Genomic DNA, 143882 nt, shown 5'->3' on the forward strand with positions numbered 1-143882 from the left:
AACACAAAATCTACCAAAACTGAATCATGAAGAAATAAAATCTGGATAGATCTATAACTAGTAAGGAGATTGAATCTGTAATCAAGAATCCCCACAAAAATAAAAGCTTTGGACTTGCTGGCTTTACTTGGTGAATTCTACTAAACATTAAAAGAGAGGACTAGTACCAATCCTAAAATTTTCTGTAACATCAAAGAGGAAGGAATGCTTCCTAACTTAGGCTATGAGGCCTATATTACCCTGATGCCAAAGCTGCACATGAATATCCCTTATTAGCCTTGATGAAAAAATAGTCACTAAAACACTAGGAAACAGAATTCCTCAGCATATTGAAAGGTTTATACACCATGACCAAGTAGGATGGTTCAACATATGAAAATTGATCAATATAATGTACCACATCAAGAGACAAAGGAAAAACTACATGATCACTTCAATTGCTGCAGGTAATGCATTTGACAAAATTCAACAGCCATTCATGACAAAAACATTTAACAAGTGAGGAAAAGAAGGAAACTACCTCATCATCATAAAGTCTAGAAATGAAAAATTAACAGCAAAAATTATACTCGATAGTGTACTCGATTGTACCCAAAAGCTTTTCCTGTAAGGTCAGGTTCCTTGTCAGGAACAAGTCAGGGATGCCTACTTTCACCACTTCTATTCAACATTGTACTGGAATGTTGCAGACTATGAGTCTAGAATTCTCTCTTGTCCAACAAGAGAGCAGACGCAGCAATGAAAACCAGAGAGGCTAATGTCCAGGAGGAGACAAGAGCCCCGAACAGAGGTTTTGTCTCCGTATTTATTGAGCTCTCAAGATTTTACATATGTGGTGAATGTGCAGAAGGAAAAGATGAGAGTGACCATTAACTTGTGTGTGTAAGAAGCAAAGGGTTTGGGGGGCAAATGGCGTTTGAGGTTGAGATAAAGCACAATGATATACTGGCACCAGATGGAAAGTGTTTTTCTGTAGGTGATACAGCCAATTAGCTATTATCTCTAAGGTTTAAGATTGCTGGAGCATGTAACCTCAGGGTTAACAAGGCATTCTTCTCACTAGCTAACCTTGGACACTTTTGCCCTGCAGCGGCTTTCTACCTTTATGCTTTGTCTTACTTAATGACTGGCCTTGGGCACTTTTGCCTGTGGCAGCTTTCTGCCCTAAGCCTTGTTAACCTATTGGTGTAAGCTATAGAATTCTTAAACTTATTTCCCACACTGGAAGATCTAGCCAATGCATTTAGACAAGAAAAAGAAATAAAAGTTATCCAAACTGGAAAAGAAGAAGTAAAATTATGTCTGTTTTGGATGATATTATCTAATATGTAGACATTTAAAAAAAATTTTTTTAATCTTTATTTTTAAGAGACAGAAAGAGACAGAGCATGAGCAGGGAAGGGGCAGAGAGAGAGGGAGACACAGAACACAGAATCTGAAGCAGGTTCCAGGCTCTGAGCTGTCAGCACAGAGCCTGACATGGGGCTCAAACTCACGAAATGTGAGATCATGACTCAAGTTGAAGTTGGACGCTTAACTGACTGAGCCACCCAGGCACCCCTCTAATATGTAGACATTTTAAAATCCTATAGAAAATGGTTAGAACTAATACGTGAATTCAGGAAGGTAACACAGGACACAAAGCCAACAGACAAAAATCACTTGCATTTCTATGTACTAACAATGAACAATCTGAAAAGAATTACAAAAACAATTCAATTTCTAACAGCATTAAAAAGAATAAAATACTTAGAAATTAACCAAAGAGGTGAAAAACTTGCACAATGAAAAGTATAAAACCTTACTGAAATTAAAGAAGACATAAATAAATGGAAATTAAAGTGTCAATACTACCCAAAGTAATCTACAGATTCAATTCAGTCCCAAAAAATTCCAATGATTTCTTTTTCATACATAGCAAAGCTCATCAAAACAGTGTAGTACTGGCATAAAGACAGATATATTGACTAAACAGAATAAAATAGGGACTGCAGAAATAAACCCTCACATATATGTTCAAATAATTTTTGACAAGAATGCCAAGTCCATTCAATGGGGAAGGGACAGTCTGTTCAATAAAATGGTGCTAGGAAAACTGAATATCCACATTAATTCAAAAATGGGTCAAGGACCAAAATAAGACCTAAAACAATAAAATTTCTAGAAGAAAATAGGACAAAAGTTTCATGACATCAGATTTGGCAATGATTTTTGATATGATATCAAAGGCACAGTGACAAAAGGAAAATTGGAGAAATTGGACTTCATGAAAATTTAAAAATATTCTGTATCAAAAGACACTATCATCAGAGTAAGAAGGTAACTCATAGGGGGCACCTGGGTGGATTAGTTGGTTAAGCATCTGACTATGGCTCAGGTCATGATCTTGAGGTTCATGAGTTTGAGACCTGCTTTGGGCTCTGCTCTGGTGGTGTAGAGCCTGCTTGGGACTCTCTCCCCACCCCTCCACCCCCCTGCCCATCCCCCACTTTCACTCGCTTGTCTAAAAATAAATAAACTTAAAAAAAAAAACACCTCAATGACTTTCCATCTCTTAAAAAAAAAAAAAAAAGGAACTCACAGAATGGGAGAAAATATTTGCTAATCGTATATCTGATAAAGGATTAATATCTAGAACATATAGAGAACTCCTAAAACCAACAACAACAAAAAAACCTGATTCAAAATGACTTGAATAGGTATTTCTCCAAAGAAGAGATAAAATATGCTCACAAAAAGGGGTTCAACATCACCAGTTATTAGGGAAGTGCAAATCAAATCCACAGTGAGACACAACTTCATACCCATTAGGATGGTTACCATCAAGAAAACAGAAAAATGTGTGTTTGCAAGGATGTGGAGAAATTGGAACCCTTGTGCGTTATTGGTGGGAATGTAAAAATGTTTAGTCATTATGGAAACCGGTATGGTGGTTCCTCAAATAATTTAAAATAGGATTGCCATATGATCCAATAGCTCCACTTCTGGGTATGTACTTTATATAAAAGAACCGAAAGCAGGGTCTCAGGTATTTGTACACCACTTTTCATAGCAAGATTATTCACAACAACTAAACTGTGGAAGCAGCTCAAGTGTCCATCAATGGATGAACGGATAAGACTTAAATGTTTAGTGGTAAAAGGGGAAGACATTCTGCAATATGCTACAGTATGGATGAACTTTGAGGACATTATGCTAAATCAAATTAGCCAGTTACTGAAAGACATATACTGCACGATTCCACTTATTGGAGGAACATAAGAGTAGTCAAATAATAAAGACAAAAAGTATAATATACTTTTGTTCTTTTGGCAGGGGGTAAGGGAGAGTTACTGTTTAATGGGTATAGAGTTTGCGTTTCACAAGATCAACACAGGGGATGGATGGTGGTGATCATCGCACAATGTTACCGTACTTGACACCGCTTAACTGTGCACTTAAAATCATCAAGATGGTAATGGAAGAAACACCAAAAAAGAAAAGAAAAAAAAAGTTTTGCTGCCTCTTTGGTCTTGGCCCAAAAAGAACCGAGCAGCTTTCACGAGGTTGCGGTGCGGCCAAGGAGAGGGACAGAGCACTCGGTGAGGCCCCCACCCCTTTCCCCCTCAGGCCTCGCAGGTCCCGAGCACGGCCTTAGGTCATCTCCTCCTGTTCGCAAGCTCCCAATGGCCCCGCAGCGGAGCAAAGCAGAAGTCCGAGGGGCAGGCTAGAGGCAGCTCAGGTTCACAGCCAGCCCTGCGGCCCTCTAGCGGAGTGGAACGCTAGAGCCGGGCTCTCCCAGAAGCGGGCGGGAGACAGGGCCCCTCCCCTCCCAGCCCCATTTGCTCTCCCCCCACCCCCTCGCCCCCGCGCGCCCTCGCGTCCTCCGGCGCCGCGGCCAATCCGAGCCCGGCTCCCGCCTCCTACAGCAGCGCGGTCAGGTGGCAGCAAGGCGGCTGCGCGCAGAATCCGAGCTTTGTGCCCCGCGGCAGGTAAGGCTCCCGTCGCGGAGTGGGGGTCGCGGGCAGCTTTGATAATGCCTTCGGGTTAGGAGCTTGGAGAGCGCGGCCCCCGGAGGCCGGCGCCGGCCCTGCGGTCTCGGGCCCAAGCCCCAAACCGCAGGCGCAGCCTCAGCGCCTCCTAATCTTGCTCCGCTGGGCCCAGAGGGAAGCTAGCAGTCCGGAGGCTTGGTGATCGCGACGAGCTCCCTCGGGAAGGGGCTTCCTCCAAAATGCAAGAGTGTTTAAAAAATCTGTATTTTATCTAAGAAGAGTTTATGGTTTCGGTTTTTACGTAGACTGGTGCTGCGTACATGTACGGTGTAGCCTAGGGGACTGAGGCTGAGCCAGTGGTTCTGTCGAGGCAGCTCCAACGTGGGGGAGACAGCTCGGCCCACAGGAGATGTGCGGGGCCGGGTTCTGCTCCTCGGGTACGAATCCTGCGCAAGCCCCGTAGCTTCTCCTTGCCACACTTTCCTCTTGGGAAACTGGGAAGTATCAGGTATTTCACAGACCCCTGTGAGGGTTACGTGAATTAAGTGCGCTCTAAAAAACCAAGGCTGAGCTCTCAGCAGCAACAGGGTTAAATATATACACAGATATTTCGAAGTACTGATACCCTGAATTGTTTGACAAATAAATTAACGTAGTTTACGACATCACGTAGAATAGTAACACATAAATATAAAAAATAAATGACTAAGATACTGGGGACAGAGACGATGTAAGAACAAAATAAGTCTGGGTGAAAAAGAAAGTATGTCAGTGCTGTCCAATAGAACTTTCTGCGGTAATGGAAGTGGCCTATATTTATTTATTTATTTATTTTTTTTTTTTTGACTTTCTTTTTTTTTTTTTTTTTTTTTTTTTTTATTTATTTATTTTTTTTAATATATGAAATTTACTGTCAAATTGGTTTCCATACAACACCCAGTGCTCATCCCAAAAGGTGCCCTCCTCAATACCCATCACCCACCCTGCCCTCCCTCCCACCCCCCATCAACCCTCAGTTTGTTCTCAGTTTTTAACAGTCTCTTATGCTTTGGCTCTCTCCCACTCTAACCTCTTTTTTTTTTTTTTTTCCCTTCCCCTCCCCCATGGGTTTCTGTTACGTTTCTCAGGATCCACATAAGAGTGAAACCATATGGTATCTGTCTTTCTCTGTATGGCTTATTTCACTTAGCATCACACTCTCCAGTTCCATCCACGTTGCTACAAAAGGCCATATTTCATTTTTTCTCATTGGAAGTGGCCTATATTTAACATTTACATAGCTGTACGTGTCAAGTGGCTACCTTATAGCACAGGCAGGTCTATATTGTTTTGCGGGCTGAGTATCCTAGGACGGTTAACTTCAGTTACACAGTTCTAGTCATTTGGTAGTAAAGCATGCTAGAGACTTCTTCCCACCTTCCCTCTGGCAACCACCGCTTCGTTTTGTGTATGTAAGGACTTTTTTAAATGTTAAAAACAAAAAGTTACTCCTACACGTTTTGCCTGTGTGGAAGCTTTGTGTTCCTTTGCCCACCCCCACTCCTCAGTTGTGCTGTGGTCAGCTCTTCAGTAGTTCATGGTTTCCTCCTACAGAAAGAACTAGTCTTTCAGTAAGAGGGAGTCAAGGTTCAGATCTTTCTGGGGGATCAGTGCCTAACAACATGTATGGGCCCAGAATGTCCTGATCTCAACCCGATTTTGAAACTGAGTTGCACATTGCTTGCAATTTGAATTAATAAGTCACTTAAAAAAAAAAAAAACAAAACATGGATGTATCCTTACAAGTTTCAATACAGTAGACGTTTATTCCTTAAAAGTATTTTGACTTCTGCTATCTCCTTTCTCTCTTATTATATCAAGATCACTTTAAAGAAAAGGTAGAAAGTTTTGAAATGGTGATGAGGAATAGGAGGAACATTGAGCAGGAGGGGCAAGAAGGTGGGATGGGGAAGAGAGTGGCTTAGGTTTAGAGGGAGTGTTCAAGAAAGCTTCCCTGGTTCTGATAACCCAAGCCTTGTCCCAGTTTACTTGTGTACAGTTCTGCCCATGAGAGAACCAGGAGAGAAGCTAATAACCTCCAGTTAACCAAGACAAACACTGAGGAAGCTAAGGCCAGAGGAGAAGAAAAAATAGAAGTGAAGTGGGTTAGAATTATAGCATGTCAGCACTGAAAGAGAGCGTAGAGATCATCTAAGTTTGTGTAAAGTTCATCTGCCCCCTTTCCTTTCTTGTGGTGCAGAAACCAAGGCAGTAAGAGGCCATGTACGTTGGCCTTGGTCAGAGTGGTAGTGGGTGCCCATGCCAGGTGTAGAATTCTGGGCTCTTGAGTCACAGGCAGGCTCTTATCCCCCAGAGGGATAACTTGTCTGTGTGTACCTCAGTGCCTCATATTTTGGGGTCAAAGCTCAAACTCCACCTCTGTTAAGTTAGTAGACCTGCCACAGTAGGGGAAAGGAGAAACCTACTTTAAATTGGTTTAAGAAGGTCTTTTATGCAAAAGTGTTGCCTTTTTTCTTTATCTTTCTAGTGAACCACTGCAGCCTGAACTATCATTTGTTATTATGTGGTAATTCAGGAACTAACTCAAGATTCTTCTGTTTTGTAATTTTTCTTAAAGTGCCTACTCCTAGACAGGCATACCATATATTTCTCGATGAGAAAACCTATTAATTCACATTAATTTAATTTATACGTTTGATACAATTATAGGCACAATCCCAGTGAAATTGTTTTTTGTTTTTTTGTTTTTTTAACTTGACAAAGATATTCTAAAATTAATCTGGAAGTCCAAACAGGCAAGACTAGATAGGAATACTCTACAAGTTAATGAGAGAACTTAAACTGCCAGATAGCAAAACATTGTTAAGCCACAGTTATGTAAACAATATATTATAGGCATGGGAATAAAGGTCAGTGACACAGTAGAGGAAGTGAAAAAAAGAATAACTGTGTTTATAAAAAGTTATGTATGAGTCATTGGGGGAAAGGATGAAATATTCAATTAATGATTTGGGAACAACTCAACTATTTGGGGGAAAAGTATAGTTAGAGTCTTATGCCATCACCACAATACTATTTAGATTGATTAAAATATAAAAGTATAAAAGAATTAAAAATCAAGGAAATAAGAATGTGTCTATAAGTATTTCTAAACATAATACTAAAAGTCAAAAACTTAAGTTTTTTTGGCCCAACTTAAGTTGGACCATTTAAATATTAAACCCTTGAAATAAACTAGCAAACAAACCTAAATCTTCTTGTTATAGGATTAGGTCTTAGATATTTAAGAATATATTAAAATATAGAATAAAATTCTCCCTGGGTTCTTTTCAAACCTTAACTAGTCTTGGCAAGACAGTGGGGAGGAAGAGAGAGCTGTGTGATGAGCAGGGAAGATGTGGAAAGGCCGAGCCAGATCTCACCTGGCCAGGGTTCTGCCTCCTGATAGTGCCATCTTAAGGGGAGTTGAAAGCTGGATGGAAGAGCATGGGAAGGATCCCTCAGTTGAATGTGCTTTATACATGACAGTGCTATTCATCCTAGGTGGTAGATTGCTAATGCCTAATGCAGTAGATTTCTAAGTGGGATTGTTTCACACATGTGCATTTCTCCAAATCATTTTTGTTTGTTTGTTTGTTTTCTTTTGTTTTGCTTTCCCAGATTCTTTGGGGAAGCAGTCAAGTTTATTAACAATGTTTGGTAGACATTTTTTATAGGAAAACTTTCCTGGAAGTTCTCATGTGAGAAGCAAGTAGTAGCAATGTTTCTATGAAGACAAAGGACTTAGGGCAGTTTAATTTCTCTTGAATTTAATCTCAATATGATTTGGGGATTGGAGACAAATTGGAAGCAGTGGAATGGCTATGTCAGAGGTTGCCTGAATTTAGATTTGTAATAGACATTGCTAAGCTGCCCACTATAGAGATGATACCCATCTGTAGTCCCCCTGATATTGTCAGAGAGTCTATTCCCCACACTTTGACCACTGCACTGTGGCAAACATTTTGATCTCTGACAGTCTGATAGAGCATCAGAAATAATTGTGAAATAATAATTTGCATTCTGTGATCATGACTGACTGAGGTTGAGCATTGTTCCACCTATTTTAAGAGTTATCTGAATTTCCTTTTGTGGAAATCAGAACATTTTAGAGCTGGAACAGACCTGAGAGATGAAGTCCAGCCACACAGCCTATGATGAATCTGTTTGGACATGGCTGCTTGGCTAGCCCATGACTGAAGCAGGGCAAACACTCATTCTCCTGTTTGTCATAATAGCTGTCTGACAGGATCTGTAAAGTTCTCCGGAGCACTCTGGAATTTGGCTCTAGAACCAGAAAGTCTGAAAATTACAGTGCAGTGCTACACTGCCTTGACTGTGAAAGACCAAACGCTTTTACCCACCCTGCACTTCAGGTATCTCATCTGTAAAATGGAGTTAGTGTTGGCCTTTTTGTCAAGGGTTTTATGGGTTAGTGTTAATATAAAGTAGTTGACACAAGTAAGCTCACAACCGTTATAATCCTCATATTTTTGCATTTTGTTATCTGAGTTTTCCACTCACATGTAAGCTCTAAGCAGGCTTAGACTAAAGTTGTTTAGAACATAAGTAAAGCACAATAGAGTTTAGGATAGGGCATCTATGCAGGGGAGGGCAACCAAGTGTGTTCTCTGGGGAGTCCCTGTGGTCAAGACTGTTGCTTAACACACATCCTTGCCTTAGTTTTGGCTTTTTTCCCTGACTTTGCTATCAGTGTGTTAGTCATACCTCTGAGATATTTTATGCACAAGATATCACACCTATACTGACTCCCTGAGATCTGAGAAGAAAGCTTACCCACTTTGTCACTTCCTGCTTTTTAGGGTTTGTCTTCTAGCAGTTCCCTTTTTCATATTTTTTCAGGAAGCATGAAACCTCCAGATTATTAAAGGAAAGATTGCATGTGTGCTGGCTAGGTTGGGTCATGAGACCCAATCTCAAAACAGGAGGAATGAGAAGAGAGAAGGGAGGGGAATTACTGAAAATGGGTTATTTTCAACACACAGCCTAGGTGACCTCCCAGGTGTTCATAGGATTGTCAGGAGTCAAGTTTTTTTGTTTTTGTTTTTTTAAATTTTTTTAATGTTTATTTTTGAGAGAGAATGTGCACGAGCTAGTGGGGGGAGGGCAGAGAGAGAGGGAGACATAGAATTGAAGCAGGCTCCAGGCTCCAAGCTGTCAGCACAGAGCCCGATGCGGGGCTTGAACTCCAACCGAGAGATCATGACCTGAGCAGAAGTCAGACACTTAACCAACTGAGCCACCCAGGCACCCCTGTTTTTGTTTTTTCAAATAATTGATGTTATTATTTCATTGTTCTTATTCATGGTTATCATCACTGTGGCTCAACTCTTTCTATATTTTGAAAGAGGACAAGATCACATTCAGGGATGGGTCCAAGGATTGAGGCTACCATGGCCTTTTCTTCCCAGAGGACTTGGAGAGCCCTCCTTCTCCAGCTCTGAGCAGTCATCTTCATTGGCTTCCTGGACATCCCACGCAGGTAGAGGGGCTAGAGAGGCTTTAGCTCTTTGTCATTTCTGGTTACCCAGTTACCCTGCCATTGCCTGCCCAAGTCTTAGTTGAAATAAAGTGGCAATTCTAACAGCTCTGAAAAACAAATGAAAAAGTTAAGTTTTATAGGCCTCTCTGTTCTAGTGTTTCTCCAAGTGTGGCTGTCTGACCATGTGTGCATGATCTCTTGGATGACTATTGAAAATACCCGATTTTTAGCCTCCCTTCCCCTGTAGACTTCCTGAGTCAGACACTGGGGGTAGAACCCAGAAATATGCATTTTCAACAAGCAGTCCTTGGAGTACATTAAAGTTTGGAGCCACTATTATTCTGTACTAGTTTTTTATTACTTTTCTTTCTCTCTCCTGTTTCTCCTTCCCTTCCCTTCCCTTTTTCTTTCCCCATTTCTTCTGACTCCTGATGACTTGTTTGTTCCTTCCTTCCTCCTCCTTAATGCTGCAGGTTCAGATTAGCCTATCAAACTGTTCGTAATAAATTTAATCCTTTAGAAACTCAGCTGGGAGGAAAAAAAAAGAAGTGTGTATTTCCTGCTGCCCTGCTTGTCTCCATAGAAGAAAGGCAAACCCAAAGCTATCCTTTCCAAGCACTAGCTTTGGGACAAGCATTATTCTTTTAAGTACACATGGCATTGTGTTTACAGTCCCTCATCTAGTATAGGAGGTGTGCCTGGGGGTTGGAAATGTCCTTCTTCAGAGAAACATCACGGGCATGACATCCCAGGGGAGTCCACCACCAGCAGCCTCAGAATCAGACACTGGCCTGGGTCCCCTTACTGGAGGGCTCAAGGTGGTGGAGGCGTTTGGGGAAGATAGGGCCAGTGGACAGTAAGTAGTGTGGGAGAGAGTGGGGTGGCAGCGGGGAGTATCTGCCTGGAGTGTGGGGCAGGTGTCATGTAAGTCCTGACCTCTGCTTTTGTCTTCACAGCTACTGAAGGAAGGGACCAAGATGAATGCAGAGGTAAGTTCTTTAAAAGGACCAGTTTAAGGAATGCTTTTCTTGCAGTATTCCTCATTTCTCTTTCACAGAGTGTCTTGTCTCCCTAGAGAGCTTTCAGAAACATCTGCACAAACTTGAAAACATTTCCCCTCCAACCTGCCCACATGCACATGGCTGTGGGTGATATAGGAGGAATTAGGCTCCTCTGAGTTCTTATCTGTGTCTGTTCAGCCTCAGTTAGATGAGAATTTATCTATTACAGTTAATCCTGAAACAACAGTCAAGAGCTAGGCGTGGAGTGGACAGCGGGGCGGCATTGGGGTGTTGGGCCTAGAGCCCTGCTTTGTGTTATTCTGGGGACACTTACTCTCTGCATTGTCTCCTGGGGGTTCTTCATTCCACTGTCCCTGTTCTTTGATCTGGTGAGATGTCTAGTCACTTGGCTGTTTTGTTCTTTTTCCTGACTAACCAGTTTCTTCCTGTCTTTACTCCTTTCCAAGCCACTGAATTGTGGGGTCCATCTCTTCAACCACTCTTGGTCTGATGTCCCTAACTTTTCTTTTCCTCTTGTCCTGTTGATCCACCAATCCAAACCCAGGACAGTGGTCTGAGGTGAGTGGTATAGCTTCATGCTGTTTACAGCTTGCAGCTATCTCTAAACCCTCAAGTGGGTACTCAGCACTGCCAGCCTGGCCCCCATGTAGCTGCAGGAGGCCCCCTTTCCCATTGCCCTGGATGGCCAGGTCCAGTCTTCTCACCCCTCCCTGCTCTCTCCTTACTGTTAGCATCTGGACCACCTTTTACCTTACAGAGAAAAATTAGAACCATCAGACATCATCTCTCTCAATTCCTACCTTCCCATTTGTCTTACTGCTCTTCTCACAGTGGAAGGGATGTCTGTCAGTGAGAGAGCTCCAGGCTGTGAGCATAGGAAAACCCAACTTCACGTGTTTTTTTATCTTGGAAGTCCAAATGGAGGGCAGGCTTCAGGGCTGGTTGATCTGGTGACTCGGCAATCTTGAGGATCCAGGATCATTTCACCGCTCTGCTTTTTATCCAAGTGTTAGCTTTATCCTAGAGATGGTTCCCCTTGTGGTTATGGGATGGCTGCCAGTTACCCGTTGGGGCTACATGCTTCCTCATTCACTTTGAGCAGGAGAAAGAGATAACTTCCTGTGGCTCTCCCAGAAAAGTAGGAACTTCTTTTTTTTTTTTGAAGTCCTACCAAATGCCTCCTTAGGTTTTATTAAGAATTATGTCACATGTCCACTCCTGGAGTAATTATTGGGTTAGAGGAACCAAGATTTTGCCAGTTGGCTTAGACTAGTCAGGACTGCCCTCAAGCAGTTCCCCACCCCATGCTTTGGCTGGATATAGAAAGAAAAAAGGAAACCTATAGCATCCAGTCCGAGACATTTCTAGTGTCCCATGAGACTCCTGTCCATACTCTGAATTGCAAATTCTGCTGCCTCTTCAGACCTCTTATGGCTTCCCTAGTTATCTCCCTTACCACCTGCATTATTAATCTCATTTCTACTAATTCGTTCTCTTTAATATTTCAAAATGCCTTAGTTTTTACTTTCTTCAGAATAAAATAACACATGACATCTTGTCAAGCTACTGTAATCTTACTGTTCTCAATCTCTTTCAAAGGGAGGCTTGAAAGAGATGTCCATGGGTAATTTCTCCATTTTATTCCTCTCTCCCAAGTCATTCTCAACCTGCTGCAGTCGGGCTTCTTTCTTACCATTATACAGAAATTCATCGTAAATAATAATTTTTAAAAATTATTTTTGTAGTAACGTCAATACAAACACCTAGTACAAAACTCAAAAGCTACAAAATGATAAAAGTCAAAACTAAGTCTCCCTACTGCCTGATCCCCTGGCCTTCCTCACTTCAGGGCTGACTTCTTTTAACCACTTTCTGGTGCCTCTGACCCCTTATTGTGAAACCCCCTGTGACTCACTTAAATTCTTATGGTCTTAGGAGTCCTGAAGAAAAAATAGGAACTTTGCATTAATATTAAGCCTAAAATGCCTAGCCCAGCAACAGTGGCTTTTTCCTGTCAACCTTTGAAAACGTTCCTAGACCTTGGATTCCCTTTAACTATCTTCCCTTCTCTTCTGCCTTAAACACTCATGGTTCAGTATCTGTGACCACTTCCTCACTTTCCTTTTATGTCAGTCTCATTGCAGTCTGACATGGTTCTCACTGTCCCACCAGAACTTTACAGCTGAAAGTCACCAGTAGCTCATATTGCCAAATTTTGTGGAAACTTTCTTCTTGAGGCATTTGACACTATCGGCCATGTTCTTGCAATGTTCCCATGATATCTCAGGATTTCTTCCCATCTCTCTGCTAACTTCTCATACTTTTTCTTGGGCTTCTCTTCTGCCTGCTTCTTAAAACTTTGCATTTCCCAGGACACTTCTCACCCTACCATTGTCCTGGGCTGCTCATCCAGTTCCACAGATTTTATTGATCAGATTTAGGAATGCCCCAGATGGATCTGTTCAACCAGATCCTACTCCTCAACGTCAAATCCATCTATCTGGAAGCCTGGATTGCTCATCTTCATTGAGAGGTGCCACAGGCACTCCCAGCTCAGTATCACCCAAGCTGGACCTGCTGTTTTTCACCTGACCCACGTAAGCTTCTCTTAATGGGGCCCTGTACGGAAGGGCACTAGTGCTGTCCATTTCCACGGCCTAGAAGCCTGACATCCTCCTAACTCCTTTCCCACACTCCAACCCGTAAATCCTGCTCTTTTCTTTATTTTGATCTAAAATTTATGAAACAGTACATTGTACCAGACTCTACACTTGACTTTATGCCTATAATGGTAAAAAATACAGATGTGGTACTTGTACTCATGGAATTTGCTGAGAAGTGAGACCATAATATCTTTCACATCTGCCCTTTTCTTGCTTGACTTTCTGCCTCCTTATCGCTTCCTCACTTCTGTACTTATTCTCCTTTCCATTTTTTTAAATGTTTACTTATTTTTGAAAGAGAGTGAGCACATGCACACAGGTGGGGGAGGGTCAGAGAGAAGGGGACAGATGATCCGAAGTGGGCTCTATGTTAACAGCAGAGAGCTCAAGGCGGGGCTCAAACTCACGAACCCTGAGGTCATGACCTGAGCTGAGGTTGGACACTTGACTGACTGAGCCACCCAGGTGTCCCACTGTCCCCTCCTTTTCTTACCCTCTTCTAGGTCTTTTGAGGGGCAGAGGAGGAGACCTTAGGCATAGAACAGACTTCTCAGCCTCTGTTCGTGACATGTTGTCTTTATTGGTCTGTGCAAGGCTCCTCTCTTGTATGTATGTTCTCATTCCTTTTGGTCTTCATCCCCATTCTCACCCTCAAAGACAGCTATTCTAATGTATTAAATGATTGTCTTCTTGTTTCCATATTTAGGAAACTATATGTCACTGTCTTTGTATAAATACCCTTCACATTTACATTTGGTGAGATTAGCTTTTTAATTTTTTTTGGTGTACAGTTCTGTGAATTACCACAATCAAGATTTAGACCCTTACTCCAAAATATTCCTTTCTGTTGTTGCTCCTTTGTCACAGCCTTCCCACCCTTAACCCCTGGCAACCACTGTGTAATATACTTTTAATTTTAGTAATTGTATTATGTTACAGTTTATATCTAGTTCTCTTTCTTTTTTTCCTACTCAGCACTACATTTTCAAGATAAAACATATAGTTAATCTGTTGCACAGTATCCCATGATGTGCATCTGTTTAATCCTAACAAGACACCTAGGAGCAAGATGCTATTATTGTCTCAGTTTTGTAGATGAGGAAAATGAGGGTTAAGTAAATTGCTCAAGTCACAGGGTATTGGGGGCAGAATGGTGATGCAAGCCCTGATGTCTCTGACTCCATGAATGTCTTTCTTCTTGTGTATATTCAGCTAATCCTGTCCATCCAGTTCAAATGTTGTTACTGTTGCATGAAAAGTTTCTCAGGGATTTCTTTCTAGAAGTGGTATCTCCCATTCCTTGATTCTCATTGCTCTTTACTTTTTGGTTACTTTCCATTCTCTGACCTCAAATATGGCTGTCTGTGTATCTTGTTCATCTTAGTATACCCACAGCATCTGGCATGATGCCTCATACTTAGTTTGTCCTCACCAAGTGTCAGTCATCATTTAGTCAAATGATCAGATGGTTCAGAAACTGTTCAGTAATCCTGTAATGCAATCCAGAACTTGGGTGGGTTAGAGAAAATGTGGAGGAAGGAAATCATATGACAGAAAATTTCAAGGAAAATTTGCTGTGATTCAGAGTCTGGCTGGAGTAGAAGGGCGGAGAAAGATTGTCAGCCTCAGCGAGCCCTTGGATCTCAGAGGAACTTTGCTGAGTACAGGAATGACTCCCAGGATTTTGAGCATTTCAAGCTGGGTGCCTGATAGGATTTGTAGAGCCATTGGCATTTGCCCAGAATTTCAGAGCATAGCCAGTAAGGTAGAGTGGATGGCTGGCATCTAGCACAGAGCGGGATGATCCAGGTCAGAATGAGATGGCCAGGTGGAAATTGGAAATGCCCAATTGGCATTTCTTCTTATGATTGGAACTTGGAGGAAAGAATGGCTCACAGCTCAGGATGTTGGAGTCTTCAGCATAAAAGTGGTCATGGTGAAGGGACTCCCCCCTCCCCCAACCTCTGGGAATATGGGGAAGAGAGGAAAACAGAGGGACAAGGATTGAGTGCTGGGAATTATGCACTTCCAGGGGGCAGGGTGAAGAAGGAAAGTGAAGTATGAAAAGAAAACCTCAGTATGAGGTGAGAAAAACCAAGAAAGGAGGGAAGGTCCATTTGAATTTTAAATAGGTCTGAGGTCTAGGGGAATTCAGTAGAGAAAAAGCCCCTGAATTTAGCAACGAGAAGGTCTCAGATCTGTGATGAAGCAGAGAAGCATTGAAAACCAGATTACAACTGGGCCAGAAAGTATGGGTGGAAACAGCAGTTGTGAGGAGTCAGATGATTGGGGACATTGGACAGGACACCGTCAGGGGCAGAAAGTCCCCAACATGGGATAGCAGAAGATTCTGGGCCTTATAGAGGGAACTCCAGGAAGGGAGATGGGAGTAAGCCAAAGAGTCCATAAGCTGTCAAGTTCTTATCTACTTGGAGCATCCCTTAGATATTTGTATGTATTTTAAGTATTTTTATTTTAGGTAACTAATATATTCAGTTGATTCAAAATTTTAAAGGCTTTAGAAAAAAATTCTCTTCCCTCCCAGCTATTCTGTTTCTCATGCTCCCACGTAACTTTGTGTTCCTGGAATCTTTCTTTCAGAGAGATTCTAAACATTTACAACAAATATTTTTTTTCTCTCCATATGGCTCCTTCTTTTTTGTACAAACTATAGCACACAACTTAACACTGATCTGTTTTTTGCTATTCTCACCTAGCAATCTATCTTGGAGATCAGTCCCTTTAAATACAAAAAAGAACTTCCTTGTTCTTTTCTATAGCAGTGTAATATTTCATTAAGTTTTTTTTAATGTTTATTTATTTTTGAGAGCAAGAGAGACAGCATGAGTGGGAGAGGGGCAGAGAGACAAGAAGACACAGAATCCGAAGCAGGTTTCAGGCTCTGAGCTGTCAGCAAAGGCCCGATGCGGGGCTCGAACTCATGGACTGCGAAGTCATGACCTGAGCCAAAGTTGGCTGCTTAACCAACTGAGTCACCCAGATGCCCCTGTAATATTCCATTTTAAGAGCATACCAAATGTACATAACCAGCCTGCTATTATAATATATAATATAATATATAATACAGTACACATGTTATTTTCGATCTTTTGCTGTTACAAATAAGGCTGCAATAAACTTAAATCATCTCATTGTGTATCTCTATAGGATGCATTTTTAGAAATGGATTTATTTGAGCACAGAGAATTTGCATAAGTATTTCCAAGTTGCTCTCCACAAATTTGCCCATTTTTCTCTCCCACTTGCAGTGTATGACTATACCTCTTTTTCCACACCCACCAATGTGCTGTCAAACTTTTTGATCCTTGTGAACAGTGGATGAAAAACATTAGATTGTTGTCCCTGATTATTTGGAATCTCCTTCCCCCCTCCCAGAGTGGTAGTTCAGCACGTGTCCCCATGTCTCACCTCTCAAGGTTCCTCTAAAATTATTTTACATTTTCTCTTACCTTTTTCATCTCAAAACAAGTTTTTTCTAAGTTAGCAGAGCATGTTTTCTTAATCCTGACTTCCTTCAAATGCTGTGATCAGATCTGGAGCTCCAGACCCCAGCTTCTCTGACTCCAAAAGAGGGAGCAAGTTCATTCCATGACTGTGATTTGGCTCTGAATTTTTGAGTCACTTTGCTGTCCTGTATGTGTGTCCTTTTTCTGCTGTCTTGAATCTGCTCCTTTTCCTCTACTGTAGTGGCATTTACCCAAAGGTTCAAGATAAAGTAAAGCAAACAACCGAAAATGGAATTTTAGATATCCTGGTTGCTAGAAATCCATTGCCCACCCTTACTGGCTCCTTTCTGTTACCTTCAACCTCCTCAACCTGTGTGCATCTTCTCTTTCTGCTCCTTTCTATTGCCCTTTCCTCTGCCTTCTGCTAGTTCCCACCCTCTAATTTCTTATATTACAACTTTATGCTAAGAACACTTAGAATGATTTCTTTTTTTTAAGATCTGTTCCTAACTGATACCTTGTGGAGTTTAATCAAAAGTAGAAGTACATTGAGGCACTCACTCTGTGTCTCTTTCTCTCAAAAATAAATAAAAACATTAAGAAATAAGAAAAAATTAGAAGTACATTGTGTAAAAATGGTAGTATAAAGTTTGGGAGAGAGGAGATGGAAGTATAATATTGTAAGAGTCTTATATGTGAAATGGTATATTGTTTTCAGGTAGCTGTGGTAAGTAAAATATGTATAATATAAAAGCCTTTAAATAACCACTAAAGAGAAGTTGCAGCTATAGCCAATAAATGAGGTAAAATGGAATCATAAGAAATACTGTATTAATCTAAAAGAAGGCAGGGAAAGAGGGACAGAATAGATTGGACAAATAGAAGACAAACAATAAAGTGTTGGTTTAAACCTAACCATCTCAATGATTATAATGTAAATTGTCTAAACACTTCACTGAAAGGCAGAAACTGTTAGATTGAACAAGACCTGACTATATGTTGCTTAAAGAAACTCACTTTAGATATAAAAACACACAAAGGTTAAAGATAAAAGATTGGAGGAAAAAAGTACTATGCTAACACTAATCAGTGGAAACCAAAAGTGGATTGTTAGTATCAGACAAAATAAATTTAAGGGCAGAAGTATTAACTGGAAAAAAATGGTCACTTCAGAATGATGAAGGAGTCCATTAATCAAAAAGACATAACCAACCTAAACATTTATATATCTAATAACAGAAGGTATTATGGAAAGGTCCACCCAACAACTGTAGAATGTACATTCTTTTCAAATGTGCCTAAAACATTTACCAGGATAGGCCGTATTCTGGATCATAAAGTGTGTTTCAAAATTTTTTTGATGATTCAGATCATTTAAATAATTTTTTTCTTTTTTCTTTCTTTCTTTCTTTCTTTCTTTCTTTCTTTCTTTCTTTCTTTCTTTCTTTCTTTCTTTCTTTCTTTTTCACTTAAAGGATGTTTTGTGACTGCAATGCAACCAAATGAGAGATCAATAATAGAAAAATATCTGGAAAATCTGTAAACATTTGTAATCCAAATAACACATTTCCAAATAATCCATGGGCAAAGAATTAATCAAAAAGGAGATTAGACAATAAACTGAATAAAAATGAAAGTGTGGCGTTTTACAATTTGTGGGATGCAGCTAAAATATTGTCATCCCAGAGAAATTTATAGGACTAAATGCTTATTTTTGGGGGGGAAAAGAAAAGAAAAAAAGGGTTTCAAATCAGGGACCTAAATTCTTATCCTCAAACTAAAAAGAAGAAAGCATGTTAAATTCAAAATAAGCAGAAAATTTGAAGTAATAAAAATAACAACAGAAATCTATGTAATAGGAAACAAACAAACAAAAACAATTGGGAAAATCAGGGAAAGCAAAAACTTTTTGAGGTCATTAGAATTTATAAACCTTTAACTTGGCTTTGGAAAAAGAAAAGCCAGAAGTTAACAAATATCAGAAGTGAGATTCACCCTGTCTGTTTCCAAGCTGTCCACCTGCCAGGTGGTGCCTCCCTCCAGAGTTTTATCTCAGTTGCCACTGTGTTTCAAAAACCCCACACTGCGGAGACACCTGTGGCTCATGTCCACGTTGATCCTCTGGGGGAGGTTCTTGCCATGCTCTGGCCAACACTTGCTTGTTCCAGAAAATGTTAATGTGACCGTGCAGTGGCAACAGCTCAGAGTTTATGGTAAAATCACAACACACAGCCTGTACCAGGGTTTGCTGCCTTCAGCCTGTGTCTTTGTTCCTATACCAGTGAACAGGCAGTTCTATGACACCCACTGGGTCTTTTGCTCATGGAGAGGCTGTATCACCTCTACTGAATGCACTCCTAGCAGTGGAGCCACTTCTCCCTATGAAACCTAGGGGATCCTCAGACTGTGCTGCCTGCTCCCGAGGCTCTGCCCTGCTTCCTTATTGGAGCATGAGTTCCAAAATTTCAGCCTGAGCTCCACTGTTTGCAAATAATTCGCAGTATTGAAACCCTCTCTTTTTTCCCCATCAATGGTTTTGGGAAACAGTTTTCTTGTGTATCCCCTGCTCGTGTTTTCATTCTTTCTTTCTTTCTCTCTACCTACTTGCAGGGGGAGTACTTTTCTTGCATGATCCCAATGCAGTGCCTTATCTCCCCCTCTCTCTTTCTCTTCTCTGTGAAATAGCTCCATGAAAACAGCTCCTGCCCCTCCATGACAGCATGGCTCTTCTCTCCCCCAGTTCACCTCTCCACACCACATACCTGCCACATTCTTTCCCTCAAATTATGCAGAATGTTCTGTTAATCCTTAGATCCGTTTCCTAGGTGTTCCAGATGTTTCGATGTTGTTGTAGCTGTGTTTGAGGGACAAGACATGCCCAGTGTCTACTACTCCACTGTCTTCTGGAAAAAGTTTTTTTTTTTTTAAGTTCATTTTGAGAGAGAGCTGATAGGGAAGGGCAGTGAGAGAGGGGGAGAGAGAATCTCAAGCAGGCTCTGCACTGTTAGTACAGAGCCTGACATGGGGCTCGATCTCACAAACCATGAGATGATGACCTGAGCTGAGATCAAAAGTCAGATGCTTAACCAACTGAGCCACCCAGACACTCTTGGAAAAAGTCTTAATAATAATAATAACAATTAATAATTGAGCATGTTTTCCAAAATGAAGATTCATAATAAACTGAGTTTATCAAGTGTCTTAATCTAAAAGAAAAACAATGGGCAACTTTAATGTATGTATATTCCAACTATACCTATTAAATAAGTTGAATCGTTTTTAACTAAAAAATGTTTCTACTGAGAGAAATTCTGCTGGATTGAAGACACAGGTTGCTATGATGGGCACGCCTATGGAGAGGGACATTTGTCAGGGAACTGATGGTGGCTTCTAGGACTTAAGGGACTCTGTCCTACAACTGTAAGGAACTGAATTCTCTTGGCAATCATAGGAGCTTGGAAGAGAACCCTGAGCTGTTATGGATGAGAACATAACGTGGTCAACTCCTAACTGTAGCCTTGAGACTCTGAGCAGAGGACCTAACCCATGGTAATTGTGAGATAATAAATTTGACAAAGGGTCAGAGATCGGTGTGTTTGGGCAGACTCCTTTCTGGGCATTTGCAGCTGAAAGACATCTGAAAACAAAATGAGTGTCATATAGTTTATCATTTGTGTACTTAGTCAACTCCTGTCAGTTTCCAAAACACAGTACCAATAGAGAAAATCATGAAGTGTTGGTATCAGCAACAATTCCAGTTCAAACAACTCAAGATCAACCTCTCCATCATCCAGTTAGAAACCTATGTTTAGAGCTGCCTATTTTTTCTCAGATGGATTAAGACAGTGTAGGCAAGCTATGGTCAACCTGACCATGGTCGAACTTGCTTAGATGAGTTCAACTCTGTACCATTCCAAAAAGTAATTTTCAATTATTTCTTTATTCTAGAGTAAGTGACATATGTATTTATTTGAAACCACTTACCTAGGGTTGCCTAGGTGGCTCAGTTGAGCATCTTACTCTTTATTTCGGCTCAGGTCATGATTTCATGGTTTGTGAAATCTGTGCTGGCTTGCTTCAGATTCTCTCTCTCTTACTGTCTCTCTGCCCCTCCTCTGCTGGTGCTCTCTCTCTCTCTCCATCTCTCTCAAAATAAAAATAAAACCACCTACCTATAAAGCATCATAAAATTACAAATAGTTCATCACGAAAAGGCAAACTCAAGTAATCAGAATCATGTGTTGCATGTTCAATAAATACTCAAGAGACCATAGCAGACAGATGAGTCTATAGGCCTGGAAGATTTGTTCAGGGCCATTGCAATGCAGATTTTTCTCCACCTTTCTCAAAAGCCATGGGACTACATAATAAAACCTGAAGTTCGTAATTGTCCTAAGGCATTGTCTAATCCAGTGGAAAGTAAACCAAAAAAAACCCCAAAAACAAAAAAAAAACAAAACAAGGTTTTCTGGAATATCTAGAATATTCAGTTGTTCAGAAACAAAAATGCCCCCTTCCTGGATAAATGAAAAGTCTAATGTATTTTTTCCTTTCAAATTGATTAAATGACAAATATTTTGAATTCTTAAGTGTTACTTCCTTAAAAGAGGAAAGTGGTATCTAATACTGGCAAACGTTTTATTGCCCCAGTTTTGCAATAATTGTAAGTGAAAAAAAAGAGGAGTAAGAGAAGATAAACAGTACAGAAAAACAATAAAAGCATTCAGACTTTTCAGTTGTGCAAAAAATTTTGTATACTTCTGTTAGTTGTAAGCAATTGCCACAAAGAAAACAGAGTACATCTTCTTGTGGTATCTATGTAACCTGAAAATTTGTGGAGGGAAATGTTATAGAATTTAACTTGTAATTAATATTAAACATTATGTTTACACTAATGAAACACATAATTTATGGACTATGAAGTAACATGTATACAATATTTTTTAAAGTTTATTTATTTTGAGAGGGAGGACCAGAGGGAGAGGGGGAGAGAGAATTCCAAGCAGGCTCTGCATTGTCAGCTCAGAGCCTGATGCAGTGCTCGAACTCATGAACCATGAAAACATGACCTGAGCTAAAATCAAGAGTCAGATGCTTAACTGACTGAGCCCCAATATACATACAGATTTTTAAGATATAGCTTGAGACTTAAAGAAGCTTAGTTTTTGTGGCTGTGGGTTATATTCCCAGACCCCTAAGCTTTTATTCCTTTTATTGTATAGAATAAAACTTTGGTGGGAAACTTTGAGAAGCATGTCTTAAGATATTAGATAATCCTTTTAAAAACCACCTTTATTGAGGTATACTCGATATATAATACACTGCACATATTCACCGTGCAGTTTGATAAGTTTTGATGTATGTATACATCTGTGAATACATCCTAGCAATCTAGGTAATGAGGTTATGCATCACCTGCAGAAGCTTCTTCATTTTCCTTTGTAATTTCTCTCTTCATCCCTCCTCACCATCTGTCAACTAGGCAAGTGATCTCTAATCTGCCTTCTGTCAGTATAGATTACTTTGCACTGCCCAGACTTTTGTATAAATGGAATAATACACTATGTGTTTTTTGAGGGAGTGTGTTAAAAAAAAAAGGAAAGAAAGAAAGAAACCTTGTTTAGAGCTTCCAGTACTTCAGAAGGATTGAGACAGTGCACGCTTCTACAAGCACAAATGGACCCTATACAGAGTTACCAGTTCCCACATGTAATGTAAAGAAATGGAGATAGCTAGTTTCTCAGGCAAACTATTCCACCTAGATTCCCAGTGTATCCTGCTTTTAGCCACCCTGCAAGTGTTATGATGACAAATACGTATGCTCATTAGTATTATGTGCAATATCGGACAGTAGTTTCAGCTCAGGCCACATCAAATGCCAACCCAGCTCAGCCTACTGCTTCACAGCCTCTACATTTGGCACATGTTCCTGGGGAGTAATCTCACCAGCTCCAAATCTAGTGGTTAAAGAAAATGGATCCAAAGGAGGATGTTCAAATGAATGCACAGGGAGGGTCAGTGCTAAATGAAAATGTCAGTTGACACTGGCTAGATTGGAGGTACATGTTTTCATAAGCTGCAGTTCCCTTCAGCACAGTATATTTCTTTTCTTCCTTTTTCAGTTTATCATGGCAACGGAAGTCATGTTACTAGTTTATGTACAGCAAGTTGGATGATTTCCTGTTAGGCAAGAAAGAGGTCAGCAACAGGCTCCCTGTAACATTGTCACAGTTAACAGTGATGGGAAACAAACATGAAAAAGTAGATCATTGTATGGATGATGGGCTTAATGGTGAGGGTTGTGAAGGTGCAGATGAAGATGACCATCAATTTAAAGACCTCGAGGGCCGCCTGGGTGGCTCAGTTGGTCAACTGACCGACATGGGCTCAGGTCATGCTCTCGCAGTTTGTGAGTTTGAGCCCCACGTCAGGCTCTGTGCTGGCAGCTCAGAGCCTGGAGCCTACTTTGGATTCTGTGTCTCCCCCTCTCTTCCCCTCCCTTGCTCACGCTCTGTGTCTCTCTGTCTCTCAATAATAAATAAATGTTAAAAAAAAAAAAAAAAGACCTTGGTTAATGGCTTTTGCTTGGTCTTTTATCACTGCGTTCTGTACCTAATACCAGAGGGGCTTCCAGATGTCAGCAGTTAAGCATGAAAAGTTATTGCAGCTGAAGAGGAGGGTTTGACTTTAGGAAAGTGTTTTAAATAATAGTATAGTGTGTGTGTGTGTGTGTGTGTGTGTGTGTGTGTGTGTGTGTGTGTGTAAACACACACATGTTATATATAATTAAATATATAACCTTTTTATTACGTACAGAGGTTTTTTTTGTTAAATGTAAGCTTATATATATGAATACCATAAACACAAATGGATTGCTAATTGTGTGATTTTTAAAGATACTAACAGAACATAGTGTAACAACATTGATCTTCCAAACTTTATTCATCTCAATTATATATATTATACCAAGACAGACATATTTATGAATCTTATTTTTTGTTTTAAGTTTACTTATTTACTATTGAGAGAGACAGAGACAGCACGAGGAGGGGAGGGACAGAGAGAGAAAGAGAGTGAGAGAGAATCCCAAGCAGGCTCTGCAGTGTCAGTACAGAGCCCACTGGAGGCTTGAACTCCTGAAGCATGAGATCATGACATGAACCGAAACCAAGAGCTGGATGCTTAACCAACTGAACGACCCAGGTGCCCCTATGAGTCTTCTTTCTTTTTTTTTTTTTTTTAATTTTTTTTTTTTAACGTTTTTTATTTATTTTTGGGACAGAGAGAGACAGAGCATGAACGGGGGAGGGGCAGAGAGAGAGGGAGACACAGAATCGGAAACAGGCTCCAGGCTCCGAGCCATCAGCCCAGAGCCTGACGCGGGGCTCGAACTCACAGACCGCGAGATCGTGACCTGGCTGAAGTCGGACGCTTAACCGACTGCGCCACCCAGGCGCCCCTCTTTTTTTTTTTTTTTTTTTTTAACGTTTATTTATTTTTGAGAGAGAGAGACAGAGCATGAACGGGGGAGGGTCAGAGAGAGAGGGAGACACAGAATCTGAAACAGGCTCCAGGCTCTGAGCGGTCAGCACAGAGCCCTACACGGGGCTCGAACTCATGGACCGCGAGATCATGACCTGAGCCGAAGTTGGACGCTTAACTGACTGAGCCACCCAGGCTCCCCGAGTCTTATTTCTTAAAAGAGCTGCTTTGTGTATAAATATCTATGGTTAGTAGTTCAGCGTGTGTACCATTCAGTGTGTAATTTAATATACTTTCTATGAATTATTCTGAAAGTTTTAAGTGGATGATCTCACAGTTTTTAATGAAGAATGTTACTGAGTTTAAATGTGCTACTAGCTTCTTGTCTAGCCATAAACCAAGAAACTTAGCAGTGATCTTAATTTTATTAGGTAAGGGACACCTATTTTTTTTTTTTTAATTTTTTTTTTTCAACGTTTTTTATTTATTATTGGGACAGAGAGAGACAGAGCATGAACGGGGGAGGGGCAGAGAGAGAGGGAGACACAGAATTGGAAACAGGCTGCAGGCTCCGAGCTGTCAGCACAGAGCCCGACGCGGGGCTCGAACTCATGGACCGCGAGATCGTGACCTGGCTGAAGTCGGCCGCTCAACCGACTGCGCCACCCAGGCGCCCCGGGACACCTATTTTAAGAGCATGTATCATCTATTGGAGTTAGTACCTTAAAGAAAAGATAGCTCTTCAGTGGAATCAACAGTGGTATAAAATATTTTATAAAGGCAATATAAAAGAGAATACTTTTATAAAATCAATTATCCTAGAAATCATTTTACATTTTACATTACAAGAAAATTACGGACCAGTAACTCTCATGAGCATAAATGCAAACATTCTTAATAAGATTTTAGTGAATAGAATCATCAATAAATAAAAAGGATAATACGTGATGGCCAAGTGATGTTTATCCTAGGAATGAAAGGCATCATCAGATCCATAGACTTTAAGAAGAAAAAAAATTATATGATCATCTCAATAGATCAGAAAAGGAATTTGATTAAACTGTTTTTAGTTTTAAAAACCATAAAAACCATTTATAGTTTTAAAAAACAGCAAAAATATGAATAGAAGGAAATATTCACATCATGATAAAGGGTATCTACAAAAAAATCTACAGCTAACTTAAGTTTTCATGGTAAAAGACCCAAAGTTTTCCCCCTTAGATTAGAAAGTAGGCAAGAATGTCTACTGTCACTAATCCTAGTCAAAATCATAGTGGAAGACCCACCCAGTGCAATAAGGCAAGAAAAGTAAATAAAGCACTGCAGATTGGGAAGGAAAAAATGAAACCATCTCTATTTATGTCTGACTTTATGGTCTATCTAGAAAATCTGACAGAATCTACAAAAAAAGCTGCTAGAAGTAATGAGTTCAGCAGGATTACAAGATCCAAATTGGCATATAAAAATCAATTATATCTTTGCAATAAACAATGAGAAGTGGAAACTAAAAAAACATAGTATTTACTAGCACTAAAAATCATAAATACTTAGGTATAAATTTAACAAAACATGGCAAGATTCATACACTGAAAATGATAGAATGAACGAAGTCAAAGAAGACCTAAATAAATGGGGATATATACCATGTTCATGGATTTGAAGATTCATTATTCCAGGATATTTGTTTTTTCCCCCCCAAACTATATTCAATGTAATCCCATCCAAAATCCTGGCAGTTTTTTTCTTTTTGGTAGAAATTGACAAGCTCATCCTAAAATTTATATGTAAAGCCAGGAAAACTAGAATTTTTGAAAAGAAAAAAAAGTTGGAAGGTTGACAGTAACTGATAGTTAGGTTTATAGTAAGTTTATAGTTAACTTTGTAGTAAGGTTAAAACTTACTATAAAACTACAATAATTGAGACAATATCCACCCCCAAAATGCAAAGGCATTTAAATGGAAAAAGAATAGTTTTTCTCAATAAATTTTTGTTGGAACAATTGGGTATCATATGCAAAGAGGAAAAAAAAAAAAAAAGAACCTTGCTGGCCTCCAGAAGAGATGGCACATGAGCTGGGTGTGAAGTCTGGGTATATTCACATACAAGCCTGGCATACTTCTGCCTCATTGTAGACAGTTGGTATAGAGTCTGTGGAATACACATTCTAGAGGTTGCATCTCTACCTAATAAGAGCCCTTGTATCTACCTTAACACCATATATAAAAATTCAAATCAGAATATAAACTATAACATAACTAAAACTGTAAATCTTAACTATAAAACTGCTAAAAGAAAGCATAGGAGAAAACCTTTGTACCCTTGGGTTAGCCAGAAGAATGATATATTAAAATTTTTGTGATAAGTTGGACTTCATCAAAATTAAGAACTTTAACTTTAGCCTCTCAAGAGCCATTCTTAAGAAAATGAAAAGACAAGCTACAGACTGGAAGCTGTTTGCAAATTACAAATTTGATAAATGAACAAAATGAATATATTAAAAACATATAAAGAACTCTAAAAACTCAACAATAACAATCCCGCAGAAGGTGGCAAAAGATTTTAACAGATGCTTTAACAAAGAAGATACAGACATCTATAGGCAGATGGCAAATAAGCACACAAAACAATGCTCAACATCACTAGTCATTATGGAAATATATGTAGAAATCAGAGATACCACAACATACCAATTATACTGGCTAAAATGAAGAAGAGGAGAAAAACCTGATGGTACCAGGTGTTGGTAAGAATGTAGAACTCAGACATTGGTGGTGAGAATGCAGAACAGTACATATAGCTTTGCCAAGGTTCACTTCAGTAAATAGTTTCACAATTTCTCATAAAATTAAACCCATACTTAACATGTGACCCAGCAGACATAACATATGTATGACTTAACATAATTCACAAACATATGACTTAACATATGACCCAGCACTCTTATACCTAGGTATTTACCCATGTTAAATAAGAACTGTGTTTATACAAAAACTAGTCCATGATTGACTATAGTGGTTTTATTCATAAAAGAATGAATTATGAATTCATTCGAGCTTGGAGCATCAGAAATGTTCTTCCTTTGCTAAATGGATAAACAAACCAGGATATGTATACAATGGACTACTACTACTTAGTAATAAAAAGAAAGAAATTACTGCAACATGTAAAAACATAGATGAAAAATGCATTGTTCTAAGTTGAAGCCAAACTCAAAAGACTATATACTGTATGACTTCATTTATATGACTTTCTGGAAAAGGCAAAACTGTTGACACAGTAAGCCAATCAATGGTTGCCTGGAGTGGGAGTTGGATTTGACTTTTACAAAGGACATAGGTAATTATGGAGGAGGCTGATAGAATTATTCTATATCTTTACTTGTGGTAGTAATATGTATGTTGGTCAAAACTCATGGAAATGTACACTAAAATGGGTGAATTGTATTAGATACAAAAAAATCTAACTGATAGCATCAAAAAGGGCTTCGTAAGATCCTTGGGTCCTGAAAGTTTTGAAGGTGTCCTGGTGGGGAGTAGGGAGGAGCTCAAGGGACAAAGGATTTGCAAAGACTTAAAGGTAGCAAACAGTGGTGCCTGGGTGGCTCAGTTGGTTAAGCATCCAACTCTTGATTTTGGCTCTAGAGACTTGAGATTTGAGATTTTTGTGAGATTGAGCCCTGCATTAGGCTCCACACTGTCAGCATGGAAACTACCTGGGATTCTCTCTCCCTCTCTGTCTCTGCCCCTCCCTCGCTCATGCATTCTCTCTCTATTTCTGTCTCTCAAATAAGCATTAAAAAATTTTTTTTTAATGTTTATTTATGGGAGAGAAAGAGAGACAGAGCACAAGCAGGGAAGGGGCAGAGAGAGAGAGGGAGACACAGAATCTGAAGCAGGCTCAGGCTCTGAGCTGTCAGCACAGAGCCCGACAAGGGGCTTAAACTCATGGACTGCAAGATCATGACCTGAGCTGAAGTCAGACACTTAACCAATTGAGCCACCCAGGTACCCAGTAAATAAGCATTTTTTAAAAAGATACCAAACATACAAAGTTTTACATACTTTCACTTGTTTAGGAAGTCAGAAGTCTAAAAATACACAGTGGGAGAGGTGACCAGGAGAAGTAGACTGGATCCAGGTTTGGAACACCTCAATTGTTTGGTAAGGAAGTCTTTGTAAGACTTTCATATTTAATTACAAGACTTATATTGTTTCATGTTTTATGATTATATCCATTATTTCCAAGCCCTGCAGGCATCTGCCCCCCTTGAAGCCTTTGAAAGAATACCTTCCTCTGTCCCATATACCCCCAGATAACAGTGTGACTCACCTCAGTTCATTCAGGTCTTTGTTCAAAGCTGCCTCCTCAGAGAGGCCTTCCCTTACCACCCTATCAAAAATGAGACCCCCCCTCCCTGCATCCCCACCCCATCTTTTCCTTTCTATTCCTTTTACCCTACTTCATCTATCCTGGTAATGCTCACTATCTCTTGACATTTATTCATGTGTTGATTTATTTGCTCTCTTCCTTCTTTGAAATTTAAGAGCAGGGTTTGTCTAAGATATATCCCCAGAGCCTCACACTTTTTGGAGTAAACCATATATGCAAAGGCCCTGAGGTGCAGATGACCATGACATGTTAAAAGAGCAGGAAGAAAGCCAGTATGACCAGAGGGAGGGTGCTAGGTGATGAGCTGAGAGAGGCAGGGGACAGGTCATGAAGGCCTTTGTAGACCACAGCAAATGGTTTGGGTTTTATTCTGCGTATAATAGATAGCCTCTGGAGAATTGTAAGCTGGGGGACAAGGAGGGGATAACATCATCTGATTATATTTAGTCTAAAGATTCTTGCTGCTATATGAAGAATAGAACAGGGGCGCCTGGGTGGCTCAGTCGGTTAAGCGTCCGACTTCGGCTCAGGTCACGATCTCGCGGTCCATGAGTTTGAGCCCCGCGTCGGGCTCTGGGCTGATGGCTCAGAGCCTGGAGCCTGCTTCCGATTCTGTGTCTCTCTCTCTCTCTCTGACCCTCCCCCGTTCATGCTCTGTCTCTCTCTGTCTCAACAATAAATAAACGTTAAAAAAAAAAATAAAAAGAATAGAACAGGGCAAGAAGTAAAGCAGTTATAAAAGCTATGGGAACAGTCCAAAGGATGAGATGGTAGCTTGGATTAGGGGGTAGCAATGAAGATGGACAGAAGTAGATAGAAGGCTTATGGACGGATCTTGGCCACTTATGGGTGAATTGGGTATGGAATGTGGGGCAGAGAAAAAAGGCCAGGATAACTCCCAAGTTTAAGGACCTGAGCAACCTAGTAGATGGTGGTAGCATTACTGAGATGGAGAGTGAGGGAAATATACCTTGGGTGAGGGGTTGGAGTAGAGAATGAAAAACTTCCCATGTTTTTGTTCCATGAACACCAAGGGGCAGAGGGTTTTTTTTTTTATGTTAAAGTATTTTTTTGTTGAGATATAATTGACACATAATAATACATTAGTATCAGATGTACAGCATAATGATTGAGGATTCTTTTCTTTTTTAAAGAACTTGGGCTTTGGTATTTTTCTCTCTCTAGCTGGTGTCTCAGTTTAGGCTGCTATGATAAAGCAGAGAAAGTACCACAGACCAGATGGCTTATAAACAACAGAAGTCTATTTCTTACAGTTCGGGGGCTAGAAGTCCAAGATCAGGCTGTGTGGTGGGGTTCTGGTAAGGGTGCTCTTCTGGATTGCAGATTGCTGACACCTGGGCAGAGAGCAGGGCGAGGAAGCAAGGTCTTTTGTGACTCATAAGGGCACTAATCCCATTCATGAGGGCTCCTACCTTATGCACTCATCTAATCCTAATTACCTCCCAAAGTCCCTACTTCCTAATACCGTTATATTGGGGGTTAGGATTTCAACATATGAGTTTTAGGAGGACACAGTCAGTCAATAACAGGAAAATGGAGGCTTTAATCAGGGGAGGGACTTAGTTTTTATCTTAAGCAACTGCTCTGGCAGGCCTGTTGATGAGACATGGAAAGGGTGAGATTAGGAGTGAGAGCAGTTGGTGATTTAGTGTGGCATCAGGTGGAGACAAAGAAATCCTGGGTCAACACTAGAGCAGTTTACACAGGAAGGGGCAGAATTAGTGGGAAATGGTGATACCAGATATCTCAGGTGACAGGTGAGTCCTAGGTGATGTTCCCATTTCTATGCTGAGAGCCATCCAAGAAGAACTGGGTGTAAGGGATGTGTAGATAATTTTTTATCAGTTTGGATTATATTAAGTGGCTCTATACCTTTAAAGAACTGACTTGATTTTTTCATTCTGATACTATTTGCGTACAGCACCCAGCAGTATACCTGAGTAATAGGTAAGCTACCACAGTACCGTGGGAGTGAAGTTGGTTGGAATGCAGACAGCCAATGTGGAATCTGAACAAGGTGACTGCTCATGGTTTTCCCTGTGTTCTGTGTGCCAGCATCTCACTAAGTACTTGTGGCCTCGGAATGAGTCCCACCTGTATCAGATTTGTATGTCCACTGGAGGAAGGATTCAGGGAGTACAGAGGTACAGCTTAACGAGGAAAATCTCTTATCTTTGGAAGGGTGGCAAAGTGGAGAACCAGATGTGAGGAGCCTTCTCCATGGATGATACACTTGAGCTCCTGTAGAAATATATCTTTTTTTATTTTTTTTATTTTTTTTTTATTTTTGGGACAGAGAGAGACAGAGCATGAACGGGGGAGGGGCAGAGAGAGAGGGAGACACAGAATCGGAAACAGGCTCCAGGCTCCGAGCCGTCAGCCCAGAACCTGACGCGGGGCTCGAACTCACGGACCGCGAGATCGTGACCTGGCTGAAGTCGGACGCTTAACCGACTGCGCCACCCAGGCGCCCCTCCTGTAGAAATATATCTTGGGTGGAGCTGACTTCTCTCCGAGCTCTCATTTCAGGGAGTGTCCTATTTGCCCCTTGTATGCTGCAACTTTTGGTTCTGGGTTGGCTCCTTTCCTTCCTTGTCTGGACTCTGACTGGTCCTGGTCACACAGGTCTTTGTTTTGCTGTTCTCTGCTAGATGCATGGACTGTTTTTAAATCCTACCGTGGTCCCGTGTTTTTCAGCCTGAGAGAAAGTTTGGAGTGGTGGTGGTTGGCGTTGGCAGAGCTGGCTCAGTGCGGATCAGGGACTTGCGGAATCCACATGCTTCCTCGGCGTTCCTGAACCTGATTGGCTTCGTGTCCAGGTGGCTGGCATTTGTCTTGTGCCTTGTAATTCATGGGAAGACCAGTGAGAATGGATTAGGGCTTGGGACATAGAGACTCTCCAGACCCAGGAGAGAGAAAGCCAGCTCTGGGGTCATTCCAGAGAACTGTGCTCAGGGTCAGCCCCACAGGATCTCAAGTTTGGATGGCTTTGGGGTCTGGAGTGCTGGGCCTGCGGCTGGGGTGTAAGGCGAGTCAGCCTTGATGGGACTGTGAAGACAAAGGCAGAGAAGATGAGAGCAGTGCCTAATAGTTACAGAAGGGTCACAGTGAACACATGTGGATTGGCTAAAAGAAGGCATTAGGTGTGTACCAGTTAATCATTATGTCAGTTATGATGGCCATCTATGTAGTGGCCCTGGGTTTTATAAGCCTTTTCAGCTATTTGACATAAATACCATTATCAACCCTACTTTACAGATACAGAAACTGAGCCACAGAGGGGTTAAATAATTTGACTATGGACACACAGCTGGAAAGTCTAAGACCTGGATTTGCATGCATGTCTATTTGATTCCAAAGCCCTTCATCTAAGCAACATGTGTTAATTTCCTTTTGATAATTTTGAGCCTTACTTTTCTTTAAGGTTTCGTTTATCTCCTATAACTCAATCAAAACCAGACTTCCTACCATGTTTCTTCTTCCCTGACCCATAGGGAAGGTGCTCAGCACCTTCCTTCACCACTTACCACTTCGCATACACACCATTCACTGAACTAACACCATATAACATCATTTAGGAGTGTTAATTTATGAGTGAACAAGATGTAGGCACTTTCTTGGCTAAGGAGAGGGGGTGGCATGTAACTTAGACACGTCTCTGCTTTCTAGCGCTTTAGAGAAATCAAATAGTGGCACAAAGCATGTTTTAACTCCTGTGATGGTCCCTGCAGATGTTTTTTCCATATCTTAATTCATGGGACCTACTTTCCTCCAGTTGACCTGTCTCAAACCTGGCTTTTCCCTTAAGGATATAAAGTGGGTTTGGGGACAGTAGAGAGACCCAGAAGTGCTAGGAGTCTGCCCTTGGGCAGTCTTCTCCTCTCAGTAAGATTCTAAGGGAGTTGCACACAAATGGGAGATCAAAATTATTATTAGCACTGTAACTCCCATTGCACCCCTGCCTGAAGCTAGGTTGAACACAACACTTGGGCTCAAGGCTGAAGCAGGGCCTTTCTTTGTCCCATAAGCCCCAGTCCCCTGCTAGCTGGCTGCTGTGACTGATACAGTTGAAACTCCTAAGCTACCCAAGTCAGGAGGGAAGATGGCCTGCTTTACAGTCCTGCCATTCTCACACTGTTCTCCATTCTTCATGACCTACCCGCTGTGTTGTAGCATCTCCCCTGGAAGCCTACTCTGAAACCTTAAAGTGGATATTCCCTGCCTTCCTTGAATTACCCACCTATACCCCCAACACAACATTTCTCGTATTAATGTTGTGATGGTGCTACATTTATGCATGTGTGCCTTCCTTCCTCTTTTAGACTGTGAATGAAGTCTGGTATAGTCAGTGTTTGGCCAAATGCTTGGAGCTGGCTGTGATCATAGAGACCACTTCTCATGAGATAAAAGGAGATCAGTTGTTTTTATTTTAGAGATGGAATAATTCAAAGACCGCCATGTCATGTAGGCTGTTAGCAGTAGTGTTGGCACTCAGTGCCAGATCTCTTGACTTAAACCCTGAGGCTGTTTTTCTCACTCCATGTTGGAAACTGTCCTGGAAATGGGACAGAGGAAATTAATTTCTTTATATCCAAAAGCCCAAAAGCTAATTATCAGGACATTGTTGGGAGGAGAAGAGAAGGATAAATTCAAATAAATACAAATATAAATATAAATATAACATATATATATATATATATATATGTATATATGTGGTCATTTATTTATTTGATATTCTGTGTACTTTTGAGTTGCATTTCTGTTATTCTTAACTAGACGAGAGCTCGGGAACATTGATGAAGTCCAGCAGATTTCTTTGGAAAATGCTCTTTCCAGCCCAGAGGTAGAGGTTGCTTATATCTGCAGTGAGAGCTCCAGCCATGAGGACTATATCAGGTGGGTTTTCAATGTAGGTATTCCTTGCCTTGCACAGTAGTGCAGGAGTATAAAAATGACTGGGAAAGCTGAAATCTTGCAAAGAAGTTTTAATAATCAAAGGGAAAAGGGGCACCTGTGTGGCTCAGTTGGGTAAGCGTCCAACTTCAGCTCAGGTCATGATCTCGTGGTTGGTGGGCTCGAGCCCCGTGTCAGGCTCTGCGCTGACAGCTCAGAGCCTGGAGCCTGCTTCGGATTCTGTGTTTCCCTTTCTCTCTGCCCCTTCCCCACTCGCACTCTGTCTCTGTCTCTTGAAGATGAATAAATGTTAAAAAAAAAAAAAAATTTTTTTTTAAGAGGGAAAAATTACAGTGGGGCCATTACCTTTAAAAATTGTCAAAATCGGGGCGCCTGGGTGGCGCAGTCGGTTAAGCGGCCGACTTCAGCCAGGTCACGATCTCACGGTCCGTGAGTTCGAGCCCTGCGTCAGGCTCTGGGCTGATGGCTCAGAGCCTGGAGCCTGTTTCGGATTCTGTGTCTCCCTCTCTCTCTGCCCCTCCCCCGTTCATGCTCTGTCTCTCTCTGTCCCAAAAATAAATAAAAAACGTTGAAAAAAAAATTAAAAAAAAAAAAAAAAATTGTCAAAATCCTAAAAACTCTTACTATTGGTTATAAAAATATAAGAAAATGAAAATTATGTAAAACTAAAATTTATTTAGTACACTGTAATTTAAAACAATAGAAACAAAGAATTAAAGAGTTTTCTTTGTAAAAAACTGACAGTAGTTTGAATAGTGTTGGTTTCTTCTCATGGTAGGATGTGGAGCCAGCATCTATTCTGTGCCTTGGCAGATTGTTGTAATCCTTTCTTGTGCTTTTAATATTGTTAAGTATCTCCAGGAGTTCCTTTAATATGAAGTATTTTTGCCAAGAGGTGAGGAAAGAAGTAGTGGTGGCATCGATATCATAGAGCAAGGGAGGTGACATGTTCCTCTGCCCCAGCTTCAAATGCAAAGCTTAGAGCCCTTCAAGCATTGGGTGGTACTGACCCTGGAAGGAGGAGCCCCACACAGGATCTGGCGGCTAACAAGGCAGTACCAGTCACCTCCCTGAATCTCACTGCCCTCGTAGGTCCTTACATTAAATTGAAGCTGCCACCGTGCTATTCCCCAGGAGTAAGCTGCTCCCTCATTGTCACTCCAACTCTAGTGTGGAAAGAAACACCTTTCCTTGGTTCCCTTTAACCCACTTTGGCACCAGAATGTATTTCCTTAAAAAGGTAATTGTGTAATTTTCATCTTATAAATGTTTGTACCTTAAGAGTATCTAGAAAATAAAATCCAAACTTCTGAGTGTAGCATTCTGGGTTCTTCACAGTCAGACTCTCAGCTACTTTCATGATTTTGTTTCCCTCTCGTCCCTGAGTCCACTTCCCTGCCATGCCGAAATTCATACTATTATCCAGATGGACAAATTTCCCATAAATATCCACGCCTCTGCATATGCTGCCCAAAGTGAAATTCCCTCATCTTGCATGTTGCACCTGGAAAATGCCTCCTATTTCAAGACCCAATTCAGATGTAGTTACTGAAATCTTCTCAAACTGCCTCAGGCAGAGCTGCTGTCATGGGTTCATGGGTTTGGTAGTCTTTATTTATAGCTATCATGTGGTAATAGACAATTTTCATATTAATGTCTTTTATTTCTCCTCCAGAGTAGCTGATAAATAGTGCCTAGTTGAATACATGAGTAGTTGAATGGATGCATGTTCAAATTAACACATACCTGGAAAGTCATTCTCCTCTAGCGCATTAGAAAATAATAGGAAGTACAATTCGCCCTCCTTATCCTCTGGCCCCAGTTCTCACTGATTCTCATCCGTAGTCCTACATAACTTGGAGATTTATGTGTATTTATAACATTCCATTCTCTGTTATGCAGGGCATTTTAGTGAAGCTTAACTTGAATATATTTTTTCTCTCTTTTTTCCAAAGGCAGTTCCTTAATGCTGGTAAGCATGTCCTTGTGGAATATCCAATGACACTGTCTTGGGAAGCAGCTCAGGACCTGTGGAAGCTGGCTGAGCAGAAAGGTGATGTATGTTCTGTCTGGAGCACAGACCCTCTTTTAGAGTTTCTGCCTGTAAAATGTCTTTGGTACCATCTTTATGCCTTTAAAACTTAACCCTATGTCAGATATGTTACTGGTCCTGTGGGCTCCCAACCCCCTACTCATCCCCAAAATTGTAGGCATGCATAAGGAGCACGTGTGGAGGGCCAGCAGGGCGGAGGGATGCGTGGGAATTTGCCCATTTTTGTTAGAGACTTATCAGAGTCTTTTACTCTAATGAAAAGCATGAATTAGCTTTGCCCTGTGCCAGTGCCATGATATTATTTTGGTGTTATTCATATGAAACATTGCTAGTAGAAAAATGCCCAAGTCAGAGTAATGCATGCCCAAGTCTTATATGCATACTTTTTAAAATTTTTTATTCAAAAAAAATTTTTTTAATGCTTATTTATTTTTGAGAGAGAGAGAGAGAAAGAAACAGAGTGTGATTTTGGGAGAGGCAGAGAGAGAGGGGGACATAGAATTCGAAGAAGGCTCCAGGCTCCAAGCTGTCAGCACAGAGCCTAAGGTGGGGCTTGAACCCGTGAGCAGTGAGATCATGATCTGAGCCGAAGTCAGACGCTTAACTGACTGAGCTACCCAGGTGTCCCTATTTTTTTTATTTTTTAATTAATTAATTTATTGTTTAATTTACATCTAAGTTAGCATATAGTGCAACAATGATTTCAGGAGTAGACTCCTTAATGCCCCTTACCCATTTAGCCCATCCCCCCTCCCACAACCCCTCCAGCAACCCTCTGTTTATTCTCTGTATTTACGAGTCTCTTATGTTTTGTCCCCCTCCCTGTTTTTATATTCTTTTTGCTTCCCTTTCCTTATGTTCATCTGTTTTGTATCGTAAAGTCCTCATATGAGTGAAGTCATATGATATTTGTCTTTCTCTGACTAATTTCGTTTAGCATAATACCTTCCAGTTCCATCTGTGTACTTGCAAATGGCAAGATTTCATTCTTTTTGCTAGTGCTGCTATAAACATTGGGGTGCATGTGTCCCTTCGAAATAGTACACCTGTAACCCTGGGATAAATACCTAGTAGTGCAATTGCTGAGTGTAGGGTACTTCTATTTTTAGTTTTTTGAGGAACCTCCATACTGTTTTCCAGAGTGGCTGCACCAGTTTGCATTCCCACCAGCAGTACAAAAGAGATCCTCTTTTCTCTGTATCCTTGCCAACTCTGTCATTGCCTGAGTTGTTAATTTTAGCCATTCTGACAGGCGTGAGGTGGTATCTCATTGTGGTTTTGATTTGTATTTCCCTGATGGTGAGTGATGTTGAGCATCTTTTCATGTGTCTCTTAGCCATCTGGATGTCTTCTTTGGAGAAGTGTCTATTCATGTCTTTTGCCCATTTCTTCACTGGATTATTCACTTTTTGGGTGTTGAGTTTGATAAGTTCTTACAGATTTTGGATACTAACCCTTTATCTGATATGTCATTTGCAATTATGTGCATACTTTTCTAGTTTGTGTTGTTTCTCAAGAGGAGTATTTATCAAATATCTCCTACATGTTAGGAACTTGGGAACTCTACTATGTGTTTCTTTTTTTTTTTTTTTTTTTTTTTTTTTTTTTTTTTTAATTTATTTTTTATTTATTTATTTTTTAATATATGAAATTTACTGTCAAATTGGTTTCCATACAACACCCAGTGCTCATCCCAAAAGGTGCCCTCCTCAATACCCATCACCCACCCTGCCCTCCCTCCCACCCCCCATCAACCCTCAGTTTGTTCTCAGTTTTTAACAGTCTCTTATGCTTTGGCTCTCTCCCACTCTAACCTCTTTTTTTTTTTTTTTTTTCCCTTCCCCTCCCCCATGGGTTTCTGTTACGTTTCTCAGGATCCACATAAGAGTGAAACCATATGGTATCTGTCTTTCTCTGTATGGCTTATTTCACTTAGCATCACACTCTCCAGTTCCATCCACGTTGCTACAAAAGGCCATATTTCATTTTTTCTCATTGCCACGTAGTATTCCATTGTGTATATAAACCACAATTTCTTTATCCATTCATCAGTTGATGGACATTTAGGCTCTTTCCATAATTTGGCTATTGTTGAGAGTGCTGCTATAAACATTGGGGTACAAGTGCCCCTATGCATCAGTACTCCTGTATCCCTTGGATAAATTCCTAGCAGTGCTATTGCTGGGTCATAGGGTAGGTCTATTTTTAATTTTCTGAGGAACCTCCACACTGCTTTCCAGAGCGGCTGCACCAATTTGCATTCCCACCAACAGTGCAAGAGGGTTCCCGTCTCTCCACATCCTCTCCAGCATCTATAGTCTCCTGATTTCTTCATTTTGGCCACTCTGACTGGCGTGAGGTGGTATCTGAGTGTGGTTTTGATTTGTATTTCCCTGATGAGGAGCGACGTTGAACATCTTTTCATGTGCCTGTTGGCCATCCGGATGTCTTCTTTAGAGAAGTGTCTATTCATGTTTTCTGCCCATTTCTTCACTGGGTTATTTGTTTTTCGGGTGTGGAGTTTGATGAGCTCTTTATAGATTTTGGATACTAGCCCTTTGTCCGATGTGTCATTTGCAAATATCTTTTCCCATTCCGTTGGTTGCCTTTTAGTTTTGTTGGTTGTTTCCTTTGCTGTGCAGAAGCTTTTTATCTTCATAAGGTCCCAGTAATTCACTTTTGCTTTTAATTCCCTTGCCTTTGGGGATGTGCCGAGTAAGAGATTGCTACGGCTGAGGTCAGAGAGGTCTTTTCCTGCTTTCTCCTCTAAGGTTTTGATGGTTTCCTGTCTCACATTCAGGTCCTTTATCCATTTTGAGTTTATTTTTGTGAATGGTGTGAGAAAGTGGTCTAGTTTCAACCTTCTGCATGTTGCTGTCCAGTTCTCCCAGCACCATTTGTTAAAGAGACTGTCTTTTTTCCATTGGATGTTCTTTCCTGCTTTGTCAAAAATGAGTTGGCCATACGTTTGTGGGTCTAGTTCTGGGGTTTCTATTCGATTCCATTGGTCTATGTGTCTGTTTTTATGCCAATACCATGCTGTCTTGATGATGACAGCTTTGTAGTAGAGGCTAAAGTCTGGGATTGTGATGCCTCCTGCTTTGGTCTTCTTCTTCAAAATTACTTTGGCTATTCGGGGCCTTTTGTGGTTCCATATGAATTTTAGGATTGCTTGTTCTAGTTTCAAGAAGAATGCTGGTGCAATTTTGATTGGGATTGCATTGAATGTGTAGATAGCTTTGGGTAGTATTGACATTTTGACAATATTTATTCTTCCAATCCATGAGCAGGGAATGTCTTTCCATTTCTTTATATCTTCTTCAATTACCTGCATAAGCTTTCTATAGTTTTCAGCATACAGATCTTTTACATCTTTGGTTAGATTTATTCCTAGGTATTTTATGCTTCTTCGTGCAATTGTGAATGGGATCAGTTTCTTTATTTGTCTTTCTGTTGCTTCATTGTTAGTGTATAAGAATGCAACTGATTTCTGTACATTGATTTTGTATCCTGCAACTTTGCTGAATTCATGTATCAGTTCTAGCAGACTTTTGGTGGAGTCTATCGGATTTTCCATGTATAATATCATGTCATCTGCAAAAAGCGAAAGCTTGACTTCATCCTTGCCAATTTTGATGCCTTTGATTTCCTTTTGTTGTCTGATTGCTGATGCTAGAACTTCCAACACTGTGTTAAACAACAGCGGTGAGAGTGGGCATCCCTGTCGTGTTCCTGATCTCAGGGAAAAAGCTCTCAGTTTTTCCCCATTGAGGATGATGTTAGCTGTGGGCTTTTCATAAATGGCTTTTATGATCTTTAAGTATGTTCCTTCTATCCCGACTTTCTCAAGGGTTTTTATTAAGAAAGGGTGCTGGATTTTGTCAAAGGCCTTTTCTGCATCGATTGACAGGATCATATGGTTCTTCTCTTTTTTTTTGTTAATGTGATGTATCACGTTGATCGATTTGCGAATGTTGAACCAGCCCTGCATCCCAGGAATGAATCCCACTTGATCATGGTGAATAATTCTTTTTATATGCTGTTGAATTCGATTTGCTAGTATCTTATTGAGAATTTTTGCATCCATATTCATCAGGGATATTGGCCTGTAGTTCTCTTTTTTTACTGGGTCTCTGTCTGGTTTAGGAATCAAAGTAATACTGGCTTCATAGAATGAGTCTGGAAGTTTTCCTTCCCTTTCTATTTCTTGGAATAGCTTGAGAAGGATAGGTATTATCTCTGCTTTAAACGTCTGGTAGAACTCCCCTGGGAAGCCATCTGGTCCTGGACTCTTATTTGTTGGGAGATTTTTGATAACCGATTCAATTTCTTCACTGGTTATGGGTCTGTTCAAGCTTTCTATTTCCTCCTGATTGAGTTTTGGAAGAGTGTGGGTGTTTAGGAATTTGTCCATTTCTTCAAGGTTGTCCAATTTGTTGGCATATAATTTTTCATAGTATTCCCTGATAATTGTTTGTATCTCTGAGGGATTGGTTGTAATAATTCCATTTTCATTCATGATTTTATCTATTTGGGTCATCTCCCTTTTCTTTTTGAGAAGCCTGGCTAGAGGTTTGTCAATTTTGTTTATTTTTTCAAAAAACCAACTCTTGGTTTCGTTGATCTGCTCTACAGTTTTTTTAGATTCTATATTGTTTATTTCTGCTCTGATCTTTATGATTTCTCTTCTTCTGCTGGGTTTAGGCTGTCTTTGCTGTTCTGCTTCTATTTCCTTTAGGTGTGCTGTTAGATTTTGTATTTGGGATTTTTCTTGTTTCTTGAGATAGGCCTGGATTGCAATGTATTTTCCTCTCAGGACTGCCTTCGCTGCGTCCCAAAGAGTTTGGATTGTTGTATTTTCGTTTTCGTTTGTTTCCATATATTTTTTAATTTCTTCTCTAATTGCCTGGTTGACCCACTCATTCGTTAGTAGGGTGTTCTTTAACCTCCATGCTTTTGGAGGTTTTCCAGACTTTTTCCTGTGGTTGATTTCAAGCTTCATAGCATTGTGGTCTGAAAGTATGCATGGTATAATTTCAATTCTTGTAAACTTATGAAGGGCTGTTTTGTGACCCAGTATATGATCTATCTTGGAGAATGTTCCATGTGCACTCGAGAAGAAAGTATATTCTGTTGCTTTGGGATGCAGAGTTCTAAATATATCTGTCAAGTCCATCTGATCCAATGTATCATTCAGGGCCCTTGTTTCTTTATTGACTGTGTGTCTAGATGATCTATCCATTTCTGTAAGTGGGGTGTTAAAGTCCCCTGCAATGACCACATTCTTATCAATAAGGTTGCTTATGTTTATGAGTAACTGTTTTATATATCTGGGGGCTCCGGTATTTGGCGCATAGACATTTATAATTGTTAGCTCTTCCTGATGGATAGACCCTGTAATTATTATATAATGCCCTTCTTCATCTCTTGTTACAGCCTTTAATTTAAAGTCTAGTTTGTCTGATATAAGTATGGCTACTCCAGCTTTCTTTTGGCTTCCAGTAGCATGATAAATAGTTCTCCATCCCCTCACTCTCAATCTAAAGGTGTCCTCAGATCTCAAATGAGTCTCTTGTAGACAGCAAATAGATGGGTCTTGTTTTTTTATCCATTCTGATACCCTATGTCTTTTGGTTGGCGCATTTAATCCATTTACATTCAGTGTTATTATAGAAAGATACGGGTTTAGAGTCATTGTGATGTCTGTATGTTTTATGCTTGTAGTGATGTCTCTGGTACTTTGTCTCACAAGATCCCCCTTAGGATCTCTTGTAGGGCTGGTTTCGTGGTGACAAATTCCTTCAGTTTTTGTTTATTTGGGAAGACCTTTATCTCTCCTTCTATTCTAAATGACAGACTTGCTGGATAAAGGATTCTCGGCTGCATATTTTTTCTGTTTAGCACACTGAAGATATCGTGCCAAGCCTTTCTGGCCTGCCAAGTTTCAAAGGAGAGATCAGTCACGAGTCTTATAGGTCTCCCTTTATATGTGAGGGCACATTTATCCCTTGCTGCTTTCAGAATTTTCTCTTTATCCTTGTATTTTGCCAGTTTCACTATGATATGTCGTGCAGAAGATCGATTCAAGTTACGTCTGAAGGGAGTTCTCTGTGCCTCTTGGATTTCAATGCCTTTTTCCTTCCCCAGTTCAGGGAAGTTTTCAGCTATAATTTCTTCAAGTACCCCTTCAGCACCTTTCCCTCTCTCTTCCTCCTCTGGGATACCAATTATGCGTATATTATTTCTTTTTAGTGTATCACTTAGTTCTCTAATTTTCCCCTCATACTCCTGGATTTTTTTATCTCTCTTTCTTTCAGCTTCCTCTTTCTCCATAACTTTATCTTCTAGTTCACCTATTCTCTCCTCTGCCTCTTCAATCCGAGCCGTGGTGGTTTCCATTTTGTTTTGCATTTCGTTTAAAGCGTTTTTCAGCTCCTCGTGACTGTTCCTTAGTCCCTTGATCTCTGTAGCAAGAGATTCTCTGCTGTCCTGTATACTGTTTTCAAGCCCAGCGATTAATTTTATGACTATTATTCTAAATTCACTTTCTGTTATATTATTTAAATCCTTTTTGATCAGTTCATTAGCTGTTGTTATTTCCTGGAGATTCTTCTGAGGGGAATTCTTCCGTTTGGTCATTTTGGATAGTCCCTGGAGCGGTGAGGACCTGCAGGGCACTTCCCCCGTGCTGTGGTGTATAACTGGAGTTGGTGGGTGGGGCCGCAGTCAGACCTGATGTCTGCCCCCAGCCCACCGCTGGGGCCACAGTCAGACTGGTGAGTGCCTTCTCTTCCCCTCTCCTAGGGGCGGGATTCACTGTTGGGTGGCGTGGCCCGTCTGGGCTACTTGCACACTGCCAGGCTTGTGGTGCTGGGGATCTGGCGTATTAGCTGGGGTGGGTAGGCAAGGTGCACGGGGGCGGGAGGGGCAGGCTTAGCTCGCTTCTCCTTAGGTGATCCACTTCAGGAGGGGCCCTGTGGCAGCGGGAGGGAGTCAGATCCGCTGCCGGAGGTTTGGCTCCGCAGAAGCACAGAGTTGGGTGTTTGCGCGGAGCGAGCAAGTTCCCTGGCAGGAACTGGTTCTCTTTGGGATTTTGGCTGGGGGATGGGCGGGGGAGATGGCGCTGGCGAGCGCCTTTGTTCCCCGCCAAGCTGAGCTCTGCCGTCCGTCCGGGGGCTCAGCAGCTCTCCCTCCCTTTGTCCTCCAGCCTTCCCGCTTTCTGAGCAGAGCTGTTAACTTATGACCTCCCAGACGCTAAGTCGCGCTTGCTGTCAGAACACAGTCCGTCCGGCCCCTCCGCTTTTGCCAGCCCGACTCGGGGGCTCTGCTTGGCCGGCGAGCCGCCCCTCCGCCCCGGCTCCCTCCCGCCAGTCCGTGGAGCGCGCACCGCCTCGCCGCCCTTCCTACCCTCTTCCGTGGGCCTCTCGTCTGCGCTTGGCTCCGGAGACTCCGTTCTGCTAATCCTCTGGCGGTTTTCTGGGTTCTTTAGGCAGGTGTAGGTGGAATCTAAGTGATTAGCAGGACGCGCGGTGAGCCCAGCGTCCTCCTACGCCGCCATCTTCCGGAACTCCCTACTATGTGTTTCATATATTATTTTGTTTAATTCTAGAAACCCTTGGAGGTAGGTATTTTCTCTTATGTATAGGAGCTTATGTATAGGAATCCATGGCTCAGAGAAGTTAAGTAATTTGTGCCAGATCACAAAGCTAGTAACAGGACTACTAATTGGAAGATAGAGATTTGAATTTAGTCCTTTCCAGCTCTGAAGTCTACATTCATTCCTCTAAGCCATACTGCCTTCCAGAGATTTTTGTTTTTACATTACCTGCACAAGTCCCTCTATGGAGGCAACAAGAATTAACTATAATGTTTAATGATTAAGGGACCTAGTTACATGAAGTTTAAATTAAAAACTCTTTGTTTCAACATTTGCTATTGAAAAGCTTTAATATATGAGCAAAGTATCATGAACAGTTGCATGAAAATCACCAAAGAAAGCACCTTGTGCTTATCACCAGTGTAGACTGGTCAGACTTTATTGAAACTCTTGTAGCACTCTGTAGCACTGGGATGTGCTGCTGAAGGACAGAGCCCATCGCCACAGCAGCTAAGCAGTGCCTAGAACTGAGTAGACCTTCAGGAGGTGTTTGAATGAGGAGATAGAGAATTACTGCTGTGAGTAAGAGGAGCTTTGAGGCCATCACCTTTGTATATTATTTTCTTATAGCACAGATATCCATGGACAAAGAACAAGACACCAAAGCATACACCATAGATTTCTTGCTAACTGCAAAGGAAAGAAAAAAAAAATGTGCCTTTACAATGAAGAGCTCTGTTGTTTTCATCCTAACCGAATGATTGCTGATATGGGTCAGTCTGATGATACATACCATCTGATGTGATGTACACAGTGTCAATCATATAATTGAGACTTACAGGACATGCAAGGATAAAGGAGCAAATTAAATGGCACTGTAAAAAATCAAGCAAACTAGAATGTGGAACATGCTACAAAATAACAGGCTAAATTTTCTCAGAAAGGTAATATCCTGCACATAGTGACTTCCTTCCAAAGTGTAAATATAGAAAGGAGGGGAAAAGAGTACACTTTACACTGGAGAAACCAAACACTACCTTAGCTAGTTGATCAAAAGTAACATCAGCAGTGGTAAGTTATGATAACAGGATGTATTCTTGATATGATATGATGAGAATGGTTCATTACCTCTGTAGTTTTCCTCCCCTATCCATAACCCCAGTGTGATCATGAGAATAACATCAGAAAAATCCCAGTTGAGGGGCATTCTACAAAATTCCTGGCCAATACTCTTCAGAACTGTCAAAGTCATTAAAAAACAGAGGAAGTTTAAGAAACTTTCTAACCCAAGAGGGGCCTAAGGAGATATGATAACTAAATGTGATGTGGTATCTGGATACAGAAAAAGCACATTAGGTGTAAACTAAGGAAATCTGAACAAAATATGGACTTTAGTTAATTAAAAATAATAAGCTTAGTTTTTTAAAAACTAAGGATAAGTGTTATATTAGAGCCTTGGTATTATCTTCATTAGCAAGCACAATCTGGGTGGATATGTTTAGATCATTAATGGCTTTTAAAAAGAAAAAGGTTCTTAGCAATGAAACTGACATTTTTTTCTGTAGGCAAGTATTTATAACTCAGAGCGTTCATTAAGCAGTTTTTTTTTTTTTTTTTAATTTTTTTTTTTCAACGTTTTTTATTTATTTTTGGGACAGAGAGAGACAGAGCATGAACGGGGGAGGGGCAGAGAGAGAGGGAGACACAGAATCCGAAACAGGCTCCAGGCTCTGAGCCATCAGCCCAGAGCCTGACGCGGGGCTCGAACTCACGGACCGCGAGATCGTGACCTGGCTGAAGTCGGACGCTTAACCGACTGCGCCACCCAGGCGCCCCAGTTTTTACACAATAGTTATTATGTATGAGATACCGTACTTATTAACAATAGAGATAATAAAAAGATGACCTTTGCTTTTGAGGAGCCCACATTGCCATATGTTCACAACTAGGTAAGATTAATCTGCTGAAAATGAGTTGAAAATGTAACTATAACATTTACATTGTAGCCCAGGGAAGTAATAATTTTATTCAACTTGGAATACCTAAATGCAATATCAGTTTGTATGGCAAAAGTTAAGGATAATTTGGGAATAATGTCAGCAAGATGGTGGAATAGGAAGCACTAGGACCTCATTCTGCTGTGGAGACACTGACTTAAGAGCAATATATAGACCATATTGCCTTTGTGAGAATTCCAGAAACAATTTAAATGGTTGTAGTCACCCAGGCATACACAAAGCCAAGAAGAGCTGCATTGAAGCCGGTAACAAGGTTCATTGCATTTGCTCACCTTCACCCTGGCACAACAGGGTGTGATCAGGACAAAATTCCCAAGTCTTAGCTTCTCCCTTGGGGGAAAAAAAGATGAGTGGAACCTGCATCTAGTGTTCTGGTTTTGCAAGGGCTGCTTGAGAGACTGGTTTCTATCTCTCTTGACTTGGGGTGCTGAAGGAAGCAGTAGTGTACTTTAGATGCGAGATTAGAGGCTGCCAAGAACAAGGCAAAGTCTGTGATTTGTTATAGCAACAGAGAGACTGCAGTACTGCATAAAGAAACCAGGGTGAGCAAGATATTAGGTTTTTGAGAACAGGGGCAAACCTCTTTCACTTGGAAATTATACACATAATCCCAGAGAAGATACATCCCCAGGAAGGATTTGAGAGGCTCGTTGAATTGCTAGCCTGTCTGGAGAAGGTCTTTCCTTATAAAAAGTCAGTCTGTAAAGACTGGGAGAAGTGGCTGTTTTTCCAAATATTCAGATCTCAACAAGTGATCAAAAGGCATAAAAAGAAACAAGGAAAAATTGGCCTCTTAAAGGAACAAAATGAATCTCCAGAAACTAATCCTAAAGAAATAGAGAACTATGAATTATCTGATAAAGAATTCAAAGTAACTCTAAAAGATAGCTAAAAGAGGACACAGACAAGTGAATAAAATCAGGAAAACAGTGCATGAACAAAATGAATATATCAACAAAGAGCTGTAAACTATAAAAAACAAAAAAAATTCTAGAGATGAAGAATAAAATGACTGAATTGAAAAATGTGCAGGGGTTCAACAGCAAACTTGATCAAGTGAAAGAATTGGTACATTTGAAGATGGATCATTTGAAATTTGAGTCAAAGGGACAAAAAGAAAAAGAATGAAGAAAAGTGAAGAAAGCTTAAGGGATTTATGGTACACCATCAAACAGATCAATATATGTATTATACAAGTCCCAGAAGGGAGCAGTGAGCTTATTTGGAATAATCATGGCTGAACACTTCCCAAATTTGAGGAAGGAAATGGAATACAAATTGAAGACACTTAATGAACTCCAACTAGAGTAATTCCAGAGATCCACACCAAGACACATAATCACACTGTAAAGATAAAGGCAGAATAAAGGCAGAATCTTGAAAAAGGCAAGAGAAAAGTGACTTCTCAAGGAGCTCCTAATAAGCTTATCAGCAGAATTCTCACCAACCTTGTAGGCCAGAGGGAGTTGGATGATATATTCAATTTGTTGAAAGAAATACAACTGCCAACCAAGAATACTATATTCATCAAAACTGTTCTTCACAAATGAAGGTGAAATTAAGACTTTCCTAGAAAAACAACAACTGAGGGAATTAATCACTACTAGACTTATTCTACAAAAAATGCTAAAGGGAGTCATTTAAACTGAAGCAAAAGGATTTTAAACAGCAATTAATCATATGAAAATAAAAAGTACTCTGGTAAAGGGAAACATAAAAAGAAATACAGAATCCTGTAGTATTTTGTTGGTTCATAAATCATCAAACAATTTTTTTAATGTTTATTTTTGAGAGAGAGAGCAAGAGCATGAGCAGGGGAGGGGCAGAGAGAGAGGGAGACACAGAATCCGAAGCAGGTTCCAGACTGTGAGCAGTCAGCACAGAGCCTGTGTGTGGCTCAAACTCATGGACCATGAGATTATGACCTGGGCCGAAGTTGGACATTTAACTGACTCAGCTACCCAGGCACCCCAATCATTTTTAATTCTAGTATGAAATTGGAAAGACAGAGCATAAGAAATAACTATAAATCTATGTTAATGGATATACAATATAAATAGATATAATTTGTGATATGAGTAAAATAAAGTGGGAGGTTGGAAATGTAAAGGAATAAAGTTTTTGTATGCAGTTGAAGTTTTTATTAGTTTAAGTGAGATTACTATAATTAGAAGTTTTATTTAATCCCCACAGTAACCACATGAGATGTGCAAAAGGAAATGAGAAAGGAATCAAAACATGTCACCAAAAAAAAAAATCAACAAAACACAAAAGAAGGCAGTAAGAGAGGAAAAGAAGGACAAAATACTGCAAGAATTTATAGACAACAGTTAACAAAATGGCAGTAGAAGTTTTTTTTTCTGTCAGTGATTACTTCAAATGTAAATGGTTAAACTCCCTAATCAAAAGACTTAGATTGGCTCAGTGGATTAAAACAAAACAAAAACAAGGTCCAACTGTATACTGTCTACAAGAGACTTCAGATCTAAAGACACATATGCACTAAAAGGATGGAAAAAGATATTCCATGTAAATAGTAACCAAAAGTGCAAGAAGACATAAATTTATCAAACAAAATAGACTTTAAATCAAAAAGTGTCATAAGAGATGAAGAAGGACGTTATATAATGATAAAAGGGTCAGTTCACCTAACATTAGAGCTCCCAAATGTATGAAGCAAACATTGTTGAAGGGACACAATAATAGGAGACTTCAGTACTCCACTTTGAGTAATGGATAGGAAAACCAGCCAGAAGGTCAATATATGAAACAGAGGACTTGGACAACACCAATTGAACAGACATATAGAGAATACTTCATCCAATAATAGCAGAATACACATTCTTCTCAAGCACACATAGATCGTTCTCCAGGATAGACTGTATGTAGGCCACAATAAGTCTTAACAAATTTAAAAAGATTGAAATCATGCTAAGTGTCTTTTCAGAACACAGTGGAATGAAACTAGAAATCAACAGCAGAAGAAAAACTGGAAAATCCACAAATACATGAAAATTAAACAGTATACTGTTAGTTAGCCAATGGGTGAAGGGAAAAATCACAAGAGTGATTAGAAATACCTTGAGAAAATGAAGGTGAAAATGCAGCATACCAAAATATGTGGGATATAGTAAAAACAGTACAAAGAAGAACATTTATGGTGGTAAACACATTAAACAAGAAGGAAGATCGCAAGTCAACAACCTAACTTTACACCTCAAGGAACTAGAAGACTGAACTAAATCAAAAGTTAGCAGAAAAAAAGGAAAATAATAAAGATTAGAATAGCAATAAATAAATAAATAAATAAATAAATAAATAAATAAATAAATAGAAAAACAATAGAAAATTTCAAAGAAACTAAAGCAATTGATTTTTGAAAAGATTTAAAAAATTGACAAACTCTTAGCTAGATTAACTAGGAAAAAAAGATTCAAATAAACAAACTCAGAAGTGTAAAGGAGACATTATGACATGCCACAGAAATAAATGTATTACAGGAGACTACTATGAACAAGTATACTCCAACAACTGGATAACATAGAGTAAGTGGATAAGTTCCTAAAAACAGACAAAATACCAACTGAATCATAAATTCTGTACATACCTATAACTAGTAAGAAGACTGAAACAGTAACTTCCTAACTAGAAAAGCCCAGGATCAGATGGCTTCACTGGAAAATACTACCAAACATTTATAGAAGTAACAACAATTCTACTCAAAACTTTCCAGAAAATTAAAGAGGAAAGAACACTTTCAGACTTATGTGAGGCCAGCATTGCCTGATACCAAAGCCAGACAAAGTTAACTACAAGAAAAGTAAAGACCAGTATATCTGGTTTCTGCAGATGCAGAAATTCTCATCAGAATGTTAGCAGCCTAGATTCAGCAGGACCAAGTGGGATTTATTCCTGGGATGCAAGAATTGGGTCAACATATGAAAACAAAGAATGTGATATACCACATTAAAAGAATGAAGGACAAAACCCACATGATCACCTCAGTTGTTGCAGAAAAATGCATTTGACCAAATTCAGCACCCTTTAATGATAAAAACATTCAACAAACTAACAATAAATAGAAGGAAACTACCTCATGATAATAAAAACTATATATGACAAACCGCAAAACATTGCTGAAAGATATTGAGGTGACTGCTTCAGATACACAGACATCAATGCAAAAGCCATCAGAAATAGGAAAAAAAAACAAGCATGACATTATCAGGAACACAATAATTTTCTAATAACTGACATAAAAGAAGTGGAAATGTACAAGTTACCTGAAAATTCTAAATAATTACTTGAAGGAAGCTCAGCATGATTCAAGAGAACAATAAACAAACTCAGGAAAACAATGTATGAACAAAATGAGAAATCATAAGACATAAATACATTTTGGAGCTTAAGCATATAAGTGAATGAAATGAAAAATTCAGTAGAGAGCTTCAACAACAGGCTCAATCAGGTAGAAGAAAGAATCTATGCGTGTGAAGACAGGTCTCTTGATATTATTCAATCAGTGGGAAAAAAGAAATTAAATTGAAAAAGAGCAAAGAAAGTGTATGTGAATTATGGGACAACGTCAATTGAAACAATATTCACATTATGGGAGTCCCAGAAGGAGAAAGAGCAAAAGACAGGGAAAACTTATTTGAAGAAATAATGGCTAAAAACTTTCCAAAACTAGGGAGAGATACAGTCATCCAGGAACATGAAGCTCAAGTGTCCCCAAAATGATTTAATCCAAAGAGATCACATTGTAGTCAAGCTCTCAAAAAAATCAAAGAATTCTAAAAGCAGCAAGAGAAAAAAGACTCACCACCTACAAGGGAATCCTGATACAGCTGTCAGCAGACTTCTCAGCAGAAGGCCCAGCAGGCCTTCCATGTGCTCAAAGAAAAACACAATCAACCAAGAATACTTCAGAACTGTCAATCACAAACTTTAGAAATGAAGGAGAGATAAAGTCTTTCCCAAGCAAATAAAAGCTGGGGTAATTTATCATCATTAGATCTGCCTTATAAGAAATGCTAAAGGGAGTTCTTCAAGCTGAAAGGATGTGAATTAGTAACATGAAAATATATGGAAGTATAAAATTCACTGTTAAAGGTAAATATATAAATATATAGTTAATTTTCTGAATATTGCAATAGTGAACTCTAGCACATAGGTTAAAAGACAAAAGTGTTACCTATCAATGATGTAAATGACTTACATTCTCCACTAAAAGACATAGGGTGGCTCAATGAATTACAAAAAAAAAAAAAAAAAAAAAAAAGATCCAAGTATATGGTGCCTATAAGAACACTCATAGACCAAAACTAAAAGGATGGAAAAATATTCTATGCAAATAGAAACCAAAAGAAGCTGGAGTAGCTATACTGATATTAGACAAAATAGACTTTAAGTGAAAAGCTGCAGCAAGAGATAAGATAAAGGGATCAATTCACTGAGAGGTTGTAACAATAGTAAATTTTTAGGCATCCAATAGGGGCACCTGGGTGGCTCAGTTGGTTGAGCTTCAGATGTTGGGTCAGGTCATGATCTTGCACTTGATGAGTTTGAGCCCTGTGTCAGGCTCTGTGCTCACAGCTCAGAGCCTGGAGCCTGCTTTGTACTCTGTGTCTCCCTCTCTCTCTGCCCCTCCCCAGCTCATGCTGTGTCTTTCTCTGTCTCAAAAATAAACATAAACATTAAGAAATATATATATAGACATCCAGTATTGGAACACCTAGATACATTAAATAGTTTATAGATCTGAAGACAAAAGTAGATAGCAATGCAATAATAGAGGATTTCAATACCTTGCTTTCAACAATGGATAAATCATCCACATAGAAATATAATATGGAAATAATGGATTTGAATTACACTTAGACCAAATGGACCCAATAGACATGTACAGAATACAGAGCATTTCAACCACCAACAACAGAATATACATTCTTCTCAAGAATGGAACATGGAACATTCTTCAGGATAGATCATATGTTAGGCCACAAACAACTGTTAACAAATTTAATAAGAGTGAAATCTTATCAAGTATTTGACCACATGATATGGTATAAAAGTGAATAATAGGAAAGCTGGAAAATTCATAAATATGTAAACCGCACACTTCTGAAAAAACAGTGGGTCAAAAGAAGAAATCGAAAGGGAAATTTAAAAAAAATCTTGAGATGAACGAAAATGGAAACAAACATACCAAAAATTATTGCATCTAGCAAAAACATTTCTAAGAGGAAGATTTATAGCGGTAAATACTTATATTAAGAAAAGAGAAAGATCTCAAACAACCTAATTTTACATTTCAAGGAAGTAGAAAATGAACAAAGCAGAAGAAAATAATAAAGATTAGAGCAGAAATAAATGAAATAGAGACTAGAAAGATGATGGAAAAGATAAAAGAAACTGAGTTGGTTTTTTGAATAGAAATACAAAATTGACAAACCTTTAGCTGCACTTACCAGGAAAAAAAAAGATGACTGGAATAAGTGAGGGAGGAAACAGCATAACTGATACCGCAGAAATACAAAGGATCATAAGACTACTATGAACAATTTTATGCCAAAAAATTAGATAACTTAGAAGAAATGGATAGATGCATAGAAATGTAATTTACCAAGATTTAATCATGAAGTAATAGAAAAATGGAACAGACCAACAATGAGGAAGGGATTAGATGATGATGATGACAATAATAAATAATAATAAATCCCAACATATAAATGTCCAGGATGAGATGGCTTCACAGGTGAATTCTACCAAACATGTAAAGAATTGTTACCAATCCTTCTCAAACTCTTACAGAAAATTGAAGAGGAAAGAACACTTTCGAACTCCTTTTATGAGGCCAGCATTACCAACATACCATGATCCAAGACAAGAACATTAAGAGAAAAGAAAATTACAGGTCAATATCCATAATGGACATAGGTGCAGAATCTTCACCAAAATACTAGTGCCAAATTCTAGAACACATTAACAGGATCATACACGAGGATTTAATGATGTTCCTCCCTGGGATACAAGCATCATTCAGCGTATGTAAATCATTAACATAATGAAGGATAAATATATCATCATCTCCATAGGTGCAGAAAAAGCATTTGGCAGTTCTTTTGTGATAAAAAAAAAAAAAATCTGAACAAATTAGGTTTAGATGGGATGTTTCTCAGTATAATAATGTATTGAAAAGCCCACAGCTAACCTCATACTTCGTGGTGAAACACTGAAAGCTTTTCCTCCAAGATCAGGAACAAGACAAGGATGCCCACTCTTATCACTGTGTTCTGTTTAACGTAGTACTGGAAGTCATAGAGCAATTAGGCAAGAAAGAGAAATAAAAGGCATCCAAATCAGAAAGAAAAAGTAAAATTGTCTCTGCAGATGACATGCTCTTATATGCAGAATACCCTAAAGACTCCACCAAAAAACTGTTTGAACTAATAAAATAAGCAAGTAAAGTTGCAGATACAAAATTAGCATGCAGAAATCATTTGTGTTTCTATATACTAACAAATTATCTGAAAGAGAAATAAGAAAGCAATCCCATTTGTAGTACCATTAAAAACAATAAAATACTTAGGAATAAATTTAACCAAGGAGGTGAAAGACATGTACACTGAAAACTGTAAGACATTGATGAAAGGGATTAATGAAGATCCAGCAATTGCACTAATAGATATTTACCCCAAGAATACAAAAATACAAATTCAAAGGGATACATGTACCCTGAATGTTTATAGCAGCAGCATCTACAATACCCAAATTATGGAAACGACCCAAAGGTTCTTTGACAGATGAATGGATAAAGAAAATGTGGTATATTTATATACAATGGAATATTACTCAGCCATAAAAAAGAATGAAATCTTGCAAAAAAGGACGTAGATGGAGCTAGAGAGGTTTATGCTAAGCGAAATAAGTCAGTCAGAAAAAGACAAATACCATATAATTCCATTCATATGTGGAATTTAAGAAACAAAACAAATGATCATAGGGGAACAAAAGAGAAAGAGAGGTAAACCAAACACACTTTTAGCTATAGAGAACAAACACATGGTTACCAGAGGAGAAGTGGGGGGGAGGGTGGGGTGGGAATGGGTTAAATAGGTATTGAGGATTAAGGAGTGTACTTGTAATTGAGCACCATGTGTTATATGTTAAGTGTTGAATTACTAAATTGTACACCTGAAACATACAGTATAATGAAACTAACAATACACTGTATGTTAACTAACTGAAATTTAAATAAAAAATTTTTAAAAACAGATTGAAGAAGACACAACTAATTGGAAAGGTACCTCATGTTCTTGGATTGGAAGGATAGATATTTTTAAAGTTCATACTTTGTAAAGCAATTTATAGATCCAGTGCAATCCCTAGCAAAATTCCAATGGCATTATTTTTACAGAAATAGTAAAACCATTCTGAAATTTGTGTGGAACCATAAGAGACCCTAAATACCAAAAACAATCTTGAGAATGAAGAATAAATCTGGAAGCATCACACTTCCTAAATTACAATTTATGATACAAAGGTATAGGAATCAAAACAGTGTGGCACTGGCATAAAATCAGGCACATAGACCAGTGGAACAGTATAGAGAGCTCAAACATAAACCCATGCATACGTGGTTAACTAATATTTGACAAGGGCACCAAGAACATACAGTGGGAAAATGGTAGTCTCTTCAATCAGTGGTGTTAGGAAAACTGGATATGCACATGTAAAAGAATGAAACTGGACTCCTGTCTTACATCAGTCACAGAAATTGTCTTGAAATGTGTCAGAGACATATGAAATCATAAGAAAAAGAGACTTACCTGACACTGTAAAACTCCTAAAAGAAAACATAGGGGGAAAATCCTTGACTTTGTTTTTTAGCAGTGTTAGCTTGGATAAGACACCAACTTCACAGGCAAAGAAAGCTAAAATAAACATAAACACATCAAACTAAAGAGCTTCTACACAGTAAAGGAAATATTCAGTAAACCAAAATGGCAACCTATAGAATGGGAAAAAATATTTGCAAACTGTATATGTCATAAGGGGTTAATATCTAAAATATAAAGAACTCACACAGCTAATAGGGGAAAAGCAAACAGTCCAATTAGAAAATTGGCAGAGGAATTTAAGAGACACATTTCCAAAGAAGATATACAAACAGGTATGTCAACAGATGTATGAAGAAGAGTTCACGGTCACTAATCATCAGGCATACCAAAACCACAATGAGATATCACCTCACACCTATTATGGTAGCTATTTTCAAACAATGAGGTAACAAATGTTGATAAGGATGTGGGGAAAAAGGAACTCTGATGTACTCTTGGTTGGAATGTAAACTGGCATATCCAAAATGGAAAACAGTATGACGGGTCTTCAAAAGATTAAAAACAGAACTGTCAGATGATCCAGAAACCCACTCCTGGGTATATATCTGAAGGAATTGAAATCAGTGCATTGAAGGGATAACTGCACACCCATGTTCATTGTAGCATTATTCACAATAACCAAGACATGGAAGCAACCCAAATGCCCATCAACAGATGAATGTTAAAAAAAAAAAAAAAAAAAAGGTGTGGTACATATATAAACTGGACTATTATTCAGCAGTGCGAAAAGAGGATATCCTGCCATTTGCAACAACACGGATAAACCTTGAGCACATTATGCTAAGTGCGATAAGTCAGAGAAAGACAAGTACTATATGATTATCGCTAATTTGTGGAATCTAGAAAGTCAAACCTATAAAAAAAAAAATAGCCAGTGAAATGGTGATTACCACCAGGGAATAGGATGTGTGAGGGGTAAGATTCATAATGTTTAAGGCACAAACTTGTAACAAGTAGTAAATAAGCCAGAGAGATATAAAAATAAATAAATAAAAATAAAAGGGAAATACTGAACAAAACATATTTGAACAAAAGAGCTTTCTTATACTTTAAGTTTTTCCTGAGTTTTGTTTTGTTTTGTGTACCTAGAGAGGTTGGTGATATGGAAGGAATATATATTTAAAAAAAAATAGTCATGTGGGATTAGTTGAAAATAAAGAACTATTGAAGAAGGGGAACCAGTCCTGGTATTTTATGAATCTTCTAACCTAGGTAAGAAAAAGCCACCAGAGCAAAAAAAATTAACAGCTTTCTTTTATAATCCAAAATTTTAGTTACGAATAATTATCTATCCACCCTCCAACCTGGGTAATTTGAAAAAGTCACTTGGTTCTTCCAGTTTTTGAAATAAAGAGTCTAATTTTAGCTTCTCTTCAGTCCTCAAAATTCCTTTTCTTCTCCTTGTTTCTTAGATTTTTATGCTGCACTGCCCCATTCTGGCTAGAAGAGAAGTTAGCACTCAGCTCAGATACTTCCCAGATCTCATCTTGCCTTTGGGGCAGGTAGATATCATGTTGCTTTCTTAGACTTTCATTTCTGTTGTAAGTTGAGAACTGACATCACCTCCAGATGGGGTGTGTAAGGGTATAGTGGTACCCCAGGTGGTTCTGCAGTCGCTGTGTCCTTCTGTGCTGGTAGAAGACAGACCTAGACTCTGGGATGCACATCTATACATGACTGATGATGACTGCCTTTTTTACTCCCATTTTTGTCATGACAGGAAAGGTCTTGCATGAGGAGCATGTTGAACTCTTGATGGAGGAGTTTGCATTCCTGAAAAAAGAAGTGGTGGGAAAAGACCTGCTAAAAGGGTCTCTCCTCTTTACAGGTCAGTTTGAGGTGGGATCACAGGTCATGTGTAACTGGTGAGGCCAGAAAGCTAACTAGGTTCTTTCCTAGTTCTCTAGGATGTTAATTTGGATTCATTTTTTCTAAAGACTGTCTGACTGAAGGCCAATTTAATATAATCTTCCCATGCTTCCACAAACAATAAAAATAGCCATGTTTTTTTCTTTCCTCAAATGAGATTTAAGTGCTTGGTGGACCTTAGGTAAAAGTATGTTAGAAATCTTAAGCTTACAAATGCTTCTGTCCCAACCTCTTAGATAGAATGTTCCTCATTAAATCTTAACAAATTGGAGACTATTTTTCCACAGGAGGTTGAACATGGACTCAGGTTCTTGGAGAGGAGAATATTTTTGTTCTCTTTGCAGAGTAAACAATATTCATAGCCCCTTTCTTCCTCCAACACGTTACAAGGACATGGGCAGCCCCCAGAATATTTGGTCTACACTATATTTGATTATTTGCTCTATGTTGGTCATTATTTGAGGAGCTCCATTAGCAATAGGATATGAGCATCCTGGAGCCTCCTGCTCTTTGGATGGCCTTCTTATCTGGCTATATCCTAGAGTATTTGGAACCTTTCCTGAGGGCTTTCCTTATAGAAGCAAAACCTTGACATGGTCAGGCATTGCTAAGTGGTAAAACCATTTATCTCCTAATGAATTTTCAGAAAATAACAGTGAAATCCCTTTTTAAAATCCACCTTCATCTTTTAAAATAATGATAGAGTTGTAACAATAATAACCATGAACCTGTACAAGGAACTGTGCCACGTATGTGAATGTATTAATTAGTTCATGTTAATTCATATATGATAATCCTATAAAGTGAGTATTTATACCCCCATTATACACACAGAGAAAAGGAAGCTCAGAGAGGTGAATAGCTTCACAAAGTTGTCAAAAACAGCTTTGTGGCAGAGCCAGATTGGAGCTCAGGCCTCTGACTTCATGGCTCAAACATTTGATGGCTGCTCTGTCCTCTCCAAAAAGCCCAAGAGCAGACAGTAACCAGCTGAGAGGGAGAAACCTTTCTTTTGTAACTTTGATATTTAGGTCCTAGTGACTTCAAACCATGTTGTCTATGAAACTTATAATTTTTTTTGCTTTTATTAATAGCTTGTTCTCTTTTTTAAAACATAGTCATAATATGAATTCCTTTCAAGTTAGTATCAAATTTGTAAGGAATTAGTTTATAAACAACGTAACAGGTTATGTAGCCTTTTAAGTTTGGGTTATGTTTAAAATTGGGGCTGGAGAGAGTTGGGAGCAATATCTTAACCACACGTATTTCTCACACAGATATTTTTTATAATGTACTTTTGTGTAGGAGATTATGAAGACTAAGGAAACACTTAACACTGTATCAGTTTTTTTTTATATTGACATAGTTTATAGGTATTGCTGTTTTCTTCATAGCTATCATGCTGCCTTCACCCTATTGTCATTTACCCTATTGTTAGTTATATGGTATTTATAGGAATATAGGCTTGGGGGCCTAAAATACCTTGATTCTTTTTCTTTTATAAGACTTCTTTAAATCACTAACTGAAGAGGGTATGTATGTATGTGTGTGTATGTTTACTATATGTAAACCACATGTGCATAGTAGAAGCCTGAAATATTTTTATTATCCTATGGGCTAGATGGACTGCTGTTTCCAATAAGATGTTTTATTTTCCTAAGAAAATTGAATCAAGTAAACAAGAAAAAAGAGAAATGCTTCTATGAAGTTTTCATTCAGGCACCTAAATATTAGTAGTCATCTTGCATATCATGCTGTAAGGCAAGGTTGCTTTGTCTTGAGGACCTAGCCACACACCTGCCCACTTGCACCCTCAGCTCTCCAGCTATCAGTCCTTACTTCCCACTTCCCATGGTATTTGTGATTCCCCACAGCTGGCCCATTGGAAGAAGAGCGGTTTGGCTTCCCTGCGTTCAGTGGCATTTCTCGCCTGACCTGGCTGGTCTCCCTCTTTGGGGAACTTTCTCTTATATCCGCCACTTTGGAAGAGCGAAAGGAAGATCAACATATGAAAATGACTGTGTGCTTAGAGACAGAGAACAAACGGTAGGTTGTGAGAAACTGTGAGGAGGAAACTTGAGGACATTGTCATATGTTCACAAAGGTGAGTCTAGACAGAGCCCAGAGGGCCTAGACCCCCAACCCCAACTCCAGAAGGACTGTCTGCTTTTGTAGACACAGTAGGTGCTGGGGTTTCACTTAATGTTGCCTTATTCATCCTCACAGCAGCCTTGGAAGGTAAATAAGACGAACATGATCCCCTTTGCCAAGAAGTACATAGAGGCTTACAGAATTTGAGCAAGTTGCCTAAGCCACACAAGTGAGCAAGATCAGATGAAGTAACAGAAATCCAGTTTACCCCTGAGACCTGAATTTTTTCCAACATTTTATTATGAATGTTTCAGACATATGGTAAAGTTGGAAGAATTTTGCAGTGAACACCCATACAACTACTACCTAGATCTTGCCATTGAGATTTTATCCTGCTTGCTTATCACGTGTCCAAATATCCATCCCTCATTGTGACTACAATTTAAGGTTCTGTTTCTCAGCTTTATCTTATACTGTCATACTATTCCCAAAGTGTTCTGATTCTTTATTTTTTATACCAAGTCTTTTAAAACAAAAGCATATTCATAATTCTCCATGAAAAGCACTTGGGCTCTATAAGATATTTAAAATAACAAGTGTTTTGGAGTGTTTCTAAATGTGCTTCCAGCTGGTGGGGCTCTTGGTAGTAAAAGAAACAGACCATTGGGTATTTACAAAAAGAGAAAAGTATTTGGGTTCCTGAATGAAGCCTGATCTTTGTCCATTTTGAGGAGTTTCCTCTTTGCTGGGGAAAGGCAGAGGTCACAGATGAAGGAAGATAAAGCATGCGGAACCTGCAAGTGCTGCGTTTGGAGTAAGAGCACTAGCGGACCCTGACATTGTAAGTGTAAGAATCGCAGCTATGGTCTGACCATCCCCACAGACAGGTGCTGTCCCCAGTAGCCAGAGTTAAACATAGCTCAGGGTGCTTCTGGAGCACAGAAAAGGGGAATGTGGAGAGGTCAGGTCATGCTTCTCAGAGGAAAGTGTGCTCTTCTCAGTCCTTGACAGGAAATAAGATGTGAGGGAAGCAGGGACTAACTCATTATTGCAAAGGCGGGGCAGGCATCAGATGAGAGGTTGGGACAGATGGCAAACAACATATTATAATAAGTCGTTAATTACATATAATACTTTCTACTTCACAGATTGTACTTTTACTGTGACACCACCACAATAGCATAGGTGAAGCTGTATATTTATTAGTCATGTCCACTGATTAGGAAATTGAAACAGAGGAAACATCCTTGATGTTTGGCATTTCCTCAGACTTTAAGACTCCATGTTCTATGGAAGGATATGAGAAATTTTCTTAGGTAGATCAGAACCTTTGGAATATCTCAAATTTCTTTTTATTCCCTTTTAAAAAAAAATATTATTTATTTTATTATTTATTTTATTTGAGAGAGAGGGATAGAGAGCGCGAGCAGGGTAGAGGGGCAGAGGGAGAGAGAGAAGATCCCAAGCAGGCTCCATACTCTGCCTGGAGCCTGATGTGGGGTTCAATCCCACAACTTTGGGATCATGACCTGAGCTGAAATCAAGAGTCAGATGCTCAACTGATAGAGCCACCCAGGTGCCCCTGTCTCAAATTTATTTGTATCCAACGTTAAAGCAGTGAATAAACAGCATTAATGTTCATCTTTGTTATCAAATTCTGGAATGTTTTAAAGCGTGTACCATGTGCTTTTAAAACTAGCCATGAGCTGAAACTAATACAGTGTTAATGTCACCTACCTCAGTTAAGTAAAACAAAACTAGCCATGGAGATTAATGTTTTAGAAGTGAGACCAACTTTTTGATGATAGAGTTTGTAATAATTTATTTTTAAAAATTGGAGTCATAATCAAAAATTTTTAAATGATAGATTGAACACCTTAGTTTTACTAGTTTACTAATCTAACTACTGTCTTTTAGACTCTGTCTGACCTGAATATGAATTTTTTATGTATGGGCTATCATTGATTTATACATGAATCATTTTATCATTTTAATGACTTCCAGAATAGATGACTTGGTGAAATGTAGCTCTTCAAAGCAAGTAAGTCCCTGCTTGGTTTACATGCCGCTTAGTATAGTGTCCTCTGTGACAGAGAAAGGCCATCTTATCCTGTAAATGCAGTTATGGCTTCTGACTGTGCTTGGGAAGAATGCTTGGGATCTGTGGGCTTCTTTTCTCTCTCTCCCCCAAAACTTGACTCAGTCTGCAGGCCTGAGTTTCAGCTTTCAACTATAAGTAGATGTCTTTCTAGGGTTGTTAACTGCACATTAGGAGCCTGTGCCAGTTGTTTCCAGACACAATTTTTTAAGTTATAGCTACCTTCAAACAATAGAGTAGAATAGAACAGAACCATAACTGGGAATAGGGAAGGGGGGGGGGTTGGGAGGTGGTGGGAAGCATGATTTTGAGAGGTCACAATAAAGGACTAGCCAGACAGGGATCATTACTTGAATTCCTGTTGTGGAAGTGCTGGTGTTAGAGACTGTTTACTGAGTGCTTACTGTGTGCCAGGCACAGGCCTAGCCCTTTAACAAGGATTTTCTCATAGAATCTTTATGCGAACTCTCTAAGTGGGAATTATTATGATCACCTGGGAAACTGAGGTTCAGCACTGTTAAGAAACTTGCTAAAGGCACAGAACTAAGTGTTGTGTGAGAATCACACTTAGGCAGCCTGTCTCCTGTCCCCAGATTGTGACACCTTCTCCCCAAAACTGCATGGGAAGGGCACAAGAAAGGAAGGTCTTAGAAACCACATCAGGTCTCGTCTTTCCCTTGTTGCAGTCTTCACCTGCCAATGACGTAGGTGTCATTGTCTTAGAGCCCAAGGTCATCCGGATAACCCTAGTGCAGCTTAATTCTCAGGCCCGTGTTTTTTCCATCTTACCAACAGTTTTCACACTTTGTAAAAATAAACAATACTTTTTTAATCCAAATGTCATGTGGATAGTCAATGTATAGAAGAGTTACATGTTTCAGCTCTCCTGTCAAAGACAGCTGGTAGGAGTGTGGTCCCTGCCTGCTCATCCTTAAGAGCCTGGGAAGAGCAGTTAGAAATCACCACCTCCACCGGGTTTGCAGATGCAGGCTGAAACTCGGGATATGGATGTGGTTAAACACCTCCCTGTGGAAGGGGAGACCTAAGAAGCTTTTTGTTGGTAGTCTATGCCCAAGTTGACAAATGCAAATATTTGCAAATGAAAGTTCTCGCAGAGAGAAAGAGCGGAGGAGCGGTCTGTGAATTTAAAACTTGTGTTTTGGGTTGGGATGTCTGGAGCTAAGTGTTGTCCAAGCCCAGAACGTGTGTGGACAAGGTCCCATCCTCAGCCCTACTCTATTCAGTTGATAGTAAAGTGCCAACAGTCAGTATGCACACACCGGATAATGTATGGAAGTGTTTAATCACTATATTGTACGCCTGAAACTAATATATTGTACACTGTTAAGTAACTGGAATTAAAATAAAAACTTTTTTAAAAAGTTACAGATAAGACAGTCACAAGAAAAAACAAACTGATGTTCACACAAAATCATTGAGTGAATTCCCTTGCCTGATGGCAAAATTAAATGAAGGACTGTTTGGCCCTGAAGTTGGAAACAATCACCCAAGGCCTTTGGGAGGCTGGTAGAGGTCAAGATGCCACCTGAGCCACTACATTGAGCAGCAGCTTCAGGGAAGATAGGTACAATATGCAGACCTGTTACCAGGTTCTCACGGGCTAGCAAACATCCACCTGCACTCTCTTGTAATCTCTAACATTTATGATTCTTTTGTCTTTGCAGTCCGCTCACATGGATTGAAGAGAAAGGACCTGGTCTAAAACGAAACAGACATTTAAGCTTCCATTTTAAATCTGGGTCCCTGGAGAATATGCCAAATGTAGGAGTCAATAAGAATATTTTCCTGAAAGATCAAAACATATTTGTCCAGAAACTCTTGGGCCAGTTCTCTGAAAAGGAACTGGCTGCTGAAAAGAAACGCATCCTGCACTGCCTGTGGCTTGCAGAAGAAATCCAGAAATACTGCTACTCAAAGAAGGAAGAGAAGGAAACATGCGGCACATCTAAGATGGGACCATAGTTTGCTTTTTATGAAGAGTTGACCTCTATCTCTATTCTTACAATTAAACATATCTTGGGCAAACAGGATTTGCTTACTGTCCCGAGCTATGTTGGGAGTGATATTTGGGAGTTGGGACACATGTAATAGGGATGAGAGAACTAACCTTGGTAGAGCTGAGCCAAGTGCTTCGTATGCCTGATTTAATTTACTCTTCCCAACAGCCCTATCAGATGGGTATTACCAGGTTTGTTTTCATTAGCATATTGGAAAATTTTATTTGAAGTCACCCAGATAGTAAATACGAGAACCAGCCTTTAAATCTTACTCATGCACTGAACCACTGCAAAATAGCCTCTTCCCTGCTTTAAGGAGTTATGTTTCACCCAACAAACTGTCACTGGGCGAGTATGCTAGGTGCTAAGGATTCTAAAAATGAATAAGACATAGCCGCTTTCCTCGCTAACTTTGTCGAAAGCAAACCAGTCATACAAACTGGTCACTGTAATGTAATAGGTCCAGTAAAAGAGATATGCCCCTGGTCATCCGGAGGAAGGTTTGGGGAAAACCTACAAACCAAATCTTCATAACTAGGTTAGTTGTGTACAGGTGAGAGGAGGGCTTTTCTTGGCAGAGTGCTGACATGAGCAAAGAGAAGGAAGTGAGAAACAAGCTGGCGAGTACCCTGGGAACAGTGTTGCTAGAGCATTGTGTCTGGAGGAGGGAGTCCGAGAGATTAAATCTGTGGGGTCCCTATAAGCCAGATCAAGGAGCTAGGGTCTTATTTCTTAGGCACTGAAGGCTCTTATTTAACAGGGGAGTGGCATGGTCAGTTTTCTAGTTTAGAAATGAAAACTTCCAGGAGGAAATGAGACTTGAGACCAAGGAGGAGGCATCCCGTTAAGAGCCAACAAATGTGTTCATACTTGCAGCCCTTGGCTTATCTAGACTCACTGCTTCTGTTGAGACACAGCTGACTTGAGGCAGAGCTGATTCCCAGGAACCTTCCCTTTCATTTCATTGGTTGTCCTGTTGCATTTTCTTTGAAGCTTGTGTTAGATTTCTTGCCTTTGTGAATGTCTCCCTCTTGCTTTTTGCCTACTACCTTCCCATTGTGAGGTTTAGGAGCTGGGAAGTCATTGGTGTCAGCACTCTATTTTCTACCTCGATTTCCATGATTCTGTCACCATATACCTCAAGGTAGAAACCAAAACTCCTTAAGGTTGTTCTTTTATTTGCCATATAAAACAGTTTAATAAATATTGGTCAGTTGGTTCTCTTGTTTTATTATTCACATCAAATATCCTTTGTGGCCAGGAAATATTGTATCTATTTTTGTGTGTTGTACAGCATCTAGCATGAAGCAAATATGTGATTAGAATGTAGTGCAATGGCATCTCCCATTTGGGCCTGATAACTCTGCTATTTCAAAAATATTGGCCGTATTTGGTATTAGAGGTGGGGGTGGGTGTCAAAACCAGAGCTGGATAGTAAAGTGGTATAAACTGGTTTTATTTAATTAAGACTTGTGATAGATGAAAACAGATCTCAGTATAGAACCAGGCTCAATTCCAAATTGTATTTTCAGTGGATGGAAGATTACTAAGAGGAAACATGGGGAGGGAATTCTGTCTAAACCAACTTGATAAGGTTCTTGCTGAAGGCAGGCCAGTGTACTCAAATATCAGGGCTGGGGGACAAGGGATTTGATCAGATATTGAGGGTAGGGATTCTCATGGAACTGACTTAAGAGTTTTGCTAAATTGGGTGATGCAAAGACAGACGTGGAAATCCAAAGTTTGAGGCCTAGTTTGAGAAGAGGGTTCAGAGGAGCCTGACTAAAAGTTTGGTCAAAGTCTTTGTCATGGGTTATGTGATTACTAATTGATGACTACTCATCTTAAGCTTGTTTTGTGTGTGGTCAAGAGATTAAAATGAAAACATCCATTAGTTTTACTAATTGGTAAGAATTGCAGAAGGAGAAGGAAAAGATGGGAGAAAATAGAATCTGGAGAGATGGAGCAGGAGTCCTTCCTCTGCTATTTACAACTGCCCTCATCATCCTTTGGGGCTACTGGAGCCATTCTGGCCCCAGCCAACTGCAGCATTTCCCAAATACTCCTTCCTCTGAAACCCCACCCCCACCCCCACCCCCAATCATCACTGTCTTCCAGAGCTTCACTGAAGTAAAGCCACAAGTATCCCCTGCCATTTGTTTACCCAAAATATGGTGACCTTTGTTTTTTCCCTTGACTTTCATGGAAGGCTTAGTGAGAAAAGAGGGATTTGAGGTCTGAGATTTCAGAACAAATTAGGCTTTTTGTCCAACTAGAAGAAAAAAGCCCTTTATCCCACTGTACTAATGCTTTGGGTTAGAGGGTCTTCTGGAAGGAAAGTAACATAGTAGTGCCCTTGATCCCTCTCTGCTCCTCACCCACTTCTGTGGTAGGAGCAACCTGCCTTTAGTGATAAAGCTGAAAAAGAAACTAAGCAGCAAAGCCCAATCTCCCTCTAGGTGCACCTGAATTCTCCATTTGTCCATGTGGTAGGTGACAGGGGTAGGCTCTTCCTCTGTAGTGGGGTGGCTTGAAGCTTTGAAAGAAAGTTACTCTAAGAGCAGAGTAGCAAACCTATTTGGCTTTGGATCCCAGCTACATTTCCCAATCTTTGTCATAATAAAGCTGGTACTTTTTTTAAAAACTTAGTCTCTCTCCTATGTTTATAGCTGAATTGGTCCCCAGAATTGGGAAGGAGAAAAAGGAATGCACCTTGCTGGCACCTTAAATCCTAACAATAGATTCTCTCCTTAGGGTTTACTGCCTGAAGGAATCAAGTGGAAAAAAAAAAAAAAAAGAGGGCGGGGAGGAAACATTTTAGTCAATGGCTCTACCGTTCCTCAAGAGAGGGCTTCTGTTTGGGAAATTCCTTGCCAAGCCAGTCCATAAGTAGTGGTGGTGTTGGAGATGGAGGGGGATTGACTGTAATAAAAGGAGAAGCTTTGGGAACCTAGGTTGATGGGTTGAAGGGGAAAAAAATAGACACTCCTTTCTGCAAAAGTAATTAATAGGATTTAATGGGAAAGAAGGGAATAAGAGGTCTAGGATAATGAAACCCTTGATACTCAAAATGTGGTGTGCTGACCAGTAGCCTTGGCTTTGGCATGGCCTAAAAACTTGTTAGAAATGCAAATTCTGAGGCCCACCTTAGACCTACTGAACCAGAATCTGCATTTTAGATTGCATGGTGATTCCTGTGCATATCAAAGTTTCTTGGAGCTTGTGGACTAGTAAGGAAGAAAAGTGTTACTCATAATAAATGTTAAAGCACAGCTATGAATAATGCTAAAGGAGGATTTTAAAATCTTGTTCTAGGGAGAGTTTTTCTAGTCAAGAATTTAGGAAAACCTTCCCTAAAGAATGCATTGAAACCTGAACGTTGAGAAAGACTTTTGGCAGGTGTAGGCAGACAAGGATGTGGAGAACATTTCAGGTGGAAGGAATAACACATGCAAAACCCTTATGTCCAGCTATGCCTGAGGCCAGCAATACCCCTGGATGTTACAGGTGTGGGCACCTTAAATTCCCTCTTGTTAATTCCATTTGGCTTTTCTAAACCTACCTTTTTTTTTTTTTTTTTTTTTTTTTTTAAGTTGTGAAATGAGAATGGGCTACTAACATTGGAGAGTCTCTTTTACTGACTTCAAAAAAGTATATTACTATTTATTAAACAAGCAATATCCGGGCCTGATGCTAAGAGGCTTACATACCTTACTCCATTTACTTTTTATAATTCCTATAAAAGGCCATATGCAGTAAGCACTTTTCCTTCATCTTTTTTTTTAACACATGAGGCTCAGAATTTAAGCTGCATGGCTGAGTTCCTTTACCTAAGTCAATGCAAAGTGCAGCCTACATGCTAGGTCCTGTGGCCCAGTCCCTATTTGTGTAGTTTTATGGGTAACACAGCATGCTCATTTATTTATGTATTGTGTATTAATGCTATCATGCTACAAAGGCAGAGTTGAGTAGTTGTGACAGAGACCGTATGGCCCACAAAGCCTAAAATATTTATAGTCTGGCCCCTTAGAGAAAACATTTGCCAGTCCCTGTTCTAGGTGGGAGCTCAGGTCTCTCTGAGGAAAGGACTAGGGTACAGCAGTCCAATTCTGTGGGAACCTGGAATTATGAATAATTCCCCTTTGCTTAGACAACAGCTACAGAAGAAAAGGCTTCAATGTTTTTCCATAGAGAGTTATGTTACCAGTGGGTCTCTCCAGAGTTGCATACTATCATAAATGCTCAATTGGCCTTGGCTCTCTATCAGTGACTCACTGTGTTCCGAGATACTGTAGAAATGCTCTACATTTGTTGGAAGTCTTTGAGAGCCTAGAGGCTTCGGGAATTGGGTTGGTGAGGATTTGGGATAGGGAAGGATATGTCAGAGCACTGTACACTGAGTCTAGAGTCCAAGCACAATATCAGTCCTTGTTGGACACCCAGAGTCTTCATTTGGAATCAAAGGAGTCATTGTCCTGGCAACCTGAGGATGCCCATGAGCAAAGACTATATACTGGGGATGGACAGAGTAAGGGGAATGGCTGAAGCCTGAGTTCCCTTGCACAGTCCTGGAGTCTGTAGGTCCTGAGCTTTATCCTGGGACCTTAAAGGGCCACTACCTTCCTCTCAGTCACATAAAAGTGCTGATTTTGTTTGGGGATCTTCATGCCTGTGGCTCCAGTGCTAGTGCTGGACATCAGGGAACAGGCAGCCTCCAGTGTCAGTGGTGTCCACTGAGTTTTGCTGGAGAAACTGGACCAGGGAAAGGTCATTCAGAGGTCATTCTGGATACAACAGGAATCTCCCATTACTAGCAGCTATCTCCACAGATTAAGCTGGTCAAAATCTAGATGGAGTGTGGGGCGCCTGGGTGGCGCAGTCGGTTAAGCGTCCGACTTCAGCCAGGTCACGATCTCGCGGTCCGTGAGTTCGAGCCCCGCGTCGGGCTCTGGGCTGATGGCTCGGAGCCTGGAGCCTGTTTCCGATTCTGTGTCTCCCTCTCTCTCTGCCCCTCCCCCGTTCATGCTCTGTCTCTCTCTGTCCCAAAAACTAAATAAAAAACGTTGAAAAAAAAAAATTAAAAAAAAAAAAAAAATCTAGATGGAGTGTTCCATGGTCTTTCTATTTCTTCGTTCAGTAACTCTCCCAAGCACTCACCTTGTGCTTGGGGATCTGGTGGGCCTAAGTGCAAGGCTTACAATGACAAAGTGGTCCCTGCCTGCCAGGTATTCACATTTTGGAGGGGGAGATGAACAAAGGTATGAAAGACATGTGAAAAAAAAAAAAAAAAAGCCAGAAATATAATTGTGAAAAGAATGAGTGTGATGTGAGGACAGGTTGGGGAGTCACTGGAGTATATGAAAGGCTGCAGTGAGGTGACATTTACTGGAGCCAGAATGACAAAAGGAATCCACACTGCACATGTCTGCAGTGTGTCAGGGAGAAGATATTGCTGGTGCAGAGAATAGGAGACAAAATTGTGTTTGTCCATTAGAAACATTAGAAAGGTGGAAAATGTGCCTGTAGGATTCTGGAAGGGGAGAGGCAGGGAGAAGGCAGATCATAGACCAGATGCTGGGACCTATTAGACCATTAGTTATCCATTCCTCTCTGACAGCATTATTTGAATACCTTGAATCTTAAAACTATGAATATTTAATAGCTCACATTTTTCTGGGAGAAAATCCAGGCACAGCATAGCTGTGTGATACTGCCTCAAAGGCTCTATGAAGCCAGGGCTGTGGTCTCAATGGAGACTGAACAGGGTGATATTTTACTCCCAAGCTCACTCACATGGGCAATATCAGAATTCAGTTTGAACTGAGAGCCTATTTCAATCTTTTGACCAGGGAACGTATATCTTTCTCTCCTATATAGGGGTCTCATAGGGTAGCCCCTAAGTTAAGTATTTGATCTCCCCATTTCCAGGGTTCATGGAGAGACAGAGGGAGCAAATGAGGACAGAAAGCAGAGAGTTAGACACACACACAGAGAGACAGAGAGAGTAGAGATACAGAAAGAAGGGAGGAGAGAGAGGGCAGGAGGGAGACAGCGGAGTAGAGAGGAGAGAGAGATGGAACAAACACAGGACAAAGTAAGAAGAAAGTGACAGAATTTTTGTCATGAAGTCTTGAAATTGATCTCCCATCACTCCAACTGGGTTTAACTGTTTAGGAGGCAGTCACTAACAGTGTAGTGGTTTTATAAGGAGTGAAGTTTCTTGACTGGACATGCATCACTGTCTGCATCCCCTGGGAAAGTCCAGGAGAGTATGTTGAGCAGGCATACCCCAGAAGCGAGAACAGTGGCCATTTCCAAAATGGCTGTAAGTGATGAACGTCCAGCCTCACTCATTATTAGAAAAGTGAACATAGGACAATGGATTTGTCCACCAAACCAGCAAAAACGTTTCACCAAACTCCTGAAACTAGACCCCTTTTTGGGCATTAGAGCTAAGGGCACTTATGTTTCAGTAGTGAGAGGGACCTCAACTCTCTTACTGGAGGGTGATTGTTGCCATGATTTCAGTTGCCATCAGCTTTGATGATGGTGAGAGGTTCTGCTTTTAGAAACCAAAGACAGTGATTAGAAATTTGCACAAAGAATTCATGTAGGCATTTGTGATCTGTGCTTGACTCTAAGAGCCTTCAATGGGACACCTCCTTCTCAGACAGAGAGGATCAAACTCAACACCCAAAATTCAAACAGCCCAGTTATGAAATGGGCAGAAGATATGAATAGACACTTTTCCAAGGAAGACTTCCAGATGGCAAACAGACACATGGAAAGATGCTCAACATCACTCATCATTAGGAAATGCAAAGCAAAACCATGATGAGATTCCACCTCACACCTGTTAGAATGGCTAAAATTAACAACAGAAAAGACATCAGTTGTTGGTGAGGATATGGAGAAAGGGGAACACTCTTGCGCTGCAGGTTGGAATGCAAACTCGTGCAGCCACTTAGGTATGGTTTATTTAAGGAAAATGTTAGAGAGTATTCCTTCTGTGGTTACTTGTTCTCATTTCTGTGTACTATTTAGGGCACTGTCATCAGGTGAAGATTATTCTTTATGATGATTAGAGTAAAAAAGGTTGACAACCAATATAAATGGATATTTAAAGATATGGACTTGCATTTACCCTGTTAAAATGAAAACAATACAATAACAAAAACAAACAAAAACAAAAACAGTTTACTCAACCAAATAACCTAATTCACATTGAGATTCCACTCTGAAAATAATGTTCATATGTAGAAAAATAACCTAGGCTGTGATTGCCTTCAAATGCCAGGATTTTTATTTTCTTCCTTATCCTTATTTTGTCTTTCTAAATAGCACATCAAGCTACTGGAAAATGTAACATGGTTTGTAAGCTGCTTAGAGTTTGGATTCAGGATCCACAAGATAGTGTGTGTCAAGGTTAGGCAAGGACCATCTCCTCCTGCAGTTCCATCCTGGTCATGGAAATGTTGTGGTGAAATGCTGGCTTCCAGGCTGAGATATTCCCTGTTGTCCACCTGGACAAATCTATTCTTTTCTCAGACCTCGATGGCAGGTCCACTTAGGGTCATAGTCCAGGCTAGGATTAGGAAAAGCACCCAGGAGGCACTAGGAGTTGAACTACCAGCAGCACAGTGGTCTCCAAGGTGGGCTGGGTTGAGGGCGCATGGTCTGATACCAGTCAGGCTTAAGATTTGAATTCCAGAGCCACAAGATTGTGTGGACCAGGGTTAGACAAAGTCTTTGGATCCCCTCCAGCAGCTCTATTCCAGCCATGGAAATGTCATGGCAATATTCTGGCTTCCACACTGAGATATTCCCCGTTGGCCACTGGGACAACATCTATTCTTTTCCCAAACCTCCATGTGGGCCCCCGTAGGACCAGAGCACTGCCAAATGTTCAGGTTAGGTCCCAGGAGGCACCAGGGCCTAAAAGCTCACTAGTGCAATGGTCTCCCCAGAACACTGAGTTGAAGGCACATGGTAGGGTGCAGGTCAGGCTTAATCTTTGGATTCCAGGGCAGGTCTTATCCATGGCAAAGCTTAGATTTGCCTTCCTGATGCCCTGTAAGCAGTTCCTTCCCTGCTTTGGAAATTGCATAGCGATTTTCCAAATCCCATGCTGAATATTCTTGCACTGTTTGTGGACCCCAAAACTGTCTGCTCTTAGACCAAGGAATTGTACCCCCATCATGAAAGAGCATTGGCTAGTGTTATGGTTAGTTCCTGGAAGTTTTCAGGTACAGAACCATACTAGTCCAGTGATCTCCCAGAAGGGCATATTTGAGTGCGATTATTAGTGTGCTGGACAGGCACAGGATTTGGGTGCAGTGGATGGCCCATTATGTGTTCCATGCTTAGCACTTTGCCCCACTTTCAGGCTTTAGAAAACTCATGGTCAACTCCAGTGTTACTCGCTGAGTATTTCAATACCCATCATGTGGTCCAAATCTGTTCTTTTGGTAAAAGGTGGACCCTCTTAGAAGCAGAGCCATGGCTAAGGTTAAGGATGGCTCCCTGGAAGTGCTAGAGACACAAACAACAACAATGTGGTCATCTGCCTTGAAGGCTGAGTTGAGGGTGCATGGTTGGGTACATGTCAACTTTTGGGTTTAAATACAGGAGCCAGAAGATTTGTGGGCCAAAGTTATGTAAGGTCTTGGCATCATCTCGTGCAGATCCACCCCTCCTTTGGAAATGTCATAGTGAAATTCTGACTTTCACCCTGAGATATTCCCCATTGGTCATTGAACCTAAATCTGTTCTTTTTGCACATGTCCATGTTGGGCTCCCTTATGGCCAGAGCCTTGGCTGGGATTATCATAAGGTCCCTGGAGGCTCCAGGGGCTGAAACCCCAAGACCACAGGGTTCTCCCTGGGGACTGTGGTGAGGGCGCATGTCAGGGTGCGAGTCAGGCTTTGCCTTTGTGTTCAAGGACCAGCCCAAGGTATGTGCCAAGCTTAGCTTTGGCCTCAGGACCCCCCTTGGGAATCTCCATCCCTGCTTTGCAAATGGTCTGATGAGTTTACAAGTTCCATGCTGAATAATCTTGCACTGGTTATGGGCACCAAATCTATTTTCTATTCTCAGACCTACAGATTGGTCCCCCATAGGGAAAGAGCCTTGGCTAGGGTCAGGGTTAGGTCCAGGAAACTTCAGGGACAGAACCTACACCAATACAGGGATTTCCCAGCAGGGGTGAGTAAGTGCACCTGTTAGGGTGCGTAACAATAATAGGCTTTGGGTGCAGTGAACAGCCAATTGTGTGTTCCAGGCTTAGATTTAGGCACTGGATCCCCTTTGAAGCTCCATTCAGGGCCTGGAAATCCCAAGGTCAAATTCAGCATACCTCACTCAATATTTCAGCACCCATCATGAGTCCCAAGTCTGTTCTTTTTTCAGACCTAGGATGTGATCCCTCTCAGAAGCAGAGACATGGCTAGGGTTAGGGTTGGCTCACAGGAAGTGCTAGGGGCACAACCACCAACAGTGCCTTGAATTTGCTGGAGGACTGAGTTGAGTGCTCAAGGGAGGCTGTGGGTCAGGCTTAGTCTTTGGGTTCAAGGGCCAGCCTATGATGTGGGCCAAGCTCAGGTCGGGCTTCAGGATCCCCCTCGTGCAGCTCCATCCTTACTTTGGATATGACAGGGTGATTTCACAACATCCATGCTGAATAATCTGCATCTGTTATGGGCCCCATATCCATTCCTTTCAGACCTGCAAATTTGGCCCCCATAAGGAAAGATCCTTGGCTAGGGTCAGGGTTAGGTCCCAGGAGGTTTCAGGGACAGAACTGGTACCAGTGCACAGATCTCCCTGGAAGGCTGAATTGACCATGCCTGATAGAGTGTGGGAGAGGCATGAGGATTGGGTGCATTGGACAGCCAATTTTGAATGCCAGGATCAGCATTTTTTGTAAACATAACCCAATTCTTGTCCTTAATGAAGAACTCTTGCTTTAGGTATATCAAGTTTAATGACATTGTTTATTATCCATCAAGATCTTCTCAGGGTCCATACAAATTCAGTCTTTCAGAGTACTATCTCTGGCTTGGAGATGTCCAATGTGGATCAGCCCTTGTGACTGTGGGACAGGTTGAGCCAAATGATCCCTGGACTTCTGGTTTCAGGACTACTTAGACATGTAGAGCCATAGGGCCTTGGCAGTGGATCACCCGAGACCAGTTTGTTTGGAGGCTGGACCAGACGGTATTAGAAGGGAGCTGGCCTCCTTACTGCACCTAGGGGACATGAAGAAACACATCTCCATGCCATATTGGTTTCACTCCCACTGTGGAAATATTGAATGCCCTTTGGTCATGGCTGTAGCCATTCCATCACCCTTACTGTGTCTCTGACTCTGCCTTCATTCATGCTTAGGAGCCATGGAGCTGGCATACACTCAGTGGGCTCCTAGGGATGGATGTTGTGTTCTCACTGTCCCGTGCTCAGTGACAGCCATCAGCATCGTATATACCAAATGAGAATAGCCCTCCTATTCCTGAGCTTGGTGCTTGGCTGTTTGTAGCAAGGGGTGGGGGAGTGTAGACAGCTTGACCCATTGCTCTGCCTGATTGAGGTTTCTTCCCCCTGAAAGGCAGACAGTTCACACAAGAGCAGTAGCTGGTGAGCTGGTGAGCTCCAGAAGCTGGTGAGCCCAGAAACTGCCCTTGACAGGAAGTGGGCACCAATGCCTCTCTCCACACTTTGGAGCCACATCTGGGGCACCTCCCAGCTAAAACACTGTCAGAGCTCACTCCATTTAAAGATGGAGAAAGCAAGAAAGGCAGACCAAGTCCCAGGGCTCTCTAGGTCCTTCCGAAGGAAGAAGTCAGGCCTGGTGCCAACACAGCTCCCAAATGGAGATTCTAGGGAGCATATTTCCCTAAGACCTCTGGTGTTTCTTCTTCTTCCCACAGCCACGTTACCAGAGCTCTTGCTGGGCACTCACTTTTCCATAGAATTCCCCTTCCAATCTTTGAAGAGTTCTGGTTTTCCTTATTCAACTTCACACATCTTTGCTCCTTCTCTAAAAACAAGGTTCTTCCCGCAATCCATTCAGAGTCAATGTCTCCAAGTCCTATCCTCTGCCTTCCACCTGGGAGTCTGGTCCAGTCCTTGTGACTGGTGGAGAGATTTTTGCCACAGGGCTCCTATTTAAAAGCCTTGTGACTGGCTTTCAGAAGGATGCAGCCATTCAGGGCATTTTTAGCGGCCAAGCAAAGGATGTTTCATATGTAGGCTGGGCCAGAGATCTGGCCAGGGAGCTGGCATCTTTCTGGGCTGAGGGTAAATGAAACAAGACATCTTCTTTCCAAGTGTATCCCCATTCCCACTGGAAGCGTTGAGCTTTGTCTCTCCTTGCATTTCCTTTTCCTTTCTGTATTTTGATAATTTTTTCTCCCTTAGGAGCCATGGGGCCATCACTCACTCAGCTGGCACTACTGGGTAGGCTGCAAACTCCCACTATGCTCCTGTACTAAGTGAGAGCTATCAGGCTTTGTTCTACCAAAGGAAAGAACACATTTACTCCCTTGGTGCTTGGTGGTTGGCCTGCTGTGCTATGTAAGGTAAAGGGGAGCCAGCTTGCCTGACTGACCTGGACGATTGAGTTTTCTTCATTCTGAGAAGCAGAAAGTTAGCACATGGGCAACATGAATGGGAGGGGGTCAGCACTAGAAGAGTCCTTGCCAGGATGGAGGGAACCAAATCCTTGTTCCAGAATCCTGAGCAAGAGCCAGCAGAACCCAACAGCTACAGCTCAAACACTGCTGCCTTGCTCAACTGATTGAAAAAGGGGGAGGGATACCCAAAGCCATAATTCACTGGTTCCTATGGGAAAAAATGCAGGCTTCTTGCTGACAGGGCTCCCAGATGTAGTCCTTCAGAGGCTTCTTTTGGCCTAAGCCCACAGGCATTTCTTATTCCGGATATAACTTGGTTGAGAGGAGACTGCACTGGGTACTTCATTCTCAACATTCTCCAAATCTCATGCGTGATGAAGAACTCTCGCAGTCTGTGTCTCTATCTCCACCACTTAACCCTTTTTGTGAAGAAGCATCCTGCATATAACTTATTCAGAGTCAGTTTCTTAGAGCAATATCCTCTTGTTTCAGCTTGGGAATTTGGTGGTATCCTTGTGATATTGATATAGGTATTGCTTTGGGTCCTTCTTAATTTCATTTTATAATTACATGGCCACCCCCAAACCTAAGGTGTGTAAAGATGCCCACGGAGAATCCTTGAGGGTAGTTTAAGCCAGTGTTTAGGGGAGGATCCTGCATCCTGGGTGGGACAAGAGGAAGGGATGTTAGAGATATCTCCTTCCTCAATTAGACCTGTGCCCATTTGAATGGAGAACTTTGGCCTTGTAGTCATTCCTCTCCCATTGCTGCTTTTCTAACTTGCTCTCTGTTCACACAGAAAGACAATGTGGCTGTCTATACCCAGCCATGTTCCAAGGATTGGAAGTCAGTTTCAGTCAGTTCCTGAGCCAGTGGAGGACTCTCAGAGTCTGATGTCTCAGAGAACAACTGACCCTCATGTCCTCAAACTCTTCTTGCTTAGCGGGCTATTATAGGAATAGTGAATAACTGCTCTTCTTTTGAATCAAGGGATTCCCTGGAATCCTTTCAGAGCCAGTGTCTCAGAGTCATATCTTTTCCTATTAAGCAGGGAGTCTGGAACAATTTTGGTGAGTGTGCAATAGGTTTGGTCACAGGGGCTTTGGGAGTTGTGTTTCAGAATTTGTAGACATCGCCAGGCCTAGAGCATTTGCAGGTGCCCACTGGAAAATGCTTGTGTGTAGGCTAAGCCAGAGGTTTTAGGAAGGGAGCCATCCTACTATCTGCATCAAGACTTAATTAAGAGAGATATCTCCTTTGCAGATGGATGCTATTCTCTTTGGAGATGAAGAACTTTGGCACTGCTTGTACTCATACACATCCCATTGCTGATTTTCTAGCTAGGTCTCAGTTCATGTTCCAGGACCATAGGGCTGTTATTAACACAGCCATGACTATATGAATGGTGCCAGATTCCCAGTCAGTTCCTGTAAATTGAAGGTTCTCTGGGTCTAATATCTAAGAGGAAACCTGGCCCTTCTGTCCCTGAGCACATGGTGTTGCTTAGCTGGCTAGTGTATGCACAAGCATCACTATCCAGTTGCCCTCCCTCCCCTCACTAATATAGATCCATTCATTTTGAAGAACAGGCAGTTTTCATGTGGGCATGATGCTCCAAGATCTGATCACCACATAAAGTCCCCTTGGATGGAATTCTGTATCATGTGCTGCTTCCAAACACTTACCCATCGGCTGGGAGTACATCCCTGCTACAGCTGTATCACCACTGCCCCTATGTCCTGATGGCAAGGATAGAGCACATAAGTAGAACCAGGTCTTTCCCTCTGATTCTGAAAAACAAAATCGGAAGGCTTCTTGATGACAGGGCTTTCAGGTGGAACTTATACATGGCACTGTTGGCCAAATCCTGCTGGTGTTTCTCTTTCCTGAGTCAGTCAGTGAACTGGGGAAGACTGTGCTAGTCACATAACTTCCTATATTATCTCATTTTTATCTCTGATGCAGACTTCTGGGATTCCCTCTATATGTTTTCACCCCTTTGCTCTATTTTAGTGCTGAGCCCATGCTGGGGTCCATTCCATGTGATTGTCTTACTGTCATATCCTGGGCTCTCCACTGGGGTTCTGGTCCATTTATTGTGACTGTGGCATATGTTGTCCCAAAGGGCCCCAGGGTCTTTACAGGATAGACTTCCCTGTATGCTTGTTCATCTCTGCATGAGTCTCAAACTCAGGTTTCTGGCCAAGTAGACCTATGTTTTTCTTTTTGTTTTGCCATGAACAGACCCTCAGAGCCTCTTGGGTTTTGAAACATCTTGAAAAGACGAGAATAACTATAAAATGGGAAGTTGTTACAGTATCTGAATGATGCTCAAGTCAGTATCTATTTATTTTAAACCAGTGCAACCTTAATAATATGGGAATAGACAAAGCAACCCTGTTCTAGTTCGTTCCTCTGCATTTCTCCAGGCATACTGCACACTGGCCAGCATCTTGACTAAGTTATCTCCTCACATAGTTTATTCCTGGTCCTCTTACACATCACAACATGCATATCCATTTCATGTGAGGGTAAACATGTGAAAGTACTTTAATCCTCCAAATGTGGGCTGGGAGAGGTGAACTGGTAAGGAGGCAAACACTAAGTGTTGCTCTAATGGGTTCCACCCTATCTGCCAGGCCCTGCCTTCTGCCACTGTCCTTGGGGCTGTTGTGGAACTAGTCCTGCCAGCCAGAACTATCACTGTCGTTACTGTTGAGTATGTTGAAGGAGGACAGTACTGCATAGGCCAATGCCATGGCTGCCACACCATGACCACAGAGTGGCTTTGCTGGGCCACTGAGGCTGCTATGGAACTGCCTGATGCACAGGGTTGTTCATGCCTTGGCACCTGACCCAGAAACCTCATTGTGGTGGTGACCTGCACCCACCACTGATGCCTGTGGTCCTGCTGACCCCTCTGTGCCCCCAGATGGAAGGTAAATCCAAGTCTGAATAAGTGCAAGTGCTGCCATTAGCAGTGGCTGGGCTGCCTTGCTTGCTTGCCAGTGGAAGTGGGCTGCCCACTTCCAACATGCACAGGCTTGTGTGAGAATCTATGCCTGGGCGCCAGTTGAGTGAGTGACAGCTCCAACACTCCTAAGTCTAAACAGGTACATAGTTAGACATAGAACCATGGGAAGCAAGTGTCCATTATGAGGGCCAATATTTCCAATGGGAATGGGAACAATCTGGAAAGGGGATGTGTAACTTCATGTCCCCTCAGCCAAGAAAGGAGGCCAGCTCCCTTCCCAGTCCTCTGGCCTAGTCGAAGTGCAAATGTTCCAACCTGGGCTCTTCCAATTCCCTAGGCATCTGAATGCCTGAATGGTTTTGACACCAACTTCCCAGGGGCCCTGTTACCAAACCTATTGCACAGTCACAAGGATGGGACTAGGATCCCCAACTGAACACCAACTTGCCAGGCTACATTTACTCGGACTTGTGCAGGGATGACTCGTTCTTGCACTGCTGCAGGATATATTAACGTTTCCTCAGCACAGCCTTGTCAGACCCTCCCCTGGTGGAGCTCAGGACTCAGTTGTCGCACCTGGATTTTTTTTCTATGGAGTCATTGCTCATGTCATTCCCATTTTTGTTTCATGTTCTTTCCATCTTCCTGGCTAGACCTTGAACTCCTAGAGGGAAGACGTGGCTGCCTTACCAGCACTGGCACTATGTGAATTCTCAGATGCTCATTCCCAGTGGCTGACTGAAGAGGTAAGGGGATCCATCCCACCATTTAGCAGCTCAGTCATCGTAGCCTAATTTACCTGGGTCATTTTTCAATACTTATTTTATCGTATATTTGTTCACTCCAGTATAGTCATCATTTTGGGCGTGAAATCACACTCCAAGATCAAGAGTCTCATGCCCTACTGACTGAAAGAACCAATTTTAATGGAACTAGACTGATTTCTAAGTTATATTGCAGGTTAACATTTTGTACGTATATTAGGTTATGCTGAATTACAAGAGAACGCGCCACATTTCAAAAGCATGTCCCCATAGATTTCTTCACATGACGGTGCTGGGTGTGTGTTTAGATTGGAGACTAAAGTCCTTCATGTAGTCATTGAGGAACCCAGAGTTCCTCCATTTTGTCCCTTCTCCCTCCCAAGGATATCAGGTACTTGACAATCAGCAGCACAGGGGGTGGTAAAGGGGAAAGAGAACAAGGAAATGCACCTGGGAGCATGTTATCAGCCTGGTCTAGAGTGCCTAAAATATCCACCTTTTCACTCATTCCTTGTTTTAAAGGCAAGGAAGTTTTAAGTAATGATCTGTGAGAAACTATGTCCCACAAAACATAGAAAATGCATCCCTAGATATGCACCAGAAAACATACAAAGGTAATTCCTGAGCTGAAGGAAAATTTTCTCCCTCCGGGACACATTGTAGGAAGGAAATAAGAAGAGTAAACATCTATGTGTGTGTTTGTGTGTGATGTCTACATATTAATGAATATGACGTTTTATCACTATCTCTGAATATCTTTAAGAAGTGAAGGATCATTGACTTTTAAATAGAAGAATTAGGAAAACAATAAGTAAAAAATCATAATTAGTGAGCTTACAGACATATAGTATTAAGATATATGAGAGTATCGGGGCGCCAGGGTGGCTCAGTGGGTTGAGCGTCCGCCTTCGTCTCAGAACATGATCTCACGGTTCGTGGGTTCGAGCCCCGCATCGGGCTCTGTGCTGACAGCCTGTTTCCGATTCTGTGTCTCCCTCTCTCTCTGCCCCTCCCCCACTCACGCTTTGTCTCCCTCTGTCTCAAAAATACATAACCATTAAAAAACATTTAAAGAAATTACATTAAGATCTATGCCAGTAGGAATTAAACGACTGGTGTTTGAGAAATCAATGAAGTGCCTCTTAAGATTGATTGTTTTCAAGTATGAAAACTCTCATAAACCACATGACTGCAAGTATAGTGTAAATATTGAAACTGCAGCCCAGTTAGCCAGTGAAATGGAAAGAATTCCACATATCTGTGTTCACTTACACTTCAGCACCCCACTCTTTCTTTCTAGGGAGGTCATGATCTCTCGGTAGTGAGAATGCTGAGAGAGGAAGTTGGAAGGAGCCCCCTTGTGTCTGGGTGCTGGTGACATAGAGGAAGCTATTGTGTGCCTCCATGTTTTCCTAGGTGTCCCCGGTCCAGGAATATTATAGCCCTCCCTAATTCCCCTGCACAAACCGGGCTAGGAGAGGAAGTTCTGGCTGCCGCAACTTCCTGTGAGATGTGGCCTGAGATCTCGACAGAGTTGACCTAAGATCTCATGAGATTTGCCCCTCAAACTCATGACAGCTGTCAACAGGACAGAGTTGGCCGTTTGCTCTGAGATTAGAAGAAACATAGAGTGCCTTCAAGGTTCCACAGCCCGGGAGAATCAACGAGGGCTCATTGTGTGTTCAGGGGAGCAGGTGCTGTGCACTTTCCTTTCCCCCACACCTCCTCACCTCCTGTTTCAATCCCCTCTAGCTTCACAGAAAGAAAGGGCCACCAGGCCAAGTCTTCCCTATTTTAGTGGTGGTTGTTACCCCGGCTGCTCTTGGAACGCTGGATGAGTTGGAAAGGATGAGCCAGGGAGCTCATATCCTTTGGGTGGTGGCCTTGGGTTGTTTGTGGGACCCTGGGTGTTGGTAGCAGTCCACAAAGCAGGAGTGTCCCAACCCTGCCTATTTACACTGCACAAAGGTGACTACACTAAGGAGTTGTCGTGCCTGCCCCCTTCTGGCTATATTTGGCCTGACATCTCGTGAGATTTGGCCTGGGGACCTCACAAGATTTGTCGACCGAGCAGAGGTGGCTGCATCTTTTCGAGTCACGACAGACACAGACTGCGCTAAGTGTCCATGGCCTAGGACAGCGCTCAGAGATACTTTTTCTGTGTTCACACGAGTCCATTTCTGGGCACTGTGCTTCACCCCACTCCTCCTCCTCTGCTGTGTCTTGTGCCTCTAGTTTATTGGGAATAACGGGTCAATCTGGTCCAGCAGCCCCTGTTTCTGTGGCCAGGTGTTTCACCCACCACATCCAGGGTGCTGAGACAGACAGGAAATACGAACACCATCCCTCGTGTCTTTTTTTTTTTTTTTTTTTTTTTTCAACATTTTTTATTTATTTTTGGGACAGAGAGAGACAGAGCATGAACGGGGGAGGGGCAGAGAGAGAGGGAGACACAGAATCGGAAGCAGGCTCCAGGCTCCGAGCCATCAGCCCAGAGCCTGACGCGGGGCTCGAACTCACGGACCGCGAGATCGTGACCTGGCTGAAGTCGGACGCTTAACCGACTGCGCCACCCAGGCGCCCCACCATCCCTCGTGTCTTGATGCTGGTGACATGGCAGGGTCTACTGTGGGACCACAGGTTTTCCAAGGTGTCCCCAACCCAGGCAGAGCACAAGTTGACTTCTTTATCCTGCACAAAAGAGGTTAGGCTACCTAGTTCCCGCTCCTGCCAAGTTCCCAGGAGGTTGGAAAAGATCTTGCCAAATTTGGCCATGGATCTCATGAGATCTGCCCTGAGATCACGGGAGACTTGTCATCAGGGACGAGGTGGCTGTGTTCTCTGGCGGCAGGAGAGACACAGAATGCCCTCAAGTTCCTGCACCCTGGGAGGTGCAATGGCAGGCTGCCTCTGTGTTCAGAAAAGGCGGCTCCTGTGCACTTTGTTTCTCTCTGCACCTCCTGACCTCCTGTTTGCACCACCTCTCGTTTAGCGTGAACAATATGCAGTCCAGCTGTTACAGCACATACTCGGCACCCAGGAAGAGCCAAGCCACACTCATTCAGGCAATGAGAAAACACTGTTTATGGGGCAACGTTGCCGGCCCAGTGGAGTCCCCTCCAAAGGCTGAGCCCCGCACCTCGGCCTTCGCCTCCTTTTCTGGCGGTAATGTCAGGGGGTTGAGAGACAAAAGAAAAATGGAAGGGGGTACTTACAAGTGGTGCTCCACGGGTAGTTGGTGGAGGCAGGAGGCAGAGAAGATCACAGAAGCCATTAGAAAGCATGGGGAGTATTCAGCCTCAGGCATCAGGCTGGCCCGTTTTATTTTTTTTCCCGTAGGTTTTCTTCTCACACCCATTCTCTCCTATTTCAGTAGTCCCTGTTACCGCCACTGTTCCTAGAATGCTGAGAGGCTTGGGGAGTACTGGTGAGACACCTCAGGACACTTTGGTGGTGGTGCCTGGAGACATTTGTGGAAGTACAGGAGTTCCTAGGTGTCCCCAATCCATGAATGTCCCTGTCCTGCACAAACCAGACGAAGTGAGTGAGTTCCCACTCCTACTGAGTTCCTGTGAGATTTGTCCCGAGATCTCCTGAGAGGTGCAGTTAGATCTTGCAGGATCTGGCCTTATATCTCAAGAGAATTGTCCCTAGATCACGGGATACTTGTGACCAGGGGACTGTGGCTTCCTTTTACGGAATCAGGATAGACACAGTCTGCTCCAATGTCCAATGTCTGGGACAGCTCTCAAGAAGCCTCTTTGTGTGATCACAGAAGCCACTTTCTGTGCACGTTGTTTCTCCCTTCCCATCCTGCCCTCAGATTTCTCTGTCCTGTCGTTCGGTGTGACAAATGGGCCTCCAGTCCATTTGTTCTTACTTCATTGGCCCGTGTTTAGCTATAGTGTACCTTAAGGCTGGGAGTGGCGGAAAGTACGAGTGAGGCCATTTGTGTGAATTGCTTCTGGTGTCTGTTGGCTTTTGTACACCCCTGGATGTCGCAGCAGTCCCCATGCAGAAATGTCTCAGCCCTGGCGGTGTGCCTTGCAGGTACAGCCAAGACCAGGAAGTTCCTCCTGCTGCCAATTTCCTGTGAGATGTGACTCAAGATCTGGTGAGCTTTGGACACACGTGTTCTGAGATATGACCTTAGATCTCAGGAGATTTTCCCTTCATCAAGCGCCAGTGGTCACCAGGGATGAGTGGCTGTGAATTCAGGGGCAGGACGACACAGACTGCCCTGAAATGTCCAAAGCCTGGGAAAGTTCTCAGGGACTCGGTTCGTGTGTTCACGGCCAGTTCCTGTGCGTGTTGTCTCTCCGTACTCTCCTACTTTCTGGTTTGTGTCCCCTGTATTTGTGTATGGAAAATGGGCTGTCTGGCTCATCCCTTCCTGTCTTGGTCTGCGTCTCACCCTCCTGCACCTAGAACACTGAAAAGCTGGAGGTATGAGCCAGGCACCTGAGGTGTAAGTGCTGGTGGCATCTTTGAGCTTTGGTGCAACTACAGTTGTTCCCGGCGGTCCTCAATCCAGGAATGCCCCAGCCCTGCCAGCATACCCTGTGTGAATCAGACGAGGCTAGGAGTTCCTGCTTCTGCAGACTTCCTGGGAGATTTGGCCAAATTTCTTGCAAGAGGTGGCCTTAGTTCCCTCGCGATTTCCCCCTAGATCATGGGAGATTTGTCAACAGGGAATCGTGACTCCTTTTGAGGAGGGCAGGACATATGATCCTCTCAATCGATGGAGAAGAAGGAATTAACAAAAGACAGCATTCTTTCTCGAATGGAAACCCTCAATAAATTAGGAACAGAAGAAACATCCCTCAACATCCTAAAGACCATGTGTGAAAGACCCACAGCAAATATCATCCTCAATGGGGAAAAACTGATAGCCTTTCTAGGCTTGAGTTGACTTTCCTGCAGAGTCCAGAAGGAATATCTCCAGTGCTTGCTCCCTGAGTCTCACAACTCATGTTAAAACCTGGAGTAAATGTCTCTGATTGGGACTGGCTGGCGTCTTAGCTCTTAGGGAAACTAAGAAACCTGGTATGTGAAACTTCAGGTTTCAAAATGTGGGAAATTCCTCATACATGCAAAGGGATTTCAGACACTGAATGGACAGGATGTGACAAAATATCCTCCAATGCCCAACACCATGTAGACAGCCTTGCGGAGAACATTCTAAACCCAGTGTCAATCGCTCCCCAGCCCTCTCCCAAACACACACCCGTGCACAATACAACTCAGACATTGATACTGCCCAGAGCATAGGGTCAGGGCATAGAATCCTTAGTGCGGATGGTTGATTCAACCTTCAGTATTATTTAAATTATTTACAATGAAACTTGAAAACTTTTAAAGTTCACATTTCTCGGAATAGAGCAATTATTCTAAAGCCATGGTACCAAATAGGCATCAGAGCATGTTTTCAATCACCTGTATCCGTCAGTGACCACTCTAGGAGCCTCCTACTCCTATTGTAACAGATTCCCAAAAACTCACTTGCTTAAAACCACACCAACTAATTGTTATGCTCTGAACATGAAAAGTCCACAGTGAGTCTCCAGGCACTAAAGTCAACATGGCAGCAGGACTGAATTTCTTTCTCTGGACTCCACGGAAGAATCTGTTTGTTGTCCCTTCCAGCTTCTAGAGGTAGCCTACATTTTGTCTTGGAGCCCGTTCCATCTCCAAAGCCGGCCATGTCTGATCAGTTACTCTCACGTCACATGATCTTGACACTGACTCTCCCTCTTTCACTGACGTGAACCCTTGTGATTACATTGGCCCCTCCAGACTAATCTCCCCAGCTCAAGTTCCTTCATCTTATCACAGCTACAAAGTCTCTATCGCCGTGTAAAGTAGCATATTCCCAAACTCATGGGGTGAGCATGTGGACATTTGTGGGAAGCTCTAGTCTACCATAGCTACTCCCATCAGTGAACACATTTCTAAAATATGTCAATCAATGCAACCTCCTCATTCCTTAAATCAGCACATTACCACCCGTCAGTCTACTGCTTTTGAGAGCCAACCTGTCAGCAGCTGACACCAACTCATATATGTCCCCGACATCCACCATTTCCAGAACTCCACACTTCCCAAAAATTCTACATAAGATCAGCAATGTGGCCGGTTCAGAGAGACCGTGAGTGACTGACAGGGCTTGCCCTTCCTGAAGGAAGCAATGCATTCAGCTCTGTGCTTGCTGCTGCAGAAATTATGAGCAGAGCTTGTCATTTTTCAAACTATTTCAGTATGACATGTATACATTTCCCAGAACATAACTGAATGAAAGGGAAAAGGGAAAGAAAGACCGTGCACATGCCAGTGTTGAGGCATTTGAATTGGGGAGAGAGAAGGAGGAACTCTGTGGTGGGAGGAATCTGAGGATCCAGTGCCTTGAAGGTTCTCAGGGATAAGAGCTGTGTGCTGCAAGCAGATTTCATGGGGGGACAGGGCTGGAGGAGTGTGTGTGGATTGACTGTGTCCTGTTAAAAAGTCACACATTGAACTCTAATGCCCAGTGTGACAGTCTTTGCAGAAAGGCCTTTACAGAAGATATAAGGTTAAATGCAGTTAAGGGCATGGGGCCCTTGATCCAATAGGTTTAATGTCCCCAAAACAGTGAGCTTGAGCTCCCCACCTCCCACCCGTGCACAAGCACCCAGAAAAGGACACGTGAGACCACAGGGCAAAGAGGGCCCTGTGTGAGGACGGGAACAGAGCTCTCACCGACACCTGAATTGGTGAGAACTTCCCATTTTGATCTTAGATTTCCAGCCTCCAGAATTGTGACAAACAGATGTCTGGTAAACCCAGACATGGTGTTCTGTGGTATTCTGTGAAGGTAGCCTAAGCTGATTAAGGTGGGTGACACTCGGTCATCGACCTCAGCAGCGTATCCTACCTGGGCATTTCCAGAATCTAACTCAGTTTTGTCTATGTTCTAGAACTGGCACTCACAATCCACATCCCCCCTGTGAAGAATGATCTGTGAATTTACTTTTTTTCAGTTAGCTCCATGCCCAGTGTGGGGCTTGAACTCACTGACCCCAAGATCAAGATTCACATGCTCTACCAATGGAGCCAGCCAGGTGTGACTGACCTGTGACTTGTCACGTGGTTGATGATTTCATAGCACAATTTCTTACATGTAGGAATGACCTAGACCGAAGATCTTCTTGGATTTTCTTGTCATCCAGTTTGACCTCAAATATCAACCTAGAATGACCTGGGAAATCTAGATCCAGATTCTGCAGGGTGACTCCTTGACCCCACATGGCATGCTCTTCCTTTTCTCTTGGGAAATGTCTGTGCTTCTGACTCTCCTGAACCACAAGACACGTATTTGACTGCTGTGGAGAGAGCTGGGCTTAGTCGTGGGGAGACACACTTGAAAAGGAAAGAATCCCCAGAATCAGGGTATGTTGTGGTGTATGGAATTATAGAGGATGTTCCTGTGGGAGGAACAGAAGCTGAGGATGAGAGCCCCTCTCCCACTCTGCTTTTTGGCGGGCCCAAACCTTCCTTTTGTGGGAGCAGCAGATGAGGCACTTCCAGCAATAGTCAAAAACCATCATAATAATTTATAGCAGCAAGGATTCTGTGCAGCCTCTAGATTTGAAGGCCTGAAGGCTCTTGCATAGATGCCAAGCCAGCACAGCAGAAGAGGACCTCAAAGTCCGAGAAGTGTGAGTTCACCAAGCGGATAAGGAGCCCTTTGCAGATAGGCGGAGTGTGCTTAGTGGAGGTAATCTCGCAAACGAAAACTCCGGTGGGAAGAACATGCACAGGCCAACGGCAGCGCGGCCTGAGGGAGAAGACAGTCTGTGCCAGCACAGGTGTATCTGCACACGGCCACCAGCTCCATTTGGGCAGGCACAGGTACTCTGTTCATCTAGGTTTGCCTGGCTCCACCTTGAAATTGTCTTTCACACAGGCCAACACAGGAAAGGCTGTGTCAGCCTGAGGGGAAGATGAGGGAAAACTTTGCACCAGCAAGAGAAGCACTCATCTTTCGCCCTGTTTGATCAGATCCTGGGGAGCTCAGCATTCATGGCCACCTGTCCCCCAACCCTTTCCCCTCAGGCCTGGGCACGACAGGCCTTAGGCCAATGTTGGGGGAAGGGTGACCAAAAGTCAGGAAGCCCTGGGCATTCAGGATGACACCTGCCTGCAAAATCTTCATGCACTGAACATCTGGGTTCCTGCTTCTACACTGTGGGTTCCGAGAGCAGGACCACGGTGCCCCTGGTGGCCTCTTGGGGGAGGTGCACAAGGATCCCAGCATTGAGGCAAGGGCAGGTCCAAAGGATACCATCCCACCTTCCCCTTTAGGCCCAGCTGAGAGTTGACAGCAGGAGGTGAGCGGGGTTCCAGGCACACCTCATTCTTCCCTTGAGTTCCTCCATGACTGCACCTTGGATGAGATTTGTGCAATCCAAATCAGCCCTTGGAGGGAACAAGCCATGTCTTGAAAACAAAGCCAAACAACTATTCCGAAGACACTAGAAGCATCTGAGCAATTTTATGGTCATCAGCAGAGCACTTCTAGGGTTCTGATTTGCCTATGTCTTGATTACGCCTCTAGGTACTGTCTTTTCCACATCTATACATATACACATACATATACATATACATATGCGTGTGTGTGTGTATATATATATATATATATATATACATAATTAATTAATTGCTCTAGTAACGAACCCTCTACCTTCATTGCCCTCTTTTAGCTTCTCTCGGTCTTTTTTCTTGCTACCATTCTCCTTTCAGCATGGATTGGGTCATTATTATGGCTGAACTTCCAGATTCTTTGTCCCTTTCATAGGCTTCATGGAGTAGTGCATCTTCGTGAGACCTGCGAGATCATTTTGCTGTCCCTTTGTGTGGTATTTGTGGTGTACTCTCCTATGATCCTGTTGCCAAAGGTTGACTCTAGAGCTGCTTTCGTTAAATGGCTGGGTTGTTGGTGCACTACTAAGAAAGAATGAGTTCAGCGGTAAGTATATTTTGTCATGAAGCCTTTGGCTTGCCTCCTATGTCTTCCCATTATGTCTTACTTGAACATTCAGGACACTCTGGCTGTATCAGAACCGTCCTGTGGACCTAGTCATATGCAGATAAGATAAGCCAAGAGATTCACATTGAGTTTTCAGTGGCATTAAAATCTTTTGACAAGGGCTCCTGGTAACCCACAAATCCTCACAACAGTTGTGGAGATGTGTAATGTAATGTATATATTTTTCAAACTATAAATGGGGTACCTAGGTGGTTCAGTCAGTGGAGTGTTTGACCTTGGCTCAGGTGGTGATCTTGCGGTTTGTGTGTTGGAGCAACCGAGTTGGGTACTGTGCTGGGCCTGGAGCATGCTTCAGATTCTGTGTCTCCCTCTCTCTCTGCCCCTCCCCTGTTTGTGCTCTGTCCATCTGTCGGTCTCTCTCAAAAATAAAACGTTAAAAAAAAAAACCCTGAAATTGAGGTCAATGTATTTATTGTAATTCTATTTCACATTAACATTCTACATCTCGTCTAGTTAAACTTGTCAACATCTGTTTGGGTGGTGTCTCAGTCCATTCGGCCTGCTCTAACAAAATCGAACACAGAAATTTCTTTCTTATGGCTCTGAGGGCCGGGAAGTCTAAGATCAAGGCCCCAGCATGGTTGAGTCCTATGAGGGCCATCTTCCTGATTCATAGCCAAACACCTTCCGGCTGTGTCCTCCCTTGGTAGAAGGAGCAAGGGGTCTCTGTGGCGTCTCTTTTACAAGAGCACTAATCCCATTCATGAGGACCTCATGATCTAATCAACTTCCAGAGGCCCCACCCGCTAATACCATCACATCAGGCATCAGGATTCCAACATATGGATTTTGAGGGGACATGAACACATGGGTGTTAGCAGATGATGACATGACCATGTGTTATAGAATCTCCACTTTGTGTGCCTTGGCTGGGAGTCTTTGAGGAAATTACTGAAGCTCTCATTGACTCAGTTGATTCACTTGTAAAAGGAGAAGTGCCTTAGTGTTGTGGGAGGCCATGGGAAAGTCCCCCACTTGAACCTTAACTCTTTGTGTAGGCTGGATCAACAGATTGTGAACTTGGCTCTAGGCAGGCCCTCTGGGGTGTTTATTTCTTGACAGATGCACAGTGGCTCTGAGGGGATGAAGACTTGGCAGTCTTTAGTCAGCGACTAACCTGGATGCTGCAGGTCCCTGAAACTACCACATGATCTCTGCTTGTTTCCCTCCTCTCTTCCTTTGCCATTTGAACTCCCACCATACGTGAAGAGGCTCAGGTGATTGATGTCTGAGAACAGGATGCTGACTGTTCCCTCAGGTAAGAGTTAAGTGCCAGACCTGGGCAAACCACGTTGAGGACCTCCTAGCTCAGGTATTTTAATTGCCTCTTTGTGGAGTGTGAACCTCAGACCTTAACCTAGAGGACCTTGGTGCAGAAAAGCTTAGCAGATGGAGGGGAAAATGGAAACAGGAGTTGGATATAGATGTTAGCCTCAGGGGAAAGAATGTGGTTTGAGTTGGGAAATGAGGAGGTGGGTAGGAGGGAAGGTGCAGATATATATCAGGTGGCCCTCCTGCCATCTCACTCCCTCTCTCTCCATAGTAAAGAAACATGAACAAATATTAATAGAACGTTCCCCAGGACAGGTGCTGGCCCCAGTCACAGCCATTCATTCGCTTTGTAATTAACTCGACGGTGTTACTTTAACATTATTATTTGAGTATTTGAGTATTATTATTTGAGGAGCACTGGGTTCATGTACAGCCACCTCCCTGGGAAACCAGGTTTGCAAAAGCTTCCTGGGTCTCTTTGGGGGTGACAGGGAGGTCTCCACCTGGGGAGGAGACACCTGCCAGTCCCCTCCCACTGGCCTGGTCTCTGGAGCCCTCTGCCTGGCTCCCGGCTGTCAGGGTGGCGGGCAGGCGGTCAGAGCATCTGGTGGGCGCAGCGAGGTGCGGTGGTGCAGACCCTGGCGCCCAGGAGCTGTGCCCCCTGCGGGGGGTGGGGGTGGGGGTGGGGGGATGGGGCGGCTTGGATCCTGGGCCCAAGCAGGTGTGCGGGAGCAAGCTCACGAGTGCGCGCATGCGCGTGGCCAGGGGCGGAGCCCGGTGAGGGCCACAGCTGAGGCTGCAGCAGTGCTGTGAGTCCTGACTCCCAGCCTGCCTGACGCCCCAAGCCCCCAAGTGTCTGGGCCAGCCAGGGGCTGACGCCCACCACCACCACCACCACCACCACCACCCCCCCAACGGGGACATGATGCTGCCTGGCGCCTGCAGCACGGTAGCCGTGGCGGTGGTGGTGGCGGTAGGGGTAGCAGTAGCGCTAGCCATAGCGCTCCCGCGGCCCACGCGGAGAAGACTGGGAGCCCTGAGCCTCCAGCACCGGAGGGTGGTGGCCCTGCTGCTCCTGCTGCTCCTGGAGCCAGAGGCCAGGGCGTTGGACGCGCTCCCCGGGCGCCTCGGTCTTTGGCCGCGCTGGTGGTGGAGTGCCAGCACTGGCAGGGGCAGAGCGCGATGCGATGCCCCCCCCCCCCCGGCGCCCCCCCCGAAAGACCATCTGGGAGAAGCCTAAAGGTGGAGCAGCTGAGACCCACAGCCTCCCTCCAGGACCTGCCTCAGTCACGGTGCTGCTGAGGTAGGGATCCTAGTGACAAGGTCCCATGTGGCCTTCCCCCCTGCCCCTCTCTGTCTTCCCCTTCCATGCCCACCCCCCACCCCACCCAAACCCGTCCCTCGTGCTCCGGGCTTCTTATTGGGCTCCTTTGCGGCTGCGGTCTGGAGGATTCAGGAGTGAGCTTTCTGGGTTGGACCCCGGTTCCCTGGAGGAGGAGGGCCCCAGATCGAGTAGGGGGTTAGGCTCCGGTGGTGGGGAGTGGCGCAGGTCGAGAGGGGGGCGCCCTGAGTGCCATTGGATGTGTGACTGGGTTGGTGGCTGGAGGGTGGATGTGCGAACACAAGAAGGAAGGAACTAACAAAAGCGTGGACTTGGGGTTGTGGGAAAATGTCAAGGCAAGGGCAGGAGAGTCGCAGCCACGAGCAGGAGGAAACATTCCTGCCTGTGAAAATGAAGCACAGGCACCGCAGATTCCAGAGAAACATTCCAGGGAGAGTCAGGGTGGTGGGCCTGAGTTGCTGGAGGCCAGCCAGGGAAGGTGTTGAAGGGATTGAGAGTGGAAGCAGCAGGTGAACACAGGCCTCCTGCCTCCCCCCTCCAAACCCCCTGACCCCAGCCACCCAGCCCCTGGTTGCAAAGTTACACCCTCTGATGGGACGAAAGATCCCCCCACCCACCGCTATTGGCTACAGGCTGTCGTCTATCATGGGAGTCAATGGGAATATGGGGTGTGGAGTCTGAATTAGGGGAAGTGCAAGTCCCTGTTAGGCACTTCATTTCTGAAGTCAATTTGCATTCAATTAATGAACTCTGAGCAAATGGGCCAGGAATAAGTGGCGCTTCTCTCCTATAAAGGATGGTCCTATCTCTTTCCTACTTGGAGATGTGTGTTGAAGAGGATTGGGTGTTTTAGATGGAGTCCAAAGTCATCTTTTTGGGACATGTTGGGTGGGAACGTCTTCTTCACACTCTTGCGAGGAAGGTGGATGGAAAAGCTCCTTGTCAAAGGCAGACTTGTGGGGTTTTTTCTTGATATCCGTGGGGGCGTGGTGCTTCATGTTTCCATGGAGCGCCTCCTCTCTTGCATTCGTTCCATGTTTCAAGAGTTTCAGACCATAGGAATCACATCTCTTCCGGGACTCACGAGGCAGCATGACGGAGAAGTGACTCTGAGCCCACTGGGTCCCTAGAAACCAGTGCATGTGTATTTGAGCAGGCAGTGCTCCTCTCTCAGCCTCCTTTGGAAATGAGGTCTTGAGCAAACGCTCTTTCATTGCATGGGTTCCACCTCTGTCAGGTTGTTGGGGTTTGTATTTGTGCGTCTGTGTAAGTGTCTGCAGTGCCGTGTCCTGTATTTAGTCCGGACCGCGGCAGGGTCCCAGTTCTTTCAAAGACACAGTTTTGTTGCATAGGAAATTCTCATTTCAATAGTGTGTCCCAATGCTGTTACAACGGATGAAAACTTCCTGCAGGCAGCACCGTGACCTCACTGAAAGCAAAAGCCTGAGAACTGAGGCTTTCCCAAACTTCCATATCAAGCTGTTACTTTATGTTTTCAGTAAGATGGTGTGGTGTAGGCCACTTTGAGCAGCTGAGGCTCCTAAGCATCTGGTTTGTCCCCGGGGGGTGAGTTGTCTCTGTCAGCAATTCAGGAGATTATGATTATCTTGAAGATCATTATTTTCTTGATTACCATGATTACTATATTCTGCATAACCCATCGCATGGAATTTGATAAGGGGCTCGATACCCGGAACCTTTTCGTCACCAAACGCTCGCTACAACAAGGAGAAAAACAATCACTTTTGTGCGATGGACAATGCACCTTACCTTTATTGTACTCTTTTAGAAGTATGTACATATGTTTAGAGTAATGAAAGTGTCCACTTAGATCTAAGGAGTTTTTTGTGACATGATGGTACTTCAAGAAACCATAAAAATAATGGAAAAATCTAAGTTACCTAGTAATCTAAGCACTCTGTCTTTTTGGATACGAAATCCTAAGTAAAGAACTCATCTTGCAAAAACTGCCAAGACCTGATACTTCGTTACTATTCACGTAGGTCTAGTGAATGGAATGGACTGAACTAAGGTCTCTGAAATAGAGGAAGCTAGAATTTGAGATATTGAGTCACCTTTACTCTCCCTTTCCCTGGTGACATGGTCTTTTTATATTCGGTGATGTCTTTTGACCTTTACCCTATTTCCCTCCTTCCTGCCCCCCCACCTTTGCAATCATCTTTATGTATTGATGGGCTTGTTTCATTCTGTTTTGAGGATTTTTGGTTTTTGTTTTCTTAGTTTTTGTTTCAGATTCCCCATATATGTGCAAGCATTCTGTATGTGTTTTTCCCTGTGTGAGTTCTTTCACTTGGCATAATGCCCTCCAGGCTATTATAAAACACTGTGGCATAATAACAGGTGTGAAGGTATTTTGGGGAGTTAGTGATTTCATGTGTTCTGAGTAGTACCTAAGGGGGTACTTGAGGGAAGTTGCTGGATGATATGGATGTTCCCCTCTGAATTGTGTGAGGAAACTTTACATTGTTTGCGACTGCCTCTGCACCAACAGGGCCCAATGATTCGCTTTCTTCCACGTTGTACCCGACACTTGTGTTTTCTTGTCGTTTTGATAAGACCGTTTGTTCAGACAGGTTTCAGGTGATATCTCTTTGGCTTTGGACTTTCATTTCCCTAATGTGGAATGACATGGAACTTCTCTTCATGTATGTGGTGGCCATCTGTATGTCTTCATTGGAAGAATGCCTCTTCAGGACTCTGCCAGGTCCATCATTGCTCTTTGGTTTTGCATTGTGGCGCCGTAGGAGTTCTTGGTATCTTTTGTGTTTTCACCCTTGACCACGTATGTCGTTTGCAAGTATTTTCTCCCATTCACTATGTTGCCTTTCCATTCTGTGGAAGATATTGTTGCTGTGCAGAACTGGTTTTTTTAATTTCATGTAGTCCCACTTGTTTAGGTTTCCTTTGTAGCTTTGGCTTCTGGTGTCAAATCCCAAAACTCAAGTCAAGACTGAGATCCAAACATTCTCGTGGGTGTGGCATTTGGCTTTGTCCAGCAAAGCCAAGGACAGCAGAAAGGATTGCTTCAGACTCCAAGCAAGTCAAGAGAGGTAAGAGGGACTTTAAGGGACGTCTCCGCGAGCTGCTCTCAGGCTCCCGTAGTCATTAAGCCTACAAACGATGTGCAACACGTCAGCGGGCCACATGCTAGAAAGAACGTATTGAAGACATGGTGCAAACCACATCGAGACAGGATAAAATATTCCACGCGACAACACGGTCCAAGGACTTGGTGAGCCCGTGCAGAACCCAACCCCTAGATACACACGCACTAGATCAGCCAAGTCTCGCCTGCCCCCCAGATACACACCAACTAGGTAAGTGAGCTGCTGCTGGCTGTTTGCAGGAAGGCCAGAGAGCAGTGATCTGCTCGGCAAAGCGTTCCCTATAATCTCCCAACTCAGGACATCGGGGTGCGATTTCCCACACCTTCTGTCCAAGGTCTTATCCAGGTCTTTTGTGGTTTCAGGTCTCAAGTCTGTAATACATTTTAACTTTGTTTCTGTGTGTGATGTTAAATAGGTGTCAAGTTGTTTTTCTGCGCCTGTTGTTTTCCTGTGCCCAGTGATTCTGGGCACCACCTATTGAGGAGACTGCCTTTGCCTCAGGCTATATTCTTGGTTCATTTGTTGTGAATTAATTGGTTACATATGTGTGGGTTTCTTCCTGGGCCTTCAGTTCTGTTCCAGTGACCTGTGTGTCTGCTATTAGCCGAATAGTGTACTGCTTGTGTTATTGTAGCTTTGAGATCTTGTTTCAAATCAGAAAGCATGATGCTTCCAGCTGTGTTCCTCCTTCTTAAACTGGCTTTGGTATTCAGAGCCTTTTGTGGTTCTGTCCACCTTGAAGGATTATTCTATTTTTGGTAACGTGCTTCCACTTTGATAGGGATTGCACCTAGGAAATGTGTAGGTGCTTAAGTAGTGTGGACATTTTGAGAATCTTAATTCTTGGGATTCACTAGCATAGAAAGTCTTTCTGCTTATTTCTGTCTTTTCAAACTCTTTCTCCACTGATTTCTTCTTTTCAGGAAAGAGGTCTTTCTCCTTCATGGTTAAAGTCATTCTTTTCTTTTCTAAGTTTTCTATGTTTTTTCTTGACAGAGAGAGATACATGGAAACACAGATACACACACACACACACACACACACACACACACAGAGAGAGAGAGAGAGAGAGAGAGAGAGAGACAGAGGGAGCGCATATGAGTGGGGAAGAACTGAGAGAAAGGAGACACAGAATCTAAAGTCTGAATCTAGGCTCCAGACTCTGAGTTGTCAGCACAGAGCCCCACACAGGGCTCAAAACAACATCATGAGATCACTACCTTAGCCAAAGTCATATGCTTCACTGACTGTGCCACCCAGGTGTTTGTAGGCTAAATTTCCTCTTAAGCTTTTTCTTCTCTTGGAGTGATTTTAAATTATTTTCTTAATTTCTCTCTCTGAGACTTTGTTATTCATGTATAGAATTGAAGCACAATATGTACAATGACATACATATCTTAACATGACTGAATTCACTTATTAGGTCTACCAGTAAGGTTGTGGAGTCACTGCAGTCTCTCTAGAGCATATCATGCACCCCCAGTAAGTGAAAAAGTACCTGGGAACATAGGATGATGCGATCGAATTTAGATGAGAGTAAGCAGATATATGGAGTGAGAGTGTGCATATTTTCTGAAATGTTTTGTGGGTGATATAATCCAACAAGTCCATAAACAAGGTTTGTTTGGATATACGTTTTCTTTAAACCAGACCCAGAGAGCTGTGACATAAATATATGCTTCCCAACACATTGCCACAACACGCCCTGTGCATCTTGGCAGCTGGCCACCTTGTCTCTCTTTTCTGTCCTGGAACCCAGTGCCTGACTCCCCCACTCAGTGAATTCATCTCAGAATACTGCAGTTGGGAAGAGACCTATGTTTTTCATAGACTTCCTGAAAGGCACCTCAAAAACACTGGATTTTACAGAGTTATGTCTGATCTGCCTGGAGTCCTCTGAGGATGTGTCGGTTGGAATGGCACTTCTTTGCTGGGAGATCAGGGAGCCCTGCAGTATTCCTGTGTGCCTTGTGGTTGGTCACCAGAGGGTGCTGTGTGGCTGCTCATGACAGGGACACTACTCCCCAAAGATGGGGCTGGCAGGTGCCTGGCGTCACTGCTGGAGGAGCCTGAAGGGTGGAGGGGCTTGACTCGCTCTCAAGAGCCTTGACTGAGTCTCCATCCTGCAGTCTCCTTGAGCTCCTGATGTGCTGTGTAAAGGACTCTCTGGCTTGCCGAGGTTCAAGTGGTTCTTGCTGTTGCCACTCAGTCGTCAGGACGAACACATTCAGGTCATGGTCTTTAACTCATTGACCTGATCTGCACTTAGAGGTACTTTCCTGAGAGTAAGCAACCCAGCCTGGGCGGAGAGCCAGCAAGCAGACAGCAGTGGTCCAGCCTGCATCCTCCCCTGGCCTGAAAGCAGGGACTGGCTGCTCTACTGAGAAGCAGAGCTATGGAACAGGAGGTGCACAGGCATTTGGGTTTGTCATGGGATGGGGCCTGGATGAGTGTGTTCCAGGGCATGGGGCAGGGATGCTGTGCAGGAGGTCAGAATGAGGGAGTGTGGTTTCTTTCCTGCCCCATGGGTCACTCCTAGGTACCCTGATGGCCACAGTGCTGGCTTGTCCTCCTGATTCTTCAGGGATCCACTCAGTCCCAGGGGTCCCTGCTTTTCACAGAAGACCCCAACAGAATAAAGAGCCTGCAGATATTGGAAACTGGAGGCAGCGCCCAAAAAATGCCTATAAATTATGTCCCCAAAGTTGTGCTTGGTGTACACGCCTACAGAAAGGGAGAGTTTCGGTACACATGTACCCTTGTGTACACTGATGAGAGACAAAATATTGGAATTGGCCCAGTTATTTAGCTTCTGGAGACGTAGAGTAAAGGATGATGTGTGGCCCCTGAGAATGCAGAAGGGGACAGGACTGTGCCTGTCCACTGTGGGGACATGCCATAGTACAAGACCATAGTCCTGGATGGATGCCCAACCTGTCACACTACTCGTGAACACAAACACAGACACCTGCTGCACTCAAAGCCAAAGGACTGTGAAGATGACACCATGTCTTGGGGGCCATTATTTCTTCAAAGAATATACACTTTTTTTTCCGTATGTATTTGTTGTTTCCTATTTATTTTTTTGGAAAGAGCAAGAAGGGGAATCCTGACCAGGGCTTCAAGCTGTCATTGCAGAGCCTGACTTGGGACTAGATCTCAAGAACCATGAGATCATGACCTGAGCCAAATTCGACTCGGAAACTCGCCCATTGAGCCACCCTGGTGCCTGTCCTCATTATTTAAATCTTCCTTTTACTGAATACATGTCACCTGTAGGAAACCTTTCAGAACTTTATACTTTATTGCCTAATAGATTAGCATAAATGGCATATTGACGGTTTCATTTGGGTATTTTTATAATATGCACGTTAGGCCAATATCACCATGGCCTGTCCAGGAAAATGAAAGATTTTCCAGGTATTCGCTCTGGTCCAGACATTTCTCTTCTGGCTTCTGCTCTTGTGTCAAACCTCAGAGGGTCCCCATGCCAGATAATGAAGATATTTCAAGTGGGGGCTTCACCTAATCTTTGTTGAGGACTACTCCTCTGTCATAAAAATATTAGTGCCATTGAATATTTAAGCAATTATTAATCAGTCTCCTGTCATGTAGCCAGACACAACAGGCCATGTTGTGTGTTTGCACACACATGGAAGTCCCAGAGGAGCTAAAGCAGCAGAAACTGAGATCGCTGGTTGCAGAGACTGGGGTGAGGGAATGAGCCGTGGGTGATTAGTAGTCCACGTGTCTCTGTGATGGAAATGTTCTAGGAGTACATAGTGGTCACGGGTATAAAATCCTGTGAATGTACGTACTGACACTTGAAGTTGTAATTTCAAAGGATGAGAATAAATTTTTTGGAACTTAGTTTATGTTTTATGTATAAACCAGTAGTACATAAGGACACTAAATACCTCTATACCCACTACTAAAATGACAACGAACGCCATGACAAGGTCAGGGAATTCATCCTTTGGGGCTGCGGCCGACATGAGCCGCTGTTGGGGAGCTGAGGCTGGTTGCTCAGCTGCAGCAGGTGGTTGCTCCAGCCCTTCCGTGACCCCGCCGGCTGGGGCTGAGGGCTGCTCATGCTCTGGGGCCACCAAAGGGGCAGGTGGCTCTTCCAGCTCCTGTCTGTCAGCCAGAGCTGGGAGTACCTCCTGCCCTGGTGGGGACGCTGTAGTGAGGGTCTCCGATTCTCGTACGCGCTGAGCTCCAGGAGAACTGGTGGCTTCAGGCAGCCTGGGCTGCGAGGCTGCAGTGGGCACCACAGGGATAGCGGGGGCTCGCTCCCGAGGGACGTGTGGATGTGGCTCTAGAGCTGCTGCCAAAGCTTCAAGAATAGAAAGTGTCATCACCGTGATTGCCATTCCATGACAGGAAACCTCTCCCGCAGACATTGTCATCTGAGTCAAAGGACCCACCAGGAGGAAATCTCCCAGACGGCAGGCTAATGGAACAGTGATCGGAGACTAGTCCCTACGCCTGGCCCACCTGCAGTCTAGGAAACACGTTCTCTGTGGCATACCCCGTCCCCTCCACATGCCCACATCTCCCACCCAGAGTCCTCCTCGCCCAGAGACTCTGGCTCATTGGGCTCACGGTGTTTCTGCCATGAGTAGAGAAGGCGGGTGAGGCGCTGCAGCTCGGAGCCCGGCATGTGGACCCTTACATACGCCCGCAGCAGCTTCAAGTTGGTGAAGTCTGGAGATTGGAAAAAGTCCTTGGGGTAGTGATCCAGCCAGGTGCCCAGGATGGAGGAGATGGCCCTGGGGATACAAAAGTAGACAGAACAATCACCATGGGGTGTTCCTCCCACTGATGTCTCAGGACAGGCCTGTTGGACCTGGCCTCTATGCCTCCTGCTCCTGGATGTCCAGAGGGTGGTTCTATACGTTGTCCACCTGTGATTTGGCAGTCCCGCCTATGAGAGACCTGGTCGCTGAAGAGGGACCGTTAAGATTCTGTTTGACGGGAACCCCTTAACCAATGATGTGGTCGTCTCTGTCCTTCTTGGGGAATCAGCCAGACTCCTCGCTGTGTCCCGCTGCCTACCTCCCACTGGAATTCAAGTCCGTGCGTGAGTGGAGGGGTGGTGTCGGGGTGAGTCAGTGCCTTCACTGTATACCCTAGCACTCCATGAAAATCTGCGCAAATACGGGACAAGGGGACTCTGTCTCTTACCTGGGCTTGCTGGGACCCTCCTGATGCCTTCAACGTGACGACCTGTACCTCTGTGCTGCCTCATGCCCTCAGTGCTCATGTGGGTGTCCTCCCGCTGACACTGTTCTCCCATCGTGTGGGTGATATGTGCTCCTTGAGCCCTCACTGTGTCTCCTGTACCCTTGCTAAGCATGCACTGTGGACGTTCCCCAAGGTGGTGAGCGTGATGCTCCCCAAAACCGTTATTCTGGGTCCCCTGATGGGGGTGGAGGCAAGGCTGTGAGTGGGAAGGGATGGGGTTGGACTCTCTAAGGGGCTGACGCGGTCCTCTGGCGCCCTCTGCTGCCTCCCTGTGCCCAAAGCCCATCCTCTACCAGAGAGGACAGAACCCCTTTCCTTGCTTCCAAGAGAAAGCCCTCAGAACTTTGCCCTCTCACAGGACTCTCAGACGTGTGGGATGCTGGGTCCTGCAGCCCCTCCCACGCACGGTCTCAGCACTGCCCTCTTGGAGAATGAAGGCCCTCCAGCATGAGCTCAGCCTACTCACAGTTTCTCCTGCTCCCGGGGTCCGCCATCCTCCTCAGCCTCTGAATGCAAGCATCCGTATCTGGAGGAGGCCAGAAGGACATCATATGAGCTGTCCTGTGGATGCTACGTCTTGTCCTATCCAGAGTCACTGCTGACTAGAATGCAGCTCTGGAGGGGAGGGTACTGTCGGCTCTGTGCATTGGATCCCAGTCAGCTCCTACAGAAGTGCCTGCACCTAGTGGGGCTTGCTGCGTGTTTGAAGTATGATAGGGCCCCAGTCAGCTCCATCACACATATTGGTGTGGGTCTGGGCGTCCTGCTCATCCTGGGCATCCTTGACTGGTTTGAGCCAGGACTCAGACACACAGATAGAGCCTCCAATCTCCTTTTCCAATGGGAAAACAGCCCAACTCAACACCTGGCGACGGTGAGGGATGAGGCAGAAAGTTGATCATGGGGAAGAGGACAAAGATGACGCAGCAGAGACGCAGCCGTGCCAGCAGAGCTTTCCACAGGCCAGGGTGACTTTCCCTTCAGTGCCCCCACTGAGGACCTGGAGTGTTTCCACCCGGATCAGAGGAACAAAGTGAGACTCCAGGACGTTTGGTGACTTTCCTGAGACTCAGAGCTTTCAGGGGCTGAATCACACTGGGCTGTGAAGGGCAGGGTGCTCACCTCATGAACGGTATTTCCAGGACCTGCGGGGTGGTAGCAAAAGCTCTGTATGTTCTCAAGAATGTGAAGAGGTAGCAGGGGTCTCTACCCAGGAAAGCAGGTACCAGGTGCTCCACTCGCTGTTCCAGTAGCATCCAGCCTCCTTCGATGGTCCACTCCACACAGTTCTCATTGTCGGGCATGGGTGAGATGTTCATACCCTGAGGTAGAACACAGGAGGGACACAGAGTCAGACACAGCACCATGGACATCAGGAGGCTTGGGGTCCAGAATGCAGACCAAATCCCCAAGCCATCAGTGACTTGTGGCAAGAGTGACACCTGGGTGCCCAGAGTCCGAAGAAGGATGTTGGCATTCACACGAGAATTTGAGGTGGGAAATGACTGAACACGTTAGGATCTCCGATCAGACATCCCCACAGGCGAGGGAATTAAAAGCAAAAATGAACTATTGGGACCTCATGAAGATAAAAAGCTTCTGCACAGCAAAGGAAACAACCAACAAAACTCAAAGGCAACCAATGGATTGGGAAAAGATATTTGCAAATGACATATCGGACAAAGGGCTAGTATCCAAAATCTATAAAGAGCTCCCGAAACTCCACACCTGAAAAACAAACAATCCACTGAAGAAGTGGGCAGAAAACATGAATGGACACTTCTCTAAAGAAGACATCCGGATGGCCAATAGGCACATGAAAGGATGCTCAACGTCGCTCCCCATCAGGGAAATACAAATCAAAACCACACTCAGCTATCACGTCACGCCAGTCAGAGTGGCCAAAATGAACAAATCAGGAGACGGGAACAGGAGGACGTTGTCACTGCTCTACTGCTGTGGGACGGGGGTCCCTCAGGGGTTATGGGGATCTCGGACGAGCCTCCAAATGTTATGCCCAGAATTCGTGATCCCCAAATACCGCCAGGGAGCCGAGTCCGATGTAAGCAACAGAGCCTTTATTTGAGCTAGCTCGAGCTTAATCCCCTACCTGCACAAACGCAGCGGTGAGATACCAGGGAGAGCGTGTTTCCAAAGCAGAAAGGTTTTATTGGGGCCTAGGGGCAGTTGGTGAGGTAATGGCTATGGCCTAAGCCGATTGCCTGGGGAAGGGTCCGAGTTCTGTTAGGCAGGTGGGGGAGGGGGTGGCTCAAGGGGAGGAGGTGTGGTCAAGGTGAAGGACACAGAACAAGATGGAGTTTGCCAGCATAGGCCCGCCCTTTCAGAATTACCTTCGTATGTTTTGTGGTACATATCTAGGGATGCATTTTCTATGGTTTGTGGGACATAGGTGCTCACAGATCACTACTTAAAAATCCTTGCCTTTAAAACAAGGAATGAGTGAAGAGGTGGATATTTTAGGCACTCTAGACCAGGCTGATAACATGCTCCCATGTGCATTTCCTTGTCCTCTTTCCCCTTTATCGCCCCTTGTGCTACTGGTTGTACAACTACCTGATATCCTCGGGAGGGAGAAGGGACAAGATGGAGGAACTCCGGGTTCCTCAATGGCCACATGAAGGACTTTAGTCTCCAATCTAAACACACACCCAGCTCTGTCATGTGAGGAAATCTGTGGGGACATGCTTTTTGAAATGTGGCGCGTTCTCTGGTAATTCAGTATAACCTAATACACGTACGAAATGTTAACCCGCAAGATAACTTAGAAATCAGTCTAGTTCCATGAAAATTGGCTGTTTCAGTCAGTAGGGCATGAGACTCTTGATCTTGGAGTGTGATTTCACGCCCCAAATTACGACTAGAGTGGACTCAACAGATATACGATAAAATAAATATTGAAAAATGACCCAGGTAAATTAGCCTACAATGACTGAGCTGCTAAATGGTGGGTGGGATCCCTTTACCTCCTCAGTCAGCCCCCGGAATAAGCATCTGAGCATTCACGTAGTGCCAGTGCTGGTAAGGCAGCCACGTCTTCCCTCTAGGAGTTCAAGGTCTAGCCAGGAAGATGGAAAGAACATGAAACAAAAATGGGAATGACATGAGCAAGGACTCCATAGAAAAATTCAAGGTGTGACAACTGGGTCCTGAGCTCCACCAGGGGAGGGTCTGACAAGGCTGTGCTGAGGCAACGTTAAGATTTCCTGCCGCAGTGCAAGAACGAGCCAGCCCTGCACAAGTCCGAGGGTATGTAGCCTGGCAGAAGGCACAGTGGGGCGGACACTCGGAGGCAGGGGTCGTTGTTTCAGAGGGGACGTGTGAAAGGAGACCAGGGAGACCGGAAAGAGCTGCGGAGGACAGCAGAGAGGGAGGGTGAGGAGGGCCAGGGCCTGGGGCAGGAGGACGTTGTCACTACTCTGCTCTAGTGCCCTGGGACAATATTTCCCCACCCTTAGTGGCTTCCCCATAAACTTCCTACCTCACAGGCCCAGGGGACCAGGAATTCAGCAGGGCTCAGCTGGGGGCTCCTGACAGAGCCTCTCAGGAGGTTGGGGCTGCTGTCATCACTGAGACACAACATGCTACTCAACTCCTGAGCCCACTTCAGGGTGGTGGCACGATTCAGTCCACATCGAGTGCCTTAGTTCTTCCCTGTCTGTTGTTGTCTCTCAGGGCAAGGCTGTGTACCTGTCTGTGTCACGACTCAACACGGGGGTTGGTCTCCACTGTGCGGTGCTGAGAGACAACACAGACAGTGACAGTGAGCACGTGGCTGTGCCATGGACATTTTGTCACCTAAACCTGGTGGGTCTGGGGTCATGTTGCCATCTTCTTTGCAACAGAAATCAAACACTACGTCCATACCACACTCCAGGAAGGAAATCCCACAAGGATGTGTTGACAGGATGTGGGCATCCCAGGGAGCCACTGAGGGGAAGAGAAAGTGAAGACCATGCCAGGGTCAGTGTCTCGCCCAGAATCACAGACTGGGCAGAACCAGGCATGACCCCAACTTCATGTCCTCAAAATGGGGTCCTGGATTTGACCCAGGATTTTGGAGGGGGTCTGGAAATGGGTGTGTTACTGTCACTGGGTGCGGACATGGAGGTGGCGTGGGGGTGAGGCTGAAGAGGAGCGTCACAGAAGACATCCCAGCACGTTCTTCCCTGAGGAGGACCCCCAGGCCAGGGCAACCCACTGAGTGCCACCCTGTCCCCATTGTATGTACCCAGTGAAAAGGCAGGGAATGGCTCGTGGCACACTACTGACCAAGTCTACGTAAAAGAGAGTTCTGTCCTACTAGGCCCCAACTCCAATCCCTTCTGTAGGGATTGCTTTAGAAAGTAGAGAACCTAAGCTCCTGGGAAATGTTTGGCCATCCTTCCCTAGGTGGGGATGTGACCTTCTGGGACCCCAGAAAACAAGCACTGGTAAACACACATACACACACACACTCACACACATACACACACACACTCACGCACGTACGCACACCTGCAAGGACTGTGGGCTGGGATCGGAGGAGCAGCAGAATCAGAGAGGTGAGAAGTTGAAGTCAATGTGGTTGGATAATATTCCAACAGGTGACTCCGCTGCTTCAGTTTCACAGATATCATCCCACATATGCCTGAGGACATCCTGAGGACATCCTGAGGACATGCTAGAATGATCTCCATTGGGCAGAAAAGACACGGACCATCCCTGAGAAGCACAGTCGCGAATCTGGGACCAGAAAGAGGTAAGAAAGAAGAGTTCTGTCTCAACCCAGATAGGTCTCACAGCTGGGACCCTGGCTGCCCCCAGACCTTCCCAGGGGACTGTGGAGAGGGGTGCATTGGTGGAACTGTGTACCGATGTGACATTTCATGGAGAATGGGGGTGAGCAGTCAGCAAAGAGAGGACTATTTGCAAAGGTGTTATCCCAGGAGGGGACTCAGGAGGTGGATCCTAGGCAGTGACATCACTTTGCTCACAATAGGCCCCAGGAAAGCTTGGAACTCCCGTAACCTGGCACCCATGTTCTAGTAAGGTCCCATACCAGGCTCACTTGCCTACAGACACAGAGACTTTAGGATGTTCTCTTGTTGTTTTCCCAGGTACCGGGGCTCTGGATACCAGAAACCCCAGTGCGCAGGATTACTCAGATGTTGGAGAGGTTTCCTTAACCCACGCTGGCGATGCCTCAGGATGTTTTCCAGGAGGTCACATAAGGTAACACAGAGCTGCCTAGAGCAGGTCAGGACAGGCCAGGTCACAGCTCTGAGCCTTCCCTGGGCGCTCCCATCCCCTCATGTTCAGTTTCGGGGAAAGGGGGACGTGGGGGCCGGTCCTCCCCGGGACCGGAGCAGGTTGGATGGCAGTGGACCACCTGGTGGACCCATCATGGCCACGCACATGTCATGCTGGGAAGGAGGGAAAAGGGATCTCTGAGGTGCCTCTAACCTGTAACAGGTTGAATCCAAGCCCTCAAGCCACCTTGCTTCTCCTCCGTGGGGGAGGTGTGTGCACAGTGTGGTGTCATATCTGGAATGAATTCATATGGGCCTGAGGACAAGCGAAAGCAAGCAGACACGGCTTTGAGGACTCCTGCCTGCCTGCCTGCCTACGTGCCTGCCTGCTGGGCACTGTCTTTACAGAGCCACATGCCACAGATGGAGGAGAAGCTGAATGAGAGCCCCTGCTCTACTTCCCTGGAGGAAAGGAGGAAGCCCCATGCCATCAGCAGGAAGCAGCGCTGGCTCAGGGTGAGTGCAGGTACCAGGGAAACCCAACACCCAGGGCCCAGAGGCAATGCAAAGAATCCCAGGGCCCAGAAAACACACTGCTGCTCCCCTGGTAGCTCTCGGAGACTCCTGGTCCCAGATGAACCTGGAACCCCAACTGCTCCCCAAACATGCCCTCAGGCCCAGCCCCTGCCACGGCCAGACGCAACGTCACTCTCCACTTATTTGCAGGAATATCAGAAAAGAGGTGTGAGACCATTTCACGTCCCATTCTGTCTAGAATATATTGGCATTGTTGTACACGCTTCCCCGACGAACGTTCCCAGGAGTCTCGGTTCGCCCGACCATCCTTCCACACCTTCTCCACATCTGACACACGTTCGTGAGGAGCAGGGAGAGTTTTACCCAAAAGACATGGGGCTCATTGTATTATGTCTAATGCTCTGCACTTTGGTGGCCAAGCAACACGCCCCTGGGGCCCCTCCAGATCAGGAGCAAGGGCCTTATCACCTAGACAACATTCTGGAAATGTGACCACTCACCTCACCCATTCAGCCCTTCACAAATGTGGGATTGTGACAGGATTCCCTTCTCTTGCCATGTCACAGTGCTGCACTGAACGTCCTACATGTCCTATTATCCTGATCCAACCTCTGCCAGGTACTGTCCCTCTCTTCGGATCCCCAGAATGGACTGTGCTGTTAGAAATCACAGGGACACTGCTGTTAATGCAGGGACGTGCTGTGCATACTCATCTAACAATCTGACCTGAGATTCTTTTTCCTTCATGGTTTTTAAAAAAAAAAATATATGAAATTTATTGCCATATTGGTTTCCATACAACACCCAGTGCTCATCCCAACGCGTGCCCTCCTCAGTACCCATCACCCACACTCCCCTCCCTCCCACCCCCAATCAGCTCTCAGTTTGTTCTCAGTTTTTAGGAGTCTCTTATGCTTTGGCTCTCTCCCACTCTAAGCTCTTTTTTTTTCTTCCCCTCCCCCATGGGTTCCTGTTAAGTTTCTCAGGATCCACATAAGAGTGGACCCATATGGTATCTGTCTTTCCTTGTATGGCTTATTTCACTTAGCATGACACTCTCCAGTTCCATCCTCGTTGCTACAAAGGGCCATATTTCATTCTTTCTCATTGCCACATAGTATTCCATTGTGTATATAAACCACAATTTCTTTATCCATTCATCAGTTGATGGACATTTAGGCTCTTTCCATAATTTGGCTATTGTTGAGAGTGCTGCTATAAACATTGGGGTACAAGTGCCCCTATGCATCAGTACTCCTGTATCTCTTGGGTAAATTCCTAGCAGTGCTATTGCTGGGTCATAGGGTAGGTCTATTTTTAATTTTCTGAGGAACCTCCACACTGTTTTCCAGAGCGGCTGCAGCAGTTTGCATTCCCACCAACAGTGCAAGAGGGTTCCCGTTTCTCCACATCCTCTCCAGCATCTATAGTCTCTTGATTTGTTCATTTTGGCCACTCTGACTGGCGTGACGTGATAGCTGAGTGTGGTTTTGATTTGTATTTCCCTGATGGGGAGCGACGTTGAGCACCTTTTCATGTGCCTGTTGGCCATCCGGATGTCTTCTTTTTTTCTTTTTTCAACGTTTTTTTTTTTTTTTTTTTTTTAATTTATTTTTGGGACAGAGAGAGACAGAGCATGAACGGGGGAGGGGCAGAGAGAGAGAGGGAGACACAGAATCGGAAACAGGCTCCAGGCTCCGAGCCATCAGCCCAGAGCCTGACGCGGGGCTCGAACTCACGGACCGCGAGATCGTGACCTGGCTGAAGTCGGACGCTTAACCGACTGCGCCACCCAGGCGCCCCCGGATGTCTTCTTTAGAGAAGTGTCCATTCATGTTTTCTGCCCACTTCTTCAGTGGATTGTTTGTTTTTCAGGTGTGGAGTTTCGGGAGCTCTTTATAGATTTTGGATACTAGCCCTTTGTCCGATATGTCCTTTGCAAATATCTTTTCCCAATCCATTGGTTGCCTTTGAGTTTTGTTGGTTGTTTCCTTGGCTGTGCAGAAGCTTTTTATCTTCATGAGGTCCCAATAGTTCATTTTTGCTTTTAATTCCCTCGCCTGTGGGGATGTCTGATCGGAGATCCTAACGTGTTCAGCCATTTCCCACCTCAAATTCTCGTGTGAATGCCAAGATCCTTCTTCGGACTCTGGGCACCCTGGTCTCACTCTTGCCACAAGTCACTGATGGCTTGGGGATTTGGTCTGCATTCTGGACCCCAAGCCTCCTGATGTCCATGGTGCTGTGTCTGACTCTGTGTCCCTCCTGTGTTCTACCTCAGGGTACGAACATCTCACCCATGCCTGACAATGAGAACTGTGTGGAGTGGACCATCGAAGGAGGCTGGATGCTACTGGAACAGCGAGTGGAGCACCTGGTACCTGCTTTCCTGAGTAGAGACCCCTGCTACCTCTTCTCATTCTTGAGTACATACAGAGCTTTTCCTACCACCCAGCACGTCCTGGACGTACCGTTTATGAGGTGAGCACCCTGCCCTTCACAGCCCAGTGTGATTCAGCCCCTGAAAGCTCTGAGTCTCAGGAAAGTCACCAAACGTCCTGGAGTCTCACTTTGTTCCTCTGATCCAGGTGGAAACACTCCAGGTCCTCAGTGGGGGCACTGAAGGGAAAGTCACCCTGGCCTGTGGAAAGCTCTGCTGGCACGGCTGCGTCTCTGCTGGGTCATCTTTGTCCCCATCTCTTCCCCATGATCAACTTTCTGCCTCATCCCTCACCGTCGCCAGGTGTTGAGTTGGGCTGTTTTCCCATTGGAAAAGGAGATTGGAGGCTCTATCTGTGTGTCTGAGTCCTGGCTCAAACCAGTCAAGGATGCCCAGGATGAGCAGGACGCCCAGACCCACACCAATATGTGTGATGGAGCTGACTGGGGCCCTATCATACTTCAAACACGCAGCAAGCCCCACTAGGTGCAGGCACTTCTGTAGGAGCTGACTGGGATCCAATGCACAGAGCCGACAGTACCCTCCCCTCCAGAGCTGCATTCTAGTCAGCAGTGACTCTGGATAGGACAAGACGTAGCATCCACAGGACAGCTCGTATGATGTCCTTCTGGCCTCCTCCAGACCCAGGGAACAGGAGAAAATGTGAGTAGGCTGAGCTCATGCTGGATGGCCTTCCTTCTAAAAGAGGGAAGTGTTGAGATTGTGCGTGGGAGGGGCTGCAGGACCCAGCATCCCACACGTCTGAGAGTCCTGTGAGAGGGCAAAGTTATGAGGGCTTCTCCCTGGAAGCAAGGAAAGGGGTCCTGTCCTCTCTGGTAGAGGATGGGCTTTGGGCACAGGGAGGCAGCAGAGGGCGCCAGAGGACCGCGTCAGCCCCTTAGAGAGTCCAACCCCATCCCTTCCCACTCACAGCCTTGCCTCCACCCCCATCAGGGGACCCAGAATAACGGTTTTGGGAAGCATCACGCTCACCACCTTGGGGAACGTCCACAGTGCATGCTTAGCAAGGGTACAGGAGACACAGTGAGGGCTCAAGGAGCACATATCACGCACACGATGGGAGAACAGTGTCAGCGGGAGGACACCCACATGTGCACTGAGGGCATGAGGCAGCACAGAGGCACAGGTCGTCACGTTGAAGGCATCAGGAGGGTCCCAGCAAGCCCAGGTAAGAGACAGAGTCCCCTTGTCTCGTATTTGCGCAGATTTTCATGGAGCGCTAGGGTGTGCAGTGAAGGCACTGACTCACCCCGACACCACCCCTCCACTCACGCACGGACTTGAATTCCAGTGGGAGGTAGGCAGCGGGACACAGCGAGGAGTCTGGCTGATTCCCCAAGAAGGACAGAGACGACCCCATCATTGGTTAAGGGGTTCCCGTCAAACAGAATCTTGACCGTCCCTCTTCAGTGACCAGGTCTCTCGTAGGCGGGACTGCCAAATTACAGGTGGACAACGTATAGGACCACCCTCTGGACATCCAGGAGCAGGAGGCATAGAGGCCAGGTCCCACAGGCCTGTCCTGAGACATCAGTGGGAAGAACACCCCATGGTGATTGTTCTGTCTACTTTTGTATCCCCAGGGCCATCTCCTCCATCCTGGGCACCTGGCTGGATCACTACCCCGAGGACTTTTTCCAGCCTCCAGACTTCACCAGCTTGAAGCTGCTGTGGACGTATGTAGGGGTCCACATGCTGGGCTCTGACCTGCAGCGCCGCGCCCGCCTTCTCTACTCATGGTGGAAACACCGTGAGCCCAATGAGCCAGAGTCTCTGGGCGAGGAGGACTCTGGGTGGGAGATGTGGGCATGTGGAGGGGACGGGGTATGCCACAGAGAACATGTTTCCTGAGACTGCAGGTGGGCCAGGCGTAGGGACTAGTCTCCGATCACTGTTCCATTAGCCTGCGGTCTGGGAGATTTCCTCCTGGTGGGTTCTTTGACTCAGATGGCAATGTCTGCGGGAGAGGTTTCCTGCCATGGAATGGCAATCCCGGTGATGACACTTTCTATTCTTGAAGCTTTGGCAGCAGCTCTAGAGCCACATCCACACGTCCCTCGGGAGCGAGCCCCCGCTATCCCTGTGGTGCCCACTGCAGCCTCGCAGCCCAGGCTGCCTGAAGCCACCAGTTCTCCTGGAGCTCAGCGCGTACGAGAATCGGAGACCCTCACTACAGCGTCCCCACCAGGGCAGGAGGTACTCCCAGCTCTGGCTGACAGACAGGAGCTGGAAGAGCCACCTGCCCCTTTGGTGGCCCCAGAGCATGAGCAGCCCTCAGCCCCAGCCGGCGGGGTCACGGAAGGGCTGGAGCAACCACCTGCTGCAGCTGAGCAACCAGCCTCAGCTCCCCAACAGCGGCTCATGTCGGCCGCAGCCCCAAAGGATGAATTCCCTGACCTTGTCATGGCGTTCGTTGTCATTTTAGTAGTGGGTATAGAGGTATTTAGTGTCCTTATGTACTACTGGTTTATACTTAAAACATAAATTAAGTTCCAAAAAATTTACTCTCATCCTTTGAAATTACAACTTCAAGTGTCAGTACGTACATTCACAGGATTTTATACCCGTGACCACTATGTACTCCTAGAACATTTCCATCACAGAGACATGTGGACTACTAATCACCCACGGCTCATTCCCTCACCCCAGTCTCTGCAACCAGCGATCTCGGTTTCTGCTGCTTTAGCTCCTCTGGGATTTCCATGTGTGTGCAAACACACAAAATGGCCTGTTGTGTCTGGCTACATGACAGGAGACTGATTAATAATTGCTTAAATATTCAATGACACTAATATTTTTTATGACAGAAGAATAGTCCTCAAAGAACAAAGATTAGGTGAAGCCCCCACTTGAAATATCTTCATTATCTGGCATGGGGACCCTCTGAGGTTTGACACAAGAGCAGAAGCCAGAAGAGAAATGTCTGGACCAGAGCGAATACCTGGAAAATCTTTCATTTTCCTGGACAGGCCATGGTGATATTGGTCTCATGTGCATATTATAAAAATACCCAAATGAAACTGTCAATATGCCATTTATGCTAATCTATTAGGCAATAAAGTATAAAGTTCTGAAAGGTTTCCTACAGGTGACATGTATTCAGTAAAAGGAAGATTTAAATAATGAGGACAGGCACCAAGGTGGCTCAATGGGCGAGTTTCCTTGTCGAATTTGGCTCAGGTCATGATCTCATGGTTCTTCAGATCAAGTCCCAAGTCAGGTTCTTCAATGACAGCTTGAAGCCCTGGTCAGGATTCCCCTTCTTGCTCTTTCCAAATAAATAAATAGGTAACAACAAATACATACGGGAAAAAAACGTATATTCTTTGAAGAAATAATGTCCCCCAACTCATGGTGTCATCTTCACAATCCTTTGGCTTTGAGTGCAGCAGGTGTCTGTGTTTGTGTTCATGAGTGGTGTGACAGGTTGGGCATCCATCCAGGACTATGGTCTTGTACTATGGCATGTCCCCACAGTGGACAGGCACAGTCCTGTCCCCTTCTGCATTTTCAGGGGCCACACATCATCCTTTACTCTGCGTCTCCAGAAGCTGAATGACTGGGCCAATTCCAGTATTTTGACTCTCGTCACTGTACACAAGGGTACATGTGTACCGAAACTCTCCCTTTCTGTAGGCGTGTACACCTAGCACAACTCTGGGGACATAATTTATAGGCATTTTCGGGCACTGCCTCCAGTTTCTAATATCTATAGACTCTTTATTCCGTTGGGGTCTTCTGTGAAAAGCAGGGACTCCTGGGACTTGGTGGATCCCTGAAAAATCAGGAGGACAAGCCACCACTGAGGACATCAGGGTACCTAGGGGTGATCCATGGGCCAGGAAAGAAACCACACTCCCTCATTCTGACCTCCTGCACAGCATCCCTGCCCCATGCCCTGGAACACACTCATCCAGGCCCCATCCCATGACAAACCCCAGCTGCCTGTGCACCTCCTGTTCCATAGCTCTGCTTCCCAGTAGAGCAGCCAGTCCCTGTATTCAGGCCGGTGGAGGATGCAGGCTGGGCCACTGCTGTCTGTTTGCTGGCCCTCCTCCCAGGCGGGGTCGATTACTCTCAGGAAAGTACCTCTACGTGCAGGTCAGGTCAATGAGTTAAAGACCATAACTTGAATGTGTTCATCCTGATGACTGAGTGGCAACAGCAAGAACCACTTGAACTTCGGCAAGGAAGAGAGTCCTTTACACAGCACATCAGGAGCTCAAGGAGACTGCAGGATGGAGACTCAGTCAAGGCTCTTGAGAGCGAGTCAAGCCCCTCCACCCTTCAGGCTCCTCCAGCAGTGACGCCAGGCACCTGCCAGCCCCATCTTTGGGGAGCAGTGTCCCTGTCATGAGCAGCCACACAGCACCCTCTGGTGACCGACCACAAGGCACACAGGAATACTGCAGGGCTCCCTGATCTCCCAGCAAAGAAAGTGCCATTCCAACCGACACATCCTCAGAGGATTCCAGGCAGATCAGACACAACTCTGTAAAATCCAATGTTTTTGAGGTGCCTTTCAGGAAGTCTATGAAAAACATAGGTCTCTTCCCAACTGCAGTATTCTGAGATGAATTCACTGGGCGGTGGAGTCAGGCACTGGGTTCCAGGACAGAAAAGAGAGACAAGGTGGCTACCTCCCAGGATGCACAGGGCGTGCTGGGGCAATGTGTTGGGAAGCATATATTTATGTCACAGCTCTCTGGGTCCGGTTTAAAGAAAACATATATCCAAACAAACCTTATTTATGGTCTTGTTGTATTATATCAACCACAAAACATTTCAGAAAATTTGCACACTCTCACTCCATATACCTGCTTACTCTCATCTAAATTCGATCACATCATCCTATATTCCCAGGTACTTTTTCACTTATTGGGAGTGCATGATATGCTCTAGAGAGACAGCAGTGACTCGTCAACATTACTGGTAGACCTAATAAATGATTTCACTCATGCTAAGATATGTATATCGGGGTATATAATGTGCTTCATTTCTATACATGAATCACGAACTATCAGAGAGAGAAATTAAGAGTAAATCAGCCTACAGGCACCTGGGTGGCATAGTCACCGAAGCATCCAACTTTGGCTCAGGTCATGATCTCATGATTTATGTTCTGAGCCCTGTGTTGGGCTCTGTGCTGACAACTCAGAGTCTGGAGCCTTCTTTAGATTCTGTGTCTCCCTTTCTCTCAGCTCTTCCTCTCTCTCTCTCTCTCTCTCTCTCTCTGTGTGTGTGTGTGTGTGTGTGTGTACGTGTGTGTGTTTCCATGTATCTCTCTCAGACAAGAATAAATAAACATAGAAAACTTAAAAAAGAATGACTTTAACCAAGAAGGAGAAAGACCTCTCTACTGAAAAGAAGAAATCAGTGGAGAAAGAGTTTGAAAAGACAGAAATAAGCAGAAAGACATTCTATGCTAGTGGATCCCAAGAATTAAGATTCTCAAAATGTCCACACTACTTAAGCCAACTACACATTCCCTAGGTGCAATCCCTATCAAAGTTGAAGCACGTTACCAAAAATAGAATAATCCTTCAAGGTGGACAGAACCACAAAAGGCTCTGAATACCAAAGCCAGTTTAAGAAGGAGGACCACAGCTGGAAGCATCATGCTTTCTGATTTGAAACAAGATCTCAAAGCTACAACAACCCAAGCAGTACACTATTGGAGTAAAAGCAGACACACAGGTCATTGGAACAGAACCGAAGGCCTAGGAAGAAACCCACACATATGTAACCAATTCACAACAAAAGAACCAAGAATATAACCTGAGGCAAAGGCAGTCTCCTCAATAGGTGGTGCCCAGATTCACTGGACACAGAAAAACAACAGGCGCAGAAAAACAACTTGACACCTATTTAGCATCACACACAGAAACCAAGTTAAAATGTATTACAGACTTGAGACCTGAAACCACAAAAGACCTGGATAAGACCTTGGACAGGAGGTGTGGGAAATCGCACGATGTCCTGAGTTGGGAGATTATAGGGAACGCTTTGCCGAGCAGATCACTGCTCTCTGGCCTTCCTGCAAACAGCCAGCAGCAGCTCACTTACCTAGTTGGTGTGTATCTGGGGGGCAGGCGAGACTTGGCTGATCTAGTGCGTGTGTATCTAGGGGTTGGGTTCTGCACGGGCTCACCAAGTCCTTGGACCGTGTTGTCGCGTGGAATATTTTATCCTGTCTCGATGTGGTTTGCACCATGTCTTCAATACGTTCTTTCTAGCATGTGGCCCGCTGACGTGTTGCACATCGTTTGTAGGCTTAATGACTACGGGAGCCTGAGAGCAGCTCGTGGAGACGTCCCTTAAAGTCCCTCTTACCTCTCTTGACTTGCGTGGAGTCTGAAGCAATCCTTTCTGCTGTCCTTGGCTTTGCTGGACAAAGCCAAATGCCACACCCACGAGAATGTTTGGATCTCAGTCTTGAGTTTTGGGATTTGACACCAGAAGCCAAAGCTACAAAGGAAAACTAAACAAGTGGGACTACATGAAATTAAAAAAACCAGTTCTGCACAGCAACAATATCTTCCACAGAATGGAAAGGCAACATAGTGAATGGGAGAAAATACTTGCAAACTACATACGTGGTCAAGGGTTAATACACAAAAGATACCAAGAACTCCTACGGCGCCACAATGCAAAACCAAAGAGCAATGATGGACCTGGCAGAGTCCTGAAGAGGCATTCTTCCAATGAAGACATACAGATGGCCACCGCATACATGAAGAGAAGTTCCATGTCACTCCACATTAGGGAAATGAAAGTCCAAAGCCAAAGAGATATCACCTGAAACCTGTCTGAACGGTCTTATCAAAACGACAAGAAAACACAAGCGTTGGGTACAATGTGGAAGAAAGCGAATCATTGGGCCCTGTTGGTGCAGAGGCAGTCGCAAACAATGTAAAGTTTCCTCACACAATTCAGAGGGGAACACCCATATCATCCAGCAACTTCCCTCAATTACGCCCCTAGGTACTACTCAGAACACATGAAATCACTAACTCCCAAAAATACCTTCACACCTGTTATTGTAATAGCCTGGAGGGCATTATGCTAAGTGAAAGAACTCACACAGAGAAAAACACATACAGAATGCTCGCACATACATGGGGAATCTGAAACAAAAACTAAGAAAACAAAAAACAAAAATCCTCAAAACAGAATGAAACAAGCCCATCAATACAGAAAGGTGATTGCAAAGGTGAGGGGCAGGAAGGAGGGAAATAGGGTAAAGGTCAAAAGACATCACCGGGGGCGCCTGGGTGGCGCAGTCGGTTAAGCGTCCGACTTCAGCCAGGTCACGATCTCGCGGTCCGTGAGTTCGAGCCCCGCGTCAGGCTCTGGGCTGATGGCTCGGAGCCTGGAGCCTGTTTCCGATTCTGTGTCTCCCTCTCTCTCTGCCCCTCCCCCGTTCATGCTCTGTCTCTCTCTGTCCCAAAAATAAAATAAAAAATGTTGAAAAAAAATTAAAAAAAAAAAAAAAAAAAAAAAAAAAAAGACATCACCGAATAAAAAAAGACCATGTCAACAGGGAAAGAGAGAGTAAAGGTGACTCAATATCTCAAATTCTAGCTTCCTCTATTTCAGAGACCTTAGTTCAGTCCATTCCATTCACTAGACCTACGTGAATAATAACGAATTATCAGGACTTGGCAGTTTTTTCAAGATGAGTTCTTTAGGATTTCGTATACAAAAGGACAGAGTGCTAGATTACTAAGTCACTTATATTTTCCATTATTTTTATGGTTTCTTGAAGTACCATTATGTCACAAAAAACTCCTTAGATCTAAGTGGACACTTTCATTACTCTAAACATATGTACATACCTCTAAAAGAGTACAATAAAGGTAAGGTACACTGTCCATCACACAAAAGTGATCGTTTTTCTCCTTGTTGTAGCGAGCGTTTGGTGATGAAAAGGTTTCAGGTATCGAGCTCATGTATCAAATTCCATGTGATGGGTTATGCAGAATATAGTATTCATGGTAAGCAAGAAAATAATGATCTTCAAGATAATCATAATCTCCTGAATTGCTGACAGAGACAACTCACCCCCCGGGGACAAACCAGATGCTTAGGAGCCTCAGCTGCTCAAAGTGGCCTACACCACACCATCTTACTGAAAACATAAAGTACCAGTCAGCTTGATATGGAAGTTTGGGAAAGCCTCAGTTCTTAGACTTTTGCCTTCAGGGAGGTTATGGTGCTGCCTTCAGGGAGTTTTCATCCGTTGTAAAAGGATTGGAACACACTATTGAAATGAGAAATTTCCTATGCAACAAAACTGTGTCTTTGGACAGAACTGGGACCCTGCTGCGGTCCGGACTAAAATACAGGACACGTCACTGCAGACACTTACACAGACGCACAAATACAACCCCCAACAACCTGACAGAGGTGGAACCCATGCAATGAAAGAGCGTTTGCTCAAGACCTCATTTCCAAGGGGGCTGAGAGAGGAGCACTGCCTGCTCAAATACACATGCACTGGTTTCTAGGGACCCGGTGGGTTCAGAGTCACTTCTCCGTCATGCTGCCTCGTGAGTCCCGGAAGAGATGTGATTCCTATGGTCTGAAACTCTTGAAATACGGAACGAATGCAAGAGGGGAGGCTCTCCACGGAAACAGGAAGCACCACGCCCCACGGATAGGAAGAACAAAACCCAAAGTCTGCCTTTGACAAGGAGCTTTTCCATCCACCTTCCTCGCCAGAGTGGGAAGAAGACGTTCCCGCCCAACATTTCCCAAAAAGATGACTTTGGACTCCATCCAAAACACCCAGTTCTCTTCAGCACACATCTCCAAGTAGGAAAGAGTCAGGACCACCCTCTAAAACACAGAAGCGCCACTTATTCCTGGCCCATTTGCTCAGAGTTCATTGATTGAATGCAAATGGCCTTCAGAAATGAAGAGCTCAACAGGGAGTTGCACTTCCCCTAATCCAGACTCCTACCCCAGAGTCCCATTGACTCCCATGATAGAGGACCCCCTTTAGCCAAAAGCGGGGTGGAATCTCCCCCTCCCCATCAGAGGGTGCAACTCCACCACCAGGGGCGGGGCGGGGCTGGGCGGGGCAGGGCAGCGGGTGTGGAGGGCGGGAGGCAGGAGGCCTGTGTTCACCTGCTGCTTCCACTCTCAATTACTTCAACAAGTTGCCTGGCTGGCCTCCAGCAACTCAGGCCCACCACCCTGACTCTCCCTGGAATGTTTCTCTGGAATTTGAGGTCCCTGTGCATCATTTTCACAGGCAGGAATGTTTCCTCCTGCTCATGGCTGTGACTTCCCTGGCCCTGCCTTGACATTTTCCCACAACCGCAGGTCCATGCTTTCCTTCGTTCCTTCCTTGGTTCGCACCGCCACCCTCTAGCCACCAACCCAGTCAGACCTCCAAGGGCACTCAGGGCGCCCCCCCCCCCCCCCCGACATGCACCACTCCCCACCACCGGAGCCTAACCCCCTACTCGATCTGGGGCCCTCCTCCTCCAGGGGACGGGGGTCCAACCCAGAAATCTCACTCCTGAGTCCTCCAGACCGCACGAGGCGGGGGGGGGGGGGGGGGGGGGGGGGGGGGGGGGGTCATGGAAGGGGAAGACAGAGAGGGGCAGAAGCAAAGGCCACATGGGACCTTGTCACTAGGATCCCTACCTTGGCAGCACCGTGACTGAGGCAGGTCCTGGAGGGAGGCTGTGGGTCTCAGCTGCTCCACCTTTAGGCTTTTCCCAGATGGTCTTTCGGGGGCGCCCTGGGGCATCGCATCGCGCTCTGCCCCTGCCAGTGCTGGCACTGCACCAGCGCAGCCAAAGACCTAGGCGCCTGGGGAGCGCGTCCTGCGCCCTGGCCTGTGGCTCCAGGAGCAGCAGGAGCAGCAGGGCCGCCACCCTCAGGGGCTGGAGGCTCATGGCTCCCAGTCTTCTCCACGTGGGCCGCGCGAGCGCTACCCCCAGCGCGAGCGCTACCGCTACCCCTACCGCCACCGGCATGGCTACCAGGTCGCAGGCGCCAGGCAGCAGCATGTCCCTGGTCGGGGGGTGGGGTGGGCGTCAGCCCCTGGCTGGCCCAGACACTTGGGGGCTTGGGGCGGCAGGCAGGCTGGGAGCCAGAACTCACAGCACCGCTGCAGCCCCAGCTGTGTCCCTCACCGGGCTCCGCCCCTGGCCAAGCGCATGCGCGTATCCGAACCTGCCCTGGGCACACCTGCTTAGGCCTGAGATCCAAGGGAAAGCAGAGAAAAGCAAGGAAATAGAGGGTTGGTGGAGACCATGAATCAGAGAGAGATACACCCTCTACGATGACTTTTTATTTCTTTATATTTTTTAAAAGGGAAGAAGAAAACATAGGAAAACATCTCTTTGCCTGTAATTTTTCTAGCTTTCTATTTCCCTACATACACAGGCATGACCATTTCATTCAAAAGTAAACTAATGACAATCTGTTTTTAAAAATTCACACAGTATGGGGACACTTGGGTGGCTCAGTTGGTTAAGTGCCCAACTTCTGGTTTTGGCTCAGGTTATGATCTCACGGTTTTGCGGTTTCAAGCCCCACATCAGCACAGAGCCTACTTGAGAGTCTGTCTCTCCCCCTCTCTCTCTCTCTGCCCCCACCCCTTCACTGTCTGTCTCTCTCAAAATAAATAAATAAAGTTAACAAAATTTAAAATTCACATATTACGATACTCCAAAATCTAAAATATGCTAGAACTAAAATATTATAATGATTTCCATTTCTCCCCAACTTTCATGTTTGAAAGGTATTTCCCACAGTTCTGACCTTTCCAGATCTTTGTATTTCAGAATATTCCAAAAGGCATATTCAAATCATGGCTCCTCCCATGGGGATCCACATCTGGCAGACTGTGTAAAGCAGGATTCACTTGCCAGCATCAGTACTGCCCCCTGCCCTCATTCCCAGGGATGAGAAACAGGGAGGGTGATGAGGAAAGACACTAAAAGCCTCCCGAGTGCTTTCCAAGGAAGTGTCACACTTGACGTTATGGGGGGCACAGCAGGTGCAAATGCTGCCCTGGTGGACAGACTGCCTCACACGCCTCCAACAAGTGAGAGCAAGCCGACGGCACCAAGTGCTCAGGGAGAACTCCAAGCAGAAACACTGTCCTGGACCTAAACAAGATATTTCTAAAATTCTTCTGCTTGTTCTACCATTTTTTTTTAAATTCACAACTTCCTCCATTCATGATCCAGTTCATTGGACCCTATGTATAAACAATACCTCCCAAATAGTAGTGCAAAGCTACCAGTGGGAACACAGGGAAAGGCGTCACGAAAACAAAGCTTTCTTTGGGCAAGGCAGGGGCTGTCTCACCCAACTCCCCAGCCTGACCCCCGCCATCTGCCCTCTGCCTTGCCCAGTGCTAGCAGGTGTATGGCGATGCCTTCCCGCCACAGTCTTCACGAATAGCTATCAAGACGTTTCAGAAACAGACCCTGACTCTAGAGTGGAGAGGCGAAAGCAAATATTATGTGTTACACTGGCTAAATCAGATGGGTTATGAAAACAGCATGAAACACTGGGGGTGGGGGTGGGGGTGGTTTAAATGTGCTTTAGGACACCCAGAAGCACACTCGGGCAGCCCAAAGTGACCCAGCTGTATGAATGGAAAATGAGTTTAATTTAGACTCTGTTAGTTCCTGTCCAGTTCAGAAAAGGAAATTCAGACAGCTAAAGAAATTAATTTATTTTGGCAAGAAAGAGAAATTTCAAGTGTCTGCCCTAAATTACAATTTATTTCACTAGAGTCCTCTATTATAAGCTGAGCAACCAGGTCGTTCTTCCAGGTGGCATGTTAAATGTTCCTTCTTTATTCTCCATCACTATTGGAGACAGGCACACTTTCTTAGAACTTGACACTCACCTCTCCCCATACTGCCCTATGACTACAAGGTGGCAGAGAGAGATCCAGACCAAGACATCAGGATCCTGCTCCCAGATCTGTCACTAACAGCCTGACAAACTCTGAAAGGAGGCTCTCTCTGCCCTCGACACTCAGCTGCCCGTGTGGTGGGGCATGTGACATGCACAGATGTGTGTATGGGATCTATGGCGGTATGTGTGAACTTCAGAACTACGACAGGGTATCGAAAAGCACCAAACTGTTAATACAGAACAACTCCCAGGCACTATCAGACATGATGATTGGGAAGGAAATCTAGCAGTGCCTGGAAAACGATGAATGTATTTCTCTTTAACCACTGACTATCTCTCCACAAATATGAAACATAATATGCAAAGGTTTATTGATCATGGCATTATTTCTAATAGCAAAATCTTGGCAATGACACAGATACTCACAGCAGCCTGCTTAAATACACAACGAGAAATCTACACAACGTGGCCAACAAGAGGTCTCTTGTTCCGAGGTCTCTCGGAAACAGTATGAAATGATTTCTAAGATGCAGTGTTACTCAAAAGACAATGGGCAAAAGTGTGCATCCACCATGCTCCTTGTTACGGAAAAGGAAAATTCTACATTTGGTTAATTTCTTACTAAACGAATTACAGGAAAGGTATAGTAAAAACTAATGAGAACGCTTACCCCATGGGGGCTGCGTTAGGAGATGGGAGAGAGAGTGATGACACATTTCTCTGTGTATACTTTTTTATTCACAGTTTGACTTTGGAATCATGTAAAATTCTTTCATGTTGAGAAAAATAAAGTTAAAAGGAATTTGTAAAGAATCTACTCTTCTCAGACCACAAAAATCGACTAAGGACTATCATGGCACTGCACGCACACATCACTTTTTGCCGGAAGGAAGCAGACACAGCAAACAGCTGGGAAGTTAGAAGAGCTTCACAAGAAACTTGTGAGGAGAACACACTCCTCTTCACACCCTCCCAATGCCCTCAGATGGTAGGACACTATTTCCATCCCATTCTCCCTCTGATCTCAAAATATTATTTCTTTTGTTTTTGCTGAGATCTTCAGTAACGTCAGTGGGGCCTCCTTGGTCATTACTTTTGTTCACAGTTATTTGCTAATCACCTTTTAACCATTTCTCATTAAGCTAGTAAAATAAAACCTAGTTTGAAAAGCATCAACCTCCATTTGTTCCTTTAGAAAAGATTCTCTTCAGAAAATGTTATTGTGGGGGCACCTGGGTGGCTCAGTCGGTTAAGCAACCGACTCTTGATTTCAGCACACGTCATCATCTCACAGTTCCTGAAATTGAGTCCCGTGTTGGGCTCCGTGCTGACAGTGTGGGGCCTGCTTGGGATTCTCTCTCTCTCTCTTTCTGCCCTCCCTTGCTTGTGCACATTCATTCATTCTCTCTCTCTCTCTCCCTCCCCCCCCAAATAAATAAAAATAATCTTTACCAAACTGAACAATTTGTGGCCACATTTCCTGAAGCAGAAGAAATAAACACTTTTGAAGCTGAGCTATCTACCATTAAAACATAGTTTCATTGGGGCGCCTGGGTGGCGCAGTCGGTTGGGCGTCCGACTTCAGCCAGGTCACGATCTCGCAGTCCGTGAGTTTGAGCCCCGCGTCAGGCTCTGGGCTGATGGCTCAGAGCCTGGAGCCTGTTTCCGATTCTGTGTCTCCCTCTCTCTCTGCCCCTCCCCCATTCATGCTCTGTCTCTCTCTGTCCCAAAAATAAATAAATGTTGAAAAAAAAAAATTAAAAAAAAAACATAGTTTCATTTATCGCTACTTGAAGCTAGTTTAAGCTTTTGACATTTGCAAACATCCAGGTAACTTCTTCATTATTTTTGGTAGCTGGACTTTTACAACAGCTTTCTTGTATAAGAAACGTTATATAATAATACACACAGATAATACTTCCCTAAGTTAGAATGGGGTATTATTCCTTTTTACAGCTGGATAATTGGAAGAACACAGAATGACATATTTCATGAGTCAGCTGAAAACACTGAATGAGGACTAAGAAGTTCTGGGAATTTTCATCGAGTCTTTCCTTCACTAAATGCTTGTTAACTGAATCCCAGGTGTCAAAGTCAGCTTGCACATCAATCCAAGAGCTTCATGGTAGGACTGAAGATCAGGTACCGTAGGGCCGGAGGCGGAAAGGAAGATCCCTGCTAGAAACCACCCAGGGTTGAGAGCCAGTTCTGCCAAGTGAAAGTCTACCAACAAAACCATGATTCGCCTATCAATTCCAAACCTGAAATCTAGCATAAGCACCAGGATTCAGGGCAGACCCAGACAGCTGGAGCTCTGGACATGTGGCCAAATGGGAAGTTGTGAGGGATGAGTAAGGAGGGTTTCCAGATCATTCCCAACAGTGGTGGGCTCTCAGAAGTGACTTTGTGAGCAAATGGATGGGTGGTATGGGGAGAGGCAGAAGGAAGGCATTTGTGCTAGGGTCCGCTAGGAAAACACACCCGCATCAAGGGGTAAGGGTGGATTCATCCCACTGAGGAAAGATGAATCAGAACATAGCTGGGTTCTCAAGCTGACTGCCACTTATCAGCCATGGTGCCAGTCAGCCTGCACCTCAGCTGTCTTATTTCTAAAACAAGATTGTCTGTCTTCCCTACTGAATTTATAAGATGGCTTCATGAAGTCATTGAGATTGAATGCATCAAGATGCCTGACCAGATCAGCGTATAGTCCACTGACTCTCACACCCAGCCAGGAATTCCATCTCTAAATGTGTGCCCTGAAACAAGCTTTCCTACGTCTCTGCAACACATGACTCACTTTACTATGATCATCTATCATCCAAGTAGAAGCAACGCTTTCAAACCTTATAAGAACAAAGATTCTAAGTATGTAATATCTGACATTTGCACACTAGTTTTCCAAAATCTCTCTAAAGCAAACAAACCCCGCCCTAAAACAAGTTTTAACTATATAAACTAGGGGAAAAAAACCACTGTCCACCCAAAACGTAGGCCTACTCATTCTACAAAGGTACTATCATGGCTTCTTAGGGATTGACCATCTACTAAAAAAGAAATTATATTTGTTAGGAGAGGTCATGTCAGCTGCTCTCTGCTACCGACTGGGCATCTTCAACAGCCAGGGTTCTCTACCACGTTCTGGGCAAACGGTAGGCCCTCAATGCACTCATAAATACTCCTCCCGTGTGTATAATGAAAGTAATAAGCATAGCCATCTCTTTTTCAAAGATATCATAAATAATAGCAACACACAATGTACAAACTATTCACAAAGCAGAATATGCAGGATTGTGAGAAGACATCTACCGTAAGGAGCAAGTGAAGGGTATTCATGGCTCCGTGTCCTCTGCGGGTGTGCCGCGCTACCGGGTTGCAGGCGCCAGTCAGCAGCATGTCCCCCGTGAGATGGTCGAGAATGCAGGGAGGGCCTTAGCTCCCAGCCGGCCTGGGGTGGTGGGAGTCGGGGTATCCGGGTGGCTTGAGGTCACAGAGCCAGTACCTAGAGCACTTACACCTCAGCCCTCTCTGCGTCCTGCTGCCCACCCCCCCCCCCCCCCCCCCCCCCCCGCCTGGAAGCGCGCACGTGCCTGCCACGCCCTCTATGGCACCCGCCCGCGGGCACCGGGATCCAAGCACAGGCAGGGGACACAGCTAAAGCCTGGAGCCTGCCTTGGGTTCTGTGTCTCCCTCTCTCTCTCTCTCTGCGCCTCCCCCACTCACGCTCTGTCTCTGTATCTCTCAAAAATAAACAAACATTAAGAAAAATTAAAAACAAAGAAGGTGAAACTTTGCGATGCTTTCCTCCTAGCCTGGTATCTCTCCTGTGTGTCCTCTACCTGGTTCTAGATGATGGCTGGTTGCTTCCAGGAACCGGTAATAGGGTAAAGGCTGGCTGGCCAGGCTGTTTCCCCTAGGACAGTCCATGAGAGCACACAAATTTCTGAAAAAGTAACAAGGTGAAGACGACTCTAGTACAACAACTCTCAAGGAGGATGTGACTGGCAGTTGCAAGAAATTCTCTGATCTGTTGTTTGGGACAGGACTAGACATGCCCCAGGCCTACTCAGCTGCCCCTGATGAGGGAAGATCCCAGAACCTGGGCTTTTGGGTTGTCACAGGAAGCAAATACACCAGTGACTGGGCTCGACCTGGAGTCCCCCGTGCAAAGCTCATCTCTCCTCGCATGGAGTCTGCCTGAATGATGGACATGGATTTCATTTATTCCACCAGTATGTGTCTACACCTTCTTTCAGTTGAGTATTCTTGTGGTCCTTGGGGATAATAGCAGTGAACAAAACAGACATAGTAGCTTACCCTCTAGATTGAAGTGTAGACTTCAATCCAGTGAGGGAGGAGTGATGGATAATTAGAATAAAGAAACGAACGTATGTCAAGTTGTAACTGGCCAGGAAGAAAAATAAATTGCATGAAACATTTAGGAGGTATGGCAGGTGTCACTGGGAATAGGAGAGGCAGGCCAGGCCTCTATGGCAAATTGTCAGCAGCAGAGACCTAAAGGGAGGCAGGACAACGGAACAGCACTATTAAGTAAAGGCCCTAAGTTACCAGCAGCCAGGGCCCTGGGAACTTTCAAATAGGATCAGTGCAGTGAGGCCCTGTGCTCCTCTCTACATGTGGTAGAACTTGAATTCAAAGACAAAATAGGACCCGCAATCTGTGGCAATTATTTGCTCAGGAAACCAACCTGTTATCTACAATGGCCAGGCTACTATCTCGAAGTCAGACTGGCAGAAGCTTGTATACATTGTGTCCCCACTTTCAATTTAGAATCAACTGGAGAAAGCCACTTATACTCCCCTAATCCATCCCATAGTATGGCCCACCTCTAGTTACCTCACCTACAGTTTCTCCATGACAACAGCCTCCACTTAAGTCGGGGCATCCTAGAAGCCTTCCCTTTTTTTCTGCCTTGAAGCTTTCCTATTCCTCTGCCTGACTTGGAGTCTCTGCCAAGTACGAGAGATCACGGCAGACTCCCTTGCTGTCCCAAGCACCGAGTCCATAGCCTTTGCCTGTTCTCATGTGCTTAGTCTTTGTTGATTTCCCTTGCAGACTGGAGGAGTCATTCCTTATAGAAATAAGAGTGGAATTACTCCTGGCCTTGCCACACCTTCCCTATTTCCAGCTGTCTAATTTCCACTTTTAAGCAAACAGACGGCAACACGAGAATCTAAGGTCTATGCTGGGGTGACCACCTAAAGGTCCTTACTTGTCGACTTTGTAAGGAGGCTAGTCTGTTACTGAGGTGAGGATATTGGAGTAAAGGAAAGGGGAGGGGCTGACTCAGAAAACCACTCAGAACCCCAGAGTGGGTGTGGAGATTATTATGATCTAAAGACATAGGAGATTCAACAGAAGAATCTTCTCAGAGCTTCTCTGATGTGACTCAAAGCAACAACTGCTGGGAAAGGCCATAAATTTTCTGAGTGCGTCCACTCATGGGAAGAAGATTGAGAATAAATCTATCATAAATCCCCTCTCTGGGAACGTTTCATGGCCATGAAAAAGTATGAAAAGACCACTCACACCCGCAGAAACAAAACTCTTCCTACCTCAACCAAAACACCAGAAACAACAAGTGTTTGTGAGGATACAGAGAAAAAGGAACCCTCGTGCACTGTCGATGGGAATGCAAACGGGTGGAGTCACGGTGGAATAGAGTATGGAGGTCCTTCAAGAAATCAGAATAGAATTACCCTACAATGCAGGAATCACACCACTGGGTATTTACCCTAAAAATACAAAAGCACTAATTCAAAGGGATACATGCACCCCTATGTTCATGGCAGCGTTATTTACAAGAGCTAAGATACGGAAGCAGTCCAAGTATCCACAGACAGCTGAATGGATAAAGAAGAAGTGGTATATGTAAAATGGAATATTACTTAGCCATAAAAAGAATGAAACACTGCCATTTGCAACAACATGGATAGAGATAGAGAGTACAATGCTGAGCAAAATAAGTCAGTCAGAGAAAGACAAATACCGTATCATCTCACTCCTGTGGAATTTAAGGAAAAAAACAAATAAACAAAGGGGAAAAAGAGAAAGAAACAAACCAACCAAAAACAGACTCTTAACAATAGAGAATGAACTGATGTTTACCAGAGGGGAAGTGTGTGTGGGAGGGGATATGGTTGGAATAAGGTGATGGAGATTACAGAATACACTTATCATGATGAAAAGAAAAAACTTCCTTATCTCCCATGTGTTCTCCTAAAATTCCACTGCCCTTTTATTTTTTTAATGTTTATTTATTTTTGAGAGTGAGAGAGACAGAGCGTAAAGTGGGGAGGACAGAGAGAGACAGAGACACAGAATCCAAAGCAGGCTCCAGGCTCAGGCTCACGAACTGTGAGATCATGACCTGAGCTGAAGTTGGATGGTTAACTGACTGAGCCACCCAAGTGCCTCATCCATTTTCTTTTTATAAACAAACCTATTTGGTTCTACCCACAGAAATTCTTTCCCCCACTCCCTTTCTCCTACTAAGATATGTAAGCCTCTAATGGTAATCATGTAGTAAGATAGCTCCTCTTACTCGTAAGTTCTCCTCTACATAGGCAATAAATCTTTTTTTCTCCTGTTAACCTACCATTTCAGTTTAATTTGCAAGTCCTCAATGAATTAGCCTAAGAGAGTAGAGAAAAAGCTTCCTTCCCCCACAACATGGCTGATGCAAGAGAATTAGTGAATGAAAAATTGACAAGATTGGGTGAGAAATGGGAAAGTTCGGAGTTAAGGATTTAGTCAATAATCATAGATTTTTATAATCAGATTTTAAAAAGCAAAACAATGGTGGTAGCTTTGACACTCCATAGATTGGTTTTTCAGGGATAACCCTGCTTGGTCTTTTTTTTTTTTTTAATGTTTATTTATATTTGAGAGAGAGAGAGAGAGAGCAGGGGAGGGGCAGAGAGAGACACAGAACCCAAAGTAGGCTCCAGGCTCTGAGCTGTCAGCACAGAGCCACACACAGGGCTCAAACTCACAAGCTGTGAGATCATGACCTGAGCCAAACTTGGACGCTTAACCAACTGAGCCACCCAGGCGACCAAACCCTAGTAGGTCTTTAAAAAAAAAAGCATTTCCTACTAGATGTGAAAGGGTCACTATTCCATATAGCATGCCTTTTCTCCTTATTTTTATATTTTCATTGTTTTAAGTTTTTTATTTTAGTTAACATACAGTTATATATTAGTTTTCAGGTGTACAATATAGCGATTTAACAATTCTATACATTACTCAGTGCTCATCATGATGTGTAGTCTTTATTGCCCATTACCTATTTCACCCATGCCCCACTCACCTGCCCTCTGGTAACCATTAGTTTATTCTCTGTAGTTAAGAATCTGTTTCTTGGCTTGTCTCTCTCTCTGTTTTTTATTTTTTTGCTTTCTTCATTTCTTTTGTTTCTTAAATTCCACATAGGAGTGAGATCGTATGCTATTTGTCTATGGAAGTGAGGGATCCCACAGGCAGAAAAAAGGGAGAAGAGCAGATCCCACCCCAGGCACCTGAGGCACAGGGATCCATACTGGGGCGATGAATCCCTGTAACATTTGGCTGTGAAACCCAGAGAGGCTTAACTTCACAAGTTTTTTAAAATCAGTGAGGTTGAACACCTGAAACTTTAAAATCAGTGAACTTGGCTCTGGGAGAGCTGAAGGGTGATGGAAAATAGAGTCCTTGTCCTTAAAGAAGAGACAGTACAACAAACAAGACCGCTGAGATAAAGCATAGAAGTAGCAGTTTGAGGGCACTTGGGTGGCTCAGTTGGTTGAGTGTCAGACACTTGATTTAGGCTCAGTTCATGATCTGAGAATTTTAAGGTTGTCTCTCCCCCTCCAGTACCCCCCCCCCCATCTCAAATTAAAAAGGAGGAGAAGGAGGAGGAGGAGGAGGAGAAGGAAGAGGAGGAGGAGGAGAAGAAGAAGTTTGAAAAATTCCTGGGGTGTATGGGAAAGAGATTTATTAAGTAATCTCAGAACATGTGCTGGAGGAGCAGAGGATAGAACACTTACCCAGGAACAGAAGAGCTGGTGGATGCCATTTCCTTCTTGCTGCCCACCCCACGCCCACAGCTAAACACACGAACACCTGTGGAAACCAGTGACATTCAAAGCACTCTCCACCGAGCTTGCTAAAAGAGCACTCCACACCAGCATTCCCTTGCTGAGATACCCCTGGTCGTTCTACAAAGCAGCTGGAGATCTGCTCCCACAGCGTACTTGTGCAAGCCTGGCTAACCCTGCATGCCACACTCTGTGTTTTCCTGCAGACCTGCCCCATCCAACACACCCTCAGGAGGAGTCCATCCAAAGTGGTGCCACAAGCGTAGCAGTGTGCATGCAGCTTGCACGAAGTCCAACACAGCTCCAAAGTGACTCCTACCTGGGGAAGAGGGCAAGATAACCATCAACACATGTTCCACTGTGGCCCCAGCAGTGGAGTCAACTGGGGGCAGACATTTTGTCTGACTTCAGGCCCTGTCCACCAATGAAGGCTTCTCAGAGGACAACACAGGGAGAGAGTACTTTGGAATTCAGTGTGACTGTGGTTCTGACAAATGCCAGGTCAGACTCAACACAAGCTCACTGGCCCATCAACAACACAGGGCCCAAACCCTATCCACAACAGGCAAAGAGAGCCATTGCAGATGACTGGACTGAAGGCAAAAACAGCTCAGCCACAACAGCAGGATATATGCACCACACACATGAGACACCCTGAAGCACCATGGTCAGGTGATGAGGGGACATTGTACTATAGGGGACCACAGGACTTCTCCTTCATAAGGACACAGTTTCAGTTGTCAGAACAGGTGAGTGATCTGGAGCACAGAGTAATGGAAAACAAAGAAGCAAAACAAGAGGAGCAACAAGAATACTAAAAAATGAAAATAAATAATGGCACTCCGTGACACCACAGAGTGTAATGAAATTTGCATGATACGGGTCCCAGAAGGAAAAGGGAGACAAAAGAGGTCAGAAAATTTATTGAAGAAAACAAAGCTGAAAACTGCCTAAATTTGGGGAAGGAAACAGAAATCCAGGTCTAGGACAAAAAGAGGCTCCAACACCAAGACACATGGTAATTAAAAGGGCAAACTGTAGTGATAAAGAGAGACTTTAAAAGCAGTAAAAGAAAGCAAGACAGTTACATATGAGGGAAACCCCACAGAGCTATCAGCTGATTTTCCAGCAGAAACATAGCAGGCCAGAGGAGAGTCATCATATAATCAAAGCTCTGAAAGGAAAAAAAAAAGCTGCAACCAAGAATACTGTATCCAGGAAGTCTATCATTCAGAATAGAAGGAGACATAAAGAGTTCCCCAGATAAACACAAGCTAAAGGAATTCATAACCATTAAGCCAACCTTACAATAAATGTTAAAGGGGATTCTCTGAGTGGAAAGGAAAGAACATGAGCAGGAGTAAGGAACGTGGAAAGCACAAAGGCAGTAAAATGAAGTATGTACACAAAAAGAAATTAAGGGATTCACAAAATAAAAGGATTAAAGCATGATATCATACACCTGGAGGGCTGGGGGAAGTAAAGAATGGGTTCAAGTTTAAGTGACCATAACTTACTATAGACTGCCATATGCAGACTGCTAGACACAAACCTAATGGTAACTTTAAATCAAAAACCAGTAACAGATATAGAAAAAATAAAGAGAAAGGAATCCAAATATATCACTAAAGAAAGCCAGCAAGCCATGAAAGGCAAAGGCAAGAGAATAAAGGAACAAAGAACTACAAAAAGAACCATAAAAGAAGTAACAAAATGGCAATAATTACATGCCTAGCAAGAATTATTTTGAATGTAAGTGGACTAAACGACTAAACACTCCAAGCAAAGGAAATAAGAGTGATGGAATGGATAAACAAATAAGACTTATCCATTTGCTGCCTGTAAGAGATTCATTTCAGATCTAGAGACACATGCAGATTGAAAGTGAAGGGATGAAAAAACATCTAACATGCAAATGAAAGTCACAAGTAAGTGAAGCAACAATATTTACATTGAACAAAAGAGACTTTAAAACAAAGACTGTAACAAGAGACCAAGAAGGGCACTATATAATCATAAAGGGTACAGCCCAACAAGATGTGATTGCAAATAATTTGGCACCCAACATGAGAGCACCCAAATACATAAAGCAGCTATTGAAAGCATAGTGGAAGCATTAACAATAACACAATAACAGTAGGGGACTTTAACAGCACACTTACATCAATGCACAGAACATCCAAAAGGAAAATCATCAAGAAAAGGGTGCATTTGAATGACACATTGGACCAAATGTATCTAATGGGTATATGCAGAACATTCCATGTTGAAACAATGGAATACACATTGTACATTGTACACAAGCGTCCATGGAACATTCTCTGGAATAGATCACATCTTAGGTCGCAAAACAAATTTTAACAAATTCAAGAAGATTGAAGTCATACAATGTACCTTTTCTGATCACAATGCTATGAAAGTAGAAATCAGCCACAAGAAAAAATCTGGAAAGACCAAAAATACATGGGGGTTAAATAACATGTGACCAAAGAGCTAAAAGGTGAGCCAAGAAATAAGAGAGGAAATTTTATAGATAGATATAGATTATATATACATACACACACACACACATATATATATATGGAGACAGAGAGAGAGAGAATGAAAATACACAGGTCCTAAATCTTTGGGATGCAACAAAAGTGTTCTCAGATAGAAGTTTATAGCAATACACTTCCTCACAAAGCAAGAAAAACTCCCTCATAAACAATGTAACCTTACATCTAAAGGAGCTAGAAAAAGAACAAAACCCAAAACCATTAGAAGGAAGGAAATAATGAAGAGTAAAGCAGAAATAAACAAAATTCAAAGTAAACAAACAAAGGAACAGATCAATGCACCAGGAGCTAATATGTAGCATTGCTGGTGTGACGTGGGCTGGGAGCAAACAGTCAAGAAAGAATTTTGAGCCATTTTTGGTGCAAAACTGTGCTTCTATTACAGGATGGAGCTAGAACCCATAGGTAGGAAGAGCTGCACTTGTGTTGGTGAGAAGTGACTGATTCCATACTTTCTACTTAGTGGGGGCTAAGGGTAATGCAAGTCTCTAAGGAATTTAGAAGTAGCACTTTCAGGACCATGAGGAGCTAGCTGCTGCTAAGATAAGGTTGTTTACTACTGGCTATTAAAACATCAGTCTTGAAACCCTTCCGATGTGTATCAGTAGGCCATATGCTTGAGAGGAATTGCTAACATCTATCTGGGGAAGTGTTTATGGCTATCAGGGAAAGTGACACTAACCGGGGCCAAGCTATAGTGGTAAAACGTTAAAGTCCTTGAGAGACCTGTAGGAGGGTGACAATCTGTAAGCCTCAGGAATTCTACCAGGAGAGTATGAGCTGCAGCCAAGTCCAGCTTTTGTTTCTTTTTCTTATTTCTTTTTTTTTTTAATATGAAGTGTATTGTCAAATTGGTTTCCAGACAACACCCAGTGCTCATCCCATCAGGTGCCCTCCTCAATGCTCATCACCCACCCTCCCCTCCCTCCCACCCCCCATCAACCCTCACTTTATTCTCAGTTTTTAAGAGTCTCAATGATGGTTTGCCTCCTTCCCTCTCTGTAACTTGTTTTCCCCCTTCTCCTACCCCCAGGTCTTCTGTGGAATTTCTCAGGATCCATATAGGAGTGAAAACATATGGTATCTGTCTTTCTCTGCCTGACTTATTTCACTTAGCATAACACTCTGCAGCTCCATCCACGTTGCTACAAAAGGCCAGATTTCCTTCTTTCTCATTGCCAAGTAGTATTCCATTGTATATATAAGCTACAACTTCTCTATCCATTCGTCAGTTGATGGACATTTGGGCTCTTTCCATAATTTGGCTATTGTTGAGAGTGCCGCTATAAACATGGGGGTACAAGTGCCCCTATGCATCAGCACTCCTGTATCCCTTGGGTAAATTCCTAGCAGTGCTACTGCTGGGTCATAGGGTAGGTCTATTTTTAATTGTTTGGAACCTCCACACTGTTTTCCAGAGCGGCTGCAGCAGTTTGCATTCCCACCAACAGTGCAAGAGGGTTCCCTTTCTCCACATCCTTGCCAGCATCTATAGTCTCCCGATTTGTTCATTTTAGCCACTCTGACCGGCATAAGGTGGTATCTGAGTGTGGTTTTGATTTGTATTTCCCTGATGAGGAGCGACATTGAGCATCTTTCCATGTGCCTGTTGGCCATCTGGATGTCTTCTTTAGAAAAGTGTCTATTCATGTCTTCTGCCCGTTTCTTCACTGGATTATTTGTTTTTGGAGTGTGGAATTTGGTGAGTTCTTTATAGATCTTGGATACTAGCCCTTTATCCGATATGTCATTTACAAATATCTTTTCCCATTCCATCAGTTGCCTTTTAGTTTTCTTGATTGTTTCCTTGGCAGTGCAGAAGCTTTTTATCTTCATGAGGTCCCAATAGTTCATTTTGGCTTTGAATTCCCTTGCCTTTGGCGATGCATCAAGCAAGAAACTGCTGCAGTTGAGGGCAGAGAGGTTTTTTCCTGCTTTTTCCTCTAGGGTTTTGATGGTTTCCTGTCTCACATTCAGGTCCTTCATCCATTTTGAGTTTATTTTTGGGAATGGTGTAAGAAAGTGGTCTAGTTGGTCGAGTTTCATTCTTCTGCATGTTGCTGTCCAGTTCTCCTAGCCCCATTTGTTAAAGAGACTGTTTTCTTTCCATTGGATATTCTTTCCTGCCTTCTCAAAGATTAGTTGGCCACACTTTTGTAGGTCTCACCCTGGGGTTTCTATTCTATTTCATTGGTCTATGTGTCTGTTTTCGTGCCAATACCATGCTGTCTTGAGGATGCCGGCTTTGTAGTCGAGGCTAAAGTCTGGGATTGTGATGCCTCCTGCTTTGGTTTTCTTTTTCAACATTACTTTGGCTATTCGGGGTCTTTTGTGGTTCCATACACATTTTAGGATTGCTTGTTCTAGTTTCGAGAGGAATGCTGGTGCCATTTTGATTGGGATTGCATTGAATGTGTCGATTGCTTTGGGTAGTATTGACATTTTAACAATATTAATTCTTCCAATCCATGGGCACAGAATATTTTTCTATTTCTTTGTATCTTCTTCAATTTCCTTCATAAGCTTTCTATAGTTTTCAGCATACAGATCTTTTACATCTTTGGTTAGGTTTATTCCTAGGTATTTTAGGATTCTTGGTGCAGTTGTGAATGAGATCAGTTTCTTTATTTGTTTTTCTGTTGCTTCACTATTAGTGTATGAGAATGAAACTTACTTCTGTACATTAATTTTGTATCCTGCGACTTTGCTGAATTCATGTATCAGTTCTAGCAGACTTTTGGTGGAGTCTATTGGGTTTTCCATGTATAGTATCATGTCATCTGCAAAAAGTGAAAGCTTCACTTCATCTTTGCCAATTTGGATGCCTTTGATTTCCTTTTGTTGTCTGATTGCTGATGCTAGAACTTCCAACACTATGTTAAACAACACTGGTGACAGTGGACATCCCTGTCGTGTTCCTGATCTCAGGTGGAAAGCTATCAGTTTGAGGATGATATTAGCTGTGGGCTTTTCATAAATGGCTTTTGTGATGTTTAAGTATGTTCCTTCTATCCCAACTTTCTTGACAGTTTTGATTAAGAAAGGATGCTGGGGCGCCTGGGTGGCGCAGTCGGTTAAGCGTCCGACTTCAGCCAGGTCACGATCTCGCGGTCCGTGAGTTCGAGCCCCGCGTCAGGCTCTGGGCCGATGGCTCGGAGCCTGGAGCCTGTTTCCGATTCTGTGTCTCCCTCTCTCTCTCTGCCCCTCCCCCGTTCATGCTCTGTCTCTCTGTCCCAAAAATAAATTAAAAAAAAAAAAAAAAAAACGTTGAAAGAAAAAAAGAAAGGATGCTGAATTTCGTCAAATGCTTTTTCCACATCGATTGACAGGATCATATGGTTGTTATCTTTTCTTTTATTAATGTGATGTATCACACTGATTGACTTGTGAACATTGAACGAGGACTGCAGCCCAGGAATGAATCCCACTTGATCATGGTGAATAATTCTTTTTCCATGCTGTTGAATTCGATTTGCTAGTATCTTGTTGAGAATTTCTGCATCCATATTCATCAGGGATATTGGCCTGTAGTTCTCTTTTTTTGCTAGGTCTCTGCCTGGTTTGGGAATCAAAGTAATGCTGGCTTCATAGAATGAGTCTGGAAGTTTTCCTTCCCTTTCTATTTTCTGGAACAGCTTGAGAAGGATAGATATTATCTCTGCTTTACATGCCTGGTGATGGGTATTAAGGAGGGCACCTGTTGGGATGAGCACTGGGTGTTGTATGGAAACCAATTTGACAATAAATTTCATATTAAAAAATAAATTAAAATTAAAAAAATAAATTAAAAAAATAAAACATCTTTGCATTTCTGGGATAAATACTAATTGATCTCAGTTTAGTTTTGTAATGCAGTCTTGGATTCAGTCAACTATTTTATTGAAAATGTGTATGCCTAAGAAACTGAATAGAAGACCATGGGGGAGGGGAAAGAAAAAAACAGAAAGGGAGGTAGCCAAACCATAAGAGACTCTTAAAAACTGGGAAGAAATTGAGGATTGATGGGGGGTGGGAGGGTGGGGAGGGTGGGTGATGGGTACTGAGGACGGTACCTGTTGGGATGAGCACTGGGTGTTGTATGGAAACCAATTTGACAATAAATGTCACATGAAAAAAAAAAATGCCTGGTTGAATTCCCCTGGGAAGCCATTTGGTCCTGGACTCTTATTTGTTGGGAGATATTTTTTAACTGATTAAATTTCTTCGCTGGTTATGGGTCTGTTCATGTTTTCTGTTTCTTCCTGTTTGAGTTTTGAAAGTGTGTGGGTGCTTAGGAATTTGTCCGTTTCTTCCAGGTTGTCCAGTTTGTTGCCATATAATATTTCATAGGTTTCCCTGATAAATTGCTTGTATTTATGAGGGATTGGTTGTAATAATTCCATTTTCATTCATTATTTTATTTATTTGGGTCACCTCCCTTTTCTTTTTGAGAAGCCTGGCTGGAAGTTTATCAATTTTGTTTATTTTTTTCAAAAAAAAGAAAAAAAAAGTCTTGGTTTCATTGATCTGCTCTACAGTTTTTTTTTTTTATTTTCTATTGTTCATATCTGCTCTGATCTTTATTATTTCTCTTCTTCTGCTGGGTTTGGAGTGCCTTTGTTGTTCTGCTTCTATTTCCTTTAGGTGTGCTGTTAGAGTTTGTATTTGGGATTTTCCTTGTTTCTTGACATAGGCCTGGATTGCAATGTGTTTTCCTCTCAGGACTGCCTTTGCTGCATCCCAAAGCGTTTGGATTGTTGTATTTTCATCTTCATTTGTTTCCATATATTTTTTAATTTCTTCTCTAATTGCCTGGTTAACCCATTCATTCTTTAGTAGGATGTTCTTTAACCTCCATGCTTTGGCAGTTTTCCAGACTTTTTCCTGTGGTTGATTTCAAGTTTCATAGCATTGTGGTCTGAAAGTGTGCATGGTATGATCTCAGTTCTTTTATACTTATGAAGGGCTGTTTTGTGACCCAGTATGTGATCTATCTTGGAGAATGTTCCATGTGCACTCAAGAAGAAAGTATATTCTGTTGCTTTGCGATGCAGAGTTCTAAATAGATCTGTCAAGTCCATCTGATCCAATGTATCATTCAGGGCCCTTGTTTCTTAAATGATCCTGTGTCTAGATGATCTATCCAATGTTGTCAGTGGAGTATTAAAGCCCCTGCAATGACCACATTCTTATCAGTGAGGTTGCTTATGTTCGTGATTAATTGTTTTATATATTTGGGGACTTCCATATTCGCTGCATAGACATTTTTAATTGTTAGAACTTCCTGATGGATAGACCCTGTAATTATTATATAATGTCCTTCCTCATCTCTTGTTACAGCCTTTAATGTAAAGACTAGTTTGTCTGATAAAAGTATGGCTACTCCAGCTTTCTTTTGACTTCCAGTAGCATGATAGATAGTTCTCCATCCCCTCATGTTCAATCTGAAGGTGTCCTTAGGTCTAAAATGAGTCTCTTGTAGACAGCAAATAGATGGGTCTTGTTTTCTTTTATCCATTCTGATACCCTATGTCTTTTGGTTGGAGCATTTAGTCCATTTACATTCAGTGTTATTATAGAAAGATATGGGTTTAGAGTCATTGTGACATCTGTAGTTTTCATGCTTGTAGTGGTCTCTGGTACTTTGTGGTCCTTGCAACATTTCCCTCACAGAATCCCCCTTAGGATCTCTTGTAGGGATGGTTTAGTGGTGATGAATTTTTCAGTTTTTGTATGTTTGCGAAGACCTTTATCTGTCCTTCTATTCTGAATGACAGGCTTGCTGGATAAAGGATTCTCGGCTGCATATTTTTTCTGTTCATCACATTGAAGACTTCCTGCCATTCCTTTCTGGACTGCCAAGTTTCAATAGATAGGTCTGCTACTACCCTTATGTGTCTACCTTTGTATGTTAGGGCCATTTATCCCTAGCTGCTTTCAGGATTCTCTTTATTCTTCTTTTTCCACTTTCACTATGATATGTCGTGCAGAAGATCGATTCAAGTTATGTCTGAAGGGAGTTCTCTGTACCTCTTGGATTTCAATGCATGTTTCTTTCCCCAGATTGGAGAAGTTCTCAGCTATTATTTGTTCAAGTAAACCCTCAGCCCCTTTTTCTCTGACTCTTCTGGAATTTCTATGATATGGACATTTTATCAAAGAACAAAGAACAAAGATTAGGTGAAGGCCCCTACTTGAAATATCTTCATTGTCTGGCATGGAGACCCTTTGAGGTTTGACACAAGAGCAGAAGCCAGAAGAGAAATGTCTGGACCAGAGCGAATACCTTGAAAATCTTTCATTTTCCTGGACAGGCCATGGTGATATTGGTCTAATGTGCATATTATAAAAATACCCAAATGTAACAGTCAATATTCCATTTATGCTAATCTATTAGGCAATAAAGTGTAAAGTTGTTAAAGGTTTTCTACAGGTGATGTTTATTTAGTAAAAGGAAGATTTAAATAATGAGGACAGGCACGAAGGTGGCTCAAACAGTCGAGTTTCTGAGTCGAATTTGGCTCAGGTCATGATCTATTGGTTCTTGAGATCAAGTCCCAAGTCAGGCTCTGCAATGACAGCTTGAAGCCCTGGTCAGGATTCTCCTTCTCGCTCTTTCCAAATAAATAAAGACGAAACAACAAATACAGACGGAGAAAAAATATACATTCTTTGAAGAAATAAGAGCCCGTAAGACATGGTGTCATCTTCACAGTCCTTTGGCTTTGAGTGCAGCAGGTGTCTGTGTTTGTGTCTACAAGTGGTGTGCAGGTTGGGAATCCATCCAGCATTATGGTCTTGTATTACGGAATGTGCCCACAGTGGACAGGCACAGTCCTGTCCCCTTCTGCATTCTCAGGGGCCACACATCATCCTGTACTCTGCATCTCCAGAAGCTGAATGACTGGGCCAATTCCAATACTTTGACTCTCATCATTGTACACAAAGGCACATGTGTACCGGAACTCTCTCTTTCTTTAGGCGTGTACACCTAGCACAACTTTGGGGACATAATTTATAGGCATTTTTCGGGTGCTGCCTCCAGTTTCCAACATCTACAGACTCTTTACTCCGTTGCAGTCTTATGTGAAAAGCAGGGACCCCTGGGACTGAGTGGATACCTGAAGATTAGGAGGACAAGCCAGCACTGAGGCCATCAGGGTACCTAGGAGTGACCCATGGGGCAGGAAAGAAACCACACTCCCTCATTCTGACCTCCTGCACAGCATCCCTGCCCCATGTCCTAGAACACACTCATCCAGGCCCCATCCCATGAGAAACCCCAGTGGCCTGTGTGCCTCCTGGTCCATAGCTCTGCTGCTCAGAAGAGCAGCCAGTCCCTGCTTTCAGGCCAGTGGAGGATGCAGGCTGGACCACTGCTTTCTGCTTGCTGGCCCTCCTCCCAGGCTGGGTCACTTACTCTCAGGAAAGTACCGTAAGTGCAGGTCAGGTCAATGAGTTAAAGACCATGACCTGAATGGGTTCATCCTGAGGATTCAGTGGCAACAGCAAGAACCACTTGAACCTCGGCAAGCAAGAGAGTCCTTTACATAGCACATCAGGAGCTCAGGGAGACTGCAGGATGGAGACTCAGTCAGGCTTTGATACTGAGTCAAGCCCCTCCACCCTTCAGGCTCCTCCAGCAGTGGCACCCGGCACCTGCCAGCCCCATCTTTGGGGAGCAGTGTCCCTGCCATGAGCAGCCACACAGCACCCACAGGTGACCACAAGACACACAGGAATACTGCAGGGCTCCCTGATCTCCCAGCAAAGAAAGTGCCATTCCAACTGACACATCCTCAGAGGATTCCAGGCAGATCAGACACAACTCTGTAAAATCCAATGCTTTTGAGGTACCTTTCAGGAAGTCTATGAAAAATGTAGGTATCTTCCCAACTGCAGTATTCTGAGATGAATTCACTGAGCGGTGGAGTCAGGCACTGGGTTCCAGGACAGAAAAGAGAGACAAGGTGGCCAGCTCCCAAGATGCACAGGGCATGTTGTGGCAATGTGCTGGGAACCATATATTTATGTTACAGCTCTCTGGGTCCGGTTGAAAGAAAACATATATCCAAACAAACCTTATTTATGGACTTTTTGGATTATATCAACCAGAAAACATTTCAGAAAATTTGCACACTCTCACTCCATATACCTGCTTACTCTCATCTAAATTCGATCACATCATCCTATATTCCCAGATACTTTTTCACTTACTGGGAGTGCATGATATGCTCTAGAGAGACCGCAGTGACTCTACAACATTACTAGTAGACCTAATAAATGATTTAGTCATGTTAAGATATGTATGCGTTGTACATAACGTGCTTCATTTCTGTACATGAATCACAAACTATCAGAGTGAGAAATTAAGAAAATAATTTAAAATCACTCCAAAAAAAGAAAATACTTGACAATAAATCACCCTACAGGCACCTGGGTGTCACAGTCAGTGAAGCATCTGACTTTGGCTCAGGTCGTGACCTCACGATTTGTGTTCTGAGACTTCTGTTGGGCTCTGTGCTGACAGCTCAGAGTCAGGAGCCTGCTTCAGATTCTGTGTCTCCCTTTGTCTCAGCTCTTCCCCACTCATACACGTGCTCTCTTCCTTTCTGTGTGTGTATGTGTGTGTGTTTCCATGTATCTCTCTGTGTCAAGAATAAATAAACATAAAAAAATTTGAAAAGAAAAGAATGGATTTAACCAAGAAGATGAAAGACCTCTTTACTGAAAACCAGAAATCAGTGGAGAAAGAATTTGAACAGACAGAAATAAGCAGAAAGACATTCTATGCTAGTGGATCCCAAGAATTAAGATTGTCAAAATGTCCACACTACTTAAAGCCATCTATACATTCCCTAGGGGCAATCCTTTTCAAAGTTGAAGCATGTTCCCAAAAATAGAATAATCCTTCAAGGTGGACAGAACCACAAAAGGCTCTGAATACCAAAGTCATTGTGAGAAGGAGGACCACAGCTGGAAGCATCAAGCTTTCTGATTTGAAACTAGATCTCAAAGCTACAATAAGCCAAGTAGTACACTATTGGGGTAAAAGCAGACACACAGGTCATTGGAACAGAACTGAAGGCCCAGGAAGAAACCCACACATATGTAACCAATTAATTCACAACAAAAGAACCAAGAATATAATCTGAGGCAAAGGCAGTCTCCTCAATAGGTGGTGCCCAGAATCACTGGGCACAGAAAAACAACAGGCGCAGAAAAACAACTTGACACCTATTTAGCATCACACACAGAAACCAAGTTAAAATGTATTACAGACTTGAGACCTGAAACCACAAAGGCCTGGATAAGACCTTGGACAGAAGGTGTGGGAAATCGCACAATGATGTCCTGAGTTGGGAGATTATAGGGAACGCTTTGCCGAGCAGATCACTGCTCTCTGGCCTTCCTGCAAACAGCCAGCAGCAGCTCACTTACCTAGTTGGTGTGTATCTGGGGGGCAGGCGAGACTTGGCTGATCTAGTGCGTGTGTATCTAGGGGTTGGGTTCTGCACGGGCTCACCAAGTCCTTGGACCGTGTTGTCGCGTGGAATATTTTATCCTGTCTCGATGTGGTTTGCACCATGTCTTCAATATGTTCTTTCTAGCATGTGGCCCACTGATGTGTTGCACATCGTTTGTAGGCTTAATGACTACGGGAGCCTGAGAGCAGCTCATGGAGACGTCCCTTAAAGTCCCTCTCACCTCTCTTGACTTGCGTGGAGTCTGAAGCAATCCTTTCTGCTGTCCTTGGCTTTGCTGGACAAAGCCAAATGCCACACCCACGAGAATGTTTGGATCTCAGTCTTGACTTGAGTTTTGGGATTTGACACCAGAAGCCAAAGCTACAAAGGAAACCTAAACAAGTGGGACTACATGAAACTAAAAAAACCAGTTCTGCACAGCAACAATATCTTCCACAGAATGGAAAGGCAACATAGTGAATGGGAGAAAATACTTGCAAACTACATACGTGGTCAAGGGTGAAAACACAAAAGATACCAAGAACTCCTACGGCGCCACAATGCAAAAGCAAAGAGCAATGATGGACCTGGCAGAGTCCTGAAGAGGCATTCTTCCAATGAAGACATACAGATGGCCACCACATACATGAAGAGAAGTTCCATGTCACTCCACATTAGGGAAATGAAAGTCCAAAGCCAAAGAGATATCACCTGAAACCTGTCTGAACGGTCTTATCAAAAAGACAAGAAAACACAAGCGTCGGGTACAATGTGGAAGAAGGCGAATCATTGGGCCCTGTTGGTGGCATTGTAACTTGGTGCAGAGGCAGTCGGAAAAATATAAAGTTTCCTCAAAAAATTAAACAGGAACATGCGTGTCATCCAGCAACTTCCCTCAATTACCCTCTAGGTACTACACAAAACACATGAAATCACTAACTCCCAAAAATACCTTCACACCTGTTATTGTAATAGCCTGGAGGGCATTATGCTAAGTGAAAGAACTCACACAGAGAAAAACACAAACAGAATGTTCGCACATATATGGGGAATCTGAAAGAAAAACTAGGAAAACAAAAAACAAAAATTCTCAAAACATAATGAAACAAACCCATCAATACATAAAGATGATTGGAAAGGTGAGGGGCAGGAAGGAGGGAAATAGGTTAAAGGTCAAAAGATAAATGCGAGGGGATCCTGGGTGGCTCGGTTGGTTAAGCGTCCGACTTCGGCTCAGGTCATGATCTCACGGTCCGTGAGTTCGAGCCCCACGTCAGGCTCTGTGCTGAATGCTCAGAACCTGGAGCCTGTTTCAGATCTGTGTCTCCCTCTCTCTCTGCCCCTCCCCTGTTCATGCTCTGTCTCTCTCTGTCTCAAAAATAAATAAACATTAAAAAAAAATTAAAAAAAAAAGATAAATGCGAATAAAAAAAGACCAGGTCAACAGGGAAATAGAGACTACATGTGACTCAGTACCTCAAATTCTAGCTTCCTCTATTTCAAAGTCCTTAGTTCATTCCATTCCATTCAATAGACCTACCTAAATAATAAGGTATTATCATGAATTGGCAGTTTTTGAAAGATGAGTTCCTTACTTAGGATTTCATACCGAAAAGGACAGAGTGCTTAGATTACTAGGTAAGTTATATTTTCCATAATTTTTATGGTTTATTGAAGTACCATTATGTCACAAAAATCTCCTTAGATCTAAGTGGATAATTTCATTACTCTAAACATATGTACAGGGGCGCCTGGGTGGCTCAGTCTGTTAAGCGTCTGATTTTGGCTCAGGTCATGATCTCATGGTTCCTGAGTTCAAGCCCCACATCACGCTCTGTGCTGACAGCTCGAAGCCTGGAGCCTGCTTCGGATTCTGTGTCTCCCTGTCTCTCTGCCCCTCCCTGCTCACGCTCTATTTCTCTCTCTCAAAAATACACAAACCATTTAAAAAAATAAACATATGTACATAGCACTAAAACAGTACACAAAAGGTAAGATACGTTGTCCATCACACAAAAGTGATTTCCTTTCTCCTTGTTGTAGCCAGCGTTTGGTGATGAAAAGGTTTCGGGAATCGAGCTCATGTATCAAACTCCATGTGATGGGTTACCCAGAATATACTAATCATGGAAATCAAGAAAATAATGATATTCAAGATAATCATAATCTCCTTAATTGCTGACAGAGACAACTCAACCCCTGGGGACAAAACAGACACCTAGGAGCAGCAGCTGCTCAAACTGGCCTACACCACACCATCTTACTGAAAACATAAAGCACCAGTCAGCTCGATATGGAAGTTTGGGAAAGCCTCTGCTCTTAGGCCTTTGCTTTCAGCGAGGTCAAGGTGCTGCCTTCAGGATGTTTTCAGCCTTTGAGACAGGATTGGAACTCTCTAGTGAAATGAGATATTCCCATGCAACACAACGCATTCCTTGGAAAGAACTGGGTCCCTGACGCGGTCCGGACTCCACACGGGCCACAGCACCACACTCATGCACACACACTCCCCCCAACAACCGGGGAGAGGTAGAACCCATGCAATGAAAGAGCGTTTGCTCAAGACCTCATTTCCAAGGGGGCTGAGAGAGGAGCACTGCCTGCTCAAGTACACATGTACTGGTTTCTAGGGACCCGGTGGGCTCCGAGTCACTTCTCCCTCGTGCTGCCTGGTGAGTCCCGGAGGAGATGTGATTGCTGAGGTCTGAAAGTCTTGAAACACGGAACGAATGCAAGAGGGGAGGCACTCCACGGAAACAGGAAGCACCACGCCCCACGGATAGGAAGAACAAAACCCAAAGTCTGCCTTTGACAAGGAGCTTTTCCATCCACCTTCCTCGCCAGAGTGCGAAGAAGACGTTCCCACCCAACATTTCCCAAAAAGATGACTTTGGACTCCATCCAAAACACCCAGTTCTCTTCAGCACACATCTCCAAGTAGGAAAGAGTCTGGACCACCCTCTAAAACACAGAAGCGCCACTTATTCCTGGCCCATTTGCTCAGAGTTCATTGATTGAATGCAAATGGCCTTCAGAAATGAAGAGCTCAACAGGGAGTTGCACTTCCCCTAATTCAGACTCCTACCCCATAGTCCCATTGACTCCCATGATAGAGGACCCCCTTTAGCCACAAGCGGGGTGGGATCTCTTCCGCATATCAGAGGGTGCACCTCTGCCACCACGGGCAGAGCTTGGTGGGGCAGGGCAGCGGGTGTGGAGGGGGGAGGCAGGAGGCCTGTGTTCACCTGCTGCTTCCACTCTCAACCCCTTCAACACCGTCCCCAGCTGGCCTCCAGCAACTCAGGCCCACCACCCTGACTCTCCCTGGAATGTTTCTCTGGAATCTCAGGTCCCTTGTGCTTCATTTTCACAGGCAGGAATGTTTCCTCCTGCTCATGGCTGCGACTTCCCTGGCCCTGCCTTGACATTTTCCCACAACCGCAGGTCCACGCTTTCCTTCGTTCGTTCCTTAGTTCCTTCATTAGCACCTCCACCCTCCAGCCACCAACCCGGTCAGACCTCCATGGGCACTCAGGGCGCCCCCCCTCTCGACCTGCGCCACTCCCCACCACCGGGGCCTAACCCCCTACATGATCTGGGGCCCTCCTCCTCCAGGGAACCGGGTTCCAACCCAGAAAGCTCACTCCTGAGTCCTCCAGACCACAGTCGCAAAGGAGCCCAGGAAGAAGCCCGGAGCAGGAGGGGGGGTGGGGCATGGAAGGGGAAGACAGAGAGGGGCAGGGGGGAAGGCCACATGGGACCTTGTCACCAGGATCCCTACCTCAGCAGCACCGCGACTGAGGCAGGTCCTGGAGGGAGGCTGTGGATCTCAGCTGCTCCACCTTTAGGCTTCTCCCAGATGGTCTTTCGGGGGCGCCGGGGGGACATCGCATGGACCTCTGCCCCTGCAAGGGCAGGCAATCCAGCAGCGCAACCAAAACCGAGGCGACCCGGGAGCGCGTCGCGCGCCCTGGCCTCTGGCTCCAGGAGCAGCAGGAGCAGCAGGGCCGCCACCCTCCGAGGCTGGAGGCTCATGGCTCCCAGTCTTCTCCACGCGGGCCCCGCCAGCGCTCCCGCGAGCGCTCCCGCGAGCACTACCGCCACCGTCACGGCTACCGGGTCGCAGGCGCCAGGCAGCAGCATGTCCCCCGTCGGGGGCTCAGGTGGGCGTCAGCCCCTGGCTGGCCCAGACACTTGGGGGCTTGGGGTGGCAGGCGGGCTGGGAGCCAGGACTCACAGCACCTCTGCAGCCTCAGCTGTGTCCCTCACCGGGCTCCGCCCCTGGCCCACGCGCATGCGGGCACTCGTGCGGGCGCTCCCGCACACCTGCTTGGGCCCAGGATCCAAGCAGCCCCATCCCCACACCCCCACCCCCACCCCCCGCAGGGGGCTCAGCTCCTGGGCGCCAGGGTCTGCACCACCGCACCTCGCTGCGCCCACCAGATGCTCTGACGGCCTGCCTGCCAGCCTGACAGCCAGGAGCCAGGCAGAGGGCTCCAGAGACCAGGCCAGTGGGAGAGGGACTGGCAGGTGTCTCCTCCCAAGGTGGACACCTCCCTGTCACCCCTCAAGAGACCCAGGAAGCTTTTGCAAAGCTGGTTTCCCAGGGAGGTGGCTGGACGGGAACCCAGTGCTCCCTCTTGCATCCTAGGCCTCTGTGTTTCTTCTTCACTCTGCCTCACGTTCCCGCCAACCGTGGACATCTGCAGCTGTGCACCCTCCTCGCTCGTGACCAGTGACCGCAAGGGCAGCCCTAAGGGACAGGGAGACACACTGGGCACACGAGACTCCTTCCACCTCCCTTCTCCTGGAAATGCCGGTGCTTTTCAGCTCTGCATGCCCTTCCCATGGCCCTACCTGGACTGCACCACCAGCCGTCCCACCCTCAAGTCCACCCTGCCACCGCTGACTGTGGCATGTCCTTCAACTCTGTGGAACCGCCTTTCCACCTCCACTACTTCCCAACCCCCATGTTTTCTTCACAGTGTGCCTCAGATCCCAACTCCTCCGTGCCATTTTCCTTTTCTTGCTTTTCAATTGCTTTTCTACGTTTCTTTCTTTTGGTGAGAGAGAGAGAGGCCATCACCCATGCCATTTTGCAGCAAGCATCGACTGAAAGTGCAAGGTGTACCAGACCCCGTTCTGGAGGGCCAGTGTGCAGAGGTGGGCAAGAAAACATAGGCCTGAGGATTCAAGGGGAGCAACAGGACTACCATCCAGGGTGAGGAGGAGTAGAGAGACCAAGCAGTCAAGGCTTTCTATGAAAGGAGCATCAAGGGCACAAACCTACGCAGCCCTGGAAGGAGAGCAGGGAGTCACGGACATATGGATCATCGAATGTCAGTCCCAATGTGCAGCCTTCATCACATGTCCTCACCTGAGGACTTGCAAAGAGGCACCCCCAGACTGGACCTGGTAGAAGCAGGACTTACAGCAAAAGCACAAGACTGGTCTGTGGACTTCATGGTCATGGGAAGGACACCATCCCACAATACCCACCAAGGGACTCTGGACTCTGGTGACTTGGACTTACTGTGTACCATCAGGACCTGTCAGGACTCTTTCAAGTGCACAAGGGAAGAGAAAACTAAGCCACAAGCCTAGGAGAATAGAGATGCAAAACCTTTCTCCCCCCAGGGGCAATGTCAATGATCTCATGCTATACAAATGCAAATGACCTCTGCTAGCATTAGAAAGGTCACCAGTTTTCGGCCTCATTTATCAGTCCCATGCCACAAGTCCACTTGGGTTCCATTGGCTCCATAGGGACCATTTGCCTGCATTCTCCGGGGGAGCAGCTTCCTATCCTACCAGAACCCTCACGTGTGTCTCCGTGTCATGGCACGTATTGATAGATAGGAGAATGACGTTTCCCTTTCATTTTAAACATTGTGCTGATGCCTTCCTCCTGGCTCTGCGTCTCCACTGAGAAGACTGTTTTGCTCAGCTTACTTGGTGTGTGTGTGTGTGTGTGTGTGTGTGTTCATATGCATATATATTCATGAATATATGTACGTATAGGTATACATGTATGTGTATGTATAGAGTTATCCGTATGGACACACAGATAGATAG

At 44.0% G+C, this 143882-nt stretch overlaps 4 protein-coding genes and 1 long non-coding RNA gene across 11 annotated transcripts; 4 read left to right on the forward strand and 1 right to left on the reverse strand.

Moving 5' to 3' along the window:
* The first annotated feature begins 3767 nt into the window (after positions 1-3767).
* BLVRA (biliverdin reductase A) lies at positions 3768-63335 on the forward strand. 7 transcript variants are annotated; one of them, XM_058725509.1, is made up of 9 exons: positions 3768-3971; positions 8249-8386; positions 10470-10502; positions 31256-31377; positions 33335-33454; positions 35428-35525; positions 55764-55871; positions 57787-57958; positions 61787-63335. In XM_058725509.1, the coding sequence occupies exons 3-9, from the start codon at positions 10491-10493 to the stop codon at positions 62082-62084; spliced, it is 930 nt and encodes a 309-aa protein (XP_058581492.1). In that variant the 5' UTR covers positions 3768-3971; positions 8249-8386; positions 10470-10490; the 3' UTR covers positions 62085-63335. The 7 variants fall into 7 exon arrangements, with proteins under 7 accessions (XP_058581492.1, XP_058581488.1, XP_058581493.1 ...); XM_058725505.1 differs by lacking the exon at positions 8249-8386 and having other exon boundaries at positions 3859-3971; XM_058725510.1 differs by lacking the exons at positions 3768-3971; positions 8249-8386 and adding an exon at positions 4315-4408.
* Positions 63336-67216: 3881 nt separating this feature from the next.
* On the forward strand, positions 67217-88510 carry LOC131509619 (uncharacterized). The gene is made up of 3 exons (XR_009260609.1): positions 67217-77470; positions 80862-81028; positions 87636-88510. It is a non-coding gene; the product is annotated as an uncharacterized LOC131509619 (long non-coding RNA).
* Positions 88511-96187: 7677 nt separating this feature from the next.
* On the reverse strand, positions 96188-104101 carry LOC131508570 (ral guanine nucleotide dissociation stimulator-like). Its single transcript, XM_058723559.1, has 4 exons — positions 103849-104101; positions 98685-98884; positions 96921-97087; positions 96188-96651 (listed from the first exon to the last, which is right to left on the reverse strand). Exons 1-4 carry the CDS (start codon positions 103855-103857, stop codon positions 96188-96190), a joined length of 840 nt encoding a protein of 279 aa, XP_058579542.1. The 5' UTR covers positions 103858-104101.
* On the forward strand, positions 102478-103855 carry LOC131509617 (uncharacterized). Its single transcript, XM_058725511.1, has 2 exons — positions 102478-102794; positions 103220-103855. Exons 1-2 carry the CDS (start codon positions 102657-102659, stop codon positions 103838-103840), a joined length of 759 nt encoding a protein of 252 aa, XP_058581494.1. The 5' UTR covers positions 102478-102656; the 3' UTR covers positions 103841-103855.
* Positions 104102-105647: 1546 nt separating the features above from the next.
* Positions 105648-108957, forward strand: LOC131508571 (ral guanine nucleotide dissociation stimulator-like). The gene is made up of 3 exons (XM_058723560.1): positions 105648-105725; positions 107337-107559; positions 107830-108957. The coding sequence occupies exons 1-3, from the start codon at positions 105648-105650 to the stop codon at positions 108291-108293; spliced, it is 765 nt and encodes a 254-aa protein (XP_058579543.1). The 3' UTR covers positions 108294-108957.
* Positions 108958-143882: the final 34925 nt, after the last annotated feature.

Source organism: Neofelis nebulosa, chromosome 4 (genome assembly GCF_028018385.1).
Source record: "Neofelis nebulosa isolate mNeoNeb1 chromosome 4, mNeoNeb1.pri, whole genome shotgun sequence".
In the NCBI taxonomy this organism is placed as follows: domain Eukaryota; kingdom Metazoa; phylum Chordata; class Mammalia; order Carnivora; family Felidae; genus Neofelis; species Neofelis nebulosa.

Bases quoted from the DNA above. Each gene is read 5' to 3' on its own strand.
- BLVRA (XM_058725504.1), top strand. The intron at 35,526-55,763 runs GTGATGTATGTT...TTGTCATGACAG, and splicing joins GAAGCTGGCTGAGCAGAAAG to GAAAGGTCTTGCATGAGGAG. The intron at 57,959-61,786 runs GTAGGTTGTGAG...TTGTCTTTGCAG, and splicing joins TTAGAGACAGAGAACAAACG to TCCGCTCACATGGATTGAAG.
- LOC131509617 (XM_058725511.1), top strand. From the start codon at position 102,657: ATGTTCTCTTGTTGTTTTCCCAGGTACCGGGGCTCTGGATACCAGAAA. The intron at 102,795-103,219 runs GTAACACAGAGC...CTGTCTTTACAG, and splicing joins TTTCCAGGAGGTCACATAAG to AGCCACATGCCACAGATGGA.
- LOC131508570 (XM_058723559.1), bottom strand. The intron at 97,088-98,684 runs GTGAGCACCCTG...TTGTATCCCCAG, and splicing joins CTGGAAATACCGTTCATGAG to GGCCATCTCCTCCATCCTGG. The intron at 96,652-96,920 runs GTGAGCCCAATG...CTATTCTTGAAG, and splicing joins CTACTCATGGCAGAAACACC to CTTTGGCAGCAGCTCTAGAG.
- LOC131508571 (XM_058723560.1), top strand. From the start codon at position 105,648: ATGCCTGACAATGAGAACTGTGTGGAGTGGACCATCGAAGGAGGCTGG. The intron at 105,726-107,336 runs GTACCTGCTTTC...GCCTGTCCTGAG, and splicing joins AACAGCGAGTGGAGCACCTG to ACATCAGTGGGAAGAACACC. The intron at 107,560-107,829 runs GTGAGCCCAATG...CTATTCTTGAAG, and splicing joins CTACTCATGGTGGAAACACC to CTTTGGCAGCAGCTCTAGAG.